The sequence below is a fragment of the Magallana gigas genome, chromosome 5 (genome assembly GCF_963853765.1).
Source record: "Magallana gigas chromosome 5, xbMagGiga1.1, whole genome shotgun sequence".
In the NCBI taxonomy this organism is placed as follows: Eukaryota; Metazoa; Mollusca; class Bivalvia; order Ostreida; family Ostreidae; genus Magallana; species Magallana gigas.
In genome coordinates, this window is record NC_088857.1 from 10,941,601 (window position 1) to 11,085,779 (window position 144,179).

Sequence of the window (144,179 nt, forward strand, 5' to 3'; positions counted from 1 at the left end):
TTATTTTTAAAAATCCTTGTCCGGAGTATATCTTCTCTCCCTTTGCTCCATTCAGCCTCATACTTCACCCACATGATGCCTTTGATCAAAATATATGCAATGACCTCGAATGATATATGTAGATGAAGAGTCAAGGTCATATCAGAACACACAAAAATCCATATTTTAAGAGCATAGATATACTCTCCTTTTAGCCCCTATTTGGCTAATATTTTACCTTTACAGAGTTTATTGGTTAATGGCGTGCAGTGACCTTGAACCAAGTCTGTCAATGTGAAGGTCATAGCAGATCTTTTTAAAATTAGTTGGTCAGATTGAACAAAAATGCATGTATGTTAGGGGGAATGAAATTGAATTAAAAGTTCTATGCCAGCTGGAAAAATTTCAAGTTAAAGGTCAAGGTCAAAGCAAAATTCTCTGAAATAACATAAGCGGGGCCCTTTGAAATGTTCACCATTTCAATGTTGTCTGGTTCATAGTAATTTTACATAGAAAATATTCACAGAGGTACAGTAAAGTAAACTTTACATCGATAAGTTTCTGACAATTAATGACGCAACGAGCACACAGTACGAAAGGTCAACCCTTTGAAAAGCAGTGAACAGGAAAAGTTGCTCAGAATTATGTTTTAAACAAAATTGATTTTTTACGTAAATTTTAATTTTGCATTCTGGGTTAAGAAAAAAGATGTTAGTTCAAGGTAAAGTTAACTTGTACCTAAAATGAAGTCAAATTTGTTAAGTCGTACTTAAACACATTGTTTTTTTGTTAAGTCGTTCTTGAAATGGTTAAGGGTTTTTGGTTAAGTCGTGCTTAAAACCATTCGGATTATGTTAAGTTGTACCAAAAATCATTCGTTTTCTTTATCTTTTTGTACTTAGGTTTCTTTGTTACTAGATTAAGAACTCTGCTTCTTAGACGTACTTCTAGCGTTGCTTTCGACATTAGCGGAAAACCCACTCGTTGCTTTGCAACGAGCTTTGCTCTAGTATTATTAGGGTTTTCCGTTTTTCAACGGAAAACCCTTCTGTTATTCTACTGTTTCTTATTATTATTTTTTTTTTTTTCCCGCAAATTTTGTGCACGAGATTTCTCGAACATTTTTTGTCTGATTGCTATGAAACTTTCAGGGTACGTAGATGATATTAATATCTCTAGACGTTTTTTTCAAATTTTTAAAATTCACTTCCGGTTATGAGTTATTGCCCTTTAATTGAAAATTGGGGGGTCTTTTGTCCAGAGTTGATCTCGGGAACTACAGATGATAGATGCATGAAATTTTGCGAAATTGTCGGTAACATTTTATAATTTTGCTGGCATGAAAATTTTGGTAATTTCTTTGTTAGTTTTTGAGCTATTTGTCGCCAAAGTTTAAGATTTTTTCGGGGCTGAAATTTTGTTGCTTTTTGTATTATAACCTTTAAACTAAAAATATTTTGTTAATACATATAGAACAAAAGTTGTTTAGAATAACGAGAGCTTTCATTTAAAATTAAGAAAAAAGGGCTGGCCCCTATAATTAGGGGTCAGCAGCTCATACACGTATTTTTCTGATAGCAAAAATCGTTATCATATTATGAAAAAAAATTAATTTAGTTATTGTTAATATATTAAATAATGTCATTTGGTATCAAATTAAACAAGTTCTGTCCTATATTTTTTTTCAAATTTCATAAAACAAATATGTGAGAATCGTACATGAACGAGTTAATATGTCTGCATAGACACACAAGCGAACAAATGCCACATTAAGGCCCAGGCATTTACTGCATTACGTTGTGTTGCGTCTTAGATAAATTGTTGTGATTGAATTTCATTTTTTTCATCTATATCATTTATGAATTCAATGAACACACATTATTTAAACGTTCTATGTGCAACTATTTGTCGGGGCGCCCCTGTTTGTGACCCCCGCGCGCGCGCGCCGAATGTAAACAGTAACGAACGGCATTGTAGAAAAGAGAGAGCCGTAATGCAGAAGAGAAGTTGTGTATTCTTTCGGTGTACACTTGCATTTTCAATTTGCTGTGAAACATATGAACATGCACAGGGAACAATACTACATATTTGTTTAAGGAGGATATTTTTCTCGTGTGAATCGTTTACGAGGAAATTCTGACAGCCACACTTCTGTCGACGATCAGCCGTTGATAAGCTACGAGTAATAAAGGAGAAAAGATGGACATTAAAGTGTGTGATTTATGTGGATGTTACTGAAGAAGGTGAGGCTTTTACTCCTTTTAAAGTTTCTTGTTAACTGGTTAAAATTTAGTATATAGTATAGATGTACATGTAAGTACGTGCACACTGTTAGATGTTTTTGTTATGGTGTGGGTGTTTGTTTACTAACGTGTAATTTTTACATGTTTCATGGGTGTTTAGACTCGCTCGAGGTTCATGGGGGACTGGAAAGGGTTACTGAATTTATCTATTTAAAAAAATAACAGATTGTGAATTTTCAACTCAAAATTCAAAGCAGGGTCTAATTAGAAACATATCATATATTCTTGTGCAGAGGACTCCAAATGTAGTCATGAATACCCTGTAGACATAACTTCAAGTAAATAAAATTGTATACTTCAGACTTCAGAGTTAAAACATGACTTTAATATCTTTATGATGCCGATCATTGTATCATTAAAGAGGTATATAGCAGACCAACGGGTACCCGGTACATGTACTTGTACATGTAGGTTACAAGTTAGAACTATGCCTACCATTCTACAAGTTCACATAATTTTTCTTGTTTAGCAGTTATGATGTGTACTTAAATTGTCCTTGTTAATGTTTTAAATGTAATTTTTTATTCTCTTTTTTTAATCTGACTACTGGCAGTACTGGCGTGCGAGCAGTTCTCGCCGAGGACCATTTCTCGCTGGTGCACTGTTACATCATATTTTCGTATATAATTTTATGTGTTGATAAAATGACGTAACAATTCACTGGTGAGAAATGGTACTCGGCGAGAACTGATCGCACGCCAATATTGATTAATTACAGACAAAAACTGAAGGTTGCGAGTGTTATTTTTAATTGAACAACATTGTTTAAAATAATTCTTTATATATGTGACGATCAGACCAGTTTGAATACCAGTGCCAGATAGCTCAGTTGGTAGAGCACCTGACTAGAGATTCAGGGGGCCCAGGTTCAAATCCCTTCATTATTTCTCCCATCCTGTTACAATATTGGTGTTGTGACCAACCCCTGGAACTAACAGGTTAACTCGATCCTGCCAGGGATGATCTTCGAGGGTGAAGATCATTTAAGGGGGAGGAATGTGACGGTCAGACTGGTTTGAATACCGGTGCCAGATACATGTAGCTCAGTTGGTAGAGCACTTGACTAGAGATTCAGAGGGCCAGGTTCGAATCCCACTTTGTCCGTCGTTATTTCTCCCATCTTTTACATACACATGTATATCAGATATATGACAGATGATTAAGGTCATCACATGTTTTGCAAGATGCAATAAGTGTTAAAAACCTTTACTTTACAACAGAATACATTTAAGTGAATATTTATGTTTCTTGTTATTATTTGGTGTGGTTTTCTTGACAGTGTCGCATAAACAATTTACCCGCTCCTAAAACAAAAACTTTCTTTTTGTGGATTCAGCTTACCGCTGATTGGCTGCTGTTGCAGCAGACAAATAAGATATGCACGCACAAAACACAATGAACTTATCAGAGAATGAGTTGAGTTTATTAATTTAAACTGTTGGAATTTGGGTATTTTTTTTTTAAAATGTATACTTGTGACAAAACATATATGTGGTACATACAGCTGTAGCTTTATGAAGAAAATTTTGGTTAGACCATATATACCTATCATGCAAGTAAATGATATTTACAAAAAACTTGCAATTTATGGCGCACGAAATATATGCTAGTTTTATAAAGATTGACATACATGTAATGTACCACTTTCTTTGAAAAATAATCTATTAAAAATTCTTCATTAAGTTTACTCATACATGTTTTATGCTTATTACACGTAGTATTGTTTTTAAAACATGTAATTTATAAGAAAATAAACAAAAACCCTCGCTAAATTTATTTGCAAACAAAAAATACACAGTAGAATTGATAAAAAATGGTATACCAGAAGCTAATACCAGTACATGTACTTTGACGCTGTTCGGTGGGTAATATTCGTTTGTAATTTACGAATTGAAATATTGACTGTTGCACTACAAGTATGGTAATAAACTCTCTCTCTCTCAAACTCTCTCTCTTTCTCAATTTGATAAGTGTTTATACCTATGAAAATTTTTTAATATCATATTATGACTTGATATGCAAATTTTTGATCTTGTACTGCCTAAATGTTATGTCATGTATTGGGATATGTCATACTTATTACACTGCATGGTCAGTGTATTTTTTACAGAAATACTATGCATATGTTAATGTAAACACAGCTATTACTAGTACATGTATGTAAACACAGCTAATTATTTTTTTTATTTATTTCAGCTCAAAACAGACTCTTGTTACCACATGGCTTTTACCGGTACCTGTTGATTCTTGTGGGTCAGCTCCTGAGATTAACCTGTCACCTCTATCCACATGCATATTCCTTGTGTTCTACAGACTATTTACTGGTAATTCAAATTAAATCCGATAATGCATGAACAATAATGGAACTTGAAGAAAGCATCATGCCATGTTGTGGTTTGTGTTTGATAAGAAATTATGAAAACAAAATTAAGGCTGTTTAAAGAAATTCATAATTGCTGTGAAAATTTGTTTTTCAATAAAAGTATACAATTATGTTTCCTTTATTTTTTATTTCATAAAGATATTTAGATGTGTTTACATAATTGAACCCCCCCCCCCCCCCCTCTATTTAATTGTCTGTATTAAAGCTATACACGCTATAATTTGCGTCAATTTTGAATGACAGTGAAAACGCATGTGTTTGTCTACTTATAAAAGTTATCCTTAATCTGTAAATTACAAGGGTGAATTCCATCTCGTTACAAAGATATAGATTTTTAATTGTTTATTTTCCTGCCAGGAAACTATACCTTTTCATGAATATTGATGAAGGAAGAGCAAACCGACCTCATTGCGCATGTCCGCGGAGAACTAGGTGGTCGTTATTGTTTGCCTAATTAAATATCCAACTTGATTTTTGATATGCTTAACAGTTGTTAATTTGAAATACATACATGTATAATGAGTAAAATACGCTTGCCATTCACGATACCCTTACTTCTGCATTAACACTTATAGGATCTATAAATAGCACATAGGGGAAAAACACAGGTCTACGTCATTTTTTTAAAGGAAGTATTCATATCTACTCACAGGCTTGTATTTTTTTCTTTTGTTTGTACTCGTATATCGGACAAATTTATGCTTTATTGAAAATATCCTTTCCTTTGTGAAACTATCACAATTATGAAGATGTTGACCCTTCACCAGTTTTGGTATGATAGGCTAAATTTAGCTGTCGATATCACGTGATAGATTGATATTCACGAGGAGGCATTACTTTCCTGGCAGGAAAATAAATATTTTTTATTGTTTAATATTTGATATATTTGTTACGCGATCGAATTGAGCATTATAATTAACAGAATAAAGGTAACTTTTATTAGTAATCAAACACATACATTTTCCACTTTATTCAAAATTGACGCCAATTATAGCGTGTATAGCTTTAAGATTACATGTAGGACATGTAAATGTACATTTGACTTTGAAATAACATCTGCTATGATAATTACTTTTGAAATGAACAAGAAACAACCTATTTCTACCTTTCTAAGGTATATATGCATAAAAAAGTAGAAAAACATGTCAAATTTGAACATTTTTCATTGAAATCAACTCTGTCTCCAGCTACCTGGGTGTGTTATAATTTAATTCTAATTTAAGGCAGATGTCTAACTTGTAGGTTGTAACTTACTGTTTTAGCATGGTTAGAAGGAGACTAGAAATCAGAATAGATTAGATATTCACTAAATATGATTGTTAGCTTACTTTTTTCATGAAAACAAGAAATCACAAGCAAGACAGCTGTCTATTTGTTAATTAAAATGGTACAAATCATACAATAAACAAATAAAGATCAAATTTTAGAATCATTGATGATTGTTTTCAAATATGTGTGAGAAATTACTCAAGGAAATTGCCACACATTTCATAAAATTAGGTAAAACATTTCAAACCATGACTTTTTATGAAAATCAAAAGATTGGGGGGGGGGGGGGGTATACATGTAAGGGTATTTCTAAGTGATGTGAAGCTTTTATCATGATTATATCATGTAGGCATATGTTGTATTGTATAAGGTTTCTTTTTAAAGGTGGTTGAACAACAGTTGACCTCTAAAAGGTCAGGTAAAGATGTTTTACTATGGAGAACCCTGTAAATCTGTGTTTACTAAAGGAAATTGGAAATGGTGGGTTCACTTAAATGGCCATATTTTTATTAAACCTCAATGGAATTGGCAATATGTGGTATTCTTTTTCTCAGAATTGCTTTAGCTTTCTTATTCTAAGACAAACCGTCTTTTCATAAAAATGTTAGTGTACTAAGTTAAAGGTACAAGGAACAGTTTCGGATAAAGTATCATCAATATTTTTGTAAAATTGAGAGTGACTGTACTTGAAGGTTTATCATTGTTGCGTAGATTCATGAAATGAATTTTAATGATTATCAATAGTTAGAGGGATGTCTCTTGTTGGAATTGGTAAGCAATATTAAGGCCCCTAATTTTAAGTACATGAGAAGCAGAAATAAATTGTGAAACTTGCGGCTATGACAGATGTGTTGACTTTACAGTGAAATTGAAGGTTACAAACGGGAGGTTATATAACATGAAATGTAGGTGGATGGGATATTATATGCCTATTTAGTATTTACTGGGTATGAGGACAATAGCAAGTTTATTGTCCCCCAAGACAGCAACTATTTAATGAGGCAAAGCCAAGGGAAATAGTTGCTGTGGAGTGGGACAATAAACTTGCTATTGTCCGAATAGTCAGTTAATTGGTATTTCATTATACAGAAGAAAACTTTATTTGTCAGCGATGCAGAATTTCTTGATGATAAACAAATTAGAGTTAAATCAAACTTTGTATTTAATGCGGCGATCTTATTAGGTCAGAGGTGTTCCGAGTTTAAGGTGATATGGGACACTTCCATGTTGTGACGTATTGTTTATCGAAATAAACAATAAAATAAAGTGTAATTATATAAGTACATGTCGTTTCTTTTCAAAAATGGTCACCTAACTCCTTAACGCAGTGGGTTAGAGGGTTTACTAGGAACCTGTAAGTCATGAGTTCGAATCCCGTGGGGTTTTTACAATTTTTACCTTTTCAAATATTTTTAAAAGCTATTTTTTAGTTAAATATTGTAAAATTTGAAAATTCTAAACCGGTGAAAATTTTTCAATTATATAGTACTTTAATCCACATTAATATCGACAGATGTCCCATACCACCTTAAAAAGGAGGGAAATCAAATTCTGCTGATGAATGGTTTTGATGACTATTCACCAAGGGCAGATAGCATGGATACTATTTTAAATTAGGTAAAAAGGCATGTTTATGCGGGCGCCTTCTAGTAATCAATTTGTCCGTCTGTCCATCCGAGATTGCTTGACTGGAGCATAGCTTCTCTCCCCTTGGCCCAATCTGGCTCATACCTCATCCACAAGGTTCCTTTGGTTGAAGGATGCCGAGTGACCTTGAACCATGTTTTTAGGTATAAGGTTAAGGTCATAGCAGAATTATATATATAAAATCCTTGTCTGGGGCATATCTTTTTTCCCTTTGGTCCAATCTGGCTAATACTCGCAGAGTGTCTCGATGGTTAAACGATGTGCAGTGACCTTGCATGAAATTTCTAGGTAACGGGTGAAGATCATATCGGATCATGCAAAAATCCTTTTTTGAGAGCATATATACTTTCTACTAACCCCTATTTGACTCAGACTTCACATAAGCAGAGCTTTTGAGTAAAGGGTGTGTAGTGACCTTGAACCTATTTTCAGTGAAAAGAAACTGTGAAGGTCATAGCAGAATTATATTTTTAAAAATCCTTGTCCGGAGTATATCTTCTCTCCCTTTGCTCCATTCAGCCTCATACTTCACCCACATGATGCCTTTGATCAAAATATATGCAATGACCTCGAATGATATTTGTAGATGAAGAGTCAAGGTCATATCAGAACACACAAAAATCCATATTTTAAGAGCATAGATATACTCTCCTTTTAGCCCCTATTTGGCTAATATTTTACCTTTACAGAGTTTATTGGTTAATGGCGTGCAGTGACCTTGAACCAAGTCTGTCAATGTGAAGGTCATAGCAGATCTTTTTAAAATTAGTTTTAGACAGTAGATTATTTTCCAAATATGCTTAATCTTGGTCAGATTGAACAAAAATGCATGTATGTTAGGGGGAATGAAATTGAATTAAAAGTTCTATGCCAGCTGGAAAAATTTCAAGTTAAAGGTCAAGGTCAAAGCAAAATTCTCTGAAATAACATAAGCGGGGCCCTTTGAAATGTTCACCATTTCAATGTTGTCTGGTTCATAGTAATTTTACATAGAAAATATTCACAGAGGTACAGTAAAGTAAACTTTACATCGATAAGTTTCTGACAATTAATGACGCAACGAGCACACAGTACGAAAGGTCAACCCTTTGAAAAGCAGTGAAGAGGAAAAGTTGCTCAGAATTATGTTTTAAACAAAATTGATTTTTTACGTAAATTTTAATTTTGCATTCTGGGTTAAGAAAAAAGATGTTAGTTCAAGGTAAAGTTAACTTGTACCTAAAATGAAGTCAAATTTGTTAAGTCGTACTTAAACACATTGTTTTTTTTGTTAAGTCGTTCTTGAAATGGTTAAGGGTTTTTGGTTAAGTCGTGCTTAAAACCATTCGGATTATGTTAAGTTGTACCAAAAATCATTCGTTTTTTTTTTATCTTTTTGTACTTAGGTTTCTTTGTTACTAGATTAAGAACTCTGCTTCTTAGACGTACTTCTAGCGTTGCTTTCGACATTAGCGGAAAACCCACTCGTTGCTTTGCAACGAGCTTTGCTCTAGTTATTTTTTTTTTTTCCCGCAAATTTTGTGCACGAGATTTCTCGAACATTTTTTGTCTGATTGCTATGAAACTTTCAGGGTATGTAGATGATATTAATATCTCTAGACGTTTTTTTCTAATTTTTAAAATTCACTTCCGGTTATGAGTTATTGCCCTTTAATTGAAAATTGGGGGGTCTTTTGTCCAGAGTTGATCTCGGGAACTACAGATGATAGATGCATGAAATTTGGCGAAATTGTCGGTAACATTTTATAATTTTGCTGGCATGAAAATTTTGGTAATTTCTTTGTTAGTTTTTGAGCTATTTGTCGCCAAAGTTTAAGATTTTTTCGGGGCTGAAATTTTGTTGCTTTTTGTATTATAACCTTTAAACTAAAAATATTTTGTTAATACATACAGAACAAAAGTTGTTTAGAATAACGAGAGCTTTCATTTAAAATTAAGAAAAAAGGGCTGGCCCCTATAATTAGGGGTCAGCAGCTCATACACGTATTTTTCTGATAGCAAAAATCGTTATCATTTTATGAAAAAAAATTAATTTAGTTATTGTTAATATATTAAATAATGTCATTTGGTATCAAATTAAACAAGTTCTGACCTATATTTTTTTTTCAAATTTCATAAAACAAATATGTGAGAATCGTACATGAACGAGTTAATATGTCTACATAGACACACAAGCGAACAAATGCCACATTAAGGCCCAGGCATTTACTGCATTACGTTGTGTTGCGTCTTAGATAAATTGTTGTGATTCAATTTCATTTTTTTCATCTATATCATTTATGAATTCAATGAACACACATTATTTAAACGTTCTATGTGCAACTATTTGTCGGGGCGCCCCTGTTTGTGACCCCCGCGCGCGCGCGCCGAATGTAAACAGTAACGAGCCGTAATGCAGAAGAGAAGTTGTGTATTCTTTCGGTGTACACATGCATTTTCAATTTGCTGTGAAACATATGAACATGCACAGGGAACAATACTACATATTTGTTTAAGGAGGATATTTTTCTCGTGTGAATCGTTTACGAGGAAATTCTGACAGCCACACTTCTGTCGACGATCAGCCGTTGATAAGCTACGAGTAATAAAGGAGAAAAGATGGACATTAAAGTGTGTGATTTATGTGGATGTTACTGAAGAAGGTGAGGCTTTTACTCCTTTTAAAGTTTCTTGTTAACTGGTTAAAATTTAGTATATAGTATAGATGTACATGTAAGTACGTGCACACTGTTAGATGTTTTTGTTATGGTGTGGGTGTTTGTTTACTAACGTGTAATTTTTACATGTTTCATGGGTGTTTAGACTCGCTCGAGGTTCATGGGGGACTGGAAAGGGTAACTGAATTTATCTATTTGAAAAAATAACAGATTGTGAATTTTCAACTCAAAATTCAAAGCAGGGTCTAATTAGAAACATATCATATATTCTTGTGCAGAGGTCTCCAAATGTAGTCATGAATACCCTGTAGACATAACTTCAAGTAAATAAAATTGTATACTTCAGACTTCAGAGTTAAAACATGACTTTAATATCTTTATGATGCCGATCATTGATAGCTCAGTTGGTAGAGCACCTGACTAGAGATTCAGGGGGCCCAGGTTCAAATCCCTTCATTATTTCTCCCATCCTGTTACAATATTGGTGTTGTGACCAACCCCTGGAACGAACAGGTTAACTCGATCCTGTCAGGGATGATCTTCGAGGGTGAAGATCATTTAAGGGGGAGGAATGTGACGGTCAGACTGGTTTGAATACCGGTGCCAGATACATGTAGCTCAGTTGGTAGAGCACTTGACTAGAGATTCAGAGGGCCAGGTTCGAATCCCACTTTGTTCCGTCGTTATTTCTCCCATCTTTTACATATACATGTATATCAGATATATGACAGATGATTAAGGTCATCACATGTTTTGCAAGATGCAATAAGTGTTAAAAACCTTTACTTTACAACAGAATACATTTAAGTGAATATTTATGTTTCTTGTTATTATTTGGTGTGGTTTTCTTGACAGTGTCGCATAAACAATTTACCCGCTCCTAAAACACAAACTTTCTTTTTGTGGATTCAGCTTACCGCTGATTGGCAGCTGTTGCAGCAGACAAATAAGATATGCACGCACAAAACACAATGAACTTATCAGAGAATGAGTTGAGTTTATTTAAACTGTTGGAATTTGGGTATTTTTTTTTAAAATGTATACTTGTGACAAAACATATATGTGGTACATACAGCTGTAGCTTTATGAAGAAAATTTTGGTTAGACCATATATACCTATCATGCAAGTAAATGATATTTACAAAAAACTTGCAATTTATGGCGCACGAAATATACGCTAGTTTTATAAAGATTGACATACATTTAATGTACCACATTCTTTGAAAAATAATCTATTAAAAATTCTTCATTAAGTTTACTCATACATGTTTTATGCTTATTACACGTAGTATTGTTTTTAAAACATGTAATTTATAAGAAAATAAACAAAAACCCTTGCTAAATTTATTTGCAAACAAAAAATACACAGTAGAATTGATAAAAAATGGTATACCAGAAGCTAATACCAGTACATGTACTTTGACGCTGTTCGGTGGGTAATATTCGTTTGTAATTTACGAATTGAAATATTGACTGTTGCACTACAAGTATGGTAATAAACTCTCTCTCTCTCAAACTCTCTCTCTTTCTCAATTTGATAAGTGTTTATACCTATGAAAATTTTTTAATATTATATTATGACTTGATATGCAAATTTTTGATCTTGTACTGCCTAAATGTTATGTCATGTATTGGGATATGTCATACTTATTACACTGCATGGTCAGTGTATTTTTTACAGAAATACTATGCATATGTTAATGTAAACACAGCTATTACTAGTACATGTATGTAAACACAGCTAATTATTTTTTTTATTTATTTCAGCTCAAAACAGACTCTTGTTACCACATGGCTTTTACCGGTACCTGTTGATTCTTGTGGGTCAGCTCCTGAGATTAACCTGTCACCTCTATCCACATGCATATTCCTTGTGTTCTACAGACTATTTACCGGTAATTCAAATTAAATCCGATAATGCATGAACAATAATGGAACTTGAAGAAAGCATCATGCCATGTTGTGGTTTGTGTTTGATAAGAAATTATGAAAACAAAATTAAGGCTGTTTAAAGAAATTCATAATTGCTGTGAAAATTTGTTTTTCAATAAAAGTATACAATTATGTTTCCTTTATTTTTTATTTCATAAAGATATTTAGATGTGTTTACATAATTGAACCCCCCCCCCCCCCTCTATTTAATTGTCTGCATTAAGATTACATGTAGGATATGTAAATGTACATTTGACTTTGAAATAACATCTGCTATGATAATTACTTTTGAAATGAACAAGAAACAACCTATTTCTACCTTTCTAAGGTATATATGCATAAAAAAGTAGAAAAACATGTCAAATTTGAACATTTTTCATTGAAATCAACTCTGTCTCCAGCTACCTGGGTGTGTTTGAATTTAATTCTAATTTAAGCATGGCTAGAAGACATGGTTAGAAGAAGACTAGAAATCAGAATAGATTAGATATTCACTAAATATGATTGTTAGCTTACTTTTTTCACGAAAACAAGAAATCACAAGCAGGACAGCTGTCTATTTGTTAATTAAAATGGTACAAATCATACAATAAACAAATAAAGATCACATTTTAGAATCATTGATGATTGTTTTCAAATATGTGTGAGAAATGACTCAAGGAAATTGCCACATGTTTCATAAAATTAGGTAAAACATTTCAAACCATGACTTTTTATGAAAATCAAAAGATTGGGGGGTGGGGGGTATACATGTAAGGGTATTTCTAAGTGATGTGAAGCTTTTATCATGATTATATCATGTAGGCATATGTTGTATTGAATAAGGTTTCTTTTTAAAGGTGGTTGAACAAAAGTTGACCTCTAAAAGGTCAGATAAAGATGTTTTACTATGGAGAACCCTGTAAATCTGTGTTTACTAAAGGAAATTGGAAATGGTGGGTTCACTTAAATGGCCATATTTTTATTAAACCTCAATGGAATTGGCAATATGTGGTATTCTTTTTCTCAGAATTGCATTAGCTTTCTTATTCTAAGACAAACCGTCTTTTCATAAAAATGTTAGTGTACTAAGTTAAAGATACAAGGAACAGTTTCGGATAAAGTACCGTCAATATTTTTGTAAAATTGAGAGTGACTGTACTTGAAGGTTTATCATTGTTGCGTAGATTCATGAAATGAATTTTAATGATTACCAATAGTTAGAGGGATGTCTCTTGTTGGAATTGGTAAGCAATATTAAGGCCCCTAATTTTAAGTACATGAGAAGCAGAAATAAATTGTGAAACTTGCGGCTATGACAGATATGTTGACTTTACAGTGAAATTGAAGGTTACAAACGGGAGGTTATATAACATGAAATGTAGGTGGATGGGATATTATATGCCTATTTAGTATTTACTGGGTATGAGGACAATAGCAAGTTTATTGTCCCCCAAGACAGCAAATATTGAATGAGGCAAAGCCAAGGAAAATAGTAGCTGTTGAATGGGACAATAAACTTGCTATTGTCTGAATAGTCAGTTAATTGGTATTTCATTATACAGAAGAAAACTTTATTTGTCAGCGATGCAGAATTTCTTGATGATAAACAAATTAGAGTTAAATCAAACTTTGTATTTAATGCGGCGATCTTATTAGGTCAGAGGTGTTCCGAGTTTAAGGTGATATGTTGTGACGTATTGTTTATCGAAATAAACAATAAAATAAAGTGTAATTATATAAGTACATGTAGTTTCTTCTCAAAAATGGTCACCTAACTCCTTAGCACAGTGGGTTAGAGGGTTTACTAGGAACCTGTAAGTCATGAGTTCGAATCCTGCTGGGGTTTTTACAATTTTTACCTTTTCAAATATTTTTAAAAGCTATTTTTTGGTTAAATATTGTAAAATTTGAAAATTCTAAACCGGTGAAAAGTTTTCAATTATATAGTACTTTAATCCACATTAATATCGACAGATGTCCCATACCACCTTAAAAAGGAGGGAAATCAAATTCTGCTAATGAATGGTTTTGATTTGATTTTGAACAGGAAAAGTTGCTCAGAATTATGTTTTAAACAAAATTGATTTTTTACGTAAATTTTAATTTTGCATTCTGGGTTAAGAAAAAAGATGTTAGTTCAAGGTAAAGTTAACTTGTACCTAAAATGAAGTCAAATTTGTTAAGTCGTACTTAAACACATTGTTTTTTTGTTAAGTCGTTCTTGAAATGGTTAAGGGTTTTTGGTTAAGTCGTGCTTAAAACCATTCGGATTATGTTAAGTTGTACCAAAAATCATTCGTTTTCTTTATCTTTTTGTACTTAGGTTTCTTTGTTACTAGATTAAGAACTCTGCTTCTTAGACGTACTTCTAGCGTTGCTTTCGACATTAGCGGAAAACCCACTCGTTGCTTTGCAACGAGCTTTGCTCTAGTATTATTAGGGTTTTCCGTTTTTCAACGGAAAACCCTTCTGTTATTCTACTGTTTCTTATTATTATTTTTTTTTTTTTCCCGCAAATTTTGTGCACGAGATTTCTCGAACATTTTTTGTCTGATTGCTATGAAACTTTCAGGGTACGTAGATGATATTAATATCTCTAGACGTTTTTTTCAAATTTTTAAAATTCACTTCCGGTTATGAGTTATTGCCCTTTAATTGAAAATTGGGGGGTCTTTTGTCCAGAGTTGATCTCGGGAACTACAGATGATAGATGCATGAAATTTTGCGAAATTGTCGGTAACATTTTATAATTTTGCTGGCATGAAAATTTTGGTAATTTCTTTGTTAGTTTTTGAGCTATTTGTCGCCAAAGTTTAAGATTTTTTCGGGGCTGAAATTTTGTTGCTTTTTGTATTATAACCTTTAAACTAAAAATATTTTGTTAATACATATAGAACAAAAGTTGTTTAGAATAACGAGAGCTTTCATTTAAAATTAAGAAAAAAGGGCTGGCCCCTATAATTAGGGGTCAGCAGCTCATACACGTATTTTTCTGATAGCAAAAATCGTTATCATATTATGAAAAAAAATTAATTTAGTTATTGTTAATATATTAAATAATGTCATTTGGTATCAAATTAAACAAGTTCTGTCCTATATTTTTTTTCAAATTTCATAAAACAAATATGTGAGAATCGTACATGAACGAGTTAATATGTCTGCATAGACACACAAGCGAACAAATGCCACATTAAGGCCCAGGCATTTACTGCATTACGTTGTGTTGCGTCTTAGATAAATTGTTGTGATTGAATTTCATTTTTTTCATCTATATCATTTATGAATTCAATGAACACACATTATTTAAACGTTCTATGTGCAACTATTTGTCGGGGCGCCCCTGTTTGTGACCCCCGCGCGCGCGCGCCGAATGTAAACAGTAACGAACGGCATTGTAGAAAAGAGAGAGCCGTAATGCAGAAGAGAAGTTGTGTATTCTTTCGGTGTACACTTGCATTTTCAATTTGCTGTGAAACATATGAACATGCACAGGGAACAATACTACATATTTGTTTAAGGAGGATATTTTTCTCGTGTGAATCGTTTACGAGGAAATTCTGACAGCCACACTTCTGTCGACGATCAGCCGTTGATAAGCTACGAGTAATAAAGGAGAAAAGATGGACATTAAAGTGTGTGATTTATGTGGATGTTACTGAAGAAGGTGAGGCTTTTACTCCTTTTAAAGTTTCTTGTTAACTGGTTAAAATTTAGTATATAGTATAGATGTACATGTAAGTACGTGCACACTGTTAGATGTTTTTGTTATGGTGTGGGTGTTTGTTTACTAACGTGTAATTTTTACATGTTTCATGGGTGTTTAGACTCGCTCGAGGTTCATGGGGGACTGGAAAGGGTTACTGAATTTATCTATTTAAAAAAATAACAGATTGTGAATTTTCAACTCAAAATTCAAAGCAGGGTCTAATTAGAAACATATCATATATTCTTGTGCAGAGGACTCCAAATGTAGTCATGAATACCCTGTAGACATAACTTCAAGTAAATAAAATTGTATACTTCAGACTTCAGAGTTAAAACATGACTTTAATATCTTTATGATGCCGATCATTGTATCATTAAAGAGGTATATAGCAGACCAACGGGTACCCGGTACATGTACTTGTACATGTAGGTTACAAGTTAGAACTATGCCTACCATTCTACAAGTTCACATAATTTTTCTTGTTTAGCAGTTATGATGTGTACTTAAATTGTCCTTGTTAATGTTTTAAATGTAATTTTTTATTCTCTTTTTTTAATCTGACTACTGGCAGTACTGGCGTGCGAGCAGTTCTCGCCGAGGACCATTTCTCGCTGGTGCACTGTTACATCATATTTTCGTATATAATTTTATGTGTTGATAAAATGACGTAACAATTCACTGGTGAGAAATGGTACTCGGCGAGAACTGATCGCACGCCAATATTGATTAATTACAGACAAAAACTGAAGGTTGCGAGTGTTATTTTTAATTGAACAACATTGTTTAAAATAATTCTTTATATATGTGACGATCAGACCAGTTTGAATACCAGTGCCAGATAGCTCAGTTGGTAGAGCACCTGACTAGAGATTCAGGGGGCCCAGGTTCAAATCCCTTCATTATTTCTCCCATCCTGTTACAATATTGGTGTTGTGACCAACCCCTGGAACTAACAGGTTAACTCGATCCTGCCAGGGATGATCTTCGAGGGTGAAGATCATTTAAGGGGGAGGAATGTGACGGTCAGACTGGTTTGAATACCGGTGCCAGATACATGTAGCTCAGTTGGTAGAGCACTTGACTAGAGATTCAGAGGGCCAGGTTCGAATCCCACTTTGTCCGTCGTTATTTCTCCCATCTTTTACATACACATGTATATCAGATATATGACAGATGATTAAGGTCATCACATGTTTTGCAAGATGCAATAAGTGTTAAAAACCTTTACTTTACAACAGAATACATTTAAGTGAATATTTATGTTTCTTGTTATTATTTGGTGTGGTTTTCTTGACAGTGTCGCATAAACAATTTACCCGCTCCTAAAACAAAAACTTTCTTTTTGTGGATTCAGCTTACCGCTGATTGGCTGCTGTTGCAGCAGACAAATAAGATATGCACGCACAAAACACAATGAACTTATCAGAGAATGAGTTGAGTTTATTAATTTAAACTGTTGGAATTTGGGTATTTTTTTTTTAAAATGTATACTTGTGACAAAACATATATGTGGTACATACAGCTGTAGCTTTATGAAGAAAATTTTGGTTAGACCATATATACCTATCATGCAAGTAAATGATATTTACAAAAAACTTGCAATTTATGGCGCACGAAATATATGCTAGTTTTATAAAGATTGACATACATGTAATGTACCACTTTCTTTGAAAAATAATCTATTAAAAATTCTTCATTAAGTTTACTCATACATGTTTTATGCTTATTACACGTAGTATTGTTTTTAAAACATGTAATTTATAAGAAAATAAACAAAAACCCTCGCTAAATTTATTTGCAAACAAAAAATACACAGTAGAATTGATAAAAAATGGTATACCAGAAGCTAATACCAGTACATGTACTTTGACGCTGTTCGGTGGGTAATATTCGTTTGTAATTTACGAATTGAAATATTGACTGTTGCACTACAAGTATGGTAATAAACTCTCTCTCTCTCAAACTCTCTCTCTTTCTCAATTTGATAAGTGTTTATACCTATGAAAATTTTTTAATATCATATTATGACTTGATATGCAAATTTTTGATCTTGTACTGCCTAAATGTTATGTCATGTATTGGGATATGTCATACTTATTACACTGCATGGTCAGTGTATTTTTTACAGAAATACTATGCATATGTTAATGTAAACACAGCTATTACTAGTACATGTATGTAAACACAGCTAATTATTTTTTTTATTTATTTCAGCTCAAAACAGACTCTTGTTACCACATGGCTTTTACCGGTACCTGTTGATTCTTGTGGGTCAGCTCCTGAGATTAACCTGTCACCTCTATCCACATGCATATTCCTTGTGTTCTACAGACTATTTACTGGTAATTCAAATTAAATCCGATAATGCATGAACAATAATGGAACTTGAAGAAAGCATCATGCCATGTTGTGGTTTGTGTTTGATAAGAAATTATGAAAACAAAATTAAGGCTGTTTAAAGAAATTCATAATTGCTGTGAAAATTTGTTTTTCAATAAAAGTATACAATTATGTTTCCTTTATTTTTTATTTCATAAAGATATTTAGATGTGTTTACATAATTGAACCCCCCCCCCCCCCCCTCTATTTAATTGTCTGTATTAAAGCTATACACGCTATAATTTGCGTCAATTTTGAATGACAGTGAAAACGCATGTGTTTGTCTACTTATAAAAGTTATCCTTAATCTGTAAATTACAAGGGTGAATTCCATCTCGTTACAAAGATATAGATTTTTAATTGTTTATTTTCCTGCCAGGAAACTATACCTTTTCATGAATATTGATGAAGGAAGAGCAAACCGACCTCATTGCGCATGTCCGCGGAGAACTAGGTGGTCGTTATTGTTTGCCTAATTAAATATCCAACTTGATTTTTGATATGCTTAACAGTTGTTAATTTGAAATACATACATGTATAATGAGTAAAATACGCTTGCCATTCACGATACCCTTACTTCTGCATTAACACTTATAGGATCTATAAATAGCACATAGGGGAAAAACACAGGTCTACGTCATTTTTTTAAAGGAAGTATTCATATCTACTCACAGGCTTGTATTTTTTTCTTTTGTTTGTACTCGTATATCGGACAAATTTATGCTTTATTGAAAATATCCTTTCCTTTGTGAAACTATCACAATTATGAAGATGTTGACCCTTCACCAGTTTTGGTATGATAGGCTAAATTTAGCTGTCGATATCACGTGATAGATTGATATTCACGAGGAGGCATTACTTTCCTGGCAGGAAAATAAATATTTTTTATTGTTTAATATTTGATATATTTGTTACGCGATCGAATTGAGCATTATAATTAACAGAATAAAGGTAACTTTTATTAGTAATCAAACACATACATTTTCCACTTTATTCAAAATTGACGCCAATTATAGCGTGTATAGCTTTAAGATTACATGTAGGACATGTAAATGTACATTTGACTTTGAAATAACATCTGCTATGATAATTACTTTTGAAATGAACAAGAAACAACCTATTTCTACCTTTCTAAGGTATATATGCATAAAAAAGTAGAAAAACATGTCAAATTTGAACATTTTTCATTGAAATCAACTCTGTCTCCAGCTACCTGGGTGTGTTATAATTTAATTCTAATTTAAGGCAGATGTCTAACTTGTAGGTTGTAACTTACTGTTTTAGCATGGTTAGAAGGAGACTAGAAATCAGAATAGATTAGATATTCACTAAATATGATTGTTAGCTTACTTTTTTCATGAAAACAAGAAATCACAAGCAAGACAGCTGTCTATTTGTTAATTAAAATGGTACAAATCATACAATAAACAAATAAAGATCAAATTTTAGAATCATTGATGATTGTTTTCAAATATGTGTGAGAAATTACTCAAGGAAATTGCCACACATTTCATAAAATTAGGTAAAACATTTCAAACCATGACTTTTTATGAAAATCAAAAGATTGGGGGGGGGGGGGGGTATACATGTAAGGGTATTTCTAAGTGATGTGAAGCTTTTATCATGATTATATCATGTAGGCATATGTTGTATTGTATAAGGTTTCTTTTTAAAGGTGGTTGAACAACAGTTGACCTCTAAAAGGTCAGGTAAAGATGTTTTACTATGGAGAACCCTGTAAATCTGTGTTTACTAAAGGAAATTGGAAATGGTGGGTTCACTTAAATGGCCATATTTTTATTAAACCTCAATGGAATTGGCAATATGTGGTATTCTTTTTCTCAGAATTGCTTTAGCTTTCTTATTCTAAGACAAACCGTCTTTTCATAAAAATGTTAGTGTACTAAGTTAAAGGTACAAGGAACAGTTTCGGATAAAGTATCATCAATATTTTTGTAAAATTGAGAGTGACTGTACTTGAAGGTTTATCATTGTTGCGTAGATTCATGAAATGAATTTTAATGATTATCAATAGTTAGAGGGATGTCTCTTGTTGGAATTGGTAAGCAATATTAAGGCCCCTAATTTTAAGTACATGAGAAGCAGAAATAAATTGTGAAACTTGCGGCTATGACAGATGTGTTGACTTTACAGTGAAATTGAAGGTTACAAACGGGAGGTTATATAACATGAAATGTAGGTGGATGGGATATTATATGCCTATTTAGTATTTACTGGGTATGAGGACAATAGCAAGTTTATTGTCCCCCAAGACAGCAACTATTTAATGAGGCAAAGCCAAGGGAAATAGTTGCTGTGGAGTGGGACAATAAACTTGCTATTGTCCGAATAGTCAGTTAATTGGTATTTCATTATACAGAAGAAAACTTTATTTGTCAGCGATGCAGAATTTCTTGATGATAAACAAATTAGAGTTAAATCAAACTTTGTATTTAATGCGGCGATCTTATTAGGTCAGAGGTGTTCCGAGTTTAAGGTGATATGGGACACTTCCATGTTGTGACGTATTGTTTATCGAAATAAACAATAAAATAAAGTGTAATTATATAAGTACATGTCGTTTCTTTTCAAAAATGGTCACCTAACTCCTTAACGCAGTGGGTTAGAGGGTTTACTAGGAACCTGTAAGTCATGAGTTCGAATCCCGTGGGGTTTTTACAATTTTTACCTTTTCAAATATTTTTAAAAGCTATTTTTTAGTTAAATATTGTAAAATTTGAAAATTCTAAACCGGTGAAAATTTTTCAATTATATAGTACTTTAATCCACATTAATATCGACAGATGTCCCATACCACCTTAAAAAGGAGGGAAATCAAATTCTGCTGATGAATGGTTTTGATGACTATTCACCAAGGGCAGATAGCATGGATACTATTTTAAATTAGGTAAAAAGGCATGTTTATGCGGGCGCCTTCTAGTAATCAATTTGTCCGTCTGTCCATCCGAGATTGCTTGACTGGAGCATAGCTTCTCTCCCCTTGGCCCAATCTGGCTCATACCTCATCCACAAGGTTCCTTTGGTTGAAGGATGCCGAGTGACCTTGAACCATGTTTTTAGGTATAAGGTTAAGGTCATAGCAGAATTATATATATAAAATCCTTGTCTGGGGCATATCTTTTTTCCCTTTGGTCCAATCTGGCTAATACTCGCAGAGTGTCTCGATGGTTAAACGATGTGCAGTGACCTTGCATGAAATTTCTAGGTAACGGGTGAAGATCATATCGGATCATGCAAAAATCCTTTTTTGAGAGCATATATACTTTCTACTAACCCCTATTTGACTCAGACTTCACATAAGCAGAGCTTTTGAGTAAAGGGTGTGTAGTGACCTTGAACCTATTTTCAGTGAAAAGAAACTGTGAAGGTCATAGCAGAATTATATTTTTAAAAATCCTTGTCCGGAGTATATCTTCTCTCCCTTTGCTCCATTCAGCCTCATACTTCACCCACATGATGCCTTTGATCAAAATATATGCAATGACCTCGAATGATATTTGTAGATGAAGAGTCAAGGTCATATCAGAACACACAAAAATCCATATTTTAAGAGCATAGATATACTCTCCTTTTAGCCCCTATTTGGCTAATATTTTACCTTTACAGAGTTTATTGGTTAATGGCGTGCAGTGACCTTGAACCAAGTCTGTCAATGTGAAGGTCATAGCAGATCTTTTTAAAATTAGTTTTAGACAGTAGATTATTTTCCAAATATGCTTAATCTTGGTCAGATTGAACAAAAATGCATGTATGTTAGGGGGAATGAAATTGAATTAAAAGTTCTATGCCAGCTGGAAAAATTTCAAGTTAAAGGTCAAGGTCAAAGCAAAATTCTCTGAAATAACATAAGCGGGGCCCTTTGAAATGTTCACCATTTCAATGTTGTCTGGTTCATAGTAATTTTACATAGAAAATATTCACAGAGGTACAGTAAAGTAAACTTTACATCGATAAGTTTCTGACAATTAATGACGCAACGAGCACACAGTACGAAAGGTCAACCCTTTGAAAAGCAGTGAAGAGGAAAAGTTGCTCAGAATTATGTTTTAAACAAAATTGATTTTTTACGTAAATTTTAATTTTGCATTCTGGGTTAAGAAAAAAGATGTTAGTTCAAGGTAAAGTTAACTTGTACCTAAAATGAAGTCAAATTTGTTAAGTCGTACTTAAACACATTGTTTTTTTTGTTAAGTCGTTCTTGAAATGGTTAAGGGTTTTTGGTTAAGTCGTGCTTAAAACCATTCGGATTATGTTAAGTTGTACCAAAAATCATTCGTTTTTTTTTTATCTTTTTGTACTTAGGTTTCTTTGTTACTAGATTAAGAACTCTGCTTCTTAGACGTACTTCTAGCGTTGCTTTCGACATTAGCGGAAAACCCACTCGTTGCTTTGCAACGAGCTTTGCTCTAGTTATTTTTTTTTTTTCCCGCAAATTTTGTGCACGAGATTTCTCGAACATTTTTTGTCTGATTGCTATGAAACTTTCAGGGTATGTAGATGATATTAATATCTCTAGACGTTTTTTTCTAATTTTTAAAATTCACTTCCGGTTATGAGTTATTGCCCTTTAATTGAAAATTGGGGGGTCTTTTGTCCAGAGTTGATCTCGGGAACTACAGATGATAGATGCATGAAATTTGGCGAAATTGTCGGTAACATTTTATAATTTTGCTGGCATGAAAATTTTGGTAATTTCTTTGTTAGTTTTTGAGCTATTTGTCGCCAAAGTTTAAGATTTTTTCGGGGCTGAAATTTTGTTGCTTTTTGTATTATAACCTTTAAACTAAAAATATTTTGTTAATACATACAGAACAAAAGTTGTTTAGAATAACGAGAGCTTTCATTTAAAATTAAGAAAAAAGGGCTGGCCCCTATAATTAGGGGTCAGCAGCTCATACACGTATTTTTCTGATAGCAAAAATCGTTATCATTTTATGAAAAAAAATTAATTTAGTTATTGTTAATATATTAAATAATGTCATTTGGTATCAAATTAAACAAGTTCTGACCTATATTTTTTTTTCAAATTTCATAAAACAAATATGTGAGAATCGTACATGAACGAGTTAATATGTCTACATAGACACACAAGCGAACAAATGCCACATTAAGGCCCAGGCATTTACTGCATTACGTTGTGTTGCGTCTTAGATAAATTGTTGTGATTCAATTTCATTTTTTTCATCTATATCATTTATGAATTCAATGAACACACATTATTTAAACGTTCTATGTGCAACTATTTGTCGGGGCGCCCCTGTTTGTGACCCCCGCGCGCGCGCGCCGAATGTAAACAGTAACGAGCCGTAATGCAGAAGAGAAGTTGTGTATTCTTTCGGTGTACACATGCATTTTCAATTTGCTGTGAAACATATGAACATGCACAGGGAACAATACTACATATTTGTTTAAGGAGGATATTTTTCTCGTGTGAATCGTTTACGAGGAAATTCTGACAGCCACACTTCTGTCGACGATCAGCCGTTGATAAGCTACGAGTAATAAAGGAGAAAAGATGGACATTAAAGTGTGTGATTTATGTGGATGTTACTGAAGAAGGTGAGGCTTTTACTCCTTTTAAAGTTTCTTGTTAACTGGTTAAAATTTAGTATATAGTATAGATGTACATGTAAGTACGTGCACACTGTTAGATGTTTTTGTTATGGTGTGGGTGTTTGTTTACTAACGTGTAATTTTTACATGTTTCATGGGTGTTTAGACTCGCTCGAGGTTCATGGGGGACTGGAAAGGGTAACTGAATTTATCTATTTGAAAAAATAACAGATTGTGAATTTTCAACTCAAAATTCAAAGCAGGGTCTAATTAGAAACATATCATATATTCTTGTGCAGAGGTCTCCAAATGTAGTCATGAATACCCTGTAGACATAACTTCAAGTAAATAAAATTGTATACTTCAGACTTCAGAGTTAAAACATGACTTTAATATCTTTATGATGCCGATCATTGATAGCTCAGTTGGTAGAGCACCTGACTAGAGATTCAGGGGGCCCAGGTTCAAATCCCTTCATTATTTCTCCCATCCTGTTACAATATTGGTGTTGTGACCAACCCCTGGAACGAACAGGTTAACTCGATCCTGTCAGGGATGATCTTCGAGGGTGAAGATCATTTAAGGGGGAGGAATGTGACGGTCAGACTGGTTTGAATACCGGTGCCAGATACATGTAGCTCAGTTGGTAGAGCACTTGACTAGAGATTCAGAGGGCCAGGTTCGAATCCCACTTTGTTCCGTCGTTATTTCTCCCATCTTTTACATATACATGTATATCAGATATATGACAGATGATTAAGGTCATCACATGTTTTGCAAGATGCAATAAGTGTTAAAAACCTTTACTTTACAACAGAATACATTTAAGTGAATATTTATGTTTCTTGTTATTATTTGGTGTGGTTTTCTTGACAGTGTCGCATAAACAATTTACCCGCTCCTAAAACACAAACTTTCTTTTTGTGGATTCAGCTTACCGCTGATTGGCAGCTGTTGCAGCAGACAAATAAGATATGCACGCACAAAACACAATGAACTTATCAGAGAATGAGTTGAGTTTATTTAAACTGTTGGAATTTGGGTATTTTTTTTTAAAATGTATACTTGTGACAAAACATATATGTGGTACATACAGCTGTAGCTTTATGAAGAAAATTTTGGTTAGACCATATATACCTATCATGCAAGTAAATGATATTTACAAAAAACTTGCAATTTATGGCGCACGAAATATACGCTAGTTTTATAAAGATTGACATACATTTAATGTACCACATTCTTTGAAAAATAATCTATTAAAAATTCTTCATTAAGTTTACTCATACATGTTTTATGCTTATTACACGTAGTATTGTTTTTAAAACATGTAATTTATAAGAAAATAAACAAAAACCCTTGCTAAATTTATTTGCAAACAAAAAATACACAGTAGAATTGATAAAAAATGGTATACCAGAAGCTAATACCAGTACATGTACTTTGACGCTGTTCGGTGGGTAATATTCGTTTGTAATTTACGAATTGAAATATTGACTGTTGCACTACAAGTATGGTAATAAACTCTCTCTCTCTCAAACTCTCTCTCTTTCTCAATTTGATAAGTGTTTATACCTATGAAAATTTTTTAATATTATATTATGACTTGATATGCAAATTTTTGATCTTGTACTGCCTAAATGTTATGTCATGTATTGGGATATGTCATACTTATTACACTGCATGGTCAGTGTATTTTTTACAGAAATACTATGCATATGTTAATGTAAACACAGCTATTACTAGTACATGTATGTAAACACAGCTAATTATTTTTTTTATTTATTTCAGCTCAAAACAGACTCTTGTTACCACATGGCTTTTACCGGTACCTGTTGATTCTTGTGGGTCAGCTCCTGAGATTAACCTGTCACCTCTATCCACATGCATATTCCTTGTGTTCTACAGACTATTTACCGGTAATTCAAATTAAATCCGATAATGCATGAACAATAATGGAACTTGAAGAAAGCATCATGCCATGTTGTGGTTTGTGTTTGATAAGAAATTATGAAAACAAAATTAAGGCTGTTTAAAGAAATTCATAATTGCTGTGAAAATTTGTTTTTCAATAAAAGTATACAATTATGTTTCCTTTATTTTTTATTTCATAAAGATATTTAGATGTGTTTACATAATTGAACCCCCCCCCCCTCTATTTAATTGTCTGCATTAAGATTACATGTAGGATATGTAAATGTACATTTGACTTTGAAATAACATCTGCTATGATAATTACTTTTGAAATGAACAAGAAACAACCTATTTCTACCTTTCTAAGGTATATATGCATAAAAAAGTAGAAAAACATGTCAAATTTGAACATTTTTCATTGAAATCAACTCTGTCTCCAGCTACCTGGGTGTGTTTGAATTTAATTCTAATTTAAGCATGGCTAGAAGACATGGTTAGAAGAAGACTAGAAATCAGAATAGATTAGATATTCACTAAATATGATTGTTAGCTTACTTTTTTCACGAAAACAAGAAATCACAAGCAGGACAGCTGTCTATTTGTTAATTAAAATGGTACAAATCATACAATAAACAAATAAAGATCACATTTTAGAATCATTGATGATTGTTTTCAAATATGTGTGAGAAATGACTCAAGGAAATTGCCACATGTTTCATAAAATTAGGTAAAACATTTCAAACCATGACTTTTTATGAAAATCAAAAGATTGGGGGGTGGGGGGTATACATGTAAGGGTATTTCTAAGTGATGTGAAGCTTTTATCATGATTATATCATGTAGGCATATGTTGTATTGAATAAGGTTTCTTTTTAAAGGTGGTTGAACAAAAGTTGACCTCTAAAAGGTCAGATAAAGATGTTTTACTATGGAGAACCCTGTAAATCTGTGTTTACTAAAGGAAATTGGAAATGGTGGGTTCACTTAAATGGCCATATTTTTATTAAACCTCAATGGAATTGGCAATATGTGGTATTCTTTTTCTCAGAATTGCATTAGCTTTCTTATTCTAAGACAAACCGTCTTTTCATAAAAATGTTAGTGTACTAAGTTAAAGATACAAGGAACAGTTTCGGATAAAGTACCGTCAATATTTTTGTAAAATTGAGAGTGACTGTACTTGAAGGTTTATCATTGTTGCGTAGATTCATGAAATGAATTTTAATGATTACCAATAGTTAGAGGGATGTCTCTTGTTGGAATTGGTAAGCAATATTAAGGCCCCTAATTTTAAGTACATGAGAAGCAGAAATAAATTGTGAAACTTGCGGCTATGACAGATATGTTGACTTTACAGTGAAATTGAAGGTTACAAACGGGAGGTTATATAACATGAAATGTAGGTGGATGGGATATTATATGCCTATTTAGTATTTACTGGGTATGAGGACAATAGCAAGTTTATTGTCCCCCAAGACAGCAAATATTGAATGAGGCAAAGCCAAGGAAAATAGTAGCTGTTGAATGGGACAATAAACTTGCTATTGTCTGAATAGTCAGTTAATTGGTATTTCATTATACAGAAGAAAACTTTATTTGTCAGCGATGCAGAATTTCTTGATGATAAACAAATTAGAGTTAAATCAAACTTTGTATTTAATGCGGCGATCTTATTAGGTCAGAGGTGTTCCGAGTTTAAGGTGATATGTTGTGACGTATTGTTTATCGAAATAAACAATAAAATAAAGTGTAATTATATAAGTACATGTAGTTTCTTCTCAAAAATGGTCACCTAACTCCTTAGCACAGTGGGTTAGAGGGTTTACTAGGAACCTGTAAGTCATGAGTTCGAATCCTGCTGGGGTTTTTACAATTTTTACCTTTTCAAATATTTTTAAAAGCTATTTTTTGGTTAAATATTGTAAAATTTGAAAATTCTAAACCGGTGAAAAGTTTTCAATTATATAGTACTTTAATCCACATTAATATCGACAGATGTCCCATACCACCTTAAAAAGGAGGGAAATCAAATTCTGCTAATGAATGGTTTTGATGACTATTCACCATGGGCAGATAGCATGGATACTATTTTAGATAAAAAGGCATGTTTATGCGGGCGCCTTCTAGTGATCAATTTGTCGGTCTGTCCATCCGAGATGGCTTGACAGGAGCATAGCTTCTCTCCCCTTGGCCCAATCTGGCTCATACCTCATCCACAGGGTTCCTTTGGTTGAAGGATGTGCAGTGACCTTGAACCATGTTTTTAGGTATAAGGTTAAGGTCATAGCAGAATTATATATATAAAATCCTTGTCTGGGGCATATCTTTTTTCCCTTTGGTCCAATCTGGCTAATACTCACAGAGTGTCTCTATGGTTAAACGATGTGCAGTGACCTTGCATGAAATTTCTAGGTAACGGGTGAAGATCATATCGGATCATGCAAAAATCCTTTTTTGAGAGCATATATAATTTCTACTAACCCCTATTTGGCTCAGACTTCACATAAGCAGAGCTTTTGAGTAAAGGGTGAAAGGGTGTGTAGTGACCTTGAACCTATTTTCAGTGAAAAGAAACTGTGAAGGTCATATCAGAATTATATTTTTAAAAGTCCTTGTCCGGAGTATATCTTCTCTCCCTTTGCTCCATTCAGCCTCATACTTTACCCACATGATGCCTTTGTTCAAAATATATGCAATGACCTCGAATGATATTTGTAGATGAAGAGTCAAGGTCATATCAGATCACACAAAAATCCATATTTTAAGAGCATAGATATACTCTCCTTTTAGCCCCTATTTGGCTAATATTTTACCTTTACAGAGTTTATTGGTTAATGGCGTGCAGTGACCTTGAACCAAGTCTGTCAATGTGAAGGTCATAGCAGATCTTTTTAAAATTAGTTTTAATTAGTAGATTATTTTCCAAATATGCTTAATCTTGGTCAGATTGAACAAAAATGCATGTATGTTAGGGGGAATGAAATTGAATTAAAAGTTCTATGCCAGCTGGAAAAATTTCAAGTTATAGGTCAAGGTCAAAGCAGAATTCTATGAAATAACATAAGCGGGGCCCTTTGAAATGTTCACCATTTCAATGTTGTCTGGTTCATAGTAATTTTACATAGAAAATATTCACAGTAAACTTAACATCGATAAGTTTCAGACAATTAATGACGCAACGAGCACACAGTACGAAAGGTCAACCTTTTGAAAAGCAGTGAAGAGGTAAAGTTGCTCAGAATTATGTTTTAAACAAAATTGATTTTTTACATAAATTTTAATTTTGCATTCTGGGTTAAGAAAAAAGATGTTAGTTCAAGGTAAAGTAAACTTGTACCTAAAATGAAGTCAAATTTGTTAAGTCGTACTTAAACACATTGGGTTTTTTTGTTAAGTCGTTCTTGAAATGGTTAAGGGTTTTTGGTTAAGTCGTACTTAAAAACATTCGGATCATGTTAAGTTGTACCAAGGTCATTCGATTTTTTTTTATCTTTTTGTACTTAGGTTTCTTTGTTACTAGATTAAGAACTCTGCTTCTTAGACGTACTTCTAGCGTTGCTTTCGACATTAGCGGAAAACCCACTCGTTGCTTTGCAACGAGCTTTGCTCTAGTTCTTATTTTTTTTTTTTGTTTCCTAGACGCGAACTTTGAGGCTTCATATCTTGCTCATTTCTGAACGGATTTTGCTCAAATTTTCAGGGCTAATGTACTTTACAAAACACTATCTTTAGCAATTCATAAAATGTAGAATTCCCTTTCCGTTAAAGAGTTATCCCCCTTTTAATTTGTTTTAGGGCCTTTTGTTTCCAGACAAAGGCTCCGAGACTATGATAGCAGGGAATGGGAATCCAACGAATTTGAATAACAGAGACATTGTAGTTGTGCACATCTGTTTTTGTTTTTAGATTACGTTTTTTATTTAGGAAAAGGTAGGGGGTCAAAAAACAGGATTAAAAAAAGTGCAAAAATTTAGACATGTTTTCCTTTATATCTTTTAAACGAAAAACATTTTGTTAAGACATGTAGAATAAAAGTTGTGCAAAATATCAAGGGCTTTCATTTGACACCAATAAAAAAGGGCTGGCCCCTTAAATTAAGGGCCAATGGCCCCTAAAATATTTTGCTTAATAACTCAAAAACGGTTAGGATTTTGATATGGCTGTCGCTGGAAAAGTTGTTTGTTGGGATCTCATAAAGGTCGTTACAATGTTATTTTGTATGAGATTTGTGTAGTATGAGTGTAAAAAGCTTTACATGTTAACATGTACCTGTTTTCATTTGACAGGTTAACGAAAGTCTTTGCGCGTACAACTGGCATAAAGTTACCGCAGAAAGTATGCTGGTTTATACAAACGGCATTAATCCATAAGAATTTTTTTTTTTAGAATACGTGCTTTATTTTAGGAGTTTAAGTCATTGTTGTTAAGTTCTTATAATGCACAATCCTTAAAAACGGGATTTGGGAAACAAATCATTGTTTTTCTTTTCTAGTAAACCACAAAATATGGAATGAAAAAAAATATATGCATTACATTTTAGTTATTAACTCCATGCATTTAAAATCTACCTTGAATCAGAGCTGTGTGTGTGTACCATTACGTAAGCTCTCCCTCGCCCGCGGCCGAGAGAATCGGTCACCATGGTCGCGGCTGGACTACCTAGCGGTCAGCGGTTATCTAATACACGAGAGTTACGTCTCTCATATATGATTTATTTATCCGCAAACTCAAGAATTGTTTTAGTTTTGATTACACATATTTTTTATGGATTAAACGATTGGGTGTCATTTAAGAAATCGTTCAGTTAATTAATAAAGGAATGTCATTTTCAATCTAAAGCAATAATAGACATAGATCAATTGTGGGTTTTTAAGTTTAAAAGAAATAACTTCTATTTGATAGAGTAAGGTCATTATACTGCAATTTTTTCAAAGCTTCCTTGGTTCTGAGCTGTGCGGGTTTGTGCGTTGTACCTTTACGTAATCTATCGTTCGCCCACGACCGAGGATCTCAGCCACGGCTGCACTACATAGCAGTTATTTAATACACAAGATTCGCACACCGAGACGCACCCTTCCATGCATATGAACGTGTTTGAGTTAATATAGCCGTAAATACAAGAACTGTTTTAATTTTATGTTATCAAAGTTTGTCCATTTTGTATTTATTTAATTAAATTTGAGTGTAAATGAATAATAATGAACGATATTACTCCAAATCGGAAACACCGTCAGACATAAATTAATGGTTGGTTTGTTTATGTAAAATATTTTATAAACTGTACAAATAATGCTTTAAATCAACAACAACAACCCCTAAATATTAAACATTTAAATGATGATCATCCATCGCACATGGCTGAGGAGATCCGGCGCGAGTGGGCGCCTGTAAAGTGCGAAACGAAATCGAACGAAACGAAACGAAACGAAATCAAACGAAACGAAACCAAAAATCGAAACGAAACGAAACGGAATTTAAACAAAACTAATATCATTTTTGACTACATAAAAGTGAAAATAAATTCATTGAAATAAATTTTTGAACCATAAAATATAACTACCTGTATGTTTCAGATTGCCGCTGTAAATTTGTAAGCCGATTATCCGAAATTTGCAAAAATTATATGATTATGTAAATAAGTGATGTACATTCCTATACCTTTTAAAGTTTCTAATTTGTTTCATTAAATCATAAAAATGATATTCAGACATTTTGAGAGAGAGAGAGAGAGAGAGAGAGAGAGAGAGAGAGAGAGAGATGCCTTAAACTTATCAGCGACATCACATAGCAAAGTGTATACGCAAGTGTTGGGAGAGAGAGAAAGAAAGAGAGAGATAGAGATATGACGATGATACTGAAGGGGACATTCTAACATCAATTTTCTTTCTATCTATATGAAATATTGTAAAAATGAAACGATCGAATACAATGTGATTTAGAAAATATTGGTCGGTTACCAGTTTCTAACATATAATAAGAATTGTTGTAATATGTATAGCATGAATTTGGACGTCGTAATTTGACAAAATTAACTTGCAATATAAAGATGATTATACTGTAAATGTATTAAAAACTGTCTTTACCCCTTTGGCTATGTATTCTATTTTGCATTTTTGGCGGAAAACGGCGTCCGCAAAATAAAGTACATTGCCAAATGTAAAATATTTAAATAGATAAAAAGGTAAATTCAGAAATGCGCTAATTCAAATCCATGCTAACTTGTTGAAAAGTTTTATTCCGCCAAATATTGTACACCCTAAATATAGTGCGTTTACAGTATTTACGGAGACATTCCAACTACACGATTTTTTTTATATCGATATGAAATATTGTAAAATGATTCAAATTCATTGTGCGTGCGTGTGAAAGGGGGAGAAAGAGGGGATCATGTTTGATTTAAGGTAAAACACAGGTAAGAAACCTTTTTATATTGCACGTTAGTTTTGTCAAATTACGACGTCCAAATTCATGCTATACTTTCTTATTATATGTTAGAAACTGGTAACCAACCAGTATGCTATAAATCACATTGTATTCGATCGTTTCATTTTTACAATTTTTCAAATCGATAGAAAGAAAATTGTTGTTAGAATGTCCCCTTCAGTATCATCATCATATCTCTACCTCTCTCTTTCTTTCTCTCTCTCCCAAAACTTGCGTATATATACTTTGCTATGTGATGTCGCTGATAAGTTTTAAGGCATCTCTCTCTCTCTCTCTCTCTCTCTCTCTCTCTCTCTCTCTCTCTCTCTCTCTCTCTCTCTCAACGTCTGAATATCATTTAATGAAACAAATTAGAAACATTAAAAGGTATAGGAATGTACATCACTTATTTACATAATTATATAATTTTTGCAAATTTCGGATAATCGGCTTACAAATTTACAGCGGCAATCTGAAACATACAGGTAGTTATATTTTATGGTTCAAAAATTTATTTCAAGCAATATGAGCTGCAATTTTTATGTTGAAACTTTTTTGAAAGAAAATGTTATTTTCTACTAAATGACAAAAAAATATCATGGTTTTTAAATTTCTGTTAGCTTTGTTTTTGTGGGAAAAGCCATTAAGAAGTCTTAATTGGAGCAAAGTGAATTATTGTCGTCCTGTACAAAAATTGATCAGCTATATATTCCTTATAAGTGAAATCTTTCTCCTGACAAAAATTAATGATTTTTACAAATTTTATTTATCATAACAGTTTAAGTTAGACAGACTTATCATACTAGCAGGTTTTTGCAGCAAAATAAAATTCTAAAAAATACAGCTCATATTGCTTTCAGTGAATTTATTTTCACTTTCATGTAGTCAAAAATGATATTAGTTTTGTTTAAATTCCGTTTCGTTTCGTTTCGATTTTTGGTTTCGTTTCGATTGGTTTCGTTTCGTTTCGATTGGTTTCGTTTCGTTTCGTTCGATTTCGTTTCGTTTCGTTTCGTTTCGATTTCGTTTCGCACTTTACCGGCGCGAGTAGACAAGTGATCCGCGGTCGGTTCGTGATCTTCTACATGTACCTTATCACGCGTTCATGTTTCATATTTTGCACGGACACAACTATATTTTATTATGTTTTCAACTATTATATTGGTTTAAGGTGAAACGATAAATTTATTTTACTTGTACAGTTGATTAAGCATTGATGTATACGATAGCGTACAAGGTAGTTTAAAAATCAAATCAAATTATAATCAAAGTTCCATGTAACATGTTTGCGGTAGGTGCTAGCACGATAAAAGAATGTCCTGAGTTGAGGCATCCGATGATTATTTAAAAGAATATTCACATGAGTTTTAAACACTTTAGATTAGATTCTATCGGTCACATATTAATCACTTCTGTAGTTTTTCTACATGTTCGTTTCATTGTGGAAGCGAACTCATTGCTGCCCCCCCCCCCCCCTCCTCCCGCCCCGCTGACAGGAGCTCGCGCTGTATTTTTTTTTTTTATTTTTTTTTTTTATTTGCGAAACGATATCAAGATCTGTCGAAAATCATTTTTGGTGGCTTCTTCTTATGTGTAACATTTTGTTTTACTTTCCCACCCGTTTGTTTATTCGGTCGGTCTGTGTTAATTCAACCGCCACGTGCGACCGAGAATCTTGTGTTGCTTCAGCGCACACAGCTCAGCATATATAGCCCCGGATCATCAATTTTTATGTTAATTGAGTAACAATTGGAATGGTGCTTTTACTATATAAAATAATAAATAAAAAAAAATCATCCAGAAAAAATGTTACCGTAACTCAATAGTCAATACCAAAAATAAAATCTGCATGATTACAAACTGAAATCGGGTTTTCAGTATTCTGCGGGATTTGATTTTTCTTCTAATATTAGTATTTTTATTGGTTTCAGAGAATACGATGTAAAAATACAAACAGTAAATAAATCTGATATTATTTCCATTGATAATGTTAAAAAATATTTAAAATTAAATTAGTCACATTCGTTAGAAAACAATGTTATACAAACATCCGTTAATTTTTTTCCTATGTCGTATCATTCGCGTAAATAAATATGTTCTGTACATATCCATGCACCTCAGAAAAAATTCAAATGATTAAACAAAAAAGAAAGTTGTAATTACTATTTCGGATTTTTTTTTTCAAAGTAATTTAACATTGTATTGAAAAGAACAAGAAATAAAAATGATTTAATTTTTTGACTCAATCTTCGTATATATTACCGGCTTTCCTTACATGTACATGTATAACGGCGTACAGTGTATAGATTATCATGATCTATTTGAATTAAGTACCATACGTAAAGATTCCCATAATAATTAATTGCATGACTGTGTACATTGTAGGCAAATCCCTGTGCGTTAATTACTTTTAAGACCTCTTGTTTTCCGTTAACAGTGGTTTAAATAATTAAAATAATTACTTGTAAAAATATCTATAATCGAGATTCCAAAGAACTTACTTTCTGCAATTCATAGAAATGATCAGTATGTTTTCTTTCTATGTTTACATTTAATTCTGTTCAAATAATTAATAAATTTTCTATCATTTAAATTGTGTGCTTCATCAAATACTGATTCCGATTACATTGAAGTCATTAATTTTTCCATTGGCTATTGACAAAAAAAGAGACGATTGACCATCCAATGAAAACAAATACACAGAGTTTGATTGACAGGTTCAGCCAGGTGCAGGTCTCACCGAGGTTATGTGTGCCGCTTGTACAAAGCCGAATGGTCTTAGTAAGAGTTGTCGATGTAAATAAATAATAAAAAAAAAAATACATGCTTATCAAAACATGCTCGTGTAAGTTAAAGTTGATTAAGGCTTGTTCCAACAGAAATCATGTTTTGCTAATTGTATTTAATATTTTTTATGTATAGCGAATTTTAATATTGCACAGTCATTTTACCGGTAACGAATCAGTATGCGGTTTCGTCGTGCATGCAACTATTATTATCGGAATTCCAAATGTTTTTATTTAATGTTTAAATCGCGTTTCTTTGTCCTTCTAAACTGTAGTATCAAACTTCCGAAAATATAAAGGAAGTAATTTCAACACCCCCTCTATTTTCCTTGTTTTGAGAATTCGTTTCCCAGTATCGAATTAAGCGCCTTTTATCTCTTCTGACCGAATATTTTGAGGCGAATTAATTTCAAAAAATATACTAGAGGTACATGTTAATGGACTTATAAATGAAGAATGAAAAAACAATTGTGGGAATATGTCATTTAAACAAATAATATGATCGTTATTTTTATCATACCGTTTTCCCGTCAAATTAAAACTGGACTTAAACAGTTTTCATTTGCGTTACTTTATAATATTGAATTTTCATAAAAACACTTTATAATAGTAATTGATGATAAGTAGTTGCCATTTTCCCATGTTTTTCCCGTATATCTATCAATATATGCAGCCAAATAATACTTCTGTCGCAATGAACCGAAACTAGGAAAACTACACGTGGTTCTATTTGAAGTCGTAATTTCATTCAAAGCTCCATTATTATTTGATATGATGCATTATCTTTTAAAATGAATTATATTTACTAATTATCCACTAAATAGGGATCAATAACAAAACTTATTTTCATAGTTAGGCTTAATTGTTTTCACACTTTCGTTTTTTCTGCTTTGAACTTCCGGCAGCTCATATCTGGGTCACATTTTTAATTTGAATAATCGTGCAAATGGCAAACAACTTCACGCACTGATAGAATATTTATTTCTTCTTTATAATTACCTAGCTAGGATTTTTTAAAACCTCAACTTCGTCTTCCACTAGTAATTTTTCTAAAAATTATTCGATACTGGCAAATATTCGTTACCGGTAAAACGACTGGACCAGTACTGAAACATCGTATAAAAACGTTATATATACATGTACTCTGTAACTAGTCGTCTTTTAATACATATACCTTTCTTTTGTTTGTTAAAAATAAATTCAATTTTGTAAAAAGATAAGTATATCATTTCCTCTAGATTTTTTTCCCATGAAAATACCTACAAAAGAGTTTTGCCAATTACAAACAGTTTAAAGTACATGTAATGTAAAACACGGGCGCCATTTTGAAACAAATTGTCAGAGAGTTCCGAATGAAATCTGATGAACGTTTTACATGGTTCTCGCACGCTTTGCTCGAAACGATTTACACGCTTTGTCCGAAACTCTGCACGCTTTGTCCGAAACGCTAAACGGTTTACACGAAACGCTTCACGATTCACACGAAACGGTTAACACGAAACGTTTCTTGCACGTAAGTCGCACGCTTTTTTGGTGTAGTAGTACGTTTCAGGGTCTGTAAATTTTTTCAGCACGCAAAAATTCTAAATTGTACATTGTTTTCAAAAATTTAGAAATATTTAAATAAAGAAGTTATCTTAGAGAAAAGGTTACGTGTTTTGTAAACGGGTTCGGTTTAAAAAAAAAAGAAAACCACAATTCCTGACATGACCCAAGAGTACATACTGTTTACAACAATGCTTGCTACCCTCTGAAAATTTAACTCGCCATTAAATATTTCATTTTTTAAATAATGTTTGTTACGATTACATAAACTAAAACAGTTTCTTATTTTCTTTTTAAATACACGTTTTATATGCAGGCTTTCAATCACAACACGTTTTTATAACAAAAACAGAACTGAAAGTTTAGAAATTATAATCGTTTGACACCACATCACATATATTTTCAACTCGCAGCAACAACGGAAGACCTACTCGTGGCTTTGCCACGAGCTCTGCTCTAGTTTTCTTGTAATGATTGATATAAAAATGGTGTGTTTTGTATAGTTTTATACAAAAAAGAAATAAAATCGAAATTCGCAAATAAATGCATCTCGGCTGATAGACGAAACGAAGATGTAAGGCAAGATTTTCAGTTACTGTGTAAAACAGCATCCCTATGAAGGATTTAGCGTCGACATTCCTAAAACACTCCCCGGTCATTCCTACCCCCATCCCCCAACAAAAAAAAAATCAATTAACACCCCCTCCCCCCCCAAACCCCCCCCCCCCCCACACACACACACCTAGCACCTAAATTTTCTCCCGTAAAAAAAGGCTTATATCTTGGAGGGATAGGACAATTCATCCAGTCAATCTGTAATTGGGTATTTATTTAGTATGTATTCCTGATTTTATCAAACGATTTAAGAGATCAGTGTTTCCCGGGCGTGAATAATTTAATTAACATCAGTGCACTAGCTATAAGTATACCCGCTATCAATCTGCGTGTGCGATCAGATAATCTAAAAAATGTAAAAATTAGAAGTCTACACCACAAATTTAACTGATCATGAAGAAATATAGGTATATTTTGATAATTTTTAAGCTTGCAGTTTAGGGTAATGTATCTATCGACGGAGCTTTGAAATGAATAATTTTTTACCATATACCATATAAATCTCGCATTTTTATGGCCAGTCATTAATTTTTACATTATAAGGAACATATATTGCGTCTTTTTGAAAAGATTAAAAATCTTGATAATAGCTTTGTTCAACCTTAATATGCATATAATCAATTAAGATAGACAGTCGCCATGTTAAGTTTGTTCCTAAGACATCGATTTACCTGTCTTAAAGTTAAGACACAACTTAGGAAATTCATAAGATAAGATTGGAATAGTGAAACGGATAAGTAATGAACTTAGGAAAAAGTTCTTTCCTAAGATACAACTTAGTCCTAAGTATGCTTTGTGAAACGGGCCCCAGGCACGTAGCATCGGGGGGGGGGGGGGGGGGGGGGTCACTTTTTCTAGCAGCAACTAATTTTTTAAAATTTGCATATAAAAAAATTGAATTATCATGGATTTGGTCCCCCCGATTTTTTAAGAGCACGTAAAAAATTGATATGAAATCAAGGAAATTAGGATTGAAATTGAAGTTATATTTAAACTAGTAAACTACCCCCCCCCCCCCCCACCCCCACACACACACACACGGATTAGGATTTAGGATTTTGATTGATTTTGGGGAAATCCTAAATTCCTAAATTCCTTTTTTTTGCTTGTCAAGATTTTTTGGAAGACTCTGCCCCCCCCCCCCCCCCCCCCACTTTCAAAACCGATGCTACGTGCCTGAAGACATACTAGGAATAGGTCATGGGCGACAACTCTACTTTAAGGATGTCAACATGTACCGCTCTTCATTCACTGAGAAAAGTCGCCCGATGATCATATATAAGTTAAAGAAAAGGTAAAAAAGCAAATCACTCTGCGAGAATACATGTAGCATAACTTTGCTTATGAAAGGTCCCCTAGTGGCACCCCAAATTTTGAAACAAATCTCATATTTTGTGCTAAATAGGTCTGAATAAAATTTGGTTAAAGACTTTTGTAAGATAAAAAATCCAATTAGTAATGAAAAACGAGTCGTTTAAATGTAATTGCTTTATCATCTTGGGTTTCATTTGGTTTTTTCGTCCTTTCGGGTTAATAGGCGCACTGCACCGGTGTAGCACTAAACAAGACATCATCAAAAATTAGTAACAAAAACAAGTGGATAAAAGGTAAAACAAGTTTAACTCGATGAGAAATAATTGCAGTTTGGATGGAATGGCGCATTAGGATCTGCACGACGAAGTCACGTCATTTTTTTTTTCTCACCTTTATGATGCCTCTTTATAGGAACCTATAGAATATCGAAAATGATCGATATCCTCTATATCCATTATTTACCTTGTTTGGTGTTGTGATTATAATGAATGATAGAATTATAATCAGATTATCTGAACTTGAGAGCTGAAACCTTTATTTAGGTTTTATAAATATGCTCATATCATATATATATAATTACCACTAGAAACAAATTCCTATTCTTTAGGAAATAAGTAACAGTCTTGCTCTCTATATGGCAAAAAAAGATGTAAAAATGCTGAAAATGTCCCACAAAAACAACACTGAAATCTGATTTAGCTGCATGACAACGATTGTGTATTTTTGTCCGTGACAAAATGTGTTAATCATTAAGATATGTGGTCAAAAATGACCGTGCTATTTTGAAACAAAAATGAATGTGTAAATCGTATTATATATTTTGCAATTAAAAAGAAAACAATTGTATGTCGTACTACATGATAATAATTTTTTATAAAAAATAAAATCAATAAAAAAATTCCCTTTTTAACTGATATTCTTAAAAGAACGATAAAAAATGCTTATTTCAGAAACAGAAAGATTCTTTACCATTGATAATGAAACCTTAACAAGAATCGGCCGCATCTAATAGGCTGGAAATCTAATATTTGTTCCAAAGTCCATTTATTGATGATAAAGATATCAAGAACAATCTCATTTATTATTTGGGTGGGTATCTTACCTAGATATGGCGGATATAGAGAAAGAGGAGCCTATTAGTGCCTTCTGTGTGAGGACAAGAATACGCTAAATCTTTGGGAGGATGGACTTGAAATATGCGCTCGATGTGTGGTCCAACAGAATAAGACAGTTAACTCCCATCTTTGTTCTAAAATTATACTCAACATCATTTTTGCTTCATTGGTCCCCAAGAAATGCACGTGATCCCTCACATCTGTAATCGACTCATTCCGTTCGATTGTGTACTTTTCTTTTGTAGTCGTTGCCACTTCATAAAGACAGAATAGAAGAAACTTCAGGATATTGTGACCCCTGCCTAAAACACACAGGGGCAGCAAAGTGGTAGGAGCTACCTACATGAGGACAAGAATACGCTACTCCTTGGGGAGGGAAGCCATTTCGCAAGGATTAGCTTGAAATATACGCACGATGTGTGGTCCAACAGAATAAGACAGTCAATTCCCATCTTTGGTCTAAAATGCTCAATATCATTTATGCTTCACTGGTCCCCAATGCTACCTTTAAGCCTGTCGAGGAGGTGCTGAGGACACCATGATCCTTGCTCGCTGCGGAGCCAGCCAGTCGGACATGCCAACAATCTCTTAGATGTGAGCCCAGTTTAGATTTCCTATAGACATTATTTTAGATTATAGCTCCCCTCTGGTGCTTCAGGGTCTCTAGATATTCCCTAAAGACAACGTAAGGGGAAAAAAGGGGAAGAAAGGAAAGAAAATAATGTACAGGTAAACATGGAAATGGTAGGAAGGGAGCGAAGGCAGAGAATAATGAGGGAAATGAACCACGGGATCGAGAGAAAAGACTTGAGTAGTAGTAACGTAACACAAGAAGCTCTGATTGCGACAGCAAACGTAAGGAGGAGGACGAAAGATAGATAAAAGTGGAGGCAAGCCAACAACCACAGCTATGAGCAACATTGGTTTCGAAACTGGACATCATGAACAACCATCTTTTTTATGATCCATGACGTCTTGCACAATATGATGGATGATATGAAATATAATAAGCTGTGCTGCAAGAAATAAGGGACTGAAGGGGAAACAACTGTTGTAAGAAGGTCGAGAAATGTAGCATTGAAAAGGTTTTTGGTATCCCCAAAAGAATGACACCCCTAGAAGGAGACAAACACCACGAAAATAAAAAAAAATTAATCTTGATGTGTTCTATATTTTGAAAGATCAATTTGTGTTATTGTCATGACTATAGCAACTGAAAATAATTATATTGTTTGAGTTATTAATGTGTAGTTTAATGATCTGTGAGTTACAATCACATCCAAATATTACTTTTGTGTATCCAAAGTTTGTTAAGTTTCCTTTAAAACACTGGAAACTTTAGAAATGGCTAAAATGTAGAGTGTGGGCCAGTAAAGATGCATATAAAAAATCAAAACTGTCCATTGCCAAATACTTTATTTCATGGTATGAATATTGTGGTTAAAATTATATTAATCATCAACTTTATTCTAATTTAAAAAAACAATTTTGCCATCGCATCGCTTTTCCCGAATGATGATTAATTTTACCATAACAACCTTAGAATCATTTGGTAAATTATAACTTCCATTTGTTTTCGCTAAAGATTATCAATAAGTATAAAATTATTTCATTAGCTTCTCGTTCAAAGGCGGCCATAATTGTTGCATTGTTGGAATTACAATAGGGGTGGGTATTGCTAGAAAAATTATATTGCGATATATTGCGATATTTTGTGGCATATTGCGATAAATATTGCAATATATTGATTTTAAAAAAAAAAAATTCTCGTAAAGGTTTATAAAGACTAGTTTTCATGAATTTTCTTCATTAAAATCAAAGTTAAATAACAACTCTTTAATCTCATTACATAACATTAAATAAGTGGAAACAAAATACATGTACGTATATATTGCATAAGTGCACTATAAAAGTACACATAAGTACATTTACTAGATGTGAGAAAAAAACATTATTATGTGTTATAATTTGTTATTCTTTATAAAACTATAGTCTGATTCAGGAATATCAGTACTTTGGTCTGCGTTGTGTTCGTCCGCCATTTTGATAAACACCTATTCTACACCGCAAAATGTTTCGACATGTATTCCGGAAAAGTGTTATATAGTAACTCAGTATGAGACCGTACCTTAAGAATGCAGTGAATACCACGTTATATATTGGTCGTTTTTTATTCAATCTCGATTTTTTAAGCACTGTAATTATTTACACAAGAAAATTAAATAATTACAGGTTTGGAATTCAGCTTCAACACCATATTTAGCGTCTATTAGACACTTCCGGTTCGAATATCGTAAATACCGGTATTGGAAAAATATATAAGGAATAAGGAATCATTCTTTGAGTATTATGAGGTGATAATTTCGGTCGGGGCGTGATCAAATCCAATAAAGCCCTCAATTATCACCTCATAATACTCAAAGAATGATTCCTTATTACTCATATTTATATAATTTTAAGCCATCGTGGGATTATATAATTAGCCTCTATAAATATAAATTAGCAAACCCCTATGGCGCCTCAATTTGGCGTCATTTATATTATGGGTTATATAGTACAAAATCGATACGTAGTGTTATCATAGGCAAATACACTGGAAAATGTAAATATATTGCGATATATTATCGTTGGGTTTAATATTGCAATATACCAATATATCGATAATATTGCACACCCCTGAATTACAATGTATTTCAAGTCACGTCGCTGCCAATCAAACGAGTACGGTGAATTACCCAAATACATTTAGCTTTAAAATTTATTAGACACATAGGTTATCTTTCTTAATATCAAAATTTTACAATAGTTCACTAATATGAGGGCTTAAACCTACTTTATAGTTTGTTTTAAAAAATAAAATGTGTTGGGCCAATACGCTAAAAGAAAATGGATGAATAAGGCTTGTACTGAAAAAAAAAAAAAAAAAAAAACCAACATAACATCGACTTGCAACCCTCAAAGATTTAAACCGGAACCTACGAATGGTGTCATTTTTTTCTTAAAACTTTAATGACTTATCTTTTTTATTGGGTTATGTGTACCCCATTTTTATCTATCTATCTATCTATCTATCTATCTATCTATCTATCTATCTATCTATCTATCTATCTATCTATCGTCTGTCTGTCTGGTCTAATGGGAAAAGATCCGATTTCAACAAGAGGCCCAAAGGCCTTGACGGTCACGAGTACTAAAGCCCTTATATGGGCTTTTAAGGGAGCCTCATCTTTGCATTTTGAGTCTTAACCTTAATCCAAGACTCTCCTGAAAATTACCCCTGCTTTTCTTTATCAATATCTTCTTCACATAATGTCAGGCATGATGAACCATGAAGAGCAAATTCCTCATTATTGTGATACTTCAGTCTCTCATTACTTACATTTAAAACGAACTCATATTCGTCGTAAGAATGATTGTTAGTCCATGTGAAACATTTTGTTTCACCTCAGTTTCTAGTTGAGATTTGGGGAATTCGGAAGACACATCGCTGTCCTTAATACAAAGATGGCCCAACATTTTCACTTTTAAGTATGAATCTGATGTTCTATTTTTGTTTTTGTACACATATTTTCTTGTCAAATTCATAAAATGGAACTTGCACTTAGCAACACAAGCACTATCTATGTATCGTATCTTCCCATGGCTGGATTCAGATATGGACAATGAAGTAGAATAAGATTTTTTTTGCTTAAGAGACTTCCAAATAAGATGCAAGTTCGTTTAAAACTGAAGATGATACCAGATCAGAAATTACATTGCATTATTGGTAATCTCCAGAGGTTGCATTTTTTTCAATATAAGCCGGAACAAGTTTCCTATATTTCTTAGAGACTGAAAATATGTATAATACACTTCCGAATAATACTTTGTCCAACTGTATTTGTCTTCAAAACTTCATCCTCAGATAAGCGCACCATCATAAATACGTCAATTTTTTTTCAGTTTTTAAAAAGAATCCTTTGCAAGCGGGACATCTAGTGATTCACTATACAGTTTTTCAATCTCTTCTTGATTAAAATCAGAAATTTGATGTCCATCATCTACAACAAAACTTATTTCCTAACAAGACTGTTGATCATGTTCGGAATCTCCAATAGTTCTAAAAAAAATGCAGTCTGCAACATTGTAAATTTTCACTAAAATCAAAAGACAAAGCTGTCATAAATTGATATTAACTGGTATTATGTTTCAGCACTCATCTGGGATTAAGGTTTATGAGGTGTAGATTTTTCTTCATGGTTGTCCTCCCTATCACAACTCCCAATTGACCTGGGATGAAGATATCGTCCCACTCTACTTCTATCCTTTTTAGGATGTGTCCTTGAGCCTTGTGAATTGTCATGTCAAATGCTAATGATATTGGAACTTGAATTCTTGGCACTACTTGTTTTCTTGAATGGTTAAGGTTTTAGTATTCCATATTTTAATAAGCTTTTCCTTACTACCTTTACTAATTGATGACTTAAATTCTTAAGTAGTTATACGTGTACTGGGAAATTTAGTTTCAAGTACAATACATCTGGCAACAGACAGGGTATTTAAATAAATCTTTTCATCACTGTCTTCTGCCATTAAATATGAAGCATCACTTTGCAAATTAAATGACTGAGTTGCATTATAAACAACACAATCAAATTTCTGTGGACAAAGGCGAACAGGTTGTGGTCCGAGGGGTAAAGGTCTTTTCACTCTCTGATAAAGAACTCTCACAGTTCCTTCTAAATTAGATACTCCATTTATGCAATTAATAAGGTCAATTTCACTTCGTCTTTTCACCTCATGCAAAAAATGCAATGATTAAAAGTATTTCTGAATATATTCTCCTTTATCATCCTTTAAAGGATCAGGCACAGAACAAATCCCATATAGCTATCACTAGCAGCGAACCAAAATAAGTGTTCTTGTTTTGTAATTTTTTTAAAAACATTTATATATTCTTAAGTGTCAAAAATATTTTTAAAATCGAAATATTAATATCAGAGCCTGTTAAATGCAGGATGTAATTAAACACATTAGTAAAATATTTTAAAATTATATTGCGTTTTAAAACCGAACAGACAATAAACCCCAATACTGTATAATGAACATTTATTGAAATGAGTGTAATCTAGTTTATCAGCTGACAAAATGAGATCAATATTCGTCAGTTCGAATTTTACGATTTGGTGTACCATGTTGATTTTTGTGGAACCAGCTTGGTGTTACACCCGTCCTCTGTACAACAGAAGTGACAGCTGTAGTGTCCTTGTCCAAGCACATTTCCATAGTCGGTGCAGTAATCTAAATCTGAGGACTGGTGGAGCCACTTGTCTTTGCACTCAATTTCAGTTACACATCTAAGATAAACATTCAATTGCTCTGCAATTAACTTGAAATAAACTTATTTGAAATGGAAACGTGTTTACTTTTCATTAGTATTGGTTGTCTTTATATTATCTGCGATATATACAATGTATTATATAATAATAATAATTACCAAAGCAATATATAGTAATGATACAAAAAAAACAAACAAGAGGCCCATGGGGCCACATCGCTCACCTGAGCAACAATGGGCGTTCAAAAGCTATTTACACTTATTTTTGCATACACGTAATCTTTGACATTGTACCTTCATGAAATACTGTTTTTACACAGAATAAGAAAATCCTGGCAGTGGTACACTGTTCAATAACTTCTAATTCCCTGTATTTTCGTTCTGCCCCCTCCCCACTTAATAAAGCGATCAAAATATATGAGAGCATAAAGGTACATTTTCTTCCTCAACTACTTACTTGTTATTGTATTTTTTTTAAATATAATAGTTATTGTATTTTATTATTAAATCCTACATGTATATATGTGAAGAAGAAAATTGAACCTCAATGCGCTCAATTTCTAAAATTAAAAATATTCAACAATTTAATTTGTCTTCTCTATTATAATTAAATGACTGTTGTTTACCTCGCGTAAACTCGTGACTTTTATAACTGTACTCACACTTGATTGAAGTATACACTGGAATGAAAAAGTGTTATTACGTGACATGTTAAAAGAGCTATAAAAATCAATGTTACCGTATTGACAGGCACATCACTCTAATTTACTATGGCCCACCCATTATTTTCATTTTTATTCAAAAATAACAAATGGCTACAAACCAGGATAATTTTCCGCTGTAATATTTTCTTAGGAATAGCGATAATTTTTTTATCCCTGCAACAGAAATGTGTCAGAACTGTGGAAACTGTTCTAACGATGTCGTTTTTATTTACTCACATTTCACATTATTCATTGTATAAAGAGGGGGCCCCAGAGAGTAGTTATATACAGCATATCATTCTTTAATTTTTTTGTGAACAAGTATTTAACATATTCTAATTCATATAGATTCTATTGATCAACCAAAATTTCAGCGTCAATCGTAGAATTATAAGCAAGATACAGAGCTCAATATTTTGCTAGGGTTGAGTCATATTTTGTCCACATGTGTTTATTACATTCAGCTTAAGATTTTAAACTTGGTATTTCCTATTCGGCATTTAAAATGGAAAAAATGAATGGCCTCAGATCTGTGTAAAAACATAGAATTGTGAGCAAATCTCTGTATCTTGCTTATAATTCGAAGCTTAACACTCAAATATGGTAAGTAAATAGAAATTGTAAATAATTAAACACAAGAAACATGCACTATAACAAATAAAGAACACAATTTTTTTTTCAAAATGAATCATATACATGTATATACCTACACATTTCCGTCAGCGATATTAAACTCTATTTAAACTAAATAAACTCGAGAAAATGCCGAGCATCTCAACAAAACATATTGCATTATTCTACCATTACGCAAAAGATGATACCGAATTACCGATAGCCTGAATGAATTGCATTTTAGTTCTTTCTTAATACATCAGATGTTGCTTAATTTGCACAGGTAAACAGTAAACTGTTTGATTTACCGAAGTCTCTGTTTGGTTTCATACGTAAAAATCAGGAAATACAAGCGACAGTTCCCAGGTTAACGCAAAGCATAAATGAAAACGAAACGAAAATCACAACAAGCTAACACCACCGTCACATGTGAAAACTGTCAACGCATTGAAATATTTAGCCTCAATTTACTTCACAAAATCGGCACCAATGTATTTTGCATGTTTCAAAGATTCCCCTTGTATACGAACTGTTGCACAACAAACAAATTCATCATTGTCAGATCGACCCGTTTATCATATAGTGTCATGGCTGCTTTAAACAAAGAACCTCGTTTTAGAATTATGGAATACGAGTCTTGGTAAAATGGGTAAGCAAACCCGGGCCGGGGCAAAATAAAAGCCGGGGCAGATCGGCAATCGTCAATTGCAATTACGCATTATTTTGCAGCAATATTTACAGCGAATACAAATATACTGGTCAGTAAATATCTTGAAATTTTAATGAGATAGGCAGATTAATAACTGTCAGTCTTTTGTTTTGCCCTGGCCCGGTCATGACTTCCCATTTTACCAAGACTCATGGATGCTATAAATTGCTTGAAACACGCCTTTTCTTTCTTATTCAAGAATTAGCCCATTATTTTTGCAATTTATATTTTCCTCTCCATTAGGATTACTTATGCTAAATTACATTGAATTTGACTCAGTAGGTCTTGAGAAGAAGATTTTTTAAAACGCACCCCCTTTTTCTACAGTTTCGATGTTTTCTCCGCTTTGAATGAAGATCTGTCTTTCATTTTTGCAATTTATATTTGCCTTTCCATAAGAATGCTTTGTGCCAAATTTGTTTGAAATTGGCCAAACAGTTTTAAAGAAGAAGTTTAAAATGTAAAAAGTTTACAGACGGACGACGGACAAAATGTGATCAGAATAGCTCCCTTGAGCTAAAAACCAAAAAAAACCAAAAAACAAAACAAAACAGAACGAATATAATTGGAGTTACATGTAGACAAGATCTGAAAAAATTGCATTTTTAGGATTGGCAGTCACAAAGTGAACAAAATTATTTATAACAAAGGGCCGATGGACCACATCGCTGACCTGAACAACAGCTCTTGTATCCATCTGTTTCAACATTTTTATATATGAGTCTTTTATAAATTCAGGGTCGACAAATTGACTATGTATACTGTTCACATAACAGAAAACTGTGTTTGCAGTCACAGTGACAGCTTTTTTCTTGTAAAGTAATCGATTCCATCTCTGCTTACTTGCTTGCATACACTCCCACAAGCAGCAAAATTGTAGTTTCTAAAATCATTTCCCCTATATATTTACATGTATATTTTACGCTTTTAACTTCTCCTGGGGCCCCATTTATGGTCCGGGGGTTAATCATGGTCTGAACAATAGAAATCTAGAAAAATAGAATCTATACTATGGAACTCCTGGACTGTCTTTTCATGGCAAAACTGTGCTTATATAATTATGTAGGTAGCGTGCTTTAATCATTATGTGGTGTGCTTTAATCTTTACGTGGTGTCCTTGTTTCATTATGTGGTGTGATGTTATCGTAATGTGGTGTCCTTGTATCATTATGCGGTGTTCTTGTATCGTTATATGTTGTCCTTGTATCATTATGTGGTGTCATTGTATCATTATGTGGTGTACTTCTTCAATTATACGGTGTGCATTTATTATTATGGAATGTGCATTTGGTATCATTTGATTTGCATTTGGAATTATCATCATTATATGATGTGCAGTTATCATTATGGTATGCGCAATCATTTCTATGGCATGTGCTTTTCCAATGATGTGATGTGATTCCGTCTTTACAAAATGTTATTTAAACATCATTATGTGACATTATTTCTCTTTACGCGATGTACTTTTTTGTTTATCTCCCACGACTGTGATAGTACAGAAAAAAATTAAATCAATACATTTTTACAAGGTAGCCATATTGGCTCCACCCTATCGCCTGAACATTTGACCCTGGTACCATGGATTTCACAATAGAAGAAGAGGGCCTCATTGACATTATAACCATGTACGTGTGTATATACATGTAGTTTTTTCCCTACCTGCGTGGGAGTAGAAAGGAAGATTTTTGAAAATTGGGCGTGGTGTATTTAATGACATTCTTAATGCAGAAGTTCTTGAGAAGAAGAATAAGACACACACCCTATTGACACTCTTAAGTAATTATCTCTTCCTTAACTGTGAAAGGTTTACAGACGGACGGACAGACAAACAGGCGACAGAAAACAGGTGATAAAAACTCACTTGAATCTTTGGTTCAGGTGAGATAAATACTTTGATTTCTTATACAAGGGTCTCTAAAATACATTCTCTCTTCATTCTGAATATATTTTATTTAAAACATTACCTTTTGAATATTTGCACGGAGCCCCCTGCACCGTGGATTATATCAGTCATACAGAAATCGGAACCACTCGGACAAGTCTGAAGATTGCCGAGGTAAATCGTCCTAGTGTCACATAGCGAGGCACTAGTTGTACTACCACATACGTGACATCTCCTTGGTATGGCTATACACAGAACAGACTTTATACAAATGTATACAGTGAATAATAATTTTCAAAAACGGAATAAAGCAAATAGTTAATATAAAAAGTTAGATAGTACGGTCATTTTTTGAAAGGGGACAGGCGCTGATATCATTCCTATTATGTAAGCAGTATTAAACATTAAGACATTATATTGTCCATTTTTCAGACGCATTTGCAAATTAAAGTAATTAAAAGAAAAAACCAAAAACCTATAAAGTTAAGCAAAAAATCTACAAAAATTTACGTATAGTAGTAAATAGTATTTCTTTCTTTTGAAGGACATTGGATACTTCTACTTCATAAAAAGATTGCTAATGACCTGAGTGAGTGTCGTGATTTGATCCAAGGTCATTAGGGCATGTTCAAGGTCACTGAAAGGAAAAGAGCTTATGTCGTGTCCGATCTTAGACGATATTTTCCGTTTTGAAGAAACATTTGAAGTTTCAACTTCACAGAAATTATTCTTACGACCTAACGGTGTGTCATGATTAATCCCAGGCCATTTGTGCAAATTCAGGGTCACTAAAAAATTTGATGCAGTCGAAAAATACTTGAGTTTAGGGACTAAGACACGATTTGAGCCCAAAATTTTTAAATTTTATATTTCCATTTTTAATGTTTAGAATGAAAAAAATAGGTATTTTAATGCGTTGTCAAAATTTGAAAGTCAGATATTGAGTTATAAGTAAGACACAGAGTTTGGAATTCTTTGTTTTGTAAACAAAGCTTGAGCCTTGTTATTGTTTAAATATGTGTTTTATTGGTATAAGTTTCAATCAAATGTTGCTTCTTCTATTGATAATATATGTTATAAACACATTTAATAGGTTTGCATTCTTTCCCACAAGTTTTTCTGTCAAAGAAATGGTAATTCCATTCTTTACAGTATTTATAAACAAATGTAAACTCAAGCTTTGTTAACATAATGAGTTCTTAACTCTGTTTCCCTCTTAAAACTTAAAAATTATAACATCAAATTTCGGTCAATCATTCAAAGTCCCTTTAAAGCTATACACGCTATAATTTGCGTCAATTTTGAATAAAGGGGAAAATGTATGTGTTTGATTACTAATAAAAGTTACCTTTATGTTGTTAATTATAATTCTCAATCACGTAACAAATATATCAAATATTAAACAATTAAAAATATTTATTTTCCTGCCAGGAAAGTAATGCCTCCTCGTGAATATCAATCTATCACGTGATATCGACAGCTAAATTTAGTCTATCATACCAAACCTGGTGAAGGGTCAACATCTTCATAATTGTGATAGTTTCACAAAGGAAAGGATATTTTCAGTAAAGCATAAATTTGTCCGATATACGAGTACAAACAAAAGAAAAAATACAAGCCTGTGAGTAGATATGAAATTTTCCTTTAAAAAAAATGACGTATACCTGTGTGTTTCCCCTATGTGCTATTTATAGATCCTATAAGTGTTAATGCAGAAGTAAGGGTATCGTGAATGACAAACGTATTTTACTCATTATACATGTATGTATTTCAAATTAACAACTGTTAAGCATATTAAAAATCAAGTTGGATATTTAATTAGGCAAACAATAACGACAACCTAGTTCTCCGCGGACATGCGCAATGAGGTCGGTTTCGCTCTTCCTTCATCAATATTCATGAAAAGGTATATTTTCCTGGCAGGAAAATAAACAATTAAAAATCTATATCTTTGTAACGAGATGGAATTCACCATTGTAATTTACAGATTAAGGATAACTTTTATAAGTAGACAAACACATGCGTTTTCACTGTCATTTAAAATTGACGTAAATTATAGGGTGTATAGCTTTAAAAACTCTTAGCCGGGCTATTATTTGTGAGCTTGTTTATATTACCTCTAGTTGGTACTGTTGTGATAGAATTTGTAGTTGTTGTTGTTTCAGTTGTAGCTGTTGTGGAATCTGAACCAGTTACCGTTACATAGGTGAGATTAGAACCGAGACTAGTTGATGGCGGAAGGGTTTGTGTAGATGTTTGGGTATTTACAGTTGTAACTTTCCCTGAGGTGTTTACAGAGGTGGATGTCGAATCAGAGCTTGGACCTTGCCTAATGGAAGTCTGAGAGACTGGCGTGGTACTACCTTTAGTGTTTGTTAATCGAGAAGTCGACACTGTGGGTGTAGATGTCATCGTACCTGGTTTGTATATTGTTAAAGAAATTATCATTAACAATTTAGGACAATTTAATTTTCAACTTGCATTATAACAAGAAGACTGCAATTATTGTATTAAAATTATTTTTGAAATATTGAATATAAATACCTGTAATAATGCACTTGTAAAAGTTAATATCATACACGTATAGATAGTGTTTACATGTTACTTGAATTGTATATTTAATGATGATTTGTTTTACAATCAAAATAAAAGAAATAAACCAATGAAATTGTTACTTGTTGACACGGTATTCTCACAAGAACAGCTGTAGCCATTTACAGAAGAGAAACTGCATTTCGGTGTTGCTCCACTGCCACATTTACTTGCACAGTGATGATCTTCAGTGCAAGCTGAAATATCAAATGGTGTTTACTCAAAATGCAAAATATGAAGTAAAATGAGATTATTCAAAACGCATTGGAATTGCATTTACAATTATACCTGTGCAATCGCAATAGGATTGTCCATTAGCAAGAGACGTGCGACAGAAAGGATGAAGTCCTGGTATAGTGCAGTGTGAGACAAAACAATCAGAATTGTCGTGACAGCTAGTCTGAGCTGGAAGAAAATATTTCAAGTTTTGATGAAATGCTGCCTTAATTAAAGACTGGTGACAAGTGGTACTACCCTGAATGTTTGTTAATCGAGTAGTCGACATTGTAGAAGTAGAAATCGTTATACATGTTTAAATTTATTGTTCGAATATACCTTTAATATTTTCACGGGATAAAGAAAATTTAATAATCACATTGCATTTGAAAAAAACACGGCATCCATCGTCAACTCAACTCATTTTTATATACTAAATATTATACCTTAAAGAATACATTTTGAAAAAGTAAATACATTTTAATAAGTAAATGTTGTGTATGTTTAATTTGTGCTTACAACAAGATATCTCACTACATCAAGATTTATACTTTTTAAGACACTATGTCAGAAAATGGCTAATTGAATGTTTTGTTGAATTGTATCGACTGACTTTTAGTTCGAATCAGGTATTGGCTTCTATTTTTATTTTATAACTTTTTAAAAATCCATATTTTATCTACAATTGCATAACATTCGTCAATTTGATTTATATACTTCTTATTCATATGCTGTCTATCATAATCAAGTAATTTCTGCTGATTTGAGGAACTATTTCAAGGTGTAGTGAACTGCCTTAATGGCTTCTCCGCTATTAATAAATCCGATTAATAAGTGAAAGTTTTACTTGCTGATACGATATTCTCGCAATAGCAGCTGTAATCGTGTGCAAGAGAAGTGTTGCATTTCGGTGAGGTCCCACTACCACATTTACTTGCACAGTGATCTGTGCAAGCTGAAATGTCAAATATTGCTCTCTCAGAAATACGAAATTTTAAGAACTATAAAATTTTCTTCGATGTCTTTTAAGAATTATACCTGTACAATCGCAATAAGATTGTCCATTAGCAAGAGACGTGCGACAGAAAGGATGAAGTCCTTGTGTAGTGCAGTGTGAGCCCACACACTCAGAATTGTCGTAACAGGTGGTCTGGGCTGGAAGAAAATATATATATTGACATACGGCGATTTTGCGGTGCAACGAAAATGAAAGTACCCGGATTATAACTTTGAAAAATTGTACGGTCGAAGTATTCCGAGTGACTTTTGATCGGAGAAAAGACGTCTACAACTCCAATCATTTATTTGAGTGAAAAATGAAAATGTGGCAATGAATAAATCTTAATATTTTCCCCCTTAATCGATTTTAAATTGCATATCTCTTCACATGTATATGCGATTTTCTAAATCTTCATTTGGGGGGAGGGGGGGGGGGGTATAACTCAAGACATACTATAGACAGTTTTCTATGGAAAGTTTAACAGAAATTATTTTCCGTCGGCGGCTGCACGCCTGAAATCCTTCATTATTCAAATCCTAACCACCCATACATGGAAAAGTGGAAAAAAATAAATATATGGTTATAATGTCTATTTGACTCTTTGGCGGGGCAATTATGGCTATCTAGTACAAATGAATTTAATTTTAGAAAATGTATTGAATTGAAAATATTTTCTTTTGTAGTGTACTATCAAAGTCATTGGAGATACAGTCATGCATGTTATTATATTCATAATGCCTTGTTGTTAAATTGTGAAATTCGCTGCCCAGGCCATGGGACAGAAGTTGGGGGGTTTTTTTTGGGGGGGGGGGATGATAACTATAGCCATATATTGAACATGTACTTTAGGTATTTGCTTATTATATTAGTTTATCATTTTTTGGCCCCTTGAGCTAAGGTCAAGATCATCCGAGATTACTTCGACTCTTGACACACCCCTTCCAAATTTTCGTGAATTAATGTTTTTCAAACATCATCTAATGAAAGTAACAGTCAGCGGCCTCTCAGATTAGTGTTTAGACCTCAAATGAAGCTGAAGATGCAAACATGAGACTTTCTGACATGCCAATCTATTGGCTATGGTACACAGGTGACCGTCAAAGCCTGTGGGCATCTTGTTTTTAAAATTATATAGATGTACATGTATCTATTTACCTATGGAAAGACACGAACACTGTCCATCAATACACACAGGGTTGTTGTTAGGAGAATTTGAATCACAGTGGCACTCATCGTTATGTATACACCTGCCTGTTGTAATACATAATATGGTAAACAGTTTTCATGACTTTTCTGACACATTGGTTCACTGGACATGTACTTAATAATCTTATTGTCAATATATGCAAATTACCTGCATGGTGACATGAACACTGTCCATTCGTACATGCAGGTTCGTGGTCGGGAGGCTCACAATGAATGTGGTGACACTCTTCTTTGTGTGTACACATTACTGTTTAGTTAAAACCATGTTATTTTTTATAGATAGTATGTATATAGTATGTAGGGAGATATCAAATTAACACTTTTCTAAGAAATAACCTTCCAAACGAGAAATGGGATTTCGTGTAGTATACCCTCTTTATTGTATGAGTTAGTTCACCTGTGTGATGACAAGAACAGTGTCCATCCATACAAACAGGCTTGTGGTCAGGTCCGGGCGGCTCACAGTGATGGTGACACTCGTCATCATGTGTACATCTATCTGCATCCAATATCCCTGAAAAATTATTTGTATTTCAAGTTCATTGACAAGGGGTTTATTAATTATCAAGTACAATGAAGACATAATACAGAAATGCTTTCATAGTAAAATAGATGCACGAACTTGTCTTCTATAGGAAATATAATTCGTGTAGGATTTTAGAAAATCTTACAGGATTTTTAATATTTGTAGGAAAATTTCTTCTCCTATTAAAATTATATTCCCGTGAGATAATTTTTAAAGGTAAACATCTCGCCTATCAGGTAAATCGTTTTCAATTTGATTAGTCCGTTTACTTATTCATTTTAAGCATAAATAAACATTTTCTAACGTTTAACACATTCAAGTTAGGTCTAAAACTGAAGTTTTTTCTTCAGCATTCAAAATGTAAACAAAAGCTTTGTTAACTTAGAAAATTAAAGAAACTGCAAGATCTGTATTTCAACGTTTGACTATTGCGAATGCCTTTGTAAAGCATTGTAAACATTAAGATCTGGAAAACAATTTTGAACAAAATCGTGACCGTGCCCCTTAAACGAAATTGCATCGGAATCGGGTTCAAAAATGCCACTATTGCACTGATATAATTATCTGACACAGTGAAGGGGGTAGGGTCAGTATGTGTAGTATCATGTACAATTTTATGGTTAAAAACTACAATGTAATTATAGATTGCTCCAAAACTTCTTGTACTTGATCGAATTTTTAGAGGGGTCTTATTATATAAATAGTGCCTGTTTGGGAGGGTAAGTGTTGAAATTGACACCCTGAGAAAACCATTGTCAACCGACGCGAAGTGGAGGTTGACAATGGTTTTCGAGTTTGTTGATAGCATAACCAAAAGGCTTGATTAAAAAACGTTTTTTCTTTATAGAATTTTGCTGAGTTAGATTTATTTATGCTATCTTTTGACACTCGATACCATGCATACTTGCGGGTACATGTATATGTAACTCCCCTACCAAAATTTGCAATTGTTGGTTAATCCAATATATTACACCAATGTTTTAGCTATATTACTAGCCTTAAAAACTTCATTTTATTTGGACTCAAGACAAGCGTTATAATAAATATACAACGTCAGATAAGGTGTGACTAGGCAGTAAGTGGTGATCTCGATACGTTTATTGTCTCATTTATTTTGTGTTATGTGTTATTTTCAATTATACGAGGAAAATTTATCAAAGAAACACGCTAATTGATCAGCTAAGTTCTCGGATTAATGGTTACCTGTATGTTGACACGTGCATTGTCCATCTATACAGGTAGGTATTTTATCAGGTGAAGGAGGATCGCAGTGGCACTCGTGATTGTGTGCACATAGGTGCACGTGGTGGCATGAACAGTGACCACCTTCACACACGGGCATATTGTCAGGTGCGTGGGGATCACAGTGACATTCAAAAGCGTCGACACACCTCTGATCTGCAGTGCAATATTAAATATAACAATGGTACATACATAATTTTGAATCTTAGTTTTCTATACATCACACTTGCGTACTAGAATTACAAGACATGGACAATCTATGAATGGATATAAATATATAGTAAATTAAGAATGTGAAATCGTCAATAGCCATGATTGACATTTATTTTTTAAAGTAGCTGCATAATTACCATGATGTCCTTGATCTGGAGGATGGGGCCCCGGTGCCTGCACTAGAGCAACCAGTCCTAAGCCTGAAATAAGCAAAATGATGCATCATATTGTAGTTCAATTATATGAAAAATAACAGTTTTGGAATTTGCAAAAAAAATGAAAGCATACTTAGGAAAACGAAAGAAGCGCCCAATCGTCTCTGCATCCCGGAAAAATGGTCAGATATTCTCTAGATGGTAAGTGTTACTAAAAGTACACATGACGACCGAAAGATAAGATTAAAGTTTATATGATAATTCAAATATGATAAGCCAATTGTTTCAAAAACGCTTTTTTGCATGTTTCCACCATTTCAATGGTATTTTTATTCAGATAATGGAAACACTTTAGAAATGAAACGAACAAATCACACAATAATGAATATAAACTGTTGTATTTTAGTATTTATACCGCGAAAACAAGGAAAAAGATAACAGTACTTTAAATGAACTCTTTGACATTTGTCTGTTATTCTAAGGAATGCTGTATTCGAATCAAAAATGCAACAAGAAAAATAACATAGACTATTGATTAGGCTGTCTTTAATTTCTGCATATCAAGAAATTGTTAGCTTTGATCAATGTCGAGTATATGTTTAAGATTTTTCATTTGTATTTCAAATGTCATTTTCCAGTATGGTAGTGGACATGGCTCTCGTTTTAATTCCGTGTGTAGAGCCTATCTGTTTCCGTTGTCAACACAATAGTTTATATAAACCTATAGTATCTTAAAAATTATATATATTGATTAATTAAGACTTTTACCACACAAATTTGCACTGGTATACAAAGACCCACATTTTAGGCATAGTTTTTGGTACACAATATTCAATGAAACAATTTGTATCAATGTAATAGGATTTAGGATATTATGGACAGATATCTAGATTTTTTATAGTATAAACACCTTGCTACATGAAAATTAACTATATAAAAGCTATGAGTAAAATTCGACGTTGCTATGAAATTAACAGGCTTAACTTTCCGAGTAAGAGAACCCGTTACCTATAATACTAGTGTACGAGTTTTCTACGACACGACTTCTCTAGGGTACAGGTTCTCAAGGGTACGACTTTTCTGATACCTTTGGAAAACAGTAGGTTATGATATATGGATCATACAGTGACAATCTAGTGATGTTGATTACACCGAACGAAGCATCAACAATAAGTATTGAATTATAATGAATGACATTCATTAATGGTTAGTATTATACTCAAAATTATTCCGAAATGACATGAGAAAAGAAAAACGTTTCATGCAATTTTACTATTAAATGTATGTGTAGATGAACGGATATTTTGAGAGTATTATACATGTATATGTACATTTTATATGAATACTTACACCTACGCACACCCTTCCAATGTTATACCTTGTTGGTTTTATGTGAGAGTTTTTTCACAGGTCGAACGCGATTAGTAACTAAAAACGAATCGTTTAAAATTATTTTATTGATCATCTTTCGTTTAATTTGATTAAATCGACGCACTGGCGTGGCCTTAACCCGATCAAAACAGTGTCACGAACAGAAAAATATAATCTCCCACATTCGATGATAGCAAAAGAATTTATGTGGGACATAGTTTAAAAGGTTTTGAGTATATGGTTAAGGTTAATGTACTGAATACCTTGTATATTCATACTAGTCTCAAATTTTAGAACAATCTTATCGTAACACGTCACCGTATGTCTTTAACTAGCGTAAAATTTTAAAACATGAAAATTACATGTATTACCATTTTAGAAACTTGTGATTAATTAAACTAATCAATCAATTATTATCAACCCTGATTAATACGGATCCAAAGAAAGAAAAAATATGGTCATAAAAAAGATCTTAATGTGAACTAGACACTGTATTCAATTTTATTCACATATATTCATTCTTTTGGTGAAGACCAAACAACATAATTTAGAAAAAGATAAGATCCAACCGCGTATTAAAACAAGTTTAAACTTCACGTTTGACGTTAAATGGTACTGCAGATCCTTCCGTATGGACATTCAACGCGTGAAGTTTGAGGCAGATTTAAAAAAAAAAGAGTTATACTAGTAGTTTGGACAACCAATAAAGTCAATATTGGAGGACTAGAGTGGGTTACCAAAGCGAACAGTGAACGGGAAAACACCATTTCATTAGACACAATAATAACAATATCTAATAGATGTACTTTGACGTAAAGATTGTTCACTGTCGTGTGGGCTATGGGGACACTGATAAACTAAGAGAACAAGGTCAGTCCAATGCATGTCAGAGTGGTTAATCCCGTTTGAAGTACAAAGGGGTTAACTTTTACTGCGATTCATGCTTGTAAAAGTACATTCAATTCTGCCATTGTAAGACTTAAGTTAGATAGGCGGTATGCTGGTTGTATTTCGATGCACTATATTTTGGAGAATCAACTTCTGACGCCTGGAAATCCTTAAGAACGTTCTATATTTAAGCATCCAGTAGCTACAACGGTTCGTAGACTTCCACTGGAAAGTGTCTTACTTTTTGCAGTGCATCTTAACGTTTGTCTTGTGTTCCTTCTGTACCGTGTTGTAAACTGTACTTGTTTAATTCTCTGTCAGGGGAATGGGCGGCCATCTTGTACATTTGAGGATAAGAATGTAAACATTTCTTGAACCGGCTTGTTTCTGCCTGAGACTGATCAAAACTGTTGCCAATGTGTTTCATTTCCGGTACTGGAATTTTTTTTTAAATTTCGCCAATTATTTCATTAAATGATTTTTTCATTAGGGGTAATCAATTTTTTATTACGGGTGATTTTTTTTTATTACGGGTGATCAAAAATGAATAACAAGTAAAGATATAATATGCCTATACCCTATGCTGTAGTTATTCTAAAAAAGATAATTCAGTATTTTGTTCAAATACTTCATAAAAGCAATATTTATAAAAACTTCTACGTCCTTTTCGACACAATAAAAAAATCTGTACTATAATTTTGAGATTTGAGTTCTTTGAATTTAATAATATTACATAAAATTTCTTACAAAAAAAATAATTTTAGACTCTTTAGCAATTTCAAAGTATTTTGCTTGGAAGCGTCTCCGTTTTGTTTAAAGTTCTAGTCAGGTGATGTAAAAACACTCGAGTAACATGGGAAAGGGCACCATGAGTTGCAACTGAAATATTGTTTTGGTTCATGCATGACAATCTCTTTTACATCAATCCCAGGTCAGAAATAATAAAGATGTTGTCTAGAAAGACATCCATAGCTAATAATTAAACATTTTGATCAATTTTTGTTTCCTGCTTTGACTGAAAGTGGAGGATATTAACTTTTATATGTTCGTCAGTCCTTCCGTCTGTCTGCCAATCTGTATGTGAGTAACACTTTTGTTTCCAGGCAATATCTTCAAAAGCGTTTGAAAATAAAATTGTTAGAACGACTCTTAATAATTTTAAAGAGACCCTATTGATTTTGAGGTCAAAGGTTACATGTTGTAGATAATCTGTGAGATAAAGTACAAAACTGGCTTCCCTGCTTCTTTCTGCATGCAGTAGTGTTTTTGCCTTCAATTTTTTGATTAAAAAATGTCAGGAGAACAATTTATAATTGTGTTCTAAATTCTTTATTAATTTAATAATAATAAGTTTTCTTTAAGAGGAAAGAATCAATGCATTCAAAGTACAAGAAATCAAACACTTAACATCGTAGAAATTGTCTGATGTCATAATTTCGACCAGATTTTCCATAATTTAGAATTTTGTGAAACGTTTTAAACACTCAGATCAAAATATACTTTATTCAGCCATAGCGAAGAACTTTGACTTGCGTTAAAATTTTACTTGAGGTATATTTAAAAACTGAATATTGAAACCAAATATTGTGAATTACGATTCTTGTTCTAAAGTTAGAAACATCCTGGGATTGCTTTCTTTTAACCTAATCTGAAATTAGCAACATAAAACAAACCCATGGATTGATGAAAAACTGTCGTTTATTCAATAAAAATGTACTGGTTTTATTTTTTTGATATACTTCGTTAGACATTTTCAATATCATTTAATTCGTAATAATTACACCCAAATATATATCTTAAGGATGACGTTTACTCAGAATGAAAAAAAAATCCACTGATGATAATGAAAAACCATCTATTGTGTGTTATAGACCTTTGCTTGTATTGTTATTTTTCACTTTCAGAAAAGTAGGTCAATGACCTACTTTTTGAGTTAATGGCCATTGAATATTTATTGAAAAATCAAGAAAAATCCCGTAAAATTTTACACTACGATTGAGATTTTCTTAATTATAAAAATATTACAAATAATTAAACACTCTGAAAAATAAGATATAGTTTATGAATGGTAGTGGCACTAAATAAGTACACAACATTAAGATTTCAGCATCAATTTTAAAAAATAATTCAGTTCGAATTTTCTCTATGAATTTTCAAATCTCCACCCATTTTTGATTCAATTTAACAAAAAATTGAATGATGATAATACAAAAACATTTATGATATTGAACTACTTATATTGACCTTATTCTGTTGGCATAAAATTTATATGAGGTCAATGATCAAAATTTTGAGATCATACGTTTTTTTTTATCGTTTTTAAGTAATTTTCAATATTTTTATTATTTGTGCCATAAGATTATTTTAATGAATAAGTTAGGTAAAACCAACGGAAAATATGCAAAATTACGTAGACTTAAATATAAAATCCTAACTTTTAATATTAGACTACTGCCAAAAAACTTTTAGCAGAAAACAGAATCTGCAAAATTTAGTCCGAATTTCCTCTGTTTGGCTAAAAGTCAATTTTTGTTTGAGCATAATTCTATAATAAAGTAAAACTATTGAATTTTTTGTCAATAATAATTCATTTCATAAACACTTTTTGTGTTTAGAACAAATTTCACTCATTACATTGAACTTTTTAACAATCGGAATTTGAGAACTCAAACCCTGAGTAAATAACACCCTTAAAAATTCACTCCCGCTTAAGAAAACACATTTTCGTTTCCTACAATTTATTAAACGGTTTACATGACTTTTATAACAAAGGCAACATTTCTAAGAACTTCACGTTAATATTTATAAGAAAATAGGACCGTCATTGCATTTAGAAACAATGTATTGGTTGGGAAAAGGTACAAACATGTTAAAAAATCTTTATCAAAGAAGTGTTGCCGTATTCTTAAACACAAACGAAATACTAATCTGTCTATACACTTTTTAATTTTTCTTAAACACAAACAAAATACTGGTACCATTTAGTGTCTATGTATAGGTTTCTTTTAATTTTTGGGAGTTTTAATCAACTCTCCTATGCAGTTACTCTGGCAAACCGAAACTGAAACAGTGTTTGAACCTAAGCACAAATCATCACCGCTGACAAGAGTTAGTTCTTGAAAATAATCGATAAATTCGATGTAATGTACGCTGAAGCATTTTTTAAAGGAAACTTATTCATAAATACATAAGAAATATTCAGATTTTAAATAGTAAGAACAATTTAGAATTTTTTGCAGTCGTATGTATTCCTACGCCACAGTTCAATATAGTCTCGTTCAACCATCGACTGTCTCCGTACATCTCCGACAAGCAGAGAGTCAGTCTATATTTAGAGGTTGCATCATCAAGCTATCACGTGACCTGGTATCTCTTACTTGTCGGAGATTAACGGAGACAGCCGAGCATCTCGTTGAACGAGACTAGAGTTCATTATTTATTGGATCCATACACTTTTTGAAATATTTTGAATAGCGATACATAATTTGATGAAATCAATTCTATTTTTAAATATTACACAACATGATTCATAAGAGGTTTTCTCGAAATTCTTGTCGGAAAAGTCCGAGGATCCATATTATAAAAATGTGCGTAATTCAAATAGAGATTATAAACTACTTGCCAAGCAAAATAACATATCGTTGATTTTAAGATAAATAATAATCGATAAAATCAACTCCCGTCAGTACTTCAGTACTTTGATTAATTATAGAATTAATTAATTCCGGCTTAGTAATAAAGTAATCATTTTGAAACCACTCTACCCCGAACAAAACAGTAATAAGTACATGTACAAGTAGTTCATACCGTAAGGTCCACAATTACAAGTATGTAAATTCAAATTCATATACTTTACACATTCATGTCATCGACGTGTTGAAAAAGCAGAAACTGAAATACGTATTTTTAAAACAAAAAATTTGGGACTATTAAAAACTAGAAACAAAATATATTTATAGGTAACAGGAAGGGCATTAAAGTAACCGCAGATACCAGACCGTAACAAAGGACATTTTTATAAACATTTTAATCGAAACTTAAAAGAAAAAAAAGTGAGGAAGAGAGAATGACAATCAGAAAAGTTTTGGATTAAGATGGGCATGGTCACGATTTTGGTCAAATTTTATTTTTCTGTATTTATTATTTACAATTCTTTAGGAATGCATTTCAAATGATCAAATGAAATTTGGATGCCAGTCGATGAGTTTTAAGCAAGGTACAGGGCTCACAATTCTTCGTCATGTAAACAAGGCTAGTGCACTGTTTTTGTTTACATGGGTTCAATATACCAGTAAAATAAAATTTCAAGCTGATTTGTCTATCTTTTTATTCATTTTAAGCATAAATAAACGGTTCAATATACCAGTAAAAAAATTTTCAAGCTGATTTGTCTATCTTTTTATTCATATTAAGCATAAATAAACGGTTCAATATACCAGTAAAAAAAATTTAAAGCTGATTTGTCTATCTTTTTATTCATATTAAGCATAATTAAACAATTACTAACGATTAACACATTCATTTGAGGTCTAAAACTGGAATTTTCACTTCAGCATTCAAAATGTAAACAAAAGCTTTGCTTACATAGCGAAGAATTGTAAGCTCTGTAACTCGCTTATAACTCAACAAATGACAATCAAATTTTGGTTGCCTATTAAAAATGCCTTAATGAAGCATTGTAAACATTAAATTCGAGAAAATAATTTTTGACCAAAATCGTGACCATGCCCCTTTAAACTCCAAAATGAAACTTAATATCGAAACATGACACTGTGAAGGCTTAAGAACTTGTTAAGAACATGATGCATATGATTTGATATAAAAAGCCAAATCATGTTTGTTGAGAGATTATAATAATATTGAATAACACAGGCATTATTTGTTTGTTTGTTTGTTTTTGTTTGCCCTTGTAATTTCAATTAATGAATAATTCGATGGTTTGATGTTTTAGAGAAATTAAGGTGGAATGGTACAAATGCCGACATTAATGTCGATAATAGTACAAGATAAAATACTTTCACCGTTTTAAGATATGAAAAATTTCATAATATCTGAACAAAGAATATGGTTAAAAAATTTTGTAATTAAAAAAATAATAATTAGGTAATAATTTTTGGGGGAAAAATATTTATAAAATTATGCTTGGTTTTATTGTGTATTTTGATTGGAAATACGTCACAATATAGGTATCCTATACCACCTTTATCTCCACCATGGGCTGACTACTAAAAACCATTAAATACATTATCATTTACAGTTGCAATCATTTGAATTTTATTTTAACACAGGAGAACGGACTCATGAAACTATAAGAATAACCACATGAGATATCCATGTTCGATGGATGTCATTCATTTTTTTTTAATAGTAATTAGAATTATTATAATGGTGTTTATGTTGTTGCAGTCGAGCATTGTTGTGCCGTCAGCTTGGTGTGTCCATCATACCATACAGCGTTACATCCCCCGCAGTAGTCAGCGCTGAATAAATGGAGTATTTTGTTGATAACATTATCACCGCATTGTATAATTATCGTTCTTTTATTATTTCGAAAATTTTATAGTTTGAATATTTTTACTAATACCAATCCTATTTCAAGCAGAATTTATATAAAGCAAGAACTTTATTATATAGAACTTACATGCAATGAGATCCGGGGTATGAACACTGCGACACCGAACATGGATTGACGAAACAGCTGAAGACTTGTCCAGCGCATCCTGAACGAGTTAGAGACGCCGCAAAACAGTTGGACGCTTAAATAGATAATACAAAGTAATTTACATATCTATTATAATAGAAATACTTTGTAATTAGATACATGGATTACCTATTTATAAGAGAAAAACATCATTAAGTTAATTAATATTCTTATATTGTCCAGATTCACTAAATTCCTCAGATGTAAATTTTTCAGATGTAGGAAAGTAGCATAAAACAATATAAAAACGTGCTGAAAGTAATGTCACAAGCTTATTGATGTATTTTCCCTAATCGTCCCTGGGTATCAATATGCAGTGGAATCATTAAAATTCGGGGGGGGGGGGGGCAAATTTCCGTGGATTGCTTAAATTTTACAGGTTTGTAGCGACGTAATTTCGTGTAATATCTTATACATACGAAGGGAAATATACCTTATAACCCTAATTTATCATTTCGTACGAGATGAAATATACCTTATAACCCTAATATATTATTATTATGTTAATTTGTAGATGAGATGTACCCACGAATCCCACGAAAATTGAACCATCACGAAATCTAATGATTCCACAGTATAGATATAATTATACACACCTGACAAAAGAAGGCAAGCTGCAAATAAACACAGACCCTTCATGTTGAACTATCAGACTGGTTTGTAGACAGGTTATGACACTATCACGCACACATTTTCTTTATCTCGAGTTGTTTGAACTAGAATAATGACCGGCATCAATATGTGTACGATTGGCGAAGTAGTTCTGCAGTGTTTTTGTCTTCTCAAAGAGTCGTTTTTCAGAATAATGCATCCAAAAAACGTACAGTGTAGACCAACCAATTTTTCGGTTGATGAAGGCAAATTATAAACCTCTTTTAATAGGCTTGACATACAATGGTAGTTAAACTTCCTTGAGATATCGTATATTGAGTATTATGCAATATAATCTTTCTGCAACAACTGTGTTAGTTTGTATAAAATGGCAATGTTTAGAATAACCATTTGTCATTTGAAATACCCTGTAATAATTCATTTATTTTACCGATTCAGCAGATTACTGTCGGTATATTGATTGAAAAAGCTGTTTTTGTTTCTGATTTATATTTTTATTCTGTTTAATATACATCGATGTAAATGCCCTGGCTCACTCGGAGGGAACACACACCGATCAGAACAGAGGTTTTTATACAGTTCCTTGCTTCCGATCCAGTGTATAGAATAAAACATAATAAAAGTATTATAATTATTATCTAAATTTTTGAGGAATTTTATTTCAATCAAAACTAAAATATTACATATTTATATTTAAGTACATAGTTGTAATGGCCAGTTATAATTTATTACGGATTTCTTGGAAATTACAGTCTGGTTTTGTTTGTTTTTCTCAATTTTTATGGTTCCTTTTGCAACAAATATATAACATGCTTTCTTTTATAAACGGTAGTTGTCAAAACTTTACTAAGGACGTGTTGCATAAGGATAGACACTGTAAATTCTGGCCCGATTTGAAAATAAAACATTCACTGACATAATGTACATATATTTTAATGTGTTAAATTTTTCTGACTTGTTAACATTGATACAACGTATAGGAGAATTTTATTTGTATGCACCTTTATTACAAAATATATGCCTATCTAATATCTTTCCCCATAATAAGTGAAGTGCATTTATTTACTTCCGAAGTCGCATTTGATACTGTTGTTTCATCAATAATCGTTGAATACCAATTTTCGTGGATTACGTTGTTAAGTTGATTCACAAAATTAAATGTTCATTGAATTGCAATTTCTTCTACATTTTGTATTGTTATAGTCATAGGTCACACATTAACGCATCCCTGAAACTGTTATATTCATTGAATCTACGAAAATTGATACTTTTGAATATTAACGAAACCACATTTATGTCTAAAAAAAATTTGTTATACAAAAGTACCTTTCCCCAAGAAATGTAAATGTGAAGTATTCAGACATATTCCTACGTTAGCTGCCTCCTCAGTTTTTTCACGAAAATATAAATTATTCCTCGATTGACAAGTGTTTTTTTTACTAACGAATATTGCTCATATTATTACAAAAGTTATATTACCGTCATGCTTATTGTTTGTTAGTTATCACACAATCTCTTTCAACTATTTATTGTGTATAAGTGTGTGGGGTTTTTTTTTAAATGACGGAATGGTTGTGAAACACCGTATTTCTGATCGCACCTTCAACTCTGTTTGAAGATTGTGCACTGTTTGCTAGTGATGCAAGCCAAGTGCAGATGCATTGTTTGCTACGGGCATGAAGAACTATATACGCCAGTTCCTTAACAAGTTCAGTGATTTTAACTTAGAAAACACAAGATTTTGTAAAAAAAAATGTTACGTTTTGAGAAGATAACCTTTTATATGAAAATACAAATTTAAGGCAATATTAAATCATTATTTACTTAACTTTACTACAGTTGATCAAACCATCTTCCTGCATTTAAAACGGATAACATGTTTTCAACAAATCGTACATACTTGGAAAGAATTTTTAATGTGTTTCCTTGGAGGAATTTTTAATTTCATTTTTTCTTCCAGTTAGTTCTTTAAGGTAGGTTGTCAGTAATACACTGGTGGTCTTCACAACACAATATCTCTGTGCCGTTCATATTCCTCTTCATGAAAAGACAGTCGTGTTTCTAATATTGAAAAAATCATTAAAAGTGAAAATAACAATATAGGATACAATACTGTGATCAAGAATTAATGGCTCGATAATTTACCTTAGAACAATGCACTGTGAACGGATCCATGTGATATTGCCGCAACATGCAGACTTCCCCGGGGTAGCAGGACTGATTCCATTTACAGGTCAGGTTAGCATCACAGTTTGGACATATCAATCCTATATGATGAACCATAAATCGCTATCAATTGACATGTTTCCCTCCAATGATTTTTTTTTCAAACATACAAAACATAAAACATACACCCAACGATTTTTGCACAATTTAGCAAATGCTTTTACTTTCTATATTACATATGCTTTCAACGACTATATATTCATTAGTCGTTTGTAACACATGCCAAGCGTTAAGACCTAACATCTTTGTATTATCACATCTGACCTTAAACTCAGCATGTGATTGAAATATTCTTTACAGGGTTTTGTTCTAGTAAAATATCATATCTTTTATTAGAAAAATCCGCAATGTGTCCACTCGCATGAAAGCATGAAAATCCAGAATTGAGTTTGACTTCTTTAACTGAATTATATGCATAAATATATTTACTTGTTTGAAGTGAGTATGTTGTACTAACGACAGGGGCCGCTGTAGTTGTAACTCTTAGAGCTGCCAATAAGAAAAATGAATTGAGTACTGAAACAATATTTCAATTCAAATATCTACTAAACATACTAAAAATGAAAAACAGCTTCAATTCACTTAAATTGAGTATGATAAAAAAAGAATCACAACTAAAAAAATGTTATAATAAATTGTTTGAGGAAATACTTGTATGTCTTCGAATTGCACTTGGTGTTTCGACAACATTTGTTATCATTGCTGACATTTGTAATTTTATATTTTTATTCACAAATGTCCGCACCCATTTTCGTCAGAAGGTTTTATTTGTAAGTTAGTCAAACCCGCCTGGTTAAAAAAAAGCCCATCTTTGACATCAAGGGTCGTGGTAAAACTTGAAACCTATATATAACCTTCGGTCCAATTTTAATACAAGCTGTATGCTCCATGTCTTCAGAGATGAAAATTTAGATTAAAACCAAAAAAACCTTCTGATTTCTTTCGCCCACCTGTTTATTATTCTTTGCATACGTACATGCACTTGTGGTACTTGCTGCCTGATGAGTTGTAGTTACCTAAATAATAAAGTTCTCATTTGAGGAAAACATTATACTCGATGTTTTTAAAACAACAGAGATGATGTTTTATTATTTAACATGACTATTCTTAAGTAAGTTTCATAGGTTATATCCCTGGCGATACCTATATATCTTTTCTAAGCTAAAAAATATATGCGACAGACATGCTCTCTTTAACCTAAACTTGACCTTGTCTGTGCTAAAGAAGCATTTGTTGTTAACACAGTCAATATGGTCTAAAGGACACGGCATGGCGAAGGTCAAAACGTAACATGGGTGTTCTGTTGGTCACAGTCCATTCTGGAGGCACATGTGGCGGCTAAAATGAAGGTTTATATATGCACATTGTTTATCACAGTCAAACACAGCCTTTAAAAAATACGCCGAAAAAAACCCAGACTAAGTTAACGATTATAATACAATTATATTATGGAGTTATTATTATAAAATAAGAACACAAAATATCGCAGCCGCCGCGAAACGGTAGTTTTAAGGCTAATCAGTCCTAAAAGCAGCATATATATATATTAACTATATCATCACTTTAGCAGTACCATTAGGGTCAATGGGTGCATTTGGTATTGGTTGTGTTGTGGAAGGACCGGTCGTTGCGGAAGCTGAAATACAGGAAGTTTTCATCTAACATATAAGAACATGACGGAAAATATAATATAGAAATCCAAATCACGTGATAAGAACGCGATTGAATAATAAACTTGTTTTCTGGACAGAGTGAATAGAGGTGGCCATTCAGATTTATCATTAAGGTTTCGCGCCATACATTTCTTATTTTTGATTTTTGGGGGGTTGGGAGTCGGGCTTTGTTTTGTTTTTGTTGTTGTTGCTTTTTTGGATTGATTTGAGTTCATTGTATATTGTTTGTTTTTCAGTGAATTTTGCCAATAAATGTATTATTGATACAGAGTATCCAACAGGGTTTTAAAAAGAGTAACTACAATTATCTGTACCACCATCAGTTATATTTAGTTAAATTCTTTGAAGCAAATGTCGGCACTTGAAGGTGGAAAATAAAAAATGTGAAAAAGTGAAAAAATACCACAATGAACTGTCAAAACATTTATATGAATTTTTAAAAAAGCTTTCTAAAGAATAATGAACATGTTTATCAATTTTTTAGGATAAAATTCATGATAAAAGATATAAATGGAGTACAAATTGTAATGTTAAGTGTAATGTAAATTGGCACCATATTGTATACAGGCTAGTGCACTTCCGTATAACTATAATCAAACATAATGAATAATAATAAACTATGGTACAAGTATAAACATGTATAACTCATCGAATACTGTAGTACTGTAGTGCACATATCCTACAATATTATATGGGGACACTACAACTCATTATTATTTTTTTTCAGGGGGGGGGGGGGGTGTATGGCCTTCCGATGATTAAGCGATTGTTTTATCGCCAGATTATTTTGTTGGCTTCTTAGTTTGTGATAGAAAAATGCTTACTCGATTTAAAAACGCATTAACATACACGTTTGTTGTTGTGTTATGATATCTCTTGTTGTTGTTGTTTGTTGTGGTGTAGTACTTGTTATTGTTGTTGTATGTTTTTGTGGTGTTGTACTTCTTGTTGTATTTGCTGTTGTTGTTGGTACTGTAAATGTTGTAGTTGTTGCAGTCGTCAATGAAGTATTCTATTAGAGTGAAATTGATTTAAGTTTAAAAAAGCCTATTTGTTTAAATTCAAAGTTAAAAATCAAAAAGATGAAAAGGTTTGAAAAGGTTTGAAAACAATACAAAACCAATACCTGGAAACACTGACAACTTCCGTTTTTGCAGTATGTATAAAGGCCATATTGAGATTTGCATTCTCATGCAATGGTTCCGATTTGCAACGCCGTGTTTGTCTCTGTGCATTCAACCGCCGAACTACATGCTGGTAAACATATAATACAATATAGAATCCAAAACTCGTTTTCATCTCATAAGACGAAATAAATTACACCGTAGGAACTCACAGGGATTCAGCTGACACTGACATACTCCATTGTTACAGATCTGGTGCATAAACGGCCCGTTGCAGTTTAGATGTCGACATGTACTTGTGCCACTTCCTTGACAGGTGTCCACGACGGCTGCGCATTGACATCGCGTGACGTTACAGAATGGGGATTCTCCTAAGTCTGCGCTGCAGATGTGGTTCGCACAGTCAGTGTTGTTTTGGTTGCAATAATCGAGCGACTTGCAGGAGCAAAATCCGTGGTCGCAGTATAGTTTTTCCTGTGAATCGCATGTAATTTTACAGGTGCTGACATCACTTCCGGAACAAGTTTCGGTTCGATGGACACAGATACATGTATGGTTCCATATATTACACTGTGGGATAAGCCCTGTAGATCAAGGAATTTTTTTAATACTAGATACGATCTCGTTACGAGTAACGAGCGAGTAGGTCTTCCGTTCAATTTTTTAAAACGATACCATTAAAATATCAAAGAAATTTCAGAATTTCCACTCAACCCCTCCTTTTGGATAATGTAAACGATTGTCCATATCCTTTAAAATGCTTGACAAAGAGTTTTGCTTTTTCACGTATAGCACATTAAAATTTAAGATTTTAGTCCCCTAAAATCCCTAATGACGTCATCAGTGGGTGTTGCAATGAGTTTTACAAACTAATATTGTTCGATCAACAACTTTGCTTCTATACTGCTTAACAAAATCTTGATCGTTTTTATGGTATTTGTAAGAGACTTTACGAGTCTCTTGGCCCATACTTTAAAGGGCCAGCTCCTTTCTCTAAAGTTCATTCAAAAGGTCCCACGAATGCTAACATTTTTTGTTCTTACAACCACCTAAAATGGTTGTTCATTTTTGAGATACAAATGTTTGAATATTTTAGGGACCAGTTATCTAGATCCTTAATGGGGACAGACATTGGTGCTTTGATTAATGGAATCGATTAGAATCATCAATGCACACATTTTCTCTTCTACAATGCTTAACAAAATATGTCTCCTTTTCTGGATAAATTGTGTCAAAGTTTGAGTACTTCGGTCCCTTAAAAACCCTTATTACGCAATAAATGGGCGTGGCATTGATTTTTTCTGATAGATATTGATATTATCAACAACTTTGCTTCTATAATGGATAACAATATCTTTATCGTTTCTAAGTTATTTGTAATAGAGTTTACCAGTCTCTTGGCCCCTAATTAAAGGGGTCAGCCCCTTTTTCTTGATTTCTTTGAAAAGGTCTTAAAAATACAAACATTTTTTGTTCTTACACCCATCTTAAATTGTTGTTCATTTTTGAGATACAAATGCTTGAATATTTTAGGGGCCAGCCCTTTAGATCCCTTATGGGGACAGACATTGGTGTATTTATAAGTGGAATCGCTTTAAATCATAAACGGAAACATTTTCTCTTCTACAATGTCTAACAAAATATGTCTACTTCTCTAGATAAATTGCGTCAAAGTTTAAGTACTTTGGCCCCTAAAAATCCCTTATTGCGTAATAAATGGGCGTGGCAACAATTTTTTCTGATAGATATTGGTATTATCAACAACTTTGCTTCTATAATGGATTACAATATCTTCATCGTTTTTAAGTTATTTGTAATAGAGTTTACCAGTCTCTTGGCCCCTAATTAAAGGGGTCAGCCCCTTTTTCTTGATTTCTTTGAAAAGGTCTTAAAAATACAAACATTTTTTGTTCTTACACCCATCTTAAATTGTTGTTCATTTTTGAGATACAAATGCTTGAATATTTTAGGGGCCAGCCCTTTAGATCCCTAATGGGGACAGACATTGGTGTATTTATAAGTGGAATCGCTTTAAATCATAAATGGAAACATTTTCTCCTCTATGATGTCTAACAAAATATATCTACTTCTCTAGATATATTGCGTCAAAGTTTGAGTACTTTGGCCCCTAAAATTCCCTAATTACGTAATAAATGGGCGGGGCAAAGATTTTTTCTTATAGATATTGGTATTATCAACAACTTTGCTTCTATAATAGATTACAATATCTTTATCGTTTTTAAGTTATTCGAAATAGAGTTTACGAGTGTCTTGGCCCCTAAAAAAAGGGACCAGCCCCTTTTTGATTGATTTCGTTGGAAAGAACTTATGATTATCTACCACTTTTGTTATATATATCTTAACAAAATATCAACTAATAAAAAGATACAGATCAAAACGTATGAAAATTTTGAATAAAAATTCGTACCCAATTTTCGTGCCTAGGCGAGCTCCAAAAAATTGCACCACTGGCGTAAAACAACACAATAGTGCACAACTTCAAACTATAGACTACCTATCCTGAAAATTTCATAGTCATATCTCTGATAGTTTCTGAGATCAACTCTGCACAAAATAGGTCGTAAAAATGTGCAAAATGGCCGATAAATCAGTACCGGAAGTGACGACAAAAAAATCTAAAAAATTGTAAAAAGTTCATCTCAAGTCTCATCTTCTGTGAAAAAATGGTTCAAATCGGTCAAATAGTTTTCGAGAAATCGCGTGCACAAAATTTGTGGAAAAAATAATAAGAAATCGTACGAAAACTATAAGGTCTTCCGTTGGAAACGGAAGACCTTAAATATCATTTTATTGTGGTGCAATAATTGTCACTGATACATGTAGTCTGCAAAGGTTTGAAACACACTGAGGATTGGAATTGTAGATAGCAAAAAAAAAAAAACAAAAAAAAAAAACAAACTAAAATAGATGGTGGCTTCTGATATAAAAGTAACCATCTTATAACAATAGTTTGTAATCGAATGAATAAATTATTAATCGGATAAAGTGTATTTGCTTTCTAGAGAGATATGTCAGACCCTGCTGACTGTATTTGTACTCTTCTACCTTTGTCGTTAGTAGCAGAAGTTTTTACCTATATACTAAATAATAGAATCATGGAAGTCTAATTTTTTTGTAATAACTAAAACTGTTATTATTAACATGTTTCACATTTTCATAATTGTTTTGAGTGTAAAATTGACATTGACCTTTGATACATGAAAATGGTTCAAGGACATGATAACCTTCTTATATCCCCCACAATGTTGTTATATGACTTTTTCATAGTTTGCGTAAAGTTGAATTAAACTTCTGCAATTATTTTAATCACCTTGTACCTGAATTATCTTACAATGCATAGAGATTTGCAAATCTGTTGAAAAAATGCAAGCAGTGGTAAAATTCTCTGTTTTTTTATTCAAGTTGGTTGGCTTATTAAACATGCTCTCTATCATTTTTGTGTTTGGCAAGATTTATATCTTGGGAAAAGGTTAATTTAATTCATCATTGATCTTTACTTTAACAAGGTTGACAATTGGAGGAAGGGATGGAAAAGCAATTTCCCAAATACTCCAATATTGAAGTTATGCAGTATTAGTCTTGCTACTGAATGTGCAAATATTGTTAGGCAAATATACATTTATATATTATTTTTGGATTAGATTGTTAAAATTGTAAATAAAAAAAAATTATAATGACTATATTAAAGATGTACTTGTACATTTATGCAGTTACCAGAGTCTGGGCACGGCTAATTGTGACATGGATAGAATCCATCACAGTAGTCTTCCGGTTGACATTAGAATAGCTGTTGTGATTACCGTTGTCGCCACCCCCAGCTCTCTTCGCCATTGTGTAACATGTAAGTTTTGTCCTTGGCAGACAAGGATCATGATTGCAGTGATGACATGCTATACCTTGTAAAGAATCAAGGATTGTTTACACGTATATTGATGGCACATGTGTTTGAAGCAACCATAAACTAAACTGCTTCGTTGCTTCCTTTTTGTGCTTTGATGTTAAATATTTCACTTACACTGAGACTCACTGCAGATTAGGGTATCATGTCCAACAACAACACCAGCTGAAGATAGAAAAACAAGTTCCAAAACGTATGTACGAAGATGTTGCAGATAAATTTATGCAAAGGAAAACTAAAATAAAAAAGCTAGGACAGCTTTGTCTATTCTTAAACGGTACGTAATTATTTTACAAATAAAGTAACAACAAAATTCAGGATGTGATGTTTATAGCATTGGCGATTTAAATATTGCTGATACACATTTTTGCTTTGGGGAGATTACAAACTTAGTATATTGTAAATGAACACTTGTTTTCCCAAGTTCACATTCTTATTTTAAAAATCCAAAAGAATTTGATAGCGCATTTACATATATATCAAAAGGATGACTGCACTAAACGCCGTATTTTGGGCCCCTTTTCGGTCACTATTGTTACGTTTATTTTTCGCTTAATTTTACTTTAAAGGGGCATGGTCACAAATTTGGTCAAAATTTTTTTCTTCCGATTTTGATATTTACAATGCTTCAGAAAGGCTTTTTTGATATGCAACCGTCATTTGAGTGTCATTTTTTGAGTTATAATCAAGATACAGAGCTTGAAATTCTTAGCTATGTAAACAAAGCGTTTGTTTACATTTTTAACGTTGAAGTAAAAATTTCAGTTTTAAACCTAAAACGAATGTGTTTAACGTTAGGAACTGTTTATCTATGCTTAACATGAATAAAAAGATAGAGAAATAAGATGGAATTTTTTTTTAACTGGTATACTGAACCTATGTAAACAAAACCAGGGCACGAGCCTTGTTTACATGTTAAAGAATTGTGAGCCCTGTATCTTGCTTATAACTCTTCGAATGACTCTCAAATTTCATTTGATCATTAGAAATGCATTTCTAAACATTGTAAGTAATAAAAACATAAAAATAAAATTTGACCAAAATCGTGACCATGCCCCTTTAAGTCATTTGTTCTAAAGTTGTCAATTTCCATTCGAAATTTATCGTCATAATGGTTGTAAAGTGAGTCGAAATAAAATAATTCGTTGTTTTCTTAACTTACTGCTCTGAAAATATCTTGAATCTTATCTGCCCTTGATTGTATAATTATAAAACTTTGAAATATGCATGGAGGGTTGATCTTATATTGTAGGCGGTGGTCTATAATTAGAATAGCGGCACTATAATTGAACATCATCATCATCACCTCTCTCTCTCTCTCTCTCTCTCTCTCTCTCTCTCTCTCTCTCTCTCTCTACATGGTGCAATTTTTAAAAGAAAAAATAAGAAGGTTTAATATCGGCCAACACAAGTAGCCATTGATGATTGTAACCCAGTAACTGATTTTACCAATTTACGTGTTCGAAAAGAATAAAGAAGTAGATTATTCAGTTACTCACACACCCGATAATTTCTTAAAGATATCTCGGAGAACTGAAATACTACTCGATAGGAATTAATTGAAATGAGTATGGACAAACAATCCCACCTAGTAGAATGCATGCTACTTTACACGTCACATAACGTGCGTCTTGCTTTCACAAAGTTACCTGGGGTTAGAAACCACGTTGTGAATTATAATATTCAACAGGTCAAAGTATATATACCGTTTACAAAAGAGAAAGCGAACGCAAGAAGAAACAGAGTTTTGTCTGCTTAACCATGAGCGCATGTTTGTCTATTGATCTCCTTTTAACATAAGCTTGTATTATAATATATAAATATACTATTAAAAGGAGAACAATAGATAAACATGCGCTGACGATGTATTAAGTCTGTAAAAAGTGGGCGTTTTCATTATCCTATGGAGATTCCAAAAAATGCAATGACCCCTACCTATGAAAACGACTTCGTTCTTTGTAAATATGATCTTTATATCGATGTAATTACATAAATTTGCAGTTACAACATTGGTAATTCCTGCAATTAAAAGATATATCCCCATTCTTAATAATTATATTTTTGAAATCAGTGCAGTCATCCTTTGCACATATTCTGTGTCCAGTGTGTTTATTTGTGTTGAGAAATGCAACACAATATTAAAACAACATAAACATCAAAAAACATCTTATTGGTTAACATTGATGTAATGAAAACTAGTCAGCTAAAGGGCGTTTCTTTAATGGCTTCTGAACTCTTTCTTAGTCCACTAAGAGTAAGAGAGGAGAGAAAAGGAGCGATACGTAAACCTTTGGTTAGAGAATAATTATGCAATATTGTAAGTCCAATCCTCAAATTATCTATACCATAGGACTAGGTTTTGTTTTATTTTTAATTTTTAATTTTTTTTTTAACAGAATTATTTCAAGAAGTTGTCTCTTGATTTGCCAAGGTTTACAACATCTAATCATTTGATTACCGGTACTTAGTTTGAAAAGCTTTTAATAACTAATTTGAAAATATTTTTCTTCACGCTAGAATTGAGATAGTACAACCGACAAGCCATTGCACATTTTGCAGATGCAAGCGATCGCTTATCAGTTTTCTTATCAGTTTTCCGTACAGATTTCCCTTCGCAAATGAATTCAGACAAACTTAAATTTGACTTTTTATAACTTTTACAATAAAATTTTAATGTAATTTGCATTTGTAAGCTTATAGAATACGTGTAATACTCTTTTTTAGTTAATCCGAATCAAAGATCTCATGATAGAATTTTATTTGACTATCATATTTGAATATTCACAGTGTACTTAAATCAGTTATGATTTTTACATAATACCCAACGTCAAAACTATTTTAACTTACCAAAAAAGAAAAGAATAAATACAGAAACATTATCCCCGTGTTGAATCATGATAGCTCTGGGATTCAGCTTTACGCTGTAATGTTAAACCATATCCGCTATCTGAGGGTACCGCTATCTGGGGAAATAGCAGGGTCGTATGGTGTTCCGATGGGGCCACTTCAACCTTTGCACTTTCGCCATTAGGGCGAAGATGCAAGAGTGCAAAGTTGCGAAGGCGAAAGTGCGAAGGTGCGAGGGCGAAGGAGCGTAAGCGCGAAGATGCGACAGCGAAGCGCGAAGATGCGATGGCGAAAGTGCGAAGGAGAAGGAGCGATACTACTATCGCTCCTTCGCCTTCGTAACTTCGCACTCTCGCTTTCGCAACTTCGCACTTTTTTGATTGCATTTAGCAAGCCTCGGTCGATTACATAGAATTTGATGCAGGCAGCGTACTCGCCAAGGTTTTCTGATTAATCCATGATATTATTGGTACGCATGCCCTAAGCCATTGTGCTTATCATGAATGATTACAAATATTTTAATGTGTACATGTGACATAATTATGTGTTTACCAGTGCTGGCTATGCCCTGAAGGCGAAAATACGAAGGTCGAAATGGCCCCATCGGAACACCATAGATTCTCGCATTTTAAAGAAATTTCCTAAGGTAATCACGTGACGCGTTTCATCTAATGAGGTCGAGACATTCTACTCCGAGGGAAAACAAAAGGGTCGATCACATCGAGTTGCCAGCTTGCGCCGATCATCCGCGCCTAGCAACGAGACATGACCCACCTCTTTGGATCAAGTTAATGTTATAATGATCAATTTTATTATATGACCTTGTCTATTTAAAAGTTTTGATTACAAAACTGTCTTTTTAAAATCAACTGTATGACGTTTACTTACATAACAAGTTGCTGTCCTTTAAAAAGGACTACAATACGTGGACCATTTGCATGTGTTTCCAACGAAAACGTGAAAGCCTTAAAATTATCAAAGATTCCACAGAATGTAGCCCTCTGCTTTTAACCATTTAATTTGCACGTTGTATTGCGTATACATGCATGTTTAGCCCTGACTTTTTATCTCTGAGCAGAATTTAAAGGACTCATACTTCTAAAATAATTATGATTTATCTATGAATGAAGTTTGCATGTATGGTATCAGGCATTCGGTGAATTCTGCTATTTGTACACACATTACGATTCGCTTTACTTTATCAACTATGTAGTGACAGCTTTGTGTAAATTAAAATTTTTATATTTTGATGCATTTTTCTTGAGATTTAAACTTTTATAGTGACATAATTATTCAATCATACTTAAATGCTTAAAAAATTTAATCGGGAAGTTCTCTAGCCTCGCCTACGTTAAGTTACATGTGTATTCGGAAAACAACAAAACATTGCAAATTATGCTATTTGATGCATGTTGTAGTTTCGGCATAACATTAAATTATTTCATAATACTGATAGTTCATATCACATGCCAATCATTTCTTTAAAAGGAATACCTTGTTTCTCTACTGTTTACCGACAACTTTACTATTACAGCGCCTTTGAACTTATAATGTGTCATATGGCACGAAATCCCGATCCCGATTCAGATAAACTTATGCTAGCCTGGTTCCCTGAGCTACCCATTACGCACAGGAACCAGGCTAGCTCATGCGCAGGCTGAAGTTTCCCCATAGCATCCGGTTTAACCTCGCTTATATATTTTCTGCGTGGACCTCAGGGTCCACGCAACAAAGCTATTTTGAAACGAATTCTTTTAAACCCCCTAAAGTACAGATGTTGTTTAATGCGTACTACGTCGTCAGTTTCAAAGAGTGGTGGTACGGAATCGAAAAACCACAGCGTGGTGATCCGGAAAATCGGATCACACTCTGTAATATTGAAAGTATCAAGAAGGAAAAATTGATGGGTATTTAATAAGCGTTTTTACTATATACTTGGTATAAGATACAGGGTTTTTCCACCCCTGAAATGAACAGTGACACGCACCTTTATTAAACCCCCCATATCACCTCCCTTTCTTAAACTCTTTATCACATCTCTCCGGAACACCTTTCTAAAAATTCTAAAAATACAGTAAAATTTTTTTTTATGAAAACGTTACTAATTCCCAATTCTAAATGAATTCCTGCTTCTTTGTTTATTTATTCTTAGTACAATTTCGACAGCGCCCTCCTTTTTTAGTAACTTTTTACCTTTTCTTAATTAGTCAAACAAGATGCTCAAAGGTCCTGACGCTCGCCTGAGTATCTTAGACAATTGAATCAGGGAGTCTATAATTGAATTTAAAGCTTCATTTTGGAATCAAAATCCTAACCTGAGACTCCTCTGCTTTAATTAGTCCGGTGAAACCGGGGAAGGAGGGGGGGGGGGGAGCTAATTCAAATCCACGCCAACTTGTTCAAAAACTCTTTCCGCCCAATACCGTACACGCCAAATATAATATGTTTAAAGTATGTCAGGTATCGATAGGAGATCATCTTTAGGCGACCTTTTCTTCTGACCAATCAGGTAAGGACTTTTACTGCTTAAGAAATCTATTAGAACTCATTTTAATTCTTGCTTGATTTCTATGTAACCTGAAGTATTAAAGAGCTCCACCTCTGTAACAACCCGTTAATAATACAGCGCCGCTTAATGATATAAACAAGTTGCTGTCCTTTAAAAAAGGACTGCAATACGTGGACCATTTGCATGTATTTCCAACGATAACGTGAAAGCCTTAAAATTATCACAGATTCCACCGACTCTAGCCCCCTGCTTTTAACCACTAAATTTGTACGTTGTATTACGTATATATATGTATAGTTGACTTTTAATCTCAGAATTTAAAAGGTTTAAAGTTCTAAAATAATTATGATCTATATTAATGAAGAGTGCATGTATAGTATCAGGCCTTCGGCAAATTCTACTATTTGCGCAAACATTACGCTTCGCACTACTTTGTTAACTACATGTACGTAATGCAGTGACAGCTACAAAACAACAAAACATTATAAATTATGCTATTTGATGCATGCTGTAGTTTCGGCATAATATTACCTTATTTCACAATACTGATAGTTTATATCACATGCCGATCATTTCTTTAAAAGGAATACTTTGTTTCTGTAATGTTTACCGACAACTTTACAATTACAGCGCCTTTGAACTTATTAGGTCACATACCACTATTGTTACCCCGTGCCCATTGACCGGTGGAATTTTTTATATAATTTATTGTTGTATAAAGGAATAAGAAGGAAAAATAATTGTTGTTTGTGGCCTTATATGTGCATATGGCATGGAATCCCGATCCCAATTCATATAAACCTGTGCTTGCCTGGTTCCCCGAGCTACCCATTACGCACAGGAACCAGGCTAGCTTATGCGCAGACTGAATTTTCCCCATAGCATCCGGTTTAACCTCGCTTATATATTTTCTGCGTGGACCTCAGGGTCCACGCAATAACATTAAGCGTTGCAATTGCAACACCTACTGCTATAAATGATTGCATTAATAACAGTTGACGCCGCCAAAGTCTAATGATATATTGCCATTTAATAATTCATTCATTATTACGAGTTTTCGACCGAGGGGACAAGATTCACGGTCTAGGACGAGGCTTTAACGAGTCCTTCACCGTGGATCTTGGTCCTGAGGTTGAATTTCACAATCCCCCATGGGTATTGAATGATTATTTTTTTTCGTATTATTTACATTAAAATATGATGTCTGTCAACTTTTTTTACGATGTTCAAGAGAATACTTTTGGTTTATCCCTGTGCGTGATTCAAATATTTGAAAGTTAAAATGAAAGCATACGTCAGTTTTTTAATAAAGATATGATATATTGTTATTAATTAAGCAAAACAGTTACTTAATGGATTATCTCAATCCATCAGTTTGCATTTCCATACAGCACACAACGTTTGTTTACGTTTTGAATTGGCATAGCAACGTCATAAGTGGACAGCAGCCCGCAAGCTTATTGAAACAAGCAATTATCTACACTCTCAACCGCTAATGTACCAACTTCATATCATTAAAAGTTTCAGTCGCATCTTTTAATTATACAAAATTGTACGACTTTTATAAAATAACACATTTCATTTTCCTAAATTCGCTTTACATTATTATCATATTTGTGAACCGATTACTATTGCTTTACTTTTGTATATGTACTTTCATCATTGATTATATACGCTTCAAACATGCAGTAAAACATAGAGATAGATAAATAGTTGCATATGAAGATGGAAATATAAAGTGAAAGGAAGCTAGATATAAAACATAGATATATTTATAGATTATCGACAAAATGCTTATATATCGACATATATCGAGTTAACTGTTAAGATAGACAAAAAGACTCTTGAAAGCTAGCAACCACTTATGGCAGCCACTAAGCTCGTGGATGCTAGATGCATATAAAACAATAATTTAAGTACTGCAAGTTACTTTTTCTTTGTCATTTACATATTATAATTAATATCAAGATGATAAATACATGAATGAATATAAATGACGATTGATAACATCGGAGGCAGTAAAACTCGCTAGGGTTACTGATCTTTTCTAGGGTTACTGATCTTTGTCTTACAGGTCATAAGTTATGAAACTGATAATGTTAGAGCCGCTTATCTTAAAATGCAGTTTTAAAAATGGTAAAATACAATTTAAAGTATTAAAACTTCACGCCTCGCCCTCATAACAAAAATATGAATACACATTTTTAATAAAAACAAAAAATCTGAAAGAAGTTTGAGATGAAATTTAATGGTTTATATTTGCTAAAAATGTTGTTGCTCGATTATTGCTATCTTTATAGTTCAAAAAAGTTACATATGTGCCTGAAATCAAGCCCACATATTTTACTTCCTTAAATAAACCAATCTTCAAAAAGTAAAATCTTAAAAGAGGGACAGTCAAACATCTAACATACAGTTTTTTCATCTCATATAGAAATCAGCGCCTGACGCAGCCAAAATTAAGACATAAGAAAGGAATGTATGCAATCTTCAAAGAATAAAATAAGATGACTTTTTGTCAAATATCTTAACCAAAAGTAATCTAGTCTATCTGCAATTTATTGTAATGTCAATTTCAAAAGAGATTTTCTCAAAAGAGAAATTTAAAGATGTTCGTATACATTGTTTATTTGACTTATATATGGCTACACTTAGACTTTAATGTACAATGAAGAGTTGTCAGGAATCTGCTTGGAGTTACATCCGTCCGATGTGCAACAGAAGTGACAGCTGTAGTGACCTCTGACAAGGACGTTGCCATAGTTAGTACAGTGTTCAAGGTTAGACGTTTGGTGGAGCCACTTGTTCCGGCACTCTTCTTCAGTCACACACCTTGTGAACAACAGTTCTAACTTTCAATCATATATCTTTTATTTAGGAAGTCTTTAACGCTTAAGATAAGGTTCAAACTTGTTGAAGCTTGAACCTTTCAATTATACATGTATCTATATATTAACTGGTCTAAAGCGCTTAAAACGCAGCACATCTTCTTGAGACTAGTACCTTGTGTTTACAAGTAAAATACGCTTTAGAAATATTGAAAATCGGGAATCACTGTTTAATTGTGTGGTTTTTTTTGTTTGTTTGCAAAACAAAAGGGCACGGAAGGGCATGCTCTTCGTATGAACAGTTTCTAAGGCGAGGCAAGCTACTGACAAACAAGTTGATAAAACAGGACTATCAACAGTCTCGTTTGAACTCATCTTTTCGTAAATTCTACGGTCGATGCAACAACTTGTCAGCAAATACAATCTTACACTGGGTCGCATGCTGACTGACGTTTTTCATACTGATTGTTAGACCATAATTAATCACCTAATTGTCTACGGACTATTCCGTTTTTTCCCGATTAGACAAAGAGGACACGGCGGGAAAGACCGGTCAGCAGAGGATGCTCACTCCTCCTAGGCACCTGATCCTACCTTTATCTTTTTGGAGGTCCGTGTTGCTCTGCTTTGAATTTGTATTTCGTTTTATGGATTTTTGAGATGGTTGACGGTTTGTTATTGTTATTTTTTTCATATAATGAAACGATGCTATTCAAAATTATGTAAACTGAAACATACGATGTTCAGTTGGGCTATGTACTGGAAATATAAAGGTTAAAGACAGAACACTTAGGGAATTAAACGGTCATTAAAATGTAATAAGTTATCAAATGATATATCCAGGTGGTTATTTGTACCTTTTATAGATGCTTGGAAAGGTCTGTCCATAATGGATTAAGTCAGTCATACAATAGTCCTCTCCCGGGGCACAGTCCTGTAAATTTCCCACGTAAATTGACCTTATGTCACACGGTATCGAGTTGGAAGAATCTCCGCAAATGTGGCATTGTCTTACACCTTGTGTATAAATGGAATATATTTATAATATTAAATGAAAAATGTGTTATTGTATATGGATTTTATATATAACTAATTACAAATCATAAGGAATGTTTTAAACATATTATTAATGTTCCACTATGTATATTAATGGTTAAGAATATGGATGTTGCTTACTTTAGTCATTTTTACAGTTTCAATTCGATGTTATTGTTATACGACATATTGATCATTCTAATAAGTCTTTTTAATTTTGATGAATATTTTATATTGTGAAATAGACTTGAAACGAAAATAAATGTTAAACTTAAAAATAATTATGACAAAAATAGTATTCATGATAACGCGGTGTCAATCACATCAATTTTGATATAATCTACCAGGGGAGTGTATGGTAAGAAACACAGTTCGCAACAATGCATTGCTGCGAAATGTACAATTTTCATTTTCACTGAATATGATATATACTGTATTTATTCAAATTTTTAGCTAAATTAGTCACACACCTTGTGGTTTTGTAGTTAAAGTTACCACTATCAGAGATGTGTTGTTTTCGGGTATTGTGGTGTTGGTTGACTGGGGAGTCTGTGTGGAATCTGTCGTTGATATTGTCACATCCATTGAGGTCATATGTGTTGGTTGTGTCGTCGATTCATGGAATGGATCTGAGGAAACCACGGGTGTCATTATGGTGGAAGTTGTCGGCATTTTTGTTGTTGTTGTTGAGTGCGTAAAATGTACTGTAGAAAATTCCGTAACTTTTATTAATAAATTCGCCAGTTATTTTTCTAGAGTCCTTGTCCTATCTTCATGTCGATTGAGTGGTGATTAATATTTAAGGCTAAATACACATAATACACTAATCCTATGATTTATCATTCATAACTAGTACTGGTATTTATTTAGTATTGTTTAAATTTATAATCAGACGAATTGTGCTCATATAAGACAATTTTGTAATTAGGTTTTTTTTCACAGATTATCACTACCGCCAGTGCTTTCTGTAATTATATGACACCTACATTGTAACTAGTTTCTATGCATCAGTATGTAAAGCTTCATATTCTTAAGTATCTGTATCATACCATTAGACTGGTTACAATGACAAGTATTTCCAAACGTTGAAGCTTGACAACTCGGAATCAACCCTGACTGACAATGACAATCAGAATCCTTGGAGCACTCTGTAAAAAAGATATAATACTTCTTTTTAAAATTCCGTAAAGAATTACAGATACAGTTGTATTTCTCTATCTTATACGAGCAAATACAAGCACTTGAATGCATTTAAAAAATAAGGGATAACTACATCTTACATGTACATTTTTTTTTATACCGGTTTAGCTTTGAAAATCTAAGATGAAATTATAACACTATGAAAAAACCCGCATGCGTTTATTTAAAAAAAAATCTGTTGATGGTTGTATTGGAGCAGGAAGAATATTACCTTACCTTTACTTTCTAGTTTCATATAATTTGATACAGTGCTGTGTCAAATTATATTGTATCATATGATATGTCATACCATTAATCATAATTGATACAATATCATATATAATACAATAGCATATTATGATATATCAAAATTTGTAATTTCAAATCATGCTTTATCAAACAATTAAATACCTTATGTTAAAATATTGTATCGTATCATGTGATATGATAAGATATTATCTTTTATTATACTTTCATGTTAAATACTGAAATCTGATTGGTTTAGACGCAGTTGATAATCAGTTCTATTAACCTCAGCGTTAGCAACACACTTGGCAACGGGTAACACAGCGAATTGTTACATGCGTGTAAACTATGCGTGTACGGTTTGCCATAGAATTCACGTCATTCACATATAAAAGCAGTTGATTTATCTTTAAAGAACAAGGGACGTTATTAGCCATATTTGGCCCCAAAATTTATCATATTTTCAACGTCTTAGTTTTGTTTTTTGATGTGGTGCATTGTACTAAGTTCGATACTGACTAAATTCTACAGGCACCAAAATGACGTCATTTTTCATTATGAGTACACTAGTGTACGCTAAACATGGAATGATCTCCAAAAATCGTTATAATATATAGAAATATGAATAATCTTTGCTGAAATTAAAACCTTTTACATGCATTAACCACTTTTATATTTTACATACTTATTTTTTGTATCATAACAAATTCATATACTGAAAATGGTGACGGTTAATAACTGTGAACAATGTGAATTTTAGCAAAAAGGATTAGAAAATTGCACATTTTATTAATGTAATTCAAACAACGCGATCCGACACAGACAGTTACTCGGCGTAACACGCGGTTTTTACCGGTGAAAGAGGTTTTATCTTATAAAAATCTAAAATAATTTTTTGTATACGTAAGAGAAGCCCCGGTATTCGAACAGGTCTGCATGACCATCACAAGTACTTAAACTTAACCATAATTGATCATATTTCCCTGCAAGAGAGCAGTACCACTCTTACAGTAAAGGGGTCTATGAGGTTTATTGAAACCCTATTCCAAGTTAATGCATTTCATAAATTGTAATTACTTAAAATTACAGTTTAATGATCATTCCTGCTGTTAATCAACTGCACTTATTATAACTTAATGAAAGTTTACTGATCTATTTTCATTTAATATAATTTTCATAAAAAGATGGATTCATGGCAGTTATGATTTGTATTCATATCAAACTGAAACATTTTTTTAAAAAATTGCTGCCATAACATGTATAATTCATATTAGTTTAAATATTAAATTTATCCTCATATAAAAACCAAGACAATAAAATCAGTAAATCATATAATAAATCCAAAAATGGAAAGGGATAAACCTTATTTACTTATGTAATATATATACAATTTGCTATATTAATTCCAGGTTATATGACATGTTGCAATCATAAAGTTTTGGTTTTTTAATGATGCAAAATAATCAATCTAATGAGTCTAAATATGTTCAACATTCAGGAATGTATTCATCATTAGGGATCAAACCCATGCAGACCAGTAGAAGTAATGGGGGGGGGGGGGGGGGGGCAGGGGTGAATTCCTAGAGAGGGAGGATGAAAACCAATTTTAAGGGGTAATTAGCACATTAAGGGGAAGGTGTGTGGGGTGTCTTTAGGTATCTTAATTGGGGTTTTCTTTTTCTTTTAACTTGGAAATGCATGCACTTACACTGGGAAGTATATGAAATAGAGTTTGCCAGAAATTAGCAATGTTAAGTTGCTAGCTAGCTCTCAGAGAAGTTCAAACAGTTTGCAGTTACTACTATAAGATATACCCAATTTAAAATACCATGTTAAATGTCAACATACACTTGCCTCGGAAGTATATATCTTTCCTTGGTAAATTTGGCATTGACAAAATATTATGCAAATCCACGCTTAAGCTCACCTCTACAATCGCAGGAAGAAAAATCATAGACGAGAAACTTTTTCTCATGGCAGAAGGAATGGCTTAGGTTTCCTGAACACACGTGTGTGCTGCAGTCTGAATCACTTTTACAGGTGGCACCTGTATAACAATGTTGATTAAAGCTGCATGGTCCGATTTTCGCAATATTACAATATTCGGTCTCCTTTCAAAGTGAGAACCATTCAAAGTAAACAAAAAATTAAATTATGGGCAAAAAACCCCCCAAATCAAACTGCATTATGGGAATGTTTAGATCAGTGAACCGCTTGGTTTCGTTCCCCAAATGATTAGGTTTATTCAACTTGCATGTTATGCATCGATTGTAAACAAAGAAAACCTCAGATATATCAATGAACAAATGTTCATAGGTTTATTTTTGATTTGCCAAAATATCATGACCTTTTTTAGCGATGTCAAAGTCGTAATACAATCATAGCCGCCTCGAAGCCAGGGGCAAATTTTAATATGAGGCGATATAAACGCAGTAAACTTTTGAGTCGTTTGTTTTTTAAAAAAGGTTTGTACATCATTTTTTCATGGAAATATGGATTAATTGACCGGAAAAAACTAATACAACGTCTTTTATTTTACACATACTTAGCATTACCATCGTTTAAAAGCGTTCACACAATTTGATATAAAATCGGACCAAGCAGCTTAAAGCTACTGAATGTCCAAATATTGCAGAACGACTTTTGTTAAGCTAAATCTTACCAGGCAATAATCTGCATTCACACTTCCTTTGAAAAGTATCGTCCCTGCAGTGGCCAATCATTCCCGTCGGGCAAATACAGTGATGGTCATCGGTACACTCTAACAAAATAAATGACATATGTGTTACATGTACATATGTTTTAGCAAAATATTATGCAAATCCATGCTTAAATTCACCTTTACAATCGCAGGACGAAAAGTCGTAGACGAGAAACTTTTTCTCATGGCAGAAGGAATGGCTTAGGTTTCCTATGCACACTTGTGTGCTGCAGTCTGAATCACTTTTACAAGTGGGACCTGTAAAAAAATGTTTATTAAAGTGTCATGGTTTGATTTTTTCACTATTACAGTATCGAATAACTCTCCATGTTATTTAGACTTTTCAAATTTAAAATTATCAAGTGCAAAGCCCTCGGGAAATATGATTTTTCTTTTTCCCTCACCACCATGCAATAAATTTATATTATTATACACATACTTAGTATAACCAACGTTTAAAAGCGTTCACAAAATTTGATATAAAATCGGACCAAACAGCTTAAAGCTACTGAATGTCCAAAAATTGCCGAACGACATTTGTTAAGCTAAATCTTACCAGGCAATAATTTGCATTCACATTTCCTTTGAAAAATATCGTCCCTGCAGTGTCCAATCATTCCCGTCGGGCAACTACAGTGATTGTTATCGACACACTCTAATAAAATAAATGATATTCTGTAGGTATCAACTCGCCTTTTTTAATTTTCGTGTTTAGGTAAGTGAATGTTACATATATGAAAATCAATTTCAGATTCTCACTTGTAATCATATGCACTGAATCAATATCCGCGTGAAAATAGCGAGAGACAAGTCTCTCAATTTTTTTTAAATTTAGCTTTAACTTTTAAGATAGTTTTAAACTATTGGAAATTATAACAAAAATTGGTGCTCGCGGTTTCATATTCTCGCGCTTTAATACAAAACAGCGGAATCGCGGAATTAAGTACTCTATTAAAAAAAGATGTTTACAGTATACGACACAAAAGTGTTTACCTGTACATCCACAAGCAGACCAGTGTAAATAGGGTTCACAAAATGGATATTGTTGCCTTGGACAGTTAAAACCAATACAGTTTACGTTAACAGTGCACTTGGTCGGGATTGGCGTGGTAGCTAGTCGTAAATTATGAAGAAAAAACATCATTTAACTAGACCTGTTTTGTCTTTAACAAAAAGGAAGGTCTTTTGACAGCCCTTTAAGGCCTTTGATTAAATTGCGAGAACATTTCCAAAATTTTGTATAAAATATTTGAACGCATTTCTATAAAATATGGCCATACATGAACTCGCAAGAACTTTAGATGCGTAAAAAAAGATAACTCTAGAACTTTATGTCTTAGTATACACTGCAGTTTACAGCAAAATATGATAAGACATGAACTTTCAAGCTACGCGTTGGATGTAGCATCTCAGTGGCTGTCTGGATGTTCTTTTGAAGCGAAGCAGATTCATCTTTAACTTGAAATTAATGTGGAGAGGAAAATATGCAAGTTGTTGACAATGTCAAACCGATTCTTAAATGTTTAAGTAAATGATTATTATAGTTTTCTCTTCTATGTGCATTTTCTGAAAGCTGCGATCGCAGTTAAAGTGGACTTTCTATTCAATTTCAAAAAGATTGATGTTGCTTAATTACCTGATGTTAGTGATACACTAGAAATAACAACTGAGTGTAGCTTTATTGATATCATAATTTGACCACCTACATTAATAACCAACCAAATATTATAACACAAATAGGGAGTCTATCAAAAGTTACACCATATGGACAATTGATGACAATGACATAACCATCTCCTCGGGGATATGTAAATATTTCACGTCTTATCAGTCTTAAACAAGTGTTATAAAGCGGATTGAACGTGATGTAGACCATTTTTGACAGACAAATTGGCTGACTCTTTAGATTCGGATGAGAAGTGAGGACTTCAGCACAAGCATCCGAGATTTATTCGATGCTTACCTAGCATGTGTCTGCTACTGTAACATGTGAAGTTTTATTCGTTTTGATAAAGCATGGTCATCATTTCTAAATTTATGCATATGTTTGTTTTGTCTACATAAATCAATGGGTTTTTTTTATCGTTAATGGCAGTCGTCTGTATCCTCGTGCTTGGGACAGTCTGATTGATGGTACAGCTAAACCCACGAAGTGAAACAGCTAACATTTTCCAACTTGGTGTAAACAATAGTCAGGATCAATTCAGATTGGTGTGCCAGACTTACGACAGACTTACTTAATTTTTCCAGTGTTAACATTTGCCCCTTCTGACTCATTTTTCTAGTTTCAATCATCTTTTATATATTCTAGAAACTTTCAAGTTGCGTCTCATGCACCAGTAGTATAGACATGGAAACCATTCTTTCAATTAAAAATTTTAGGTAGACAATTGTCATTAAAAACAATCCCAGTTTCATAATCCGGAACATCGACATTAAAGCCCCTGAAACACCGGAAGTCTTTTGATTTTGATCATGCATAGGTGTGCCCCTCACTGTACGAACATGATTCATAGGATTACGTATTTTTTTTATTTTTCTCGTATGCTTCAGCTTTGGAAACTGTTCAATCCATGCTGCATTATATTACATGTAAGGACAATTGAAAAAACAATTGTCCTTCATACAATTTCCATTCTCTTTTTCGTACCTTTTAGGCCATTTAATATAACTTAATCGTTTTCTTCAAATTTTTCTGACGATTGTTTTTGCATATCTTTGAATAGAGCGTTCTGGGGTTTTTTCTAGGCTATTAAGGTCTTCCATTTCCAACGGAAATTTCCTTTTCCCTATAAATATTTTTTCTCACCGATTTTGTGCACTAGATTTCTCGGAAACGCATAAGTTTTCAGATTTGATAGGTATTGATTTGAACCTTGTTGGCAATTTTGTTATTGAAGACGTCACTTCCTGTATTGAGATTATTTGGATTTCTTGTTATTATAGGTATATTTGGTCATGTTCAATGACATTTGTGTTTCACTTGGTAATCTATTTGTATAATAGATATATTAATATTGAAAATGCAAACGTGTATCTCTTGGTAAGTAAATTTATATTATCCATAAAGTGTATAGAATAAACAAAAATATATAGTTTTGTGAATAATCTGTACAAACCCGGATATAGAAATCGACGGGATTCTTGAAAGTCCGTACACAGTGTCCAATCTGTAAAAGAAAGAAAAAATAATTTTGATGCAAAGCATCAAATCGGCCGCAACCATTTCAAAAGTATTTGCATTTTTAAGAAATGAAAAACGTTTCCGCTGTTATGTAAACAAAGCTCGAGTCTTATAGTTGTTTACAAAAAATTTAATGTAGAGAAATACCATTTCTTAGACAAAATGACGTGTAAAATTGATTTAAACTGATTCAGTATCTTCATAAATACTATTATCAACATAAGAAAGATACATTGGATTGAAACTTACACCAAAACAACACATATGTAAAAATGACAATATTCGAGCTTTGTTTACATAACAACCAATTCTTACCTCTGTATCTCGCTTATAACTTGATATTTGACTTTCAAATTTTGACATTGCATTATAAACTTCTATATTTATCAGTATAAGCAATGAAAATGGAAAAATGAAATTTGAAAATTTTAAGACAAATTGTGTCCAAGTCCCTTTAAAAATCTTATATTCAGAACTAGCTGCTTTTATAGTTTTTACACTCCTCTCCTGAGGATCAATAATTGTAGCAAAAAAGGATTATGGTTCCTTTTTTATATTATTATATAAAAATCAAAATATTTTTTTCAAAAAATTATTTTGATTTTACGTTGGACAAATTAAAGATTTTTCATTCTTGACAATTGCAAATGTTATAAACAAAAATAACATTCTATCGAATCATGCTTGATAACGTCTTATTTCCCCATGTGCACTTTCTAACACGACAAGATAAATGATAAATGTATAGATCGACCGCTCCTGCGGCCGGTAATAACATTGTTTGCGACCGATTATAATATTTTTATTTGGTTATTAATGAACAAATTGGTGGGCGTAAAAAAGGTTTGATATTGCAAATATTACAAAATCAAAAGTATTTTAACTTACCCAGAAACAAAAAGCTTAACATAACAACACTGCTACATTGTTGAATCATTGTTGTTATGTGATCTATTATAAGTTATACGGTTCACATGAAAAGTCAGCCGCTATCAGAGGGGTCGCGTCGGAATAACTATGGTTACAGAAGAACACGATTCTATATCATTATTATAAAATTCTCCACTCTTCAGTGTCCTTTTCCTTAGTTTTATCATTATTAAATTTTTAAAATAAATAATATAAGGTTTGTTCTTATTATTTAAATTGATTTTAATATTAATTTCACGATTGTTTTGACAGATTTTTAGAAATTCACACATTATTGAAATCGACTAGGAAATGAACAAGCAAATCTTGACATACTTTTGTAGAGGAGGGAATTAAGGAATGGAAATGTATTTCCCTTTCGTCCCCAAAGGCTATGAGTTTGAAGTTAATACCTTTCGAATTGAAGATCTTAAATTCTATTAGTTACATAGATAAATATACTTTCTTTTATAAACAATACTGTTTTAAATCTTGCACTAACTTAAGGATAGACTGTGAATCTGGGTCCGATTTTGAAAAAAAATTAAAAACATTCATTGACATCATTTTAACATATTTTTCTGACTTGTTAATGTTGAGCCAACGTATCTAATGAGAAGCATTTTATATTAAAATGTACCTTTATAACAAAATATACACAATACAAAATTCAAAACAGACAAGATTCAATGTTTTTTTTCATTAATGATATTAGTAAACAAGCTCTTTTACGGATTGTCTGGAAGAGTTTTTTTTTCGTTAAGTATTTGTTTTACTATCAGGATCTGAAGAAAGATCGAACAGTCAAGTAACAAACTAGAGCAACTTCGTCATGTTTATTCATCTGATTTTTCATGTGACAGACAATGCCAACCCAATTTGCACTGTTGTTTCAGTGTACTTAAAAAAAAATTACGATAGAGTTGAAAATTCATTTGATTGATGTTTCCATACAGTTTGTAGATCATAACACTTCAGCCATTAAGGTACAATTTAACTTAAATGCAAATACGGTTATTTGTTCTAAAATCTAACATAAAATGATATATGAACATGTAGATTCGTTTTTGTGAAACATTCTATACTGTACGTAAGTGCGACACACCTGATTAGTAGGTCTCCCTTCCATCTGACTCGGTCCAATATACTTTACTAAACCTTTTTATAAGTTGTGTATGTTTAAGCATTTAAATTTATTGATGTTTGGAAAATTCTCCGCTGAAAAATTAATTTAATCTCAATGACACAGGAATTTATGAGTGTTCAAGGAATAACGGGATTTGGTAAATCATACATGTAGATGTCTCTGCTCACAAGCTTGAGGTCACAAGCTTGAGCTTAATGTTACGGTAATAACACTTCTAATCTTAAACTAGTTTATTGATATGTGTGTTATGGCTTGTTGATTGATAGGGAGAGTTTAAAAATAATTCATTCTTCATACATCAAAAAGTTGATATGTTATCATACAGATCCTTCTATGTAAACGCATATAAATAGCAGACTGTTTTTATTTGTAATGCATTGCTTTTGAGAATCAGTTTAATTAAGCAGTCCATTTTTTATCAACTGTACCTATTGATTTTTCCTCAAGTAGGGATGACGGTTTCTTAATGAAACATGAGAAAAAACGCATTATAATGCATTCATATGTTAATATTGATTTTAGTATTGAATTGCGTTATCACCATATAATATATTACAACTTATCTGTAATTGTCTTCTGAATTAATAGAATATAAATCTTAACTTTTGTACAAAATATTAATTAAAGGTATGTGCATGTATATATCTCTTTCTTTTACGTGATTATTTTTGAAAATCAACTTTGCAGTTTCTTTGCATTTTAAGTTAATTACAAGAATCCACGCTTTTATTTTCGTTGAACCTAGTACATGTACTTGTATCAATCTAATTAAAATTAGAATTTCCATAAGCTCCCCGGTTTTCGATATGTCGCGTGACATATCGAAAACCGGGGAGCGGATGGATGTTCTAATTTTAATTAGATTGTACGTGTATCAATATCATTTCGATTAATGACCAACACGTGTATAATTATTTTCCTTTATATTAGTTTATGGACAAAGCCATAAAATGTTTTGTCTAGATAAAATGTTTTCATTTACGTTTTCATTTGTTAAGATAACAAAAAGTATCTTGTTTTGTAGTGCTTTACTTCGTGGTGTTATGTCATGCTGTTATTAAACTATTAGTATAAGATCAAAGACATGTCAATGCAATATACATTTAAAACTGCTTTTCATTAATTTCTTCTATTCTTCTCTATCTTTTTTGAAGGCTCATCGACAAACGAATATTTTATTTGATGGTTTGATAAAGCATATTTGTTGAAATAGGAATTTACACAATACAAGTAGACACCAATATCAGCTTTCAATCATTTTATATGACTTTTTGTATTTTTTCTGTGAAAAGGAAAATTATTCTAACTGAAAACAGGACATTTTAGAGCTTACCAATTTGTCTCAATTGAGGCGTTATATATACATGTAGTATTATAAAAAATGCCAAAAATGGTCTTGTCGAGTCTTAATTTAAATTAATATTTGTGTGTATATTAAAATCGTTATTCTTATAAATCTTTGGATAAAAGCTAAACCACATGTATAGCAAATAGTCACAAAAAGCACTTGTCAAAAAATATTTTACATAGAAATTGAAACGGAAATAGAGAAATTTTTGATTTTTTAAAATTCAATGTGTACCAATCCCGATTTGAACAAAAACTGAACTCGATCAGATTTATTCTTCAAGTGAAATTGTATAAAAACTAATGCGGTTTACGCTGAGAAAATTCATATGCATTGTACATAATATTTACAATTGACGAACAAAGCATTTTAAGCCAAATAACCTTGGATTCTTGGAAAATTGTGATAAAAATCCAGACTCTATATGATTTTGTTCGAATCTATGATTTTCCAACTATACCCAAATTTTACAATTTTGTTTCAATTTCGTGTTAAAATGTGAACGATAGCAATTGTATAATAGGTTTGAAAATATTTACTGTACAATTGATTTTCATTTTTATAAATATATTTTTATCAAATCTTATAAAGCTTATTTGGTCTTTAACTTGTATATAATTGTATGGTGCATCAATTGTGACCAAATGTTTTCAGCTCTAAAATATCATGTTAGCAGGAAAAATGAGTTTCCAATAATATATTTCAAAAGAATTATGTAAAATAGTTGACAGTCGATATTCGTCTCTTTTCTTTGAAATCATATTTAAAAAAAAACTCTGTAACTATCCATTAACGAATATATTGGTGTGTAGAACCACCTTAAGGTACATGCACATATGTTTGAAATAAATCAATATTTTTGCTAAAGGACACAGCAACACATTTTCGATTTCTGCATACATGTGTATAAATTAAGAAGAAAAAAAATCTAAAATCTGGGGGTCTATTCGCAAAGAATCGTACGTCTGCTATTACACCTTTAACTTTTGACAAAAGTATGATTACGTTCCATAGTACTATTCACAAAAGCTATTGTTAGATCGAAACGTTGCCCATGCACCTACATCGCCTCTTACATGAGTGTATTAGAAATTGGTGTTGTTTATTACGAAGTTTTACATGTATATTTGTGTTTTAACATATTAATGAAAATGAGTCTAAATTTATTTAAACTAAAATCTAGTCACCTTTCCCCCATACATTTTGTCATTGTTTAATCAACAGTTAACTGAAAGTTGTGTCCATCAAAGAACTATCATTACAGATTATTTTTTTTTTCACAGAAGATAGTTTTGTAGAGGGCTAGGTTCTATGTTTTCGTCGTGAAAAAACTTTTTTAAGAAAATTTTTCCGATTCATTTGGATTGGAATACTTAAATACATGTTGGTTTTTTTAACGTCATAAACTGTCAGAAGCATAAACCCTATACCACAGATTGTTGAAGTGTATTTAAGGAATGTCAATTTGCCAAAGAGCTTGCGTTATTTTATTGTTGTATTACATTTCAAGCATTCGTATATATTGTATACTTGACATTTATATATATGGCTCCACTCAGGCTTTAATGTACAGTGTGGATTTGTCAGGAATCTGCTTCGAGTTACATCCGTCCGATGTGCAACAGAAGTGACAGCTGTAGTGACCTTCGACAAGGACGTTGCCATAGTTAGTACAATGTTCAAGGTCAGATGTTTGATGGAGCCACTTGTTCCGGCACTCATCCTCTGTCACACACCTTGTAAACACAATTTATTCTTTTCAATCATATTTTTTTAGGTGGTATTTAACGCTGAAAACGAAGCACTATTTCTTGAGACTTGTACCTTGTGTTTAAAAATAAATTTTGATTTGAAAATACTCGTAAACACAGGATTAATGTTTTATTGGGTTTATTAATAATTTTGCAAAAAACGAGACATAAATTAAAAAGATAAATAAAATGAAACTATGTATTCATTATAATGTAAACCAAAACATGTGATAACCAGCTGGACTAAGAATTGAAATTATAAGGTCCGCGATAAAACACTAAAAGGGGCACGGTCACAATTTTGGTCATTATAAATTATTTTTCCGTTTTTTGTTCACGTTCAGGTGAGCTTTTCTGATCACCATTGTCTTTCGTCCGTTCGTCTGTCTGTCTGTCTGTAAACTTTTTCACATTCTTCCTCTCTATAACCAAACTTGGTTTACAGCATTTTTATAGGAAGGGATTCTAAAGTGTAAAATAAACGGCGCAATCCTTTTTAAAAGGAAAGTAATATGGGACCTACAGTGGGGCTCCAACAGGGTTTCAAAGTTTAACATGAAAATAAATAGGGAAAATGTTTTTTAAAAAATCTTATTCTCAAACACTACAATGCTTCAGTTTACGAAATAACTATGCAAGCATCATTGTATAATGTAGACTATGATTTTTTAACAGTGATCCCCGGACTTATACTAGGGCTTCATGAGGGGTTCAAAGGACTATATATGATAAGGGCCTAAAATGGCCCCCTAAAATGAACATCAACATTTTACTATCATTCTTTGTTTTCTTAATACAGATATGTATGTGATGTGTTTACATAATATTCATTTTGGTTCAAGTGTCCACAATTTAGAAATATGACATCGTAAAGACAACATTTTCCCGCCTTTTTTTGCATTTTTAGCGTAAAACAGCTTGTTTTCAAGCAGTTTTTCCTTCCGAAAACATAGAGCGCATTCTTGAACAAATAAAATATTTTAATCAGAGATGTATCTAGCCAAGACTAATAAGTGACAAAAAAATTTTCCTTGTTCAAGCATGCGCTCTATATTTCCCATTCGTAAATATATAAGAAAAATGTCAATTTCTGGCCGATTTTGATTAAATTACAGAAATGGCGTCACTTCTGACGTCATATACTGCCAGTGAGTGCAAATAAATAAAATAAATATATGAAAAAAATATTTTATATCAACTCTTCTAAAAAATTAGTTAACATTTTATATATTGTACCCAAAACACTTAAAAAATGGCGAATTATGGGGGCCAAATTTAACTCTTATCATATATAGTTCTTTAACATAAAGATATATTGTAAAATGTAAAAAAACAACAACAAAAAACAAAAAAAAACCAACAAAAAACCCCCAAAACAAAACTCTTCTTGTAAAAAAACAATGCTTCAATTTATGAAATTACTATGCAAACATCATAAGATAGTTTAGATTCTAATTCGTCTCCACCTGAACTAATACTGGGGGGGGGGGGGGGGGGGCTAAGAGGGATTCAAAGTTTAACATAGGAATATATGTTGAAAATGTTAAAAAAATCTTCTTCTCAAACACTACAATGCTTTAATTTGTGAGATTACTATGCAACCATCCTCATATAATGCGTTTATGAATTGTTAAAATCATGATGACCCCCTGACTAATATTGGGGCCCTTAATTTAAGAGGGTTCAAAATTTAACATAGAAATATTATTGGGAAATGTTTAAAAATCTTCTTCACAAAAACTACAATGCCAATATTTGTTAAATTACTATACAACCATATCAAGAGAGTGTAGATTCTAAATTGTTGAAATCAGAAATTCGGGTGATAAGTTTATCATAGTTAAATTTAATCGCAGCTTCCCTGGCCTTTCCGGCAGAGCTCGGAAAAATACTTCGAATGTATTAACATTACCGGATTTTAGAATCGTTTTACAAAATGGAGTCGCTTCAAAATAAAATAAGTATCGGCTAGACAGCCTTCTGCACGCTTCTGTGGTATAATTTAAGGTATATCATTGACTTTGATAAAGTCTAGCTCACACCTCCACAGATCGTAAAATGTGTTGTATTAATATCAAGTTTATTTTTTTTTTTTATAAAGGGGGTTGTCAAGGACGCTAATGTATTACATTCGAAGTATTTTTTCGAGCTCTGCCGGAAAGAAATGTCCGAGAATATGCGATTGAGTTAAATTGTTGGTGAAAAGTTTATCGAATAGTTATTTTGAATTTCGATCCCGACATCAATTAATAAAATTTAATCGGGATCAAAGATAACTAAATTCAAACAACTTCTGGATCTTACTTTTTACGAAGTTTTGATTCACAAACACACAGTAAGGAAAGCACAGATAGGAAAGAATAGTAAAGATTATGGTAAGAAAAGTATGAATCATCGATGGTCTTTCCATTATAAATTCATTTTATAAAACAGATGAGAATGCAACATCTGATGTTCCTAACGCACCAATATTTTATTTGATGGATCGATATTACACATCAAATGAGACCAAATTTTAAGCTCTAAAATACCATTTTTGCAGTCACAACAATTTTTCCAAGATAAACAAAAAATAAACTATTTTAAAATAGAATGAACTATTATTCAGGTGAGCAATGTGTGACCCATGGGCCTCTTGTTAATTATTTACATTGCTTCAGTAAGGCGTTTCTAATAGTCAACCAAAATATGAGTGTCAGTGGTCGTTTATTAACTGAGATACAGAACTGGCCATTCTATGTCATGTAAACAAAGCTACATCATGTTTTTGCTTATGTTTGAATGTTGGGGCAAAAGTTTCATTTTTAGGCCTAAAATGAATGTGATAAATGATAAACAATTTTTTATGCTTAAAATAAAATAGAACATAGAGAAATCAGCTTGGAAAATAATTTTATCCGGTATATTTAACTAATGTAAACAAAAACAGGGCACGAGCCTAGTTAACACGACAAAGAATTGTGAGCCCTGTATTCTCTACGACTGGCACTCAGATATTGATTGATCATAAAAAATGCTTTTCTAAAGCATTATAAATAATAATCAAAGTACTGAAAGCCGGGCTTTTTTGGGTCGTCTTTATGCATACCGTGTAGTAAAGACTGAAAATCGCAATTTCTCTCTCTCTCTCTCTCTCTCTCTCTCTCTCTCTCTCTCTCTCTCTCTCTCTCATGCTTTTAATGTCCTTAAAGCGTCTGAGAGCGACCAAATTTTGTAAGCGACTATAAACAAAAATATGTCTGTTTAGTAGAAAAAAAATTCAACAGTTTCTGTCTTTAATTTTGCAATAAGCGTTATATATTCAATCCCCATTTCTTCAACGCGCATCAAAGTTTATGGAAATTCATGCGCATTGTATGTGTCCAAAATGCATAGTCTTGTTTTTAAACCACGTTATAAATACATGTAAGAAAACTAAAAAGATATACAATTCTCTCGAAATTAAAAAAAACAAACAAAATGCCAACACATTTGTGGATACACTCTAATTTATTAGTTTTATTAATTATTTCTGAAACTTGACATTAAATATCAATTGCAGAGCTTAGGAATTTGAAAAACTGGTTGAGTTGAATGTATAGAAGACTTTGTTGTTAGAATCTAGAATGAATTTTATATATTTACTTTGTGCCTTGTATTATATACATGTATGTTGTAAAACATGGTAGAGTTGATTCTGAACTTTTAAAACTGAACTAAACACCCGTTCAGGAAATCTTAACATTAAAAAACCTTAACTTGAGAGGAATTTTATGTAAACATGTATAAGTAAAGGAACGCACTGTCTTTTATATGTTTTAATTTTGGTATAAGAATTTACCAACTCAGATTAAAGTCAGCTTTATTGACCACGACAGCTAGTACAGGCAATACTATCACGAGAGCAGATCCATCTATGACTTTATAAGGATAAACTAGGATAAGTGTGTACTAGCATTCGTGGCCATAAAAATGAAACTATTTAACTGACTGTGTTGTTAAACTCTTTTTCCAAATCACATGAAAGGCAGTACAATTAAAAAGACCGTGATCGGCCACATTCTCTCTGGGTAAATCAAAGTACTGAGAGTACTGAAAGGCGGGGTCTTGAAAGTTTGAATTTGTATTTGTTCCCGTTTTCCTCCATTATGTTTCAAAAATGATGAGTTTGAATTAGTTGTTTCAATCTACATGTAGTATGCTAAAGTTTGGCTTTGTGCAATTGCCTGATACTTTGTCATAATTTTGCTAAATCCCGACCGGGACTGTTCTTCATAATTGTAGAAAATTGTCACAATGGTATATTATGTAAAATAAGACCCCAAGAAAAAAAAGAAAAAAAAACTACAACTAACCGGGAAAATCAAAACAACTATATTTAGGTATATAATTTAAATCGTTATATTTATTTATTTTGTGATCAAAGGGAAAATCTATAAGTCGAACGGTATCTGTTATACAAGGTTTATGGAAACTCCGAAAACTCTCAAACTGTTGAATTACCGAACAAAGTTAACATTTGTATACCGATAACAAACACAGGCATCTAACGTTAAAAATATTTCTTTTTTACAATAAGATTATTCCAAGTACTTTAACAATAACAAAATTGTCGCAGTGGCCATTTTGATTTTTTAGACCTTCTCACCTGTCACGATTTTTTTGCAGCGATTCATATAAAATTAATAGGTAAAAAAATAAATTTCTTCGCCACTTACTACTTTTTTGTGTAAACTCGTTCATCATTTACACGAATCACGATACAACCGTTTCCGAAATTTCATTAAAAATTATACTCCAATTTAGGCATCTGCTTTTCAAATCGATAAAACAAGAAAATGGAGACCAAAAGTGAATGAATCACGTCATATTTTGGGGTAGACCTTTCCTGATTGGCTGTTATATATGATAATTGTAGATTGTTAATTTTAGCTATTAATTCAGATTTATTTGATTTTAAAATTTCTAAAATATGCAAATTTAACGCTTTTAACAGTAAAATTAACAAATGTTGCAGGATATTGTCAATTGAGGGATCTTTGTCCTTTAAATACACTCTCGTTTATTAGACGCACAATTTAATGCGTGTCTTGGAAAAATGAACTTCAAGGGGAAGGAAACTAAAAATATGTTGTACAATAAATCAATTAATTATCATCTACTATAATTGTAAATCGTATTTATTTTCATTAAAAACCCCGGAACAATGAATAAATCAAGAAAATTGGTCGCTTAATTTAAATTTTCCGCCGCCATTGGGGCTGCCATTGAACTTTAATCTAGGACGTCACACCATCTATTCCGGTTTGTCTTCTCAACATAACATCTTTTACCTTTGCAAACTACAAACTAACGTCAAATGGAGCATGTTCGTTGAAATCTAAAAGCGGAGGTTAGTGTCGGAGAAATCTCCGCGTAAATGTGGAAATTGTCAACAGATGCCAAGTATCAAAGAAAATGTCTGCCGTCGTTATTTTGACATGATAATTCCGACTTTAAAGAATGAATTTTAAACATCCCGATTACAATTATAACATTTATCCAGTTACCGAAGGACTTGACTTGGATTAAAAAATTTAATCGAGGTCGTTTTCAACTTTGAATGATAGCAGATTAACAGCTGCCATTTTCTTATAAAAATGCATTATTGTATTTATGCATACAATGATACATGTATTTATTCTTTAGATTGACGTGTGAACTCAAACATTATCAATTTTGTTTAGTCGATTATTTGAGTAACAGAAAGGCATAAACCAGCGTTAATTATATTCCGAGCACTGTGTACATTCATTTGTATATGTAAACCAAACCGGAGTAGATGGTGTGACGTCAAAATAATTAATTTATTTGGTTTTTAATACAAAAGAGATCTACATCATGTCAGCCTCCAGTAAATACGATTTCTCCAACTTCAAACGTTCATTAAAGCTTAATTACGTATTTTATTTTCAAAACAGCATGACCACATGTGATAATTTACACCACTTTATTAAAATAAATAAATTATGTTTTGACTTTCCTTCCCCTTTAATTTCGAAAGCGATTTAATTTCAAATTTTTCGAGGAGCTACAATAAAGGAATTGTAAATCCGATTTTAAAACTGTGATAAAAACTTACTTTTTATCTTCTTAAAATTGAAATAAGTCCTATTCATTTACATGTACTACCACACAATAAATTAAAAATTTTAAACATAACAACCATGCGTTATCTCTGAATTCATAGGTCTAATATTGGTGCGAGATATTTATCAATGGGAGAAAGATCAGCTGAGTTTCTGATGAGAGGCATTAAGCTATTGATGAAGAATTCTTTTAAATCATGAATTTGACTGGTTTGGTCCGTTATAAAGTATAGAAAATGTCTCATAACATTAAAACAAATTACATGATTCATTTGCATATTCCAACTAAGCCGGACAACATGAACATTAACATTTAACTTGGTTCTTCAATCGTTAAGATTGTATATATCAATTAATCTATTGGTCACCCAAAATGTATAATCTATATAGATTTTGCTTACAATGTATTGTTCAAAATCTAAATTCAGTTTAATTAATTAAAGAGTCAATGCACCAGAAGGCAAAGTCAGACTTGTTTTTATTTTCTATGTACAAATTGTTTTTTTAGAGATGAACAGCAGTCATAACGCGTGTTAACTGGACGCCAATGAAACAACTATTTAATATGTAGGACATCTGTGTATTTTAACCTCGGCTCGCGCATGAAGTTCGGTTATGGTGGCATATCTCTGCCCCTTGTGTGCAAGATATTTTTCTATGAAATATGTCGACATGCAAGATAAATATATTGACATGCAAGATAGTTATTTCAACATGCAACATAACTATGTTGACATGCAAGAAATTGCAATCTAATATGAATTATACAAAATCTCAAAAAATCGCCCACCTGTGACATCCAAGATGCTAGATGCTATCTTTCTATGTCGACATGCAACTTATTTATGTTAGCATGCAAGATAAACATGCTGGCATGCAACTTATTTATGTCAACATGCAACTTATTTATGTCGATATGCAACTTATTTATGTCGACATGCGAGATGAATATGTCAAAACGCAACTTAGTTATGTTTACATGCGAGATAAATATGTTGACATGCAACTTATAAATTGCATGTTAACATAACTAAATTGCATGTTGACATAAATAAGTTGCATGTCGACATAAAGAAGTTGCATGTTGACATCAATAGGTAGCGTATCTAGCATCTTGGATGTCACATGTTGGCGATATTTGAGATTTTTATAACTCTTATTGGATTGCAGTTTTCTTGCATGTCAACATAGTTATGTTGCATGTTGACATAACTATTTTGCATGTCAACATATTTATCTTGCATGTCAACATAATTAAGAGAAAAATAACTTGCACACAGGGGGCAGAGATATGCCACCATATACTTGGAATAATCTTATTGTAAAAAAGAAATATTTCTAACATTAGATGCCTGTGTTTGTTATCGGTATACAAATGTTAACTTTGTTCGGTAATTCAACAGTTTGAGAGTTTTCGGAGTTTCCATAAACCTTGTATAACAGATACCGTTCGACTTATAGATTTTCCCTTTGATCACAAAATAAATAAATATAACGATTTAAATTATATACCTAAATATAGTTGTTTTGATTTTCCCGGTTAGTTGTAGTTTTTTTTTCTTTTTTTTCTTGGGGTCTTATTTTACATAATATACCATTGTGACAATTTTCTACAATTATGAAGAACAGTCCCGGTCGGGATTTAGCAAAATTATGACAAAGTATCAGGCAATTGCACAAAGCCAAACTTTAGCATACTACATGTAGTTTGAAACAACTAATTCAAACTCATCATTTTTGAAACATAATGGAGGAAAACGTGAACAATTACAAATTCAAACTTTCAAGACCCCGCCTTTCAGTACTCTCAGTACTTTGATTTACCCAGAGAGAATGTGGCCGATCACGGTCTTTTTAATTGTACTGCCTTTCATGTGATTTGGAAAAAGAGTTTAACAACACAGTCAGTTAAATAGTTTCATTTTTATGGCCACGAATGCTAGTACACACTTATCCTAGTTTATCCTTATAAAGTCATAGATGGATCTGCTCTCGTGATAGTATTGCCTGTACTAGCTGTCGTGGTCAATAAAGCTGACTTTAATCTGCGTTGGTAAATTCTTATACCAAGATTAAAACATATAAAAGACAGTGTGTTCCTTTACTTATACATGTTTACATAAAATTCCTCTCAAGTTAAGGTTTTTTAATGTTAAGATTTCCTGAACGGGTGTTTAGTTCAGTTTTAAAAGTTCAGAATCAACTCTAAAATACCATGTTTTACAACATACATGTATAATACAAGGCACAAAGTAATATAAAATTCATTCTAGATTCTAACAACAAAGTCTTCTATACATTCAACTCAACCAGTTTTTCAAATTCCTAAGCTCTGTAATTGATATTTAATGTCAAGTTTCAGAAATAAATTAGAGTGTATCCACAACTCCCTAAAAAAGCTCCCATTAATACATGCGCGCGCATCAGGAAGACAGGTTTTATCTGGCGGCCGCCAAATAATTATGTGGCGGCCGCTATATAATTATGTGGCAGTCGCCAAATAATTATGTGGCGGCCGCCAGAAAATTATGTGGCGGCCGCCAGAAAGTTATGTGGCGGCCGCCAGATAATAAGTGGCGGCCGCCAAATAATTATCTGGCGGCCGCCAGATAAAATATTTTTCCTAAGTGGCACCAATGGGCTTCCGGACTTTTACTTTGACGCTGTTTGATTTTTCTTTACTTTTGAAGTTGTGCTATTTATTGTTACTTTAGCGAATTGCCTGCCTACAGCCAGGACTCAGCTTTCAGCAGAGTCCGGCTAAAAATAGAAAATAAAATTTGACCAAAACCGTGACAATGCCCATTTAAGAAATCAAACATATTACTTTTTATTTTATTTTTTTTCATTTTTAATTTTAAGATTGTATCATAAAGTGTTTATTTAACAATAGTTATCATATGGTATATTCAGGTGGGTTTTTTTTTTACCTTTTATAGATACTTGGAAAAGACTGGCCAGTATGGATTAGGTCAGTCATACAATAGTTCTCTCCTGGGGCACAGTCCTGTAAATTTCCCAAGTAAATTGACCTTGTGTCACACGGGATGGAGTTTGGAGAATCTCCACAAATGTGGCATTTTCTTACACCTTGTGTATAAATGGAATATATTTATAATAAATAAAAAATATTTGATGGTGTATGGATTTTAACTAACAAACTGATTTTCTACTCTTTATTAGTAGAGTTAAATCATATATCACTACAAATTATAAAGCGTTCTTTAAACGTATATTTAATGTTTAACTATGTTTATTAAAGATTAATTACTTTCATTTTCTTTTATATAGTAATTTGTACCATTTCAGTTCGATGTTATTGTTAAACGACATCTTAATCATTATAATAAATCTTCTTAACTTTGCTATATATCTCATTTTATATTGTGAAATTGACTTTAAAACTTTTATTTAATGAATGTGCTATATACTGTACTTATGCAAATTCTTATGTTAACTATTTACAAACCTTGTGGTTTTGTTGTTAAAGTTACCATTATTAGAGTTGTGTTGTTTTCGGGTATCGTGGTGTTGGTTGACTGGGGAGTCTGTGTGGAATCTGTCGTTGATTTTGTCAGATCGATTGAGGTCATTTGTGTTGGTTGTGTCGTCGATTCATGGTGTGGATCAAAGGAGACCACGGGTATCAATGTAATGAAAGTTGTCGCCATTTTGGTTGTTGTTTTTGTTGAGTGCGTAGAATGTACTGTAGAAAATTCTATAAATTTTATTTATAAAATTCGCCAGTTATTTTTGTTGACTTTTGTCCCATCTTTATGTCGAATTGAGTGATGTTTAATATCAATGGTTACATTCTCACTAGTCCTATGATTTACCAAATATACATACATGTAACTAGTACTGGTATTTCTTGTATTGTTTAAATTTAGTAAGTATAAACTATAAGACAAATTGTGCTTATATAAAACAATAAATTTGTAGTTTAATCTACATGTAACTGGGAATGGAGATTTGTTCACAGGTTATCATTACCGTCAGTGCTGTCTGTAATTAAATGACACCTAACTAGTCACTATGCATCAGACTGTAAAGCTTCATATTCTTTAAATATATGTATCATACCCTGGTTACAGTGACAAGTATTTCCAAATGCAGAAATTTGACAGCTTGAAATCAACCCTGACTGGCAATGACAATCAGAATCCTTGGAACATTCTGAAAAAGAGATATAACACTTTTTTTTAAAACTCCCGTTAATAATTACAGATTACAGTTGTAGTTCTCTATCGTATGCACGCAAATACAAGCACTTGAATACATGTAATTTAATTACTCAGTTTTTAGGGATAATTACACATAACAAATAAAATCCGGTTTATTTTTTTTTTCCTATTTCCAAAACCTAAAACTTAGGACAAAATAACAATAACTGCATATGCTATTTTATTTTTTAAAATTTCAATAATGATAGTGTAGAAGCATGAAGAATATGAGTGTGCTCGTTTTCTGTTTCATTTTTAAAATATTCAGTTGGCTTTAATATAATCAACTACATGTATGTTCTGAGGAATGGAGTTACATTCATAATACATTATTTAGGTTTTTAATTTTGAAAAAGGGTTGTATGTAATGACAGCGATTGAAAACGAACAATTTATGCACATTAATACATCTTTTATATACATTAATAGATATTTTATATTACATGATTAAACTAACATAAAAATTAAATTTGCCAGGTTTGTACTCTACAGAAAATTTGTGCAGTGCAGCCTTAACATGTTAACAATTTAAAGAAAAGTATCTTATCGGGACTTTACGGGATTATATCTGTACAAAACCAAAAAAAAAATTACCTTAAGGTAAGGATTATGTTTACGTAGAATGAAAAAAAAAATCCGTGATGACACTGCCGTAGTGCACCCCATTTGCAAACGAGGCAAAATGTACATGTATCAGTTCTAGTAAAATACAATAACTTTGAGGAAAAACATAAAGTAAAAAAATTAAAAACACGTTTTTTAAAAATTTAATCCATAAAGTTCTTTAGCTAACATATTGCAGAGAAAAACATTTTTGCAATGCCAGCTAACTATATAATCCGTATGAAACACCAACGAAAGCATTGTATGGTTCATGTTTACTGAATCATGTAATGAATTATCCATAAAAAGTGAAGCGCTTCTAAAGGTTTGATGGGTAGCAGCAATGATCGAGAGTCGATGGTTTTAATATGGATCAAGACTGAGCATTATTATGGGTTTAATACGGATCAAGATATAATAAATATTAACATTTATGTAATTTAATTTTGTCGTAACTGTAAATTTTCATAACTAAGTATAGCGAAGTTTTTGAGGTGTTTTTCTCAGTCTCACTTTTACAAGCGGAAAAGTGAGACTCGAGCAAACATGAACTCGTTTAACTTCTATGGCTCCAGGGCCAGGTCCTCTTAATTAAGTCTGATATTTAAAAAGAAAACATTGTTTAAAACTGGTTGTCGTTTCAAATGTAATCATAAGCCTCAATTGCCTCCATTACGCTACGGCCGTGGATGATAATGAAAAATCATCTATAGTGTGTTTTAGACCTTTCATGGTAGTGTTATTTTTCGCTTTAAAAAGTAGGTAGGCCAATGACCTATTTTTGAGTAAATGGCCTTGGAATATATTTTAAAAATTTAAGAAAAATCGCAAAAAAATTTACACTATGATGAGATTTTCTTGATTGTGAAAATAACACCGAGCGCAGCGAACCGAGAAATAATGTGAACGCGTATAAATAAGAAAATCAGTGAATAAATGAGAGTTGAATCTTGGGTACTATGGGCAAAATTTTTTTTCCAGCCCTGGACGCGGCAATAGTGGCCGCCATTTTGTTTTTGAAAAGTTAGCTCGACCATTGATTGACTTGCACTTATCGATGTTTATTGCTTCTAGACTCGATTAAAAACTTTCCATTGTTTCAGTTGAAGGTAATATAAATTTTTTAAAAATTTAAAGTGAAGCCAGATAAGTTTTAATATTGGTTTAATTAAAGAAACACGACTAGTTCTATGCATGTCTTAGTTACCAAATTCTCACAGGTAAAATAAAAATATTAACATTAAGGAACTGATCTTTTAGACACTAAAATTAGTATTCAATTTTATTACCGGTAGTTTTCATAAGAATTAAATTGATAAACAATGAAAGAAGATTTTTTTTCGGAATCACCTAACTCTCCGGCTATTTCCGAAGGCAAAACTTGTACGTTTTACGTACGAAACATGACGTCATAATGTAGACCTACCGTATGGTGTTTAGTTTAACTTTTGCTAATGATTTGAGTAGGTAACCAGGCGGATCGTACTATGTGCGTTTCAAATAAATTGTACAAAAATCAAACTGCACTGTGTTTAATCTGGGCTCGGTCCAACGGTCACATCGTTTACATATTACAAATTGCTAAATTCTTAATAAAGAGATATACAGTTTATGAATGATAATGACACTAAAAAGATACAAAGCATTAAGTGTTTATTACGATTTTTATGAATATTCTAGTCCAAATTTCCTCTATCAGTTTTCAAATCCCTCCCCATTTTTTATTCAATTTAACAAAAAACTGAATAAGGATAATACTAAAACATTAATTATAGTACTTCACTTTTAAACATTTTTCAATATTTTTGTAGTGTGTGTCCTATGACTTTCTAAATGAAAAAGTGAGATAAAACCAATAGAAAATATGCAAAATTAAATTGAAGAACGAATAAAATCTTAGCTTTAATTATTACAATGCTACAAAAATATTTCAGTGAAAAACAAAATCTGAAAAATTTAGCCCGAATTTTCTCTGTTTGTTTTAAAGTCCAACTTTGTGAGCCTAAGTTCATAATAAAGTAAAAATATTAATGTTATCTCAATAATAATTTATTTCATAAATACGTTTTGAGTTTAGAACAAATTTCACTCACGATATTGAACTTTATAACCTGTACAATCCGAATTTGAGAACTCAAACCCTGAGTAAACAACATCTTTAACTACAATTCCAAATCCCTCTCAAACGAAAAAAAATAGTTCATCCAACTTTGATATACTTTCCATTTTAATTTGACGAACAAGACCCCTTGTGATTCTTTCAAAATGACATCCGTGTTACATTTAAGTAAATCAATGTTTAATTTAAACTAACCTCTACAATCGCAAGACGAAAAGTCGTAGACGAGGAACTTTTTCTCGTGGCAGAAGGACTGACTTAAGTTTCCTGTACACATATGTGTGGTGCAGTCTGAATCACTTTTACAGGTGGCAGCTGTAGAGCAATGTTAATTGAGCAGACCCTAGCAACTATCTTTGGAGAAATTTCACAACGATATTTGCATAGCAAAAACTTACGAGGCAACTGTTCGCATTCACATTTCTTTTCAAAAGTATTGTCCCTGCAGTGGCCAATCATTCCCGACGGGCAACTACAGTGAAGGTCATTGGTACACTCTAACAAAATAAAAGATATACCGTAGTATAAGTTATCTTTTTAACTTTTTAATATATGTTAGATACGATAACTCGTAATTGATATCCAAAAATCAGTTTCATTTTAACAAAACAGTTATGCCTATTTTTAATGTGTGTTTGATTAATATACGACACTATAATTTTAACCTGTACATCCACAAGCAGACCATTCCAAATAGGGTTCACAAAATGGATATTGTTGCCTTGGACAGTTGAAGCTAGTACAGTTAACATCAGAGGAACACTTGGTCGGGATCGGCGTTGTAGCTAGTCATAAATTATTTATATATAAGTTAAAACTCTATGGTTCTGTTTGTCTCGTCAATTTACTATAATCATAACAGCTCTCGAACGGTATTTAAGTTAAAGTTGATAAGTTACTCTTCAAATTTTAATTTGCCCCCTTTTCAAACTATGCACTGTCATGAGAGCAAAAATTCAATGCTATGTTAAAATCCAAACGAAATGTCGCCAGCTAGTAGGAGAATTACTATCATATAAATTATATATAATGCTATAATAAACGCGACAGCTTAATAATTAGTATTAAGAACAAAGGTATTCATATTAGGGGGAAATGGTTATTTTAATGCATATTCATTTAAACACTACTAGTGTTCGATGATTGTCTCCATTTTTAGATTTTATTTATATTGATCTTTTTAAAGGTATATTATATGCTGTTTCAAATGAAATTTTAAAAGAAAGAAATGTTTGTGTCTTTCCATTAAGCTACAAAAGTTATAAGCTTTCTGCAAATTATACAGTTTAAATCAAACGCATATAAAAGTATTAAATATTGACTCTAATTATTTTATTTACTGACCCAGAAGTGATTATTTCAAAGTTCTAATTCATAATTATATACGTTATATATGTTTTCAAATGTATGAAAATAATTGTAAGTTGCAAAAGAGCTATTACCGATTGTCATTGACCATCTTCATAAAATGCAGATAACAATATCTGATATTTTTTCTGTTAACAGCACAAATTTGTTTATACGAATTCAAACAAATGTAAACAACATGTTGTATTAACTTGTTCTACATGCTGCTTTTCTGAATTACTATCCCGCGCACATGCGCAAATCCACCTCAAACATTATTCGTTTGTGGATATGCATTTTATTAGGTAAATCGGCGTTATTCATTTTCAAATTATGGCTAGTACCTTGTTAATATTTATCAAAATATTTTCTACAAACTTCTTTTTCGTATGTATAGTCATGCTGACAAAATTTAGGTCTGATTTTCAACATCGCCAGAATGCCGTTAAAACAGCATAAATACCCTTAAGCAGATGGGCTCTTTAAAGATTTAGGAAAACACGGAAATCTAAAATATATGACAATTTTTTTTTATTTTTCATTTAATTCAGTTTATAGTTCATAACGTTAAAATTAAAGATAGATTGGTAATTTGGTGACAACACTCTGTTTCCTTAAATGATTTTCGTGCACGTGGTTCCCATGTGATTATGAAAGAATATAGCACTGCAGAGCAAAATACAACAACACGCATTACTAGTATATGAGATATATTTTGAGCTCCAAAAAAGGTGAATGTCATTAGATGCTTGTTTTTTAATGCAAGCTTGAATCTATATTTATTCAGATTTCCTCATCGAGAAAACACTTAAATGTACTTACTAAATGTACTCAAAAATAAACATTACTCAATAGATCTGAACTACACTATATTTGTTCCATACTTTTGAAGAATAATACGCACCAGGTATGGTTCTGCAATGACATTCCGGTATTATTGAATGGTGATTATGATGACAGTGCCACTCTGTTCCATCTGGACATAAATCTGCACATTCAAACAAATTTGGTCATTATCAAAAAATGGCCATGATATCATTTACAGCAAAAATCATAAAGGCACGGATTTCAACCAGGAATAACTGTAATATACATGAATATATAAAGAAAAATAACAATAAGCTAGTTACATTTACTGTGTAAAAGTAACTAAATTATCGTTAATGTATAAAAGGAAGTTATATTTGTTGGACTAATTGTCATACAATAATTGCTGTATCTAGAAATGAAACGGAGGCGTGGCGAGTGCCCGCAAGGGCACGAGGTCACGACCCCGTTTCATTTCAAGATACAGCAATTATTGTATGACAATTAGTCCAGCAAATGATTTGTGGCACGCCTACTTTCACGAGCTGCATTTTTCGCGCGGCATTTCAGTTTGGACCGCTTTGAAAGATGGACGTAGATTTTCTTGAGGATGAATTCAAAATTGAAGAGATCGACGACTTGACATCAAGTTTGTGACGAAATGGAAGCTTTCGACGGATTACTGAACATGAGCGTTACGCAGACGCTTGCAGAGTACGAAACAGGATTGGATCATGGTGAATTTAAACTGGATTGGAACTTTTTGGGTGAAGACAAAAACGTTTCAAAAAAGCCGATCACATCGCCCAACGAGTGTACCGATAACTCGATTGCGTTGAATACTCCTGCTCCTAATATCCCCGAGTGTTCCGTTTTTTCGGAAACATCTGCAACCGTCCATAGTGAAGAGGAACCCATGAGCAAGAGGCCTAGATTCCCGTTTGGAGAATTTAAAAACTGCAACATTACGTTTCAGTTTTAAAGTATAGTTAGTAGCCAGATAGGTTGTTAAACTACATGAAACGTATATTTTTCATTTTTTGTTGAATTTTATGTTGTCTGTGTTAAAAATTACACAAGGACGTTCAGCAGCTGTTCGGGTGGTTATGGAGAAGAATTTGAGTTTAGAGTTGTTATGAAATTGATTAAAGCATAAGTTTTGTGGAAGTTTGTTTTTTTTCTCACTGTACAATAATTCAAAAATTATTGTACGGTACTATCACCATGCCTTTTTTCATACAGTACAATAACTTGTAAATTCTAAAGTTATTGTACGGTGATAAGCCACGCCTACTCGGGTGAAGGACAAGTATTGGAAATTATTGTACACCAGTCATCAAAGGAAAAACGCCGCATAAGTGCCACAACTAAATCATAGTTAATGTACATCAGTATATCAGTACGTTTAATAATCAAAGTACTGAAAGTACTGTTAGACGGTGGCGCCGTTAGAAAGTGGCATATTACGTGTATGATAATTATTGTTGTCGAAAATCCAAAGCCAGTATCTCATCCACTTAACGCTTACTCGCACAACTGGTCGTGAGTTTCCTACATGGATAATTCTGTGGAAATCGTAGTTGTGATCACAATCCACACTTAACAAATGTTGTGTCTCTTTATCGTCATCTTTGGGGGGAAAACCCATAGATTTATCACAGTAGCCTTTGTAGTATAGACGTTTGTATCTATATGTTTGTATCTATATGATTGTATCTATATCAGTTGACATTAAAACTCCGTTCTCGGTAATACATGTGTCACACACTGGTTTTCACCGTCGTGACTAATTGTTTGGGAAAATTAGCTCAAGGATCAACCTGTGTCTGATTGCAATGAACTTGCTTCCACGGCGCGTGATTGAATCAAAATAAAATCCGTAAATTAAAATAAAACTGTCTTTATTTGATTGCCGCAAGATGGAAAGTGACTTTGTAAAAGTCACCTACCGTTGCGGTCAATCTACGGACTTTAGTTTTGACCAATCAGGTAACTTGTTTTAAAAAGGTTTACGCCCAATTTCGGCAAAATTTCTTTGATGCTTGACACTATTAGCTAAGCCAAAGAAGGTGTTACAACAATTACTCGTATTTCCGCGGAGAAGGCCTGTAACAAAGACGGGATTAACTCGAAGTCGAAACAAAGTATATAAGTTTTCATTTGAGGCCGAAATGAAATGTCAAGCCAAAAGCGCAAAGGAATTTACCTCCAAAGAAACCGAAATAAGAATGTTTTTCTTAGTATCTAACAGCTGGGGATGTCATCCTAAATTTACAGAAGATGTGCGAATGAATTAGCTAACAGAGAGAATTTCGGATAAATACTTAAAGGAAGTTGTGCGCAATAGTAGATATTCTTAAACTAAAATAAAATAAAATTTACTATTACATGAGGAAAATCCTAATTGAATATTAGAATTAATCCAAAATATAAAATCAAAAACATCATGAGTTATGAATCATGTTAATCATAACTGTTACATTAAAAGTTTAAAATTTATCAATTTCCCAGTTTTTTCATGTTAATCATAACTGTTACATTAAAAGTTTAAAATTTATCAATTTCCCAATTTTTTCAGTTTCCCCCCTTGCCAAAATAAGCTGTTATAGTTAAGTTTATTGATAAATTTTAAACTTTTAATGTAACACATGTACTACATGTATGTATTTTGATTGCCCCAGAATGACTCATTTGCTCACAGCGAAAGTGAATAAAAATTTGAAAAAAAATATCATACAATATTCAGTCGCGGCAGTTTCATTAATCATTAATTGTATTTAGCTATAGATTCATTCAAATCATTTGAAAAAAAATCATGCATTATTCAGTCGCGACAGTTTCATTAATCATTAATTGTATTTAGCTATAGATTTATTCAAATCATTTGCTCACAGCGAAAGTGAATAAAAATTTGAAAAAAAATATCATACAACATTCAGTCGCGGCAGTTTCATTTATCATTAATTGTATTTAGCTATAGATTCATTCAAATCATTTGAATGGCTTTGGGAAAGTCACCTGTATATTTTATCGCTTCTCAGTACACTTTAACACGCATAATTTACTTGCTACATTAAACTCTTCTAGTAAACTTACAACAAATATTTATTAATTATTCAAAATTAGTTTTCAAACAACCAAACAAACAAAATCCAAGTTGAATGCATGTTTTTCTGACCGTACAGCTGTGTATATAAATTTCATTTATTCCTTGCATGTACTACATGTATATACACTATATCTAGGGTTCGCAAATCCCAGCAATATTTCCGGAAAGCTGTAGTTCTGTAGCTCAGCAGAAAACTACAGTCATCTATCAAGCACATTTTTTGCTTTCATGTTTCATTATTTATCGCAAATATAGCATGGATGTATATACGCTATGGCTGATGTAGCATTTCGTTGAGTGATGACACTTTCTAACCGTTGTGTATTTCGATTGCGAGTCGCAACAAATTGGCGCATTTATATATTAGGCCTGCCTATTATGGAAACAAATGTCGAAGAAAGCTCATAATAGAGTTGTACTTGCGAGACAAAAATTATTTGAGAACAAAAGGGGCGATATTTACGTACATGTGTAATAATGATATCTGTTAGTGAAAAAATCCCCCCAAAACCAAAGAAAAGGTTCTCTAATAGCAGAGACGTCGACGGGCGCATATGGAGTAAAGTCAAAGATTGTACTTCGCTCATCAAATTGCGTTATTCAGTTTATTGTGAAAAAATTCGTCAGAAACTGTTTAGTGAACAAAACTATTATATCTTACATTACCGTTCACAATGTACCATAAATGTATATGGAATATTGCATGAGTTGAACCGATTGTTTTTTCTCACAAAAAAGCTAGCGTTTGCTGCAAATTATTTAGAGATACACGAGCTGACACGCCGTGAAATCCATAAGACGTTTTACAGCGTATGTCTTCAATCCCTTATTTGCTTACAAAAAATCTGAACTGAAAATCTTTGAAACATCGTAAAATGTGGTTTGTTTATATATGTAAAATTGTAAAATGGCGACTCGATTTCAACGTGAATTTTACAATCCGAGGTCGATCGATTAGCGTGTTTGAGAGAAAGTCAGCAGCAAGTAAAGCGTCAAATTCAGTAGTAAATATTGTCTGATGAATATTGAGGTTCCTGTAATAAAATTAATGTTCCTACAGACTGAGTGGGTTACAAAATAAGGGTCAGGTAAATAACAGGTCAGTCCAAAATTAAACACATTTGTATCGTAAATTTCAAGTTTTTTGTATGTTTGAAAACACATGCACACTTGTAGAAGAAAGTGTGCCATTGATCGGTTAAAGTTCAATAAAATGTAATTTATGTAATATTCATTGTCAGTATCTGTTGTGAATTCTTTGGAATAAGCTACAACAAAATAAATATTCTGCCTCAACCAAAATTAATGCGTTGAAAAATTGCTGAAATATGAAATGGCAAACCTGTTTAAATAGTGTGTTTCTGACAATTGTTTACATCATAAAAAAACAAGAAGCGATTATTGTGAGATTTCTTAGCAAATTATCGCAGTGATATAGTTTATGCAGCCCTGATACAGAGTTTAACGTCACAACTGGCAGTTGGTGCATAAATTATCGATACTGCGTAAGCAGACAGGGTAACGGCCAATTTAAAATAAAACACAATTTCATAAATTATTTAAATATATGTACAAAATAATTAGCAGCTATAATGCTTAAAATATCTGATAAGATTAAAATTAGTTCTCATACTGAAATCGACACATAAATAAAACATTGTCTGTAATACTGCATACCTAACAGAGTTATCGTTCCTTATCCGCTAGGGTCCCCGTGAGAAATACTCTTCCGGTCAGGACGGTAGCAATAGACCGTGGCTATTTATAGCCACCGTCTAAAAATAATAGCAAAGTCGTCTTATATGACAACATCATGATTATTTTGTACAGTCCGTGATTTGTTTAGGTTGCTGAAAAGTTTCAACTGATCGATAAACTTGTTAAAACTGGGTCCTGTATTTTTAAACACTGTCAGTTTCTACAGAGCTTTGAATTACACCGGTTTTCTTAACAGGAGAAAATGTGCGGTAGATGTAAATATTAATGTTAAGATGACATGTTATAACGAACATGATAACGAACAGCGTTCAAATTCAAAAGTCCAAATGAAAAACAAAACAAAACAGGAGCAGAGCAAACACGTGCACGGACCTTTAAAAAATTAAGAGGTAGGATCTGGGGCTCGTAACATAAATGGTACTTAAGTCTAAGACAGTGCATAAATAGGACTTATGTACATTCCTAGACTAAGTCCATACCTAGAAGAGTGCTTAGCTAAGACAATTTATCCAAAATTTAGGCGGCCGGTAGAGGTGACTTAAGTATGTCTTAAGTATTGTTTTCACACATTTAGAAGTTTTATTGTTATTAATTATTTAAATTCAGCATATGATTACAGAGTATTAATCACATTATGATATTTACACAGAATGAATATCTTAATATTCACCAATATAAAATTTTTGATTTGATTGATATAAATATTAATAGTGGTCGTAATAATCTGTCACATTTTCCATAAACCGGTAGTATGCAAGTGGACTGCTAGATATAGGTTGTAAACACGTAATGGTCGGTTTACAAGAAGTAACTGCATATATAAACTCGCGAAACTTGCGAAACTAAAAAAAGGACGTTCAAAGACAGCAAAAACCCTAAGCGATTTTAAAGACAACGATTGCCTCATTTCAATATATCGACTTAATTATGAAAGAATTATACCCAGATTATGTGAATTGCTTTATTGGTGAGGTAAGAGGCAGAACAAAAGATAAAAAGAAATCCACTATATAATTATATCAAGTTCTAAGGCATCGAAATATTAAGCCACAGGCAGTCTTCGAGAACGACTAAAATAGTGAATATTCGTCAAAACAAACAAGCAACAACAATGACTGAATATATTGTCCGAGATCCATCGCTTTGAGCTTTTTAAAATTTTTAGGCACATATTTAATATACTCTTGCCACCTAGAATGTTGTGTCTGTACATTTACATCTACCCCATCTAATATCAAAGATGTCATGCACGTGTATCTATAAAAACAAATACATTCAAATTCGACAAAAGAAATGAAAAATACGTTTTTACTTTTGAACATAAACATGACTTAGCTAAGACATTGCTAAGTTTGCTTTATGTTACGGTTTAAGACATACTTAAGCAGGACTTATGTAGGTCCTAAGATAAGTCCTACTTATGACCCTATTTAAGTCAAAATCTTAGCATGCTTTATGTTACGAGCCCCAGGTGTCATGAAGGAGTGAGCATCCTTTGCTGACCGGTGTCGTATAATTTAAGGTCCGCCCTGTAAAATGGTCCGGGGCGGACCATAAATGTTAACATTTAAGGTCCGCCTTTGCTCTTAAAGGGTCCGGTGTCGTATAATGTAAGGTCCGCCCTGTAAAACACACACGGCATGTGTTCTTTGTCGTAATCGGGAAAACGGAAAATCCGCACACAATTAGGTGATTAATTATTATCTAACAATAAGTATGAAAAATGTCAGTGCGTCCCAGTGGAAGATTGTATTTGCTGACAAGGTCGTTGTATCGAACATAGAACTTACGAAAAGATTACATCGGTCGAGACTGTTGATAGTCCTGTTTTATGTACTTGTTTGTCAGTAGTTTGCCTCGCCTTAAAAACTGTTCATATGTAGAGCATGTCCTTGCGTATCGAATTAACTATGAGATAAAAACTCCATATGAAGGTTATATCGATGAAGACATTTTGCTATATAAGTAAGGGAAGTTGACTACAGAAATATTGAAGTCATCATGGTTATATACGATCATCACATCTATAAAAAATGATAGCAATAATTGTTGATTTCCAACATAAGAAGTCATTTTAATTGTCTTTGAATCAATCAAAGTCCAGATAAAATAGCCGAACAAACTACTTACTGTTTATTTCATAAAGATTTTAGGAAGAAATGATACATATTTTAAAAGATATTCAAGTGGATACGGATAGAATGCGTATCTATACTTACATGTATAAACTAGACTTTGACCCGTGTGTGCACGGGTTGACATTGCATATCGGACATTTACGAAATAGGTACATCGACATACCTTATTATTGACAATTACATACCAAAGCTATAAGCCTACAATAATGCTATTAATTTCACTACATTTTCCTTAGTTTGAATAATCTAACCGTGTCTCAGGAAAGGCCCTCACCACAGTTAGAATGCCTCCCTTATACCCGTAATGTAGCAGAAAATTGCAGAATCGCTCCGGAACGATTTTGGAGAAAGTTAATGAAGTTGCATTGAAAATAACAGTCAAATTCATCACAACAATTTGAACAAACCTTTCTAAGACTGCAAATACCTTTCAACAAAAAATCCAAATCCATAGAATGGAAGAATTCAACACCTTTTCACCAACGTACACGTATTTTCTTTGTAAAACTGGGTCCGTAGGACTTTATTCATTTTAACGATAAAACACATTCTATCTTGACTCTCCTAACAAATATAATGTAACTATTTTGCATGTAATCAACTATTTTTTGTCATCACGAAGACAAAAGTAAGTACTAAGTTGAAATGTATATTTGTTATTTCATACTTTCTCTCATAAGAAATCATTAAGGTCTTCCGTTTCCAACGGAAGACCTTATAGTTTTCGTACGATTTCTTATTAAGGTCTTCCGTTTCCAGCGGAAGACCTTATTGTTTTCGTACTGTTTCTTATTATTATTATTTTTTTTTTCCAAATTTTGTGCACGAGATTTCTCGAAATTTATTCGACCGATCTCAACCATTTTTTCACAGATGGTTGGGCGTGATCTAAACTTCATACATTTTTCTTTATTTTTTCGTAGTCACTTCCGGTACCGAATTGTCGGCCATTTTGTAATTTTTGACGACCCATTTTGTGCAGCTATAAACTCGGAAACCATAAGAGATATGAATATGAAATTTTCAGGATAGGTAGACTATAGTTTGAAGTTGTGCAGCATGTAGTTGTTTAATGCCTGTTGCGCCATTTCTTGGAGCTCGCCTGGGCACGAAAATTGGGCACGAATTTTCATTCAAAATTTTCACACGTTTTGATTTATATCTTTTTATCAGTTGATATTTTGTTAAGACATATATAAGAAAAGTGGTAGAGAATCAAAAGTTCTTTCCAACAAAATCAATAAAAAGGGGCTGGCCCCTTTATTTAGGGGCCAAGGCACTCTTAAACTCTATTACAAATACCTTAAAAACGATAAAGATTTTGTAATGCAATATAGAAGCAAAGTTGTTGATCGTACCAATATCTATTAGAAAAAATTATTGCCACGCCCATTTATTACGTAATTAGGGATTTTTAGGGGCCAAAGTACTTAAACTTTGACGCAATATAACTAGAGAAGTAGACATTTTTTGTTAGACATGATAGAAGAGAAAATGTTTGAATTTATGATTTAAATCGATTCCTCTTATCAAAACACGAATTCCTGTCCCCATTAAGGATCTAGAGGGCTGGCCCCTAAAATATTCATACATTTGTATCTCAAAAATGATCAACAATTTTAGATGGGTATAAGAACAAAATTGTTAGTATTTTTAAGACCTTTTCAAAGAAATCAAGAAAAAGGGGCTGGCCCCCCTTTTTTTTGGGGGGGGGGGCAAGAAACTCGTAAAGTCTATTACAAATTACATAAAAACGATTAAGATTTCGTAATGCATTATAAAAGCAAAGTTGTTAATTGTAGCAATATCTATCTGGAAAACTCATTGCAACACCCATTTATTACGTAATTAGGGATTTGTATACATTATCTGAAAGTGTGTGTGTGTGTGTGGGGGGGGGGGGGTAATTCTAAAATTATATCGATTATTCATGGTATGATTAAAAACAGAAATCGCAAGGAAGACCTACTCGTTACTCGTAACGAGATCGTATCTAGTTATTATTATTATTCTTTTTCTTTTCTTCTGACTCCTTTTTTGCTTCATAACTCAAAAAGTTTTTAACCGATTTTGATGAAATTTTCAGAGATGTTTGCAAGTTGGCGTCCCTCAAAAATGTTAAAGTTTTATAAAGAACGTCACCTCCGTTTTGACGTGACGTCATTTTTAAAAATTTCAAAAAGTCATTTTGTCCCGGACTTTTCTCAAAAACGCTTGAAGAAAGAGGCTTGAGATTTTCAATGGTTATGATTTGGTCGATTTACCTCTGTAATAAGGCTGAAAATGAAAATCTGTCACTTCCGGTCGAAACCGGAAGTGAAACAAATTTTTCGAAAAAATGAATTTTCTGATCGAATCAAAAATGAATATGTGTTTTGTAGAGCTGATAAGGCTGAATCTAACACTGAAAACCGTTTTAAAATCGGACGATGCATTACAGAGATATCGGGGTTAAAAAATTGATTTTTCCAGAAATTTTGATTCCGCGTCCTTGGTTTAAAAAATAGCATAATGTTTATCGTAAAGTTAACTCGTACCAAAAATAATTGTTAAGTCGTACTTAAACACATTCGGATTTTTTTTTGGTTAAGTCGTTCTTAAAATCAAAAAGGTGTTTGTTAATTCGTACTTAAAATCATTCGTATTTTGTTAAGTCGTACCAGGAATAATTCGATTTTTTTCATCTTTTTATTCAGATACTCTTGTTGTTGCTTTAAGAGCTCTGCTTCTTACAGGAACTTCAAGCTTTACTTTCGACATTAACGGAAGACCCACTCGTTGCTTTGCAACGAGCTTTGCTCTAGCTATTATTATTTTTTTTTCTCCAAATTTTGTGCACGAGATTTCTCGAAATCTATTCGACCGATCTCAACCATTTTTTCACAGATGGTTGGGCGTGATCTAAACTTCATACATTTTTCTTAATTTTTTCGTAGTCACTTCCGGTACCGAATTGTCGGCCATTTTGTAATTTTTGACGACCCATTTTGTGCAGCTATAAACTCGGAAACCATAAGAGATATGAAATTGAAATTTTCAGGATAGGTAGACTATAGTTTGAAGTTGTGCAGCATGTAGTTGTTTAATGCCTGTTGCGCCATTTCTTGGAGCTCGCCTGGGCACGAAAATTGGGCACGAATTTTCATTCAAAATTTTCACACGTTTTGATTTATATCTTTTTATCAGTTGATATTTTGTTAAGACATATATAAGAAAAGTGGTAGAGAATCAAAAGTTCTTTCCAACAAAATCAATAAAAAGGGGCTGGCCCCTTTATTTAGGGGCAAAGGCACTCTTAAACTCTATTACAAATACCTTAAAAACGATAAAGATTTTGTAATGCAATATAGAAGCAAAGTTGTTGATCGTACCAATATCTATTAGAAAAAATTATTGCCACGCCCATTTATTACGTAATTAGGGATTTTTAGGGGCCAAAGTACTTAAACTTTGACGCAATATAACTAGAGAAGTAGACATTTTTTGTTAGACATGATAGATGAGAAAATGTTTGAATTTATGATTTAAATCGATTCCACTTATCAAAACACGAATTCCTGTCCCCATTAAGGATCTAGAGGGTTGGCCGCTAAAATATTCATACATTTGTATCTCAAAAATGATTAACAATTTTAGATGGGTGTAAGAACAAAAATTGTTAGTATTTTTAAGAACTTTTCAAAGAAATTAAGAAAAAGGGGCTTGCCCCTTTGTTTAGGGGGGGGGGGGGCAAGAAACTCGTAAAGTCTATTACAAATTACATAAAAACGATTAAGATTTCGTAATGCATTATAAAAGCAAAGTTGTTAAATGTAGCAATATCTATCTGGAAGACTCATTGCAACACCCATTTATTACGTTATTAGGGATTTGTATACATTATCTGAAAGTCTGTGTTTGTGGGGGGGGGGGGGGGGTATTCTGAAATTATATCGAATATTCATGGTATGATTTAAAACAGAAATCGCAAGGAAGACCTACTCGTTACTCGTAACGAGATCGTATCTAGTTATTATTAAGGTCTTCCGTTTCCAACGGAAGACCTTATAGTTTTCGTACTGTTTCTTATTAAGGTCTTCCGTTTCCAACGGAAGACCTTATTGTTTTTCTTAGGTTTCTTTTTCCCTATTATTATTATTATTATTATTTTTTTTCTTACCGATTTTGTGCACGCGATTTCTCGGAAACGGCTCAACTGATTTACGCCAAATTTTCAGTTCTGATAGGTATTGACCTGAACCTTGTTGGAAATTTTTGTTGTTGATGACGTCACTTCCTGTCTTGAGATATCGTGGATTTATCAGTTTTTATAGGGGTATTTTGTGCGGAGAACTCCTCTTTTACTATTTAAGATATGATGTTGAACTTTTCAGGGCTGATAGACGAAAGACTGAAATAGTGTCTAATGGTCTTTAATCATCTTTATGTCAAAGAGCGCCGAAGCTCGCCCGAGCTTGAAAATTAAGATTAAAAAGGCGTCGTGATTTTTCGTGGTTTTCTTTGAATATCTCTTTTCTCGAAAGCATTTTGTTAAAACAAGTAGAACAAAAAAACTTAATTAAATCAAGAGCTTTTATTTGAGATCAAGAAAAAGGGGCTGGCCCTTCAAATTAGGGGTTGAGAGGGCTCTAAAGTCTTTTAATAATAACTTTAAACTGTGAAATATTTTTTAATATGTTATAGAAACAATTATGTTCATCGTAACATTGGTTATGTATACATGATAAGTGTTTGCTCCTATGTTACGTAATAAGGGATTTTCAGGGGCCAGAAGTCCAAAACTTTGATCATCAATATCTCAAAATGGAGAAAAATTTTGAAATGCAATGTTGAACAAAAGATGCTCAAAATAATGTGCTTAACAATATGCAACCATGATTTCTTTATTATCTGGCCCCTAAAAGGAGGTATGGGGTTGGCCCCTAAATCGATCTTTTCCAGATATCTCGAGAACGGTACATAATTTGTAAACACTTATTGAATCAAATGTGTTTGAAATAACAAGAGCATTTATTTGAGATCAAGAAGAAGGGGCTGGTCCTTCAAATTAGGGGCCAAGAGGGCTCTAAAGTCTTTTAGTAATAACTTTTAACTGTCATATATTTTGTTTTACGTTATAGAAGCAATTATGTTCATCGTAACATTGGTTATGTATACATGATAAATGATTGCTCCTATGTCTCGTAATAAGGGATTTTCAGGGGCCAGAAGTCGAAAATTTTGATGACAAATATCTCAAAATGGGAAAAATTTTGAAATGCAATATTGAACAAAAGATGCTAAAAATAATGAGCTTAACGATATGCAACCATAATTTCCTTGTTATCCGGTCCCTAAAAGGAGTTATAGGGTTGGCCCCTAAAGCGATCGTTTCCACGTATTTCGAGAACGGTACATAATTTGTAAACACTTATTGAACCAAATGTGTTTGAAATGACAAGAGCTTTCGTTTAACATCAAGTTAAAGGGGCTGGTCCTTCAAATTAGGGATCAAGAGTGCTCTTAAGTCTTTAAATTATAACTTTTAACTGTCAAATATTTTATGACACGTTATAGAAACAATTATGTTCATCATAATGTTTTTTTATTTATACATGATAATATTGATTGCTCCTATGTTACGTAATTATGGATATTAAGGAACCAGAAGTCCAAAATTCTGATCGTCGATACCTCAAAATGGAGAAAAACTTTGAAATGCGGTAAAGATGCTATAAATATTGTGGTTAATGATATGCAACCATACTTTCTTTGTTATCCGGTCCCTAAAAGGAGTTATAGGGTTGGCCCCTAAAGCGATCTTTTTTCAGATATCTCGAGAACGGTACATAATTTGTAAACGCATATTGAACCAAATGTGTTTGAAATGATATCCTCGATTCACATTTTGTTTAATTACAAAATATATATAAATACATCAGGGTTAAAATGATGTGCATTCAACAGTATGAACAATTTTTCTCTTGAAACGCCCCTGTAGTTTATCAGCTAAGAATATGATGTATACGGGGATTTTGTATTGCAGCAGACGCGGGTGATATTTTGAAAAATTACGCGATCGGGTTATTTCGATTTTGCTCCTGTGTTTTTTTTTTTCGATTGAAAGTTAAAAATAATGTGTCAATGAAGATATCATGGAAATTTCTCTTTCATCGATCAATCGGATCTCCTTTAGATGCTTATTTATTTTATTTTTTTATCAATTTGTTGAAATACTAAATGTTTGAATATCTTGAACAACATCGGTGCATTAGAATGCAATAAGAAACGTATTACTTTATATATTTCCCGGTACCTTTTACTAGTGATCAGAAGAATTTAGTTTACGAAAGATAACTCTAACGTATTGTGAAAAGAAAATCAAAGACGACAATGGGGAGTTATCTATCTTTTATTGTTAATGTAGTATCGTCATTCTCACTATGAAAACTGTGTTTAATGGTCCCTGTTTCGATTGTGATGATCGGCAGGCCATTCAAACATTTAAGAAATGAATTTAATAATGTTTCTATTGATCGACGTATCAAATGAAAAATTGACCGGAAAACTTCATTAATGCGCGTAGTTATTCCTAAACATATTTAAGAACTCAATGTAGATTGAAAAAAAAAATTAATTTCATTGCCAAAATCGCGCGAAGCCGTCAGAATATTACACAATATAATATACACAAATTAGATGATTAGATTCTCTTTACGAAATTTTATCGTACAAGTTAATCAGTTGGGTTCAGCGAGGTGAATAATTAGAACAGCGGATGGTACATTCACTACGCAGTTACGAGATATTGGAACTTGCAGCAAGCAAATCAGCGTTACAACGCCTAAAGATATTTAACAGCATAAGAAGTACAAGCTATTTAAAGTGTCAAGTCATATTGATCTCTGGGACTCGGTAAACAGTGTAAGTTTAATTTTGGGAATAAAAACATTAATTTTGTATTGCAATCTGGCAGCAGCTCGGCAAAGCCGCCATTGTGAAACGATACATGTATTGACCCATTTTCAGAATTCCTTTAACGTTATCACATGGAAGTCGTTTAGGGGTCCTAGTGAACAAAATTATATTTTGATATGTTATTTATAGTTGTTGTGTGTCCTTTGTTCTTGTATTCGATACTTTAAAGGTGATTATTACATCGAAAATCGGAAGTATCTCTGGTTAAATTCAAAGTCCGACAACTCGATTTTGCTTTACTGACTATTTAGACACTGGCAATGTTATTGTTCTCCTTCACTGTCCCAGTATCTATTTTACATGGTATTGTAATTAACACAGCATTTATTATAATATAGAATGCATAGGCAGTAAAGAGGTGTAAATGTTATGATATAACTTGCACGTTATTCATATTTTTTTCCCATATACACACATATTTATTGACCCTTTCGCCATAACAGTAATTAACTCTGGTACTGCTCTCTTGCAGGGACAAATTGATATACTTTGCTGAAGTTTTAGTATGTAGATAATTAAATGACGTAATTTAAACAATTGATGTCGCGTCATATTTCAAACTATGTCATTTTGTCCTGCAAAAGAGCAGTACCACAGTTTATACTGTGAAGGGGTTAATTCAGGTACTGGCGGGGTGCGACCATTTCTCGCCGAGTACCTTTTCTCGCCAGTACATTATGACATCATTTTATCAACACATAAAATTATACATTTTGGGAACATACTTATGGCCAACTACTGTAGATGAAAAATGATGTCACAATGTATTGGCGAGAAATGGTACTCGGCGAGAAGTGGTCGCACGCCAGTATTGTATTATATAAATATGTAAGTCATATCACAAAGCTAGTGATTTGGACCATTGTGAAAGTCATCTAGTCATTAGTACCATGATTATTTTGTACATGTCCATGATTTTTTATGCTTTGTTTAAAGAGAGTTATAATTCAACACACATAATCCCCGTTGCATTCTTTATTTATAAGGTTCCATCAAAGTATAAACAATTTCCTTATTTTTTACAATATGAATATGGATTTTTTAAATACATCTTTTCAAAAGTAATTACATGTTCTAGTTAGCATGGGTTTGAAAGATATATGTAGTTGTTTAATATCATTCATTTGATATTGTTTTATATAAATGATCACAAAATAGTCATAAATAACCAAGTAAGACACTGAAAAAAAGATACTTATATTTAATCCTGTTTCACCCCCCAAAAGGAATGGGTTGGTGGGTGGATTTTGTTTTTGATTTTTTTTAAAAAAAATTTTGAATGGCTTGACCTGCCATTTTAGTTTTCAAGATCAATATCACAAAACTCATCATTTTATTTCAGATGGATACTTATTTGAATAATTTAAAATGAATAATACAAATATAAAATTGATTATAATGAAATTCAATGGAAAATCAAAGTGTTTAAAATATAGATATCCAGATAATATTGATTTTAATTTAAAAGTCTATGTTGTTATATGAGTCTTCAAGAAACATTTATAAATGGTTTTCCATCAGTCCTGTGATAAGCATTGAAAACATTTTCATGACTTTGACATTATTACATGATTTGAAGCTGATTTTAATGGGAGAGGGAGAAAACATCTGAAATCTTGAAATGGGAAAAAATATTTATCAATTTAAAAAGTAATTTTAGAATACTACTGATCGATGATAAGATTAATCACTCCCAGATTGAAACACTAGTATAGTGGTAAAGTTTTAATGATTGATATTTTTATTTATCATGATTATGACTATCTTTGCAAAACAACTGTGCAAACTTAATAGATACATTGAGTTTTAGTGAATTAACTGAGCTCATGATAAGCATATGAATACATATTTATACTAATATTGTAATTGTAAATAAATGATTGGAGGGTGAGATATTTAACACCCCAACTGAGATTTATTTTTGTGCAAGCTTCTAACAATTTGAATCTCAACTCTTATTTTTATCTAGAATGATTATGTATAAACATAAAATCTGCGGATTAACAAATTGACTATGCTAACTCAAAGTATTTACAATGTGACAGAGATAAAGATTACATTGTGATATTTTTTTATATATATATTAGATGTCAAGTTACATTGACTAACTGACATGATATACAATACACATTGTACGTTCTATTTTAAGTTGAAACTACATTTTTGTGCGAAGATGAATTTCAAAGGTTGTTTGGTCAACATCATATGTCATGCACAGTAGAGCTCTATATAGCAATGAGCCCAGCTAATAAAGTTGATTTTACATAGATAATAAATGATATTGTGCATAAAAACTATAGTTAATCCTATGAAATGTTAAATGTTTAAAAATTTCCAAAGGGCAATTAAACGAGTAGTTCATCCATGTTAGATGTACTGAATTGTTTAAGTTTATGATATGAATAAATCTTATTGGATATCTGTATTGAATATGGTGTACGTAGCACAAGTAAAATTTGTTGTTAAGAAATTGTAAATATAAGGTGAGATATTGAGGTCTCTGAGTCACTGTTTAAAATGGAAATGGTAAGAAATACCTGTAATTTGGTATAATTCAACTAACGCAGGTGTAATAGACTTGTGTGAAACTTAGACATAAGTGCATTGACTAAATCTAGATCGGCTGAATCAGGATCCTCCAAAGTTTTAGGAATGATTGATCTAAACCCAAGTCAATTAGTTTGTGGTGGCCTGTTTTGTTTTTAAGCAATCAATCAAGCAATCAGGCTGTACATCTGACTAATTTCATTTGTTAGTTACACTTCTCTTTAACTGCTGCCATAATATTTTTTTGAGTAAAACAATTTTTTGTCATTTCAGTAGAATATTTACACAGAATTAAGGAAAGAATTAAATCTTTGACAAAATTTGCCGCACATATACATGTATTACTTTCATTGCCCTAAATATATTTAAAAATGATATGCTTATAAGTACGTGTAGCATGCTGCATCTAAAATGGTCTGATTGACAGTCGGTGTATCTAAGGAAATTGTGTTTTTTGTGTGAAACGTATATTTTCAGTATTAGGTGGTGGTAACAGTCCACTGATTTTAATATTAATTTTAATATCTCAAATATGGTTTGCTTAAAAGGACATGGTGATGAGGCCTAACAAAAAAATAGTTCTTTCCGCTTTCATGCTGAAAAAAAGTAGGGTCATTCGGTCGGAATTTTATTTTTAATTTTTCAAATATTTTTTTTCCTTTAATATTGCAGTATCCATACATGCCGGTTAGAAACTGACAGTGCTGAATGGTATAAAATGAGAAATACTTTTAATATCATTCATTACTATCAAGCTGGTCTTAAGAAAACTCAAAAATGGTATTATATATCAGATACTTCCTCTGCCAACGATGAGAGCATTATTAAAATCTACAACACATGGAATCATACAGCCATTAATGATTTTGAAACAAAACGTTTGAGTTACACTGATTTGAGAAGAGTAACTGCTTCAAGCGTTTTTGTGACCAAAATTTTGAGTAATTTTTTTTCCAAATCGGATAAAAACAAAAATAAACGATTTTTTCATCAAAAATCCTTTTAAAAAATTTTTGAGTCAAGGGTAAAGCTAGGATCGGTCGGGAAAACGGAAACAAACGATTTTTTTTCTTAGGCCTGACTTGATTTGGAAATTCAAGTTTCATAATCAAATTGAATTGTTGACTTAGCTACACATTCCTGCACACAAGTTTATAAGTATTTTGATGAATCATTCAAGTTTTTATTAAAGTATGAATAAATGAATGACTTGAAATATGATTGATCTTGTTTGCAGTCTAAACAAGTTTTAGCTCACTTGAGCTTAAAGCTCAAGTGAGCTTTTCTGAACGCTTTTTGTCTAAAATCCGTCTGTCTGTAAGTCAATAGGCCACTTGTCTAATTTCAACCATACCTTGCACAAAGGCCTGAAGGGCTATTAAGTTTTGTCTTACTAGCCCTCTTTGTGAATTTTTAGACCGGCAGCCAAAGGCTGCAGCTACTAATCGCTTTGGGAAGTGACAACAGGATTAGGTGCAGGAAGGTGTTTACCCCTTCAGCTTAGTGGGTATTTGGGGCCACCCCACGAAATTTTTTGGAAATAAACATGCCATTCTCAAAAACAAAGTATATACATATATGTTTTCGATATCCTTCAAAATGCGTTTCTTGTTGTGATAGATAGCTATTTTGGCAGCTATTGCAGTCCAAAAATCTTGTCGAGTTTGAAATTAATGCGTGACTTTGAATTAGAGGTATACAAACACTTTTTTAAAGTCCAGTGAATGATAAGTTTTCAAGCATGTGTTTTACATTGATCGACGAAAAAGCCACTTCCAGTGATTACATTACTTAAAAGACATTCCCATATTATCCCCAGCAATGAAAAAAAAAAGGTTTGCAATTCTTTCAGATGATTGAATATATCTTTTAACTTGGCCATAACAGTAAACTTGACTTGCAGTTAAATTATTGCAACACTGCATGATTTGTGGTAAGCGTGTGAACTTTTTTTTTCCTATTGAAAAAGAATATACAATTTCCAGTGATTACATTACTTAAAGACTTTCCCATATTATCCTCAGAAATGAAAAAAAAAAAGGTTTGCAATTCTTAAAGATGATTGAATATATCTTTTAACTCGGCCATAACAGTAAACTTGACTTGCAGTTAATTTATTGCAACACTGCATGATTTGTGATAAGCATCTAAACTTTTTTTTTCCTATTGAAAAAGAATATACAATTTCCTAAAAGTTGTTACTTCTCTAATATGTTACATTTTGGCAGCTAAGGGTATTTTTAGTAAGCAATACAATTGTGAAAGTCGCTGCACTGGAAGATTATTTTCCCCTAAAATAAAAATAGCTTAATAATTTGATGGTAAATGCATGACAATTTTTTGTTGTATGGGTTGATTGTACTAAATTTCAAAAATCTTTCATTTTTAAGTTGAAATTGTTAATTACCATTATCAGAAACCCCTACTACCGTACATAATTTAATACATGCATGTATATAAAAATATGTGCTTTGAAATATGTGCAAAAAGGCCACATGGAATGCTACTGTTTTTTGGTTCTAAATCTATGTTTTTCCACCACTGGCAGTATTGACATTTGTTGATTCTCAGTTTAAAGACTGGACCTGGATAATTCTTGGGACACACAAAGGGTTCAAAGTTTGATATAGGTTTATATTTATTTGAATAGATGTTTAAGATCTTTTTGAGAAATTCCAATGCTCAATATGTTATACAAATACAAATATACAGATATTTCATTGGCACTAACACAATTACAATAATTGGGAAAGGGCAAATGAATATACAGGAACATCATTGTATGTTTACAATAACTGCATGTACAGTATATAACTACGGTCAGTTTAAGCATATCTTTTACAACATACACCATAGCATACATGTAGCATAGCATTGAAATCTCATAACATATCATAAAAATCTCATACCATGGCATCAGAATGTCATACCACAGCATACAAACTCAATAAATTCTCATTCGTCATAGCATTCAAAATTATTATAACCCGTTATTAAATATTTTTATCTAAAATAATAAATGTTCTCATTGCAGATTAGTGCTTAAATCTGACTTCTAATAATTGTACTTCAAAATGTTCAGAACTCTTTTGCGTATATGTTGCACTATCACATGTCAGAAACTTACTGGTGTATAGTTTACAATGACCCATCCACCTACTTTTCATGTTATTTTACCTCTCGTCCGTAACTTGTAATTTCATTGTGTAAGGTCAACACAACAGTCATAGCCGCAAGTTTCGCATTTTACTTCTGATTTTCATGTACCTAACATATGGGGGCCTACATATTGCATATCAATTTCAACAACAGACACCCCTCTAATTAATGATAATCATTAAAAATCATTTCATGAATTTTAGCAACACTCATAAGCCTTCAAATACAACAACTCTCAATTGTACAAAAATATTGACGGTTACTTTATCGGAAACTGTCCCTTGCTACCTTTAACATACACTAACATTCTCTGAAAAGTCATCTTGTCTTCAAATTAAAAAGCTTATGCTATTCTGAGAAAAAGTACACCACATTTTGCCAATTCCATTGAGGTTTAAGAAAAATACGGCCATTTAAGTGAACCAACCATTTCCACTTTCCTCTAATTAACATCGATTCATAGGGTTCTCTATAAATAAAGCATCTTTACCCAATCTTTTAGAGGTCAATTGTTGTTCAACCTCCATAAATAAGAAACCTTATTCAATAATACATACATCTACCGTACTTGATATTATCATGATAAAAGCATCACAGCACTTTTAAATACCTTTACATGTATACCCTCCCCCTATCTTTTGATTTTCACAAGAAGCATTAGTTTGAACACTTTAACCTAATATTATGAAACTTGTGGCAATTTCCTTGAGTTATTCCTTACACATATTTGAAAACAACCATCACTGATATTGAAAATTGATCTTTTTTGGTAAATAGATGATTTGTAGCATTTTCATTCACAAAAAGACATGTCGCCTTACATGTGATTTCTTGTTTTCATGAAAAAATAAGCCTATAATCATATTTAGTTGATATTTTATATATTCTGGTTTCTAGTCTCCTTTTAGTTTTGTTAAATTAGTAAGACCTACATGTGTGATGTGTGCTTTTAATTAAAATGAAATTCAAACACACCCAGGTACCTGCGGGCGGATGAGAATTCCATGAAAAATGTTCAAATTTTAGATGTTTTTCTACATTTTTGATGCACATGTAAAAATATGTTGTTTGTTCATTTCAAGAGTAATTATCATAGCAAATGTTATTTCAAAGTCAAATGTACATTTACATATCCTACATGTAATGGTAATGGAGTCCATTGGAAAGAGGGGGTGGCTTTTTCAATTCTGTAAATACATCTAAAATATCATTTTTGGATAGGAAGGAGCAAAAACTTGAGTTTTTTGACATATTGTATACTTTTCTACATGTAAAGTAGTACTTTATATCTGAAACTGTCCCTTGCTACCTGAACTTTTCTGTCACGTTTCTCAGAGATGGCTGAACAGAATTGTACAAAACTCTAGGATATGATAGGCTTAGATATCTAGGTTTGATTTTTCTCAATCGGGGTTGGCCAACCACTTTTCGGGGGGGGGGTCAAAAGGTTCGGGTCTAACATTGAACCTTATGGGGAAAATTGTAGACTCTATTGTAAATGGTTACAACTTGAAAATGGACTAAGGTAATCATATAGGGTTTTCAGAATTATATATTAACTGTGACATGCAATATATAGGGTTTATTAGACCTGACCCCCGGGGTCATCCCCACCCCCCTAAAATTGGAAATGACCATATATCTCAAAAAGTGTTAGAATTCTGACCTTTAAACCATATACCAGTATATTCTTGTTCCATGTGATAAGGGGAACCAAATGTTATGTAGATCATGGGCCCTTGGGGTGGTCCTGACCCCCTCAAACAGGAAGTGCCCAAATATCTTGAAAACGGTTGAGATCCCCACCCTTAAATCATATATATTCTATTTCCTTGTGTTAAGGGGAATCACATGGTATGTAGGTCATGGCTCCACGGGGGTGGTCCTGACCCCCCCAAAACAGGAAGAGTCCAAATATCTTGAAAACGGTCGAGATCCCCACCCCTAAACCACATATATTCTTGGACCTATTGGTAAGAGGAATCACATGGTAAGTAGGTTGTGGGCCCCGGGGATGGTCCTGACCCCCCCCCCCCTTAAACAGGAAGTGCACAAATAACTTGAAAACAGTTAAGATCCCCACCCCTAAACCATATACATTCTTGTTTTTTGTGTCAAGGGGCATCAAATGGTATGTAGGTTATTGGCCCCAGGCTTGGACCTGACTCCCCTCAAACAGGAAGTAACCAAATATCTTGACGGTTAAGATTCCCGTCCCTTACCCATATATATTCTTGTTCCTCGTGTCAAGGGGCATAAAATGGTATATAGGTCATTGGCCCCGGGGGGGTGGGGGTGGTCCTGACCCCCCTCAAACAGGACTTGCCCAAATATCTTGAAAACGGCTACTAAATCAGCCCCTTATATATATATTTATTCTTGTTCCTTGGGTCCTGGGGAACATCATGAAGCTTCAGAAATAAAAATAATCAAGTTCTAAATCTTTTTGTCCGTAAAGTTTGACCCAACTACCAATGATGGACTTGTTTGTTTGGGAGAATTTATAATCTCCCCGATTATAATTACATCTTGTTCTTCATAGCATAGCACACAAATCACATTGCATTGAAACCTCGTAGCATATCATTAAAATCTGATACCATAGCATGACATAAAATTGTAAAAGATATGCATGGAATGACTGTATGAAATTATACTGTTCTGAAAGTGGCTCAACATAAGAATATCTAGGAAACATTTTAAAAATCTTTAAATACAGGATTTATTTTATTCATTGTCCCAATATTTTGATCATAACTTCATTAAGCTGATTTTCTTATGTCTCTTGTTTCTTAGATGAGCAATGTTGCCCATTTGCATCTCTTATTTCTATAGGTAATAACTTAAGTTTTAATATTAATGAGTTATATTTATAATATTAATTTCACTTATGCAGTGGTAAAACAGTTACTGTTTATTTGAAATTTGTGCTTATTTTCTATATTTATTGGTCTTCGTCCGTCGTCGTGCATTAACAATTTTACATTTTTAACTTCTTCTTGAAAACTACTAGGCCAATTGTTACCATTTTTGGTTGAAGCATCTCTATGGTAAGAAGAATCTAAATTGTGAAATTGGTTGCATGGTTATGATGTCCATGAAGCCCTCTACCACAATTGTGAAATTTATGGCCCCTGGGTCAGGGGTTCTGGCTCTAGGGTGGGGCCAATATGGCCATATAGTAAAAATGTATGAAATCTTAGAAAATTTTCTTCTCTACTTCTATATATATTTGTTAAAAACTAAATGCATGATTATGATGTCCATGAAGCCCTCTACCTAAATTGTGAAATTCATGACCCCTGGGTCAGGGGTTCAGGCTCTAAGGTGGGGCCAATATGGCCATATAGAAAAAATGTATTAAATCTTAGAAAATCTTCTTCTCTACTATCACATATATTTGTTACAAACTAAATGCATGATAATCATTTCCATGAAGCCCTTAACCTAAATTGTGAAATTCATGACCCCTGGGTCAGGGGTTCAGGCTCTAAGGTGGGGCCAATATGGCCAAATAGTAAAAATGTATTAAATCTTAGAAAATCTTCTTCTCTACTCCGATATATATTTGTTAAAAACTAAATGCATGGTTATTATGTCCATGAAACCCTCTACCTTCATTTTGAAATTCATGACCCATCGGTCAGGGGTTCAGGCTCTAGGGTAGGGCCAATATGGCCAAATAGTGAAAATGCATTAAATCTTAGAAATTCTTCTTCTCTACTCCCATATATATTTGTTAAAAACTAAATGCATGGTTATTATGTCCATGAAACCCTCTACCTTCATTTTGAAATTCATGACCCATCGGTCAGGGGTTCAGGCTCTAGGGTAGGGCCAATATGGCCAAATAGTAAAAATGCATTAAATCTTAGAAATTCTTCTTCTCTACTCCCATATATATTTGTTAAAAACTAAATGCATGGTTATGATGTCCATGAGGCCCTCTACTAAAATGTGAAATTCATGACCCCTTTGTTAGGTGTTCAGGCTCTAGGGTGGGGCCAATATGGCCATATAGTAAAAATGTTTTAAATCTTTAAAAAATCTTCTTCTCTACTCCCACACATGTGGGCAAAAAAACTGAATACATGGTTATGATATCCACAATCTCCTTTACCTAATTCATGGCCCCTGGGTCAGGAGTTCAGGACATGAGTGGGGGGGGGGGGCAATATGGCAATAAAGTGTTAATGCATATAATGTTTAAAAATCTTTTTCTCTATTCTCACACATCTATATAAAAAAAAAAACGACAAATAATTATGTTTACCAGGAAGTCTTCTACTGAAATTTTATTTTTCATGTCCCCTGAGGTATGGGTTTTGACTCTAGGACAGGGCCAAAATGGATGTATAGATGTTAATGCATATAACGTTAAAAAATTATCTTCTTTACTCCCATTCACCTGAAAGGAAAACTGAATTAATTATTTTGTAGACCAGATCTTTTAGTTTTTCACCAAAATTATAGGTTTCACAGTTCTTTTTGAATTAAATGTGGTTGTCATTACAAATTTATAATTTTTCTACTCCAGTATGAAACCTTATTAATTAGATGCATATATGAGACTCCATGACAAGTTTGTGTATGGGCTATATGCTACTCAGGTGACCGTTAAGGCCAATTGGCCTCTTGTTTCCATTACATATATTGCGGGCAATTTTGACATGGATTATGGATACAGCTCACATACAAGAAAACCCGGTTTGCTGTCACATTGACAGCTTTTCACTTGTTGAGTTTTATGTACATATTCTGTTTGTAAATAATTCATCAACCATTTTACCTTAAACTATGTTTTATTTGCGAACAAATTTTTTAAAAATGAAATTCGCTAGAGCTACGTCGCTAAAATTTCTCGACACAAACCATTCTTTTCTGAACAAATGAGAATAACATCATTGGTTTCTTAAATGCTTAAATCCCATGATCCAGTTTACAAAATAAAATCGTCAAGATTAAACTAATTTTAGATAATTTGATGTTAGAATTTTCTTGAACAAAGTGCGGAAAATTTGATAATTTTAAATAAGTCTCAACAGAGTAACATAAAATAGCAAAATGTACATCCACATAGGTGAGACCTCTACAGTAGTAATACTTTCAACTGATAAGAGGTCTGCAGCATATATAGGGGTTGTAGGGATAGTGATGATAAAAGACAAACATGGGGGACAGTGCCTTTTTATGAGTGGTGTTAAGCTTTATGCCCATTTCAATTACCGTAATAATAATGCCTCTTTCTTTTAATAATTTTCAGTTGTAAAAAATACTTGGCAAAAATGAAGGTTAATTTAAAAAAAAATATTTTCTTATAGATGCCAAAAAGAAAAAGACCAGTCAATGAACGAAAGCAACGAGAAAGAAATAGAGAAAGAAATAGAGAAAGAAGAAAGCAGCAAAGACAGAAACCTGTCGACGAAGATGTACCACAAGTTGTAACGATATCTTCTGTCCCCTGCGGGACAGAGGATAGAGCATGCTTAGCTCCTCCCGGTAATTTTCCGGGGCTTGGTTCTATGGGGTGTCCACCTAAAGAGGAAAAACCCCTGGCCAGGGTGCAGGCCTCGCCTCGAGTGAAAATGCATTCACCTGCCCTGAGGTTGCCATCTCCTCGGGGAAGTCGTCTGTTTGTCCATGAACAGGACAAGGCACCGTCCCCTGACTCCCTAGAAAGGGTTTGTGCTCCACCGAGGGCACCTGGACCGGACACCGTGCACGTGTCCGGACCAGCAGGTCAGGCGCAGCTGGAAACCTCTATGTATGGAGGGACCAGCAGGAAAACAAAAGATGAGGGCTACTTAACGGAAAACAAAAAGGAAACTGAACGGAAAACAAATAGATATGAACATGAAAACAATGAGAAACATATTTCAGAGATAGATAATGAAAGAAACTTGAAGAAAACAAATGCAGATCAGTGTTCACCACAATCAGGTAATGAAAGTGACAATGACAAATATTGCTCAGTGCAAGGTTCATTTCATCAAGCTGATCCTTTGTTTCTAGAAAACTCTGGTACTCAATGTGTTGCTAATTGTTTAGCAGGATTAGCCTATCACAAACTAAAGAATGCAAAGTTTTGGAAAACTGTTGACATGGACAGAGCTTTAATCACAGGCGACGAGCTGTACACATATTTGCAAAGAAGCTCAACAATTTATGATAGGTACCTACTTGTAGAAGAATTGCCAGAACGTTTTGAGTGTTTTGATCACTGTTACAAATTTCATGCAAATGAACCGATCACAACTGTTATTATGGCTGATGATAATTTAAACTATGCAGATTTTAATGCAGTACACTTAGATGACGCAATTCAGATTGCACTTGCAGACAATGATGGATGTTTTGTGTGTTTTGGTGGAAACACTCTGCTCTTAGGCAAAACAGAATGTGGCTTTTTTGCTTTTGACTCCCATTCTAGATCTTTAAATGGAATGTGTAGTGTTACTGGAAAGAGCACAAGAATTTTACTTAAAGATTATAAAGAAGTGTACTCACATCTTCAAAATCTTGCTCTCTCTATGGGGTATTCAAGAAATGTTGAGTGTAACTTGACAAGTGTTTCCTGCAAGATGATTTCATTGGAGAACACAAATTGTTGGTATGAAGACAACGGAGATATGGGTATATCACAAAAAGAAAAGTTGTTACTAGAGAGAAAAGATGAAACACCTGATGAAAACGATGATTTGCTATTGGTTGGTTGTGACAATGTACAATATGATTATTTTCCACTTGATACAAAGTTGAAAAAACAGCTCTGTGAGTACTTAAATATTCCTTACATCAGCACTGACAATTCTAGTGACATCCAGTGTCATAGGACACATATCAACAAACCAAGGCATGAACAGGCGATTTCAGGAGATGGAAACTGCTTCTTTAGAGCTATTTCATTTAGTCTAACAAACTCTGAGGATTACCACAATATAATTCGTAATGCTGTTTGTGATCACATGATCAAAAACAAAGACTTATTCAAACCGTTCTTACGTGATGGTTTACAGTCAGTTGATTGCTACCTCTCTTCTACCCAAATGTTACAAGAAGGTACGTGGGCTACTGAGGTTGAAATATTTGCAACAGCTCACTTACTGAATGTTGATATTTATACATATTCTGGAGAATGTTGGTTAAAGTTTTCAGTCTCTCAAATAGAAACTGATATGCAAAGCAGACCTGGAGCAATTTACCTAAATCATCATCAACAAAACCATTACAATATTGTGCTTTCTGTAACTGGAGAGGAATCGGATTTAACCCCAATGCAACAAAACAAACATCCTCAAGAGTATAAAAAACGACACCAAAACCGCACACGTATGAAGCAAGAAAGGGAATCAAAATCAGACATGCAGGGAAGATCTTGTGCTGTCGAGACACGAAAAATTTCTCAAAGAAAGAGATACCACGAAGACGTGGAATTTAGAGAAAACAAACTAAAAGCAGCCTATATTAGATACTCTGAAGATGAGCAATTTCAAGCTAATGTAAGACGCGTGAGCAAGGAGAGGTATAGAAATGACACCGAATATCAAAACAGAACGAAAAAAAGAATCAAGATGAAGTATTCTACAGATGAGAAACACAAAGACAGTGTCAAAAAAGAAAGTATTCTGAAATATGCCACGGATTTTGATCATAAGGAATATGTCAAAAACAAAAGTGTTGAAAAATATGATATAAATGAAAGGCATAGAAATTGTGTCAAAAACAGAAGCATCGAGAAATATGCAACAGATGAAGAACATAGGAATAAAGTCAAACTAAACAGCATCAAGAAATATGCAAAAAACGAACAGCATAGGAATAAAGTCAAAATGAGGAGCATCAAGAAATACGCAATCGATGATAAACACAGAGAAAATGTAAAAGCAAATAGCAACAAAAGGTACAAGATGGATAAAAAACACAGAATGGAAGTCAATATTTCAAGTACAAAGAGATATAGGGAAAATGAAATATTTCGGGAGAAAAAGCTTTTAGCTGCAGCTAAAAAATATAAACTGGATGACATATTCAGGTCAAAAACAAGGGCTTCTAGTAAAGATCTCTATGACTCTTCTGCAACTATAAAAACAGAAAAGAAGGAAAGAGTTAAACGTCAAAGACTTGCTAAAAAAACTATCCTTGAAAATCAGGAAGAGGTTATAAAGGCATTTAAAGCAAAGGCAATGCAAGGAAATGATTATTCGTGTTGTTGTTGTGATCGACTGCTGTTTCAAAACCAAGTTCAAAGATGTGAACGAAACACCTATGCCAAAAATGAGCAAGCAGCAAATGTTGCAGACATGTGCATTCAGGATAAATACAGTCACCAATGCACAAATTCATGTCCTGAAAATTGCATCAAGTCAAAGATATGGATTTGTTACACTTGTCATCGGAAAATATTGAGAGGAAATATACCTGCAGAAGCAGCTATTAACGGAATGGCACTGGAGGATATTCCAAAAGAACTGAAACAACTAAACAGCCTTGAGAAACACTTGATTGCTATGCATATTCCATTTATGAAAGTATCTGCTCTTTCTCATGGAGGACAACAAAATATTCATGGACCAGTCGTATGTGTACCATCAGACTTGAAAAAAGTTACCAGGTTACCAATGAAGCCAGATGATGATATGTTACTTAGAGTAAAACTGAAGAGAAAGTTAAATTACAAAGGGTATGTTGAATACCAGTTTGTTGATCCAATACACATATTTGAGGCTTTGAATTTTTTGAAACAGAACAACCACTGGTATAAAGATGTATCAATTGACACAAGTTGGGAAGGAAATGTTGAAAATGATCATGAAATATCTGGGAAACATGACTTATTATCAGACGATGATGATCCGCAGAACATTGCAACAGATACTTGTTTACAGCCTGTGGATATTGCCCAAGAAGTCCTTGATCATTACTTTGATGACATTTACAATATTGCACCGGGTGAAGGAAATAATCCAGTAAGGATGTTACAAGAACAAGGCAATGAAGCAAAGACGTTTCCGTATCTTTTCCCTAGTGGACACTTTTCCTGGAATGACAATAGAGACACAAAGATAACATTGTCAAGATACTTTAACAATCGTCTTATGAGTACTGACGACCGATTTGCAAAAGACAGCAATTATATTTTCTTTAGTCAGTTTATGTCTGATTTGAATCAAGTGATAGAGAAAACACAGATATCTATTAGGAAAACTGTCACAAGATTAGGAACTTACGAAAATGTGACGGCAAAAATGGTACAAAATCCTGAAGTTCTCTCTAAGTTGATGAAAAACGACGAGGCTTTGCGATTTATGCAACCTATACGTGGAACACCAGCGTATTGGTCAGCTGCGCAAAAGGATCTGTTTGCTATGCTTCGCCAGTTAGGAATACCAACTTGGTTTTGCTCGTTTTCTGCTGCAGAACACAGATGGAATGATGCAGTTGCAACGATATTAAGGCAACAAGATGATAACAGAGATCCCAGCAAGTTGGATTGGTCTGAAAAAAATGAGGTGCTTAGAAGCAATCCTGTGACAGTGGCCAGAATGTTTGAGCACAGATTTCATCTTTTTCAAACTGAGGTGATATTTTCTCCATCGGAACCAATTGGGAAAGTATCAGATTATTTCCAAAGAGTTGAATTTCAACAACGAGGGTCACCACATATGCACTGCTTATATTGGATAGAAAATGCTCCAAAACTTGATGAAAACGGAGAGGATGCCGTCTGCAATTTCATAGACAAATATATCAGTTGTGCAGTGCCATCTGAAGAAGAAGACATGGAGCTCAGGAATACAGTATTGGCTGTTCAACAGCACAGCAAAAAACATTCAAAATCATGCCGAAAGAAGGGCACAGATTGTAGGTTTAATTTCCCAAGACCGCCATCTGCATGCACATTCATCAGTTCGCCACAAGAAGAAGAAAACGATGATGATGATGTTAATGTTTTAAATCAGGAACACTCAAATGCTAAAGAGATATTGCTTCAAGTATGGAATAATGTGCAAGAAATAGCAAATGAATCGGACAGAACGGAAGATATTTTTGAGCATCTAGGTTTGACACAACCAGAATACGAGGAAGCACACAGACGATTAGCGAAGAAAAGAACAGTTGTTCTTAGAAGACAACCATGTGAACTTTGGATCAATCAATATAATCCATGCCTCTTAAAAGCTTGGGATGCCAATATGGATATTCAGTTTGTTTTGGATCCTTTTAGTTGCATCGTTTACATCATTTCGTACATATCAAAGTCTGAGAGAGAAATGGGAATGGTGTTAAAACAAACAAAAATAGAGGCAGAAGAGGGAAATGAAAGTGCCCGTACGACCTTGAAAAAAATTGGGTCTGCATATTTGAATCATCGGGAAGTAAGCGCACAAGAAGCTGTTTATCGTGTATGTAACTTAAAAATGAAGGAATGTTCGAGAAAAGTTGTGTTTATACCTGTAGGTGACAACCCCACTAGATTGACTAAACCTCTCTCTCAGCTTGAAAGAAAACAAAAGACAAAAGATCATGGCAGTCTTGACGATGACGGTGATGAAGAAGATATCTGGATGACAAATATAATAGAAAGATATGAAAATCGACCATCAAAGTCAACGTTTCAGAATATGTGTCTGGCAGAATTTTGTTCAGAATTCAGAGTACTAGCAAAGTCCCAGGTTCCTAAAACTTTAAATGAAAATGTCTTTGAACTGCAACATTCGAAAGGATTTGTCCAAAGAAGAACACGCACAAAACCGGCTGTAATCAGATATCCAAGATTTAATGAAGAGAAAATGTCTGAGAAGTATTACCAATCTATCTTACAGTTGTTCTTGCCATACTGGACTGTTAGTCAATTGAAACCACCTGGGTTTGATACGTTTCAGATATTTTATGAAAATGGACATGTAAAAATTAGAGGAGTGAATTCTCTGCAATCAGTCAAATCAATCGTTGACACAAACCGAACACGTTATGCTCAAAATGAAGATTTACTTGTAGAAGCGCAAGAAACGTTCGAAAACATCGGGGAACCAGAAGATGCGTGGGCACATCTTTGTCCAGAATCAGAGTTAATGAGACAAGAGTGCACTATATTAAGAAATGTACCAACTGATTTGAATGTCACAGAGGAGCTTCCAGATATGCAAACTGATAACAACTCGGATGTACTTTACAAAGTTCAACAAAATTCACAATCCAAAGACGAGATGTTGCAAATCCTGCAAAATTTAAATGACACACAAATGAAGGTTTTCTATTTAGTTCGAGAGTGGTGTTTAAAGAAAAACTTTGGAGAAAATCCAGATCCACTGCACATTTTTATAACAGGTGGCGCAGGAACAGGCAAGAGCCAACTTATCAAATCCATACACTATGAGGCGTCACGCATTCTTGGAAAAAATGTGACACGTCCTGACTGTGTTTCAGTGCTATTAACCGCGTTTACTGGAACAGCTGCATTCAACATAGGAGGAAATACAATTCATCATTTATTTTCACTACCGAAATGTATGCGTTTCCCCTATGAACCTTTGGGAGAACAGACTCTAAGTGAAATGAGAGTTCAACTAGGAGATCTCAAAATTCTAATTATTGATGAGATTTCGATGGTATATAAAAAAATACTGTTGTATGTTCACGAAAGACTTGTGCAAATCAAAAAATGCAAAGAACCTTTTGGTGGAGTGTCTGTTATTGCAGTTGGAGATTTTTACCAGCTCCCTCCTGTAAAACAACGAAAAGATGAAAGACTTTACAAAGACAACCCACTTTACCCAGTTGATTATTGGCTTGATCTTTTCAAAATGATTGAGTTAACCGAAATTATGAGACAACGTGACGACATACCGTTTGCAACAGCTCTTAATTCACTTCGGACTAGAGTAGTAAAACAACCACTGTCAGAAGAAACAAATTCCATCCTGAACGAATGCATAAGGGAAGGTCCAGACGATGCTCTCCACGTATATTCAACAAATGATGAAGTAAATGACTACAACTTAGAGATGCTTAAAAAAACCTGTAATGACCTTGTTGAGATCGACGCCCAAGACTTTACTAAAGATAGATCGACAGGTAAACTATTCTTAAGAGATAAGCCAATAACAAAACCTGGAACATGCAGTCTTTCAGCCACTTTGTTAATGGGAGATGGAGCAAGGGTGATGCTGACAAGAAACTGTAATGTTGATGACGGCCTTGTAAACGGAGTAATGGGACATGTATCTCATTTTGTATATGGTCAGAACCATGCAGCCAACTGTGTTGTTGCAATAGGAGTAATATTTGACAATAATAATGTTGGGAAAAAGTCTGGAAAAAGAACCACAAATGGAAATGCTGTTCTGATTGAAAGAGTTCAAGAGGAGATACTTCAACAAAAAAGTAAGAACGTTGTACGACACCAGTTTCCATTACGATTGTCATGGGCTTGCACAGCACACAAAGTACAAGGAATGACAGTTGACAAAGCTGTTGTTAATTTAGACCGAACATTTTGCCCTGGGCAAGGCTATGTTGCATTAAGCCGAGTTACCTCAAAGAAAGGATTATTTGTTGAAACCAACAAACCAGAATTATTCAAGAAAAAGATATTTGCTGACCCAGAAGTCCAAATAGCCTTAAAAGAAATGCCAATATTGGCACTACCAAACTTTGATACTCTCAAACATGGATTCACAATATTTCTTCATAACATTCAGAGTCTCAATAAACATTTCAAAGATCTTAAAAAGGATCCTCGATGTTGGAATGCAGATATCATATGTCTTACAGAGACTTGGATCAAATCTGGACAAAATGTCAGTGCATTCGAAATCGATGGTTTCAGTTTTCATCAATCGGCTAGAGGAGATGTGTATGATGACAGCAATGCTCAAGTTTTACAACTACAGTCTTCAAAGGGTGGTGGTGTTGCTGTTTACATTAACCAATCTGGACAGGAAAACCATGTTCATTCGCTGCCTGAAAAAAATTTAGAAGGCATCTGTGTAAAGTGTATGTCAGGAGACATGGTAATTTTAACTGTATATCGTCCACATTCTTTGAGTGTTACTCACTTTTTGTTCCAACTTGAAAAACTGATAGAATACTACAAACTACAAAGTCAGAACTTTGTTTGTCTTGGTGACTTCAATGAGGATGCTCAATCACCAGGTCCTATTCAGACTTTTATGACTAACAAAGGTTTCAAGCAAATAGTTGATTTCAAAACAACGGAAGGTGCAACTACTCTTGATCATGTATATTTGTCATCATCGATTAATGCAAAAGTACAAAAAATACCAACGTATTACAGTTATCACGATGCACTAATGTTGAAAATTAAAAGAAACGCATAATGTGTGTGTGTTGTACTCAGATCTGTTGCCTGTAATTATTAAAGATCACTTGCTTAGCAGTAACGTTTAAGATTTATTAGTATGTCTTATACAGCAACAAAAGTTGTGTCTTTAAAAAATTTAAGAAAACTAAATTGAATGTTCCAAATTAATATTTACAAACTTAATATGGTACATTAATAAGCCCAATTAAAGTCTAAAAACCAATAACTAATAGTACACTCTTTCGAATATTTATTTAGTATTATGTAACATTGTCAAAATATATCTGTTTTTATTTTCATTAAACAACATAGAATAAAGACAAAATTGCTTTCTATCAAAGATTTACTGCATGTAGATTCCTTATATTACGCGAGCTCTTAATTTCGCGAATCCTTCGTTTTGCATCAAATTGCAAGAATACGAAATCGCAAAAACAGAAGTTTTACCATAATTTCAATTAGTTTACATCTGGCAGAAAAATGAAAGCGAGATTTTAAAATCAACGAGATGTGCTTTTCGCGTTTCTACACGGAAATTGAATCCACGCCTTTAGTACCTATAATCACTATAAACAATCATTGTAAATGTATTGAATATCTGAAAACCATAAAAATGTGAAACATGAAAAGAATATAAATGAAAAATATCTTTGTTCAGAACCATGTTTAAAGCCGAACGTAACAAGGTAAAAAAAAGTCATTGTAAAGAAAATTAAAATGTCAAATCTTATTTATCGAAAATAAAACGTTTAAGAAACACTAAGAGGGCTGCGGACAAACTTTAAATCTGACGAAAGAAAAAAATCGTTATGTATGAAAAGCAATATATGCTTAATTCGAAATGTTGCAGAAATAAAAAAATACATTTTTTCAAACATTTTGTTTCTGGAACTTCAAGACATGATTTAAATTTTCAGAAAGGGCTATT

At 33.0% G+C, this 144,179-nt stretch overlaps 3 protein-coding genes, 6 long non-coding RNA genes and 2 other non-coding genes across 13 annotated transcripts; 4 read left to right on the forward strand and 7 right to left on the reverse strand.

Annotated features, from left to right (window-relative positions):
• The first annotated feature begins 1,747 nt into the window (after nt 1–1,747).
• On the forward strand, nt 1,748–4,775 carry LOC136275828 (uncharacterized). The gene is made up of 2 exons (XR_010714322.1): nt 1,748–2,222; nt 4,479–4,775. It is a non-coding gene; the product is annotated as an uncharacterized lncRNA (long non-coding RNA).
• A 4,903-nt stretch (nt 4,776–9,678) lies between these two features.
• On the forward strand, nt 9,679–12,304 carry LOC136275732 (uncharacterized). The gene is made up of 2 exons (XR_010714234.1): nt 9,679–10,223; nt 12,006–12,304. It is a non-coding gene; the product is annotated as an uncharacterized lncRNA (long non-coding RNA).
• A 3,081-nt stretch (nt 12,305–15,385) lies between these two features.
• On the forward strand, nt 15,386–18,369 carry LOC136275832 (uncharacterized). The gene is made up of 2 exons (XR_010714328.1): nt 15,386–15,816; nt 18,073–18,369. It is a non-coding gene; the product is annotated as an uncharacterized lncRNA (long non-coding RNA).
• A 4,903-nt stretch (nt 18,370–23,272) lies between these two features.
• On the forward strand, nt 23,273–25,898 carry LOC136275736 (uncharacterized). Its single transcript, XR_010714237.1, has 2 exons — nt 23,273–23,817; nt 25,600–25,898. It is a non-coding gene; the product is annotated as an uncharacterized lncRNA (long non-coding RNA).
• An 18,695-nt stretch (nt 25,899–44,593) lies between these two features.
• LOC117680308 (teneurin-3) lies at nt 44,594–57,315 on the reverse strand. 3 transcript variants are annotated; one of them, XM_066085095.1, is made up of 12 exons: nt 57,245–57,315; nt 56,028–56,105; nt 55,877–55,939; nt 55,488–55,682; nt 54,156–54,272; nt 53,907–54,005; nt 53,708–53,803; nt 52,591–52,707; nt 51,441–51,533; nt 50,862–51,161; nt 48,827–48,989; nt 44,594–44,856 (listed from the first exon to the last, which is right to left on the reverse strand). In XM_066085095.1, exons 2-12 carry the CDS (start codon nt 56,062–56,064, stop codon nt 44,676–44,678), a joined length of 1,461 nt encoding a protein of 486 aa, XP_065941167.1. In that variant the 5' UTR covers nt 56,065–56,105; nt 57,245–57,315; the 3' UTR covers nt 44,594–44,675. The 3 variants fall into 3 exon arrangements, with proteins under 3 accessions (XP_065941167.1, XP_065941165.1, XP_065941166.1); XM_066085093.1 differs by having other exon boundaries at nt 51,420–51,533; nt 57,245–57,314; XM_066085094.1 differs by lacking the exon at nt 57,245–57,315 and having other exon boundaries at nt 51,420–51,533; nt 56,028–56,204.
• A 6,174-nt stretch (nt 57,316–63,489) lies between these two features.
• On the reverse strand, nt 63,490–64,604 carry LOC136275558 (uncharacterized). The gene is made up of 3 exons (XR_010714138.1): nt 64,451–64,604; nt 63,795–63,909; nt 63,490–63,633 (listed from the first exon to the last, which is right to left on the reverse strand). It is a non-coding gene; the product is annotated as an uncharacterized lncRNA (long non-coding RNA).
• Nucleotides 64,605–66,277: 1,673 nt separating this feature from the next.
• On the reverse strand, nt 66,278–69,075 carry LOC117683272 (uncharacterized). Its single transcript, XR_010714358.1, has 3 exons — nt 67,122–69,075; nt 66,612–66,733; nt 66,278–66,527 (listed from the first exon to the last, which is right to left on the reverse strand). It is a non-coding gene; the product is annotated as an uncharacterized protein (transcript).
• A 38-nt stretch (nt 69,076–69,113) lies between these two features.
• LOC136275855 (uncharacterized) lies at nt 69,114–70,054 on the reverse strand. The gene is made up of 3 exons (XR_010714359.1): nt 69,702–70,054; nt 69,492–69,619; nt 69,114–69,377 (listed from the first exon to the last, which is right to left on the reverse strand). It is a non-coding gene; the product is annotated as an uncharacterized lncRNA (long non-coding RNA).
• Nucleotides 70,055–80,347: 10,293 nt separating this feature from the next.
• On the reverse strand, nt 80,348–83,326 carry LOC105321409 (uncharacterized). The gene is made up of 3 exons (XR_010714177.1): nt 83,098–83,326; nt 82,450–82,609; nt 80,348–81,596 (listed from the first exon to the last, which is right to left on the reverse strand). It is a non-coding gene; the product is annotated as an uncharacterized protein (transcript).
• Nucleotides 83,327–83,620: 294 nt separating this feature from the next.
• LOC117683276 (neurogenic locus notch homolog protein 1) lies at nt 83,621–90,918 on the reverse strand. The gene is made up of 6 exons (XM_066084308.1): nt 90,826–90,918; nt 89,873–89,923; nt 87,747–87,866; nt 86,715–86,813; nt 85,980–86,099; nt 83,621–83,775 (listed from the first exon to the last, which is right to left on the reverse strand). Exons 1-6 carry the CDS (start codon nt 90,872–90,874, stop codon nt 83,621–83,623), a joined length of 594 nt encoding a protein of 197 aa, XP_065940380.1. The 5' UTR covers nt 90,875–90,918.
• A 3,904-nt stretch (nt 90,919–94,822) lies between these two features.
• On the reverse strand, nt 94,823–108,464 carry LOC117683280 (uncharacterized). The gene is made up of 5 exons (XM_066086213.1): nt 108,340–108,464; nt 105,283–105,375; nt 104,669–104,905; nt 104,130–104,289; nt 94,823–95,077 (listed from the first exon to the last, which is right to left on the reverse strand). Exons 1-5 carry the CDS (start codon nt 108,419–108,421, stop codon nt 94,897–94,899), a joined length of 753 nt encoding a protein of 250 aa, XP_065942285.1. The 5' UTR covers nt 108,422–108,464; the 3' UTR covers nt 94,823–94,896.
• Between the last annotated feature and the right edge of the window lie 35,715 nt (nt 108,465–144,179).

Coding starts and splice junctions, on each gene's coding strand:
- LOC117680308 (XM_066085093.1), bottom strand. CDS start 56,064: ATGCAGAGACGATTGGGCGCTTCTTTCGTTTTCCTAA. Junction 53,804..53,906: donor GTGTTCATGTCACCATGCAG/GTAATTTGCATA, acceptor GTATTACAACAG/GCAGGTGTATACATAACGAT. Junction 51,162..51,419: donor TGAGAATACCGTGTCAACAA/GTAACAATTTCA, acceptor TATACAAACCAG/GTACGATGACATCTACACCC.
- LOC117683276 (XM_066084308.1), bottom strand. CDS start 90,874: ATGATTCAACAATGTAGCAGTGTTGTTATGTTAAGCTTTTTGTTTCTG. Junction 89,924..90,825: donor GTTAAGCTTTTTGTTTCTGG/GTAAGTTAAAAT, acceptor TTTCTTTTACAG/ATTGGACACTGTGTACGGAC. Junction 83,776..85,979: donor TTCTTCCTGCGATTGTAGAG/GTGAGCTTAAGC, acceptor TCTTTTTTACAG/AGTGCTCCAAGGATTCTGAT.
- LOC117683280 (XM_066086213.1), bottom strand. CDS start 108,421: ATGTGTACAGGAAACTTAAGTCAGTCCTTCTGCCACGAGAAAAAGTTC. Junction 105,376..108,339: donor TTCGTCTTGCGATTGTAGAG/GTTAGTTTAAAT, acceptor TCTCTTTTTCAG/AATGTTCCAAGGATTCTGAT. Junction 104,906..105,282: donor TACTTGTCACTGTAACCAGG/GTATGATACATA, acceptor AATTTTCTACAG/TACATTCTACGCACTCAACA.